At 40.4% G+C, this 144,179-nt stretch overlaps 2 protein-coding genes across 3 annotated transcripts; both read left to right on the top strand.

Annotated features, from left to right (window-relative positions):
• Positions 1 to 9,221: 9,221 nt before the first annotated feature.
• YAF2 (YY1 associated factor 2) lies at positions 9,222 to 40,542 on the top strand. The gene is made up of 4 exons (XM_065692630.1): positions 9,222 to 9,449; positions 9,614 to 9,739; positions 29,306 to 29,458; positions 32,031 to 40,542. The coding sequence occupies exons 1-4, from the start codon at positions 9,424 to 9,426 to the stop codon at positions 32,266 to 32,268; spliced, it is 543 nt and encodes a 180-aa protein (XP_065548702.1). The 5' UTR covers positions 9,222 to 9,423; the 3' UTR covers positions 32,269 to 40,542.
• Positions 40,543 to 48,656: 8,114 nt separating this feature from the next.
• On the top strand, positions 48,657 to 84,981 carry GXYLT1 (glucoside xylosyltransferase 1). 2 transcript variants are annotated; one of them, XM_065692758.1, is made up of 8 exons: positions 48,657 to 48,928; positions 60,162 to 60,254; positions 71,120 to 71,294; positions 72,285 to 72,410; positions 73,206 to 73,457; positions 80,942 to 81,065; positions 81,366 to 81,538; positions 83,067 to 84,981. In XM_065692758.1, exons 1-8 carry the CDS (start codon positions 48,735 to 48,737, stop codon positions 83,226 to 83,228), a joined length of 1,299 nt encoding a protein of 432 aa, XP_065548830.1. In that variant the 5' UTR covers positions 48,657 to 48,734; the 3' UTR covers positions 83,229 to 84,981. The 2 variants fall into 2 exon arrangements, with proteins under 2 accessions (XP_065548830.1, XP_065548910.1); XM_065692838.1 differs by lacking the exon at positions 60,162 to 60,254.
• The last annotated feature ends 59,198 nt before the right edge of the window (positions 84,982 to 144,179 follow it).

The following is a 144,179-nucleotide window of genomic DNA, read 5'->3' on the forward strand; positions in this document are numbered from 1 at the left end:
TTGAGTGTTCTGCTCTGTCAGAATGATATCTTATCTTGGCAAATGTCCAGCTGGTATTTCATTTGAATTTAAACAATAGAAACCATTATGATTTTGAACTCCCTTTACTCAATTTTCATCATACAAAACCATGTTTATATCCCAATGCAAATACACGACCTCTCCGCAACCCTGTTTGAAATTAAGGGATAGTTAGCTTTTGGACATGCCATCAAATTATAAACTGCAATCTATCTCAAAGCTACAACTTGCATAAAGCTCAGCTTGGCAGACCAGTGCGATTATGATTCATACTTTAATTTTATCTGTCAGGTGCTATTGCAGTGCTATTCTGGCTAGTGTCCCGGGCAAACTCCTAAGAAGACAGAACGCAGCCCTTTGAATACGTGCAGGTTTTAGACTTTGAAGCTCCACAACCTCTCTTGTACATGACCTCCTGAGGTTACCAAGGGAACAGAAAGTCAATCAATCATTTCCTGACACTGTCTTATTGAGGTGCTTTTTTCCTACGTCTCCTCTACAGTTTGTGATCTTCTAGTTACACAGGGACAGATTCTTATCTGGAGTTAAGTGTACAGGTCAAAAAGCTGACATAAAGGTATGATGGTTAACCCAAGCAGACTATCTAGCTTGTTTCACTGCACATTAATGAGAGACATGACTAAAGAATTTCTGCTACCTCTCCCTTCTTAACTGTGGAATAGCTTTTTTCCAACAAATAAATCTAATCATAGGATTTCTTTTCTTTTGAAGAATTGAATTACAGGTAGAACTACTGAATTTATTTGAAGTCTTCTTACGTGTGCAGCTAACAAATATTCTCTTGAAGCTATACAAAGCTAGTAACTCACATTATTAATTAGTTTATCTGCTTAAGTACTTCCCCAAGGATAAAGGAAGTGGTAAAGCCTTTACTGTATGTTCCCCTGGTGTCATAAAAAAGACATTTAACACTTCATTCTTAGCAATATGTATCAATGGTTATATGAAAATAGTAGTAATTAAATAGAGCTAGTGAGAACAAATTTGGACATTAAAGCTGTCTCGAATGCTATAGAGTTTGCCATTAATTAAAAACAGAAGCTTCTAGATAGCCTTTTCATAAATCCAGTCTTCAGGAAAATGTAATTCTTCTCCAAACCATCTAATTTAATAGAGTATTATAAAGATTTTACTCTTCTGGTAGAGGTATATTAAGGCATTGCATGCCCTTATGTATTTTGCAAGTTGTAACTAACAACCGAGGCAGAGATCTGTCGGTATGTTTGAAAGCATAAATCAGAAGCTGTCACACAAAGCTGACTTAAAGCTTGCGCTTACACTGCCTTGATCCCAGGGTTTCTTTGAAGATTTCTTTGTAAGGCTGCAAGAGAGCATTCTGGGGGTTAGTCAAATGCACGCAATGGCTACAGATGCTGATAACACCAGTGCAGAATTAAGCAGCAAAATTTGTCATTTCTCAAACTCCCTTTTGTGTAACTGCATTTCCTTTTCCTTTTCAGCAGGCAGAGAGCAGCAGTTTAGCTTGCGAGCAGAGCTTTGGCACCAGTGGTGTGTGTGCCTTTGCAGCATTGGCCGCGCAGCCTCCCCATCATTTGTAGGCGAGACAGCAGCAGTCAGACCATGCAGTGCAGCTGCTTTGTGAAGAAGTGTCTGACCTCAATGTTGAACTTCCAGTGACGGTGATCATCTTGATAATTGCAATACTCTTTTTCACAGCATATTTTAAGGTTTAAATCATCTTAAAAATAGCAGCACTGCAGGAGCAGAGGCTTTTATTTGATCAGTCCTTCTTGAATTCTGAACAATGTGGAGACTCTTCTACTTGAGCAATTACCTAACAGGAGGAATCAACACCGATCCGTGTCGACTGACAGGCTCCTCTGGGAGATTTCTGCTTCTCCCAGCCCCAGACCACCTGTCAGTGCAATGGGCTCACTACAGACAGTGCTCTGAACCTACAGGCAAAGCCTGAGGGTACGGTCTGCGTTAATTAAAAGAACTTTGTTACTATTTCACATCTATATATTTATTTTGAAAAATAAGCTCTCTAAAGGACTTCTACCAAATATTGAGTCTCTACACAGTCCAGTCCTGCACTTGGCAGCAATACAGATCCAACCAAAAAGATGGGGAGAGAGACAAAGGGGTGGTAAGATGCAGTGCATGGTTATTTAGGGATGCTGGCATTGCAATAACCTTAACGCGATGGCAGGGAAATCATCTTCTCCTCAGGGGACAGGCTTCCTTGCCCAGCCTTGATTCTGAGCCCACAGAGTGATGTGTTCTGTTAACTGGATCTGATCCCTGTGCTTTTTTTATTCCTTTTTATTGTTAGATGCTATATTTTATATTAATTTAATTAAAAGGAGGAAAAAAAAAGGAAAAATGGAAGTGTAACACTGGGGCTGGAAACAGAGGATGCTGACACAGATTATGTCATGAAGGATATAATCTTTTGGCAAACTGAGACAAAGCTAGTAATTCCAAGCCAAAAAAGAAAAGTGAGATCTCTTACCAGCACTCCTGATTGCTGCACGTTTACTAAATCCATCATTCTCTTCCGTACCTAGCGTAACATGGAAACTAGGAAAAGGGGACTTGAAAGGTTTTTCACGAAGATCTCTTACATCAGAGTATTTCATAATGAAAACGTAGTGAGCTGGTATGGAATACCTTTTAAGTCAAATTTGCAGCTGTTTTGAATATTTATGTACCTGTGTCTCTGTGTGGGGATGTGTGCATATATAGCTGTGAGCAGTGAAATATGCTTTTTATTACACACAGAGAAGGCATTCTTCTTAAGGACTCGTTACCTTTGTATGCTTTTGTCTGACAGAAGGTTGGTTTATTCATTCGCTACTTCTATTACATCTGAAAAAAGCAGGGCATCTGCAATCTCATTTTTTTTTTCTCCTGATGCCACAGTGCTGCACCTTCACCCTTTCCCCTTCGTTTGTCAGAGATAACGCCTGTAAGTCAAATTCTGATCTCAAAGTAAATCTAGAGGAATTTATGAAAGAGATTTAAAGTGAGAAAAACTGAATGCACTTTTCATCCAAAGGTGGCTTATGGCCCTTGTGAATCCAGCCGCTGCAGTAGGTGTTTGCGTGCTGACTGACACAATGTCGGAGTACTGCACTGAAGCTGGAATTGCTCAGGGGCTTTAGTTCCAGTATTTCATTTTTTTGCTCTGACAGCTTTTTAAAAATGCCGTGTAGGACCAGGCAGCAGTGTGACTTTCAGCCGTATCCCCTAATCAGATTCAGAATGCTTTAAATGGTGCTGTAAAGTGTGAAGTCTCCTCTGGGCTGCTGTTCTTCCTTTGGCACCATTTCCACTGGAAGCCTGCCACCCGCCCAACACGAAAATAGGAAACTCAACCTCTGGCCAGACTTTAATGCTTTAAAACAACTCCTAAAAGAGAGAGCATCAGTGAAGGTGAAAGGCAAGCAAGAGAAGAGTAAGACATGACAGAAAGGGAACTTGGAGGATGCAGTAGGCAGAATTACTAGTACAGAAAAACAGCTAAAAAGATAAATCTCAGATGTAAAGAAAACAGGGAGGAGGTTGAAAGTACACGTAAAGATGAGAATGAAAAAGGGGAAAAAAAGAACCAACCAGGAAAATGACAAGTACCAGAGAGGGAAAGAGGGAGCAAAGTAGGAGGAATAAAGGCAGATGATAAAATCAGGGAGCAGACCTGAACAGACAGCATTGAGAATGGGCTATCTTCTCTCATAGAGCCCTGAGGGAGCTTGGCTTGCCAATCAAGGTATGTATGTGTTCACCCCTGTAACAGACTAGATCTTATGCTGATGTCAGCAAGAACTGGCAGCTGAAGACAGAGATTGTTTCTGTTTAAAGGAGCCTCTGCAATGCATACCCATTCCTCCTCGGGGTGCTCCAGCTTCATCCAAATTAACCCCCCTCAGGAAAGGATGTACTGTATACTACCTCAAGTCACCCCGATGGGAGCAGCCAGGGAAAGATTTAGACCCAAATTTAAATAGGTGATACAGGCAGCTTCACTCCAGTTCCTTTAACCCCCGAGATCCAAATCTACAAAGGCTAGTGAGCCTGCTGCCTTTATAGATGGTTCAAAGCCAGACCCCAGCTTTAGCCCTTTGAACCATTTCCCCTGGAGAAGCCCATCTTTCACCATTTGTTAGGACAGAAACTTCCACCGGCTCCTCAAGTCCAGACACAAGGTGTGTGAACAGCCTTCCGGTGTCTGAAGCCATCTCCTGGCATAGCTTCAATTCAGCATTCACAAGCACCTCTCTGTGGCACAGGTGCCTCTTTTAGCACACCTCTCCTGCGAGAGGTACGGTAGAAGAATTAAGTATCAGTAGTATTTATTAATCATTTCTAGTGACCTATCTGAAATGAATTACCATCTTCAGTCTAAAAGACTGGTATGTGCACGACCATGCCTGGGAATCACAGCAGAAGGACCAGAAATATTTAACGAGTGCTGAGAACGTTCTTTTATTCCTAGCAGTGATCCTTCACACCTCGGATCACCTCTGAGAGAGGCTGAACGGAACAAGTAGGGAAACTTCTAAGACTTTTCTGTAATGAAGGGGAGCGATTATAGAGCCGAACATTCTTCATCTTTGAAATTCACTGAAAAATCTGCAAGGATAAAGGCTGTGCCCAAACCAGGACAGTGAATGTGAAATAGGCAGTAACTGAAAGAATTATTTGATAGTTACTAAGCATCTGAATATTAAGTGGTTTGATAATTTCATTCCAGTCCACAGAGGACAAATATAAAACATTACCACTATGGTCAATTTTTTCTTGATCCTACACACATGAATACTGCTCTCATGCTATAACCCATGAGTGCTCTATGTACAATCCTCTGGTTTATGTGTTTGGGGCCAAATTCACACAAAGAGTCAAATTATGGCCCTAGAAAGACTCCTGGACTTACTCACCACCGTGATACTCCAGGTTCATGAGAGCACATCCCTGCTGATGCCAGGGGTATGCTAACTGTGTGAAACCTGAAGGATATGGTGGTGAACCAAGACTTGTGAATACAATAGTTCCCTAAAAATTATTTGATGTGTTTAGGTCAGGCTTGTACACCCAACAAACTCTTCTAAAACATGTTATAGGCTCTTTCAGGTTACAACATACTGTATATGTGGTCCCACTCAGCCCCAACACTTTCTAAAGCAGAATTTCCCTCTCCTGCCTCCACACATTAGGAGAAGCCTGGACTGCCAGGAGCTACTGATATGCTTGTGATGGCTTGGGCAGACCCCAAGGCTGAGCAAACACATGCTGGATAGGCAGTCCTCACTGTCACCAATCTTACTGTCTTTATTAGAGGGTCTGCAAGTACCTTTTACTTCTCAAAGCTCTGATTTTTTTGTTCGGTTGGTTGGGTTGGGTTTTTCTGCAGTGCAGTAGCATACAGAAGCCCAGACAGGACTTGGGCCTCGGTATACCAAGCACGTTAAAAAACCTCACCAAATTCCCACAAAGAGATTTAATTGTGTTGATTTTATTCTATTAGTACAACCCCAGCAAAACAGACACACTGTGCTGGAATAATGTGCATTTGTTCCAGTGCAATTTTATACTTACCTAGTTTTCTTTTTTATGAACAGGGATTAAAAGATAGTTTATCTACAATACAATGATAATTGTCTTTGTGGACAGTTTTTTAAACTCAAGCAGTGATGAAATGATTACTTAATTGCTCAAGATGCTGGCAATGAAGCAACTGGCACAGGTTTGATGTACACAACAATGGTCCCAGTACTGACTAACTGGCATATCTTCATGCGGATTTACACAGCAACAGCCTACTCTTAAATAACTGTATGTGGACAGTTTTTTTCAGGAACAACTGTAATTTTCTCTGCAGCAAGAATTTTCACACAAAAAGATACTCAGAAATTGCTACCATACCCTTTTACATCCTTTTTAATACGAATAAATTTGAAGTGAGAAGTCATGCATGCAAGAACATTTATACCATAAGATGTTGAAAATATTATTAGATCTTTAACTTCCACAAAGCTATCAGCATATCATCTTCAATATCATAATCATACCATGAGCATTTCCCTAGTACAACACTATAAAAAAGTCAATTTTAAGATAATAAGAGACCGAACACTAGCTAGAGAGTGAGTGCCTGATGTACAAAGATACAGTTATATTGCCTAGCCCTTCTGTGTTAAAGATGCATTTACTTTGGCTCAGCTGAATTAAAATAGGGTTCAAATAACTATTCTGGAACAACTGTACATCTAGATAAAATCAAACATAAACCTAAAGAAATTGAAAATAATGGCTCATTCATTCCCTTTCCCTGAAACATTTCTTTAGACTGTTCACACTGATGCCACCAATTTTGTCATTCAAAGATCAAGGTCATGTGCCATATACATATTTAGCAGTAAAGTATAAGTTTTCTAGGTTCACGCAGGTATCACTTGATGACAAAACATCCGGCTATGGTATTTTCAACTTTTAAGTTTGTAGCAAAGTCCTCCTAAATCTCTTGATTAAGCATCTGGCTATTGCACACACATGTGCTTCCCTGCATTGCTGCTAAAAGATGCATTTTAGCACCACTTGCAGAGATTACATGGGATGGCTTGGTGCTTTCACCGCTGTTCTCTTGTGCTCCTATTTGAAGACAGAACAAGGTGTGAGAAAATAACCTTTCCTTCCTCTTCAGTGTTACTCAAGAATAAAACCCATGAGCACCATAGGCAGCACCATGACCCATCCTTCTGACCTTCTGAATGCACCATCTGAATAACCTGAGCTCACTAAATAAGGATTAGTTGGGAGTCGAGTGGTAAACAGGCCCAATGATGCTGGGAAAACACCAAGATCCTTTTTTGGGTGATGGCCATGCGGCAGAAAGTCTGGAACACAACCACCAGAAAGATTACTCGGCTGTTAGGGATAACATTTGTGGCTGGCAGTTGTGATTCCTCCTGCTGACTGGAAACGGTTCTCTCCAAGAATGGTTCCTGCGGGATTACAGCATATCCCAGCATTTTGTAACCATCAGTGGAAGTTGTTTTGTTTCTTACAATCAGTATGGAGAAAGTAGACTGCGACAGAGGAAAGGTCAAGAGGTTGTTTCAAAATAATTGCTTTCTGAAAGTGGGTAAATAACATGTTTGTTTATACAGTAGAGAGAGTGCACTGCGGAAAAGGGCACAAGGAGACAGGTTTCTCCACTGCTTCCTGTCTAGTGATTTCTACATAGCATGAGCTTCTGCCACAGGTGAGTCACCTCGTTTAATTCTGTAATTTTAAAGGGTAGATGTGCACTTCTGGACTACAGTCAGTGGAGAGAAACGGTCACTGTGAGAAAATCGCATGTCTGTCTTGGCATCAGATCAATCACCTTTGGCAGAGGCCTGTTCCTCCCCGCTGGGGGCTGGGCCTAGGCACTTCCTTCATATAGATGTCTACATACCAACGAACCCAGGCCAGCTGTCTGTGCATGGCGTGGCCCATCCTTGGATGTGCAATCCATCCATTTCATTCATTCTTTACAGAAGGCTCTATGAGAAGCATAAGAGAAGACACTGCAATAGAGGAAGAACGGAAAAGGCAAGGCAAAATGGAAAAAAGTAGGTGATGAAAATTACAATACTGGAAGCAGGATGTGAACGCAGAAGGAAACTAGCGTAAATGGCCAAGCACAAGTAGGACATACTACACTGGCATCCAATTGCTGGTGTGCAGGACGGTTAGAGAAACACAGACTGAGAAACTTGTAAAAGTATTACTATTTTCAAGTAAAGGTGATGTTCCAACTAATGGTCTTTTATAGCTTCCCTAAGAAGACTTCAAGCTCTTTACCCACATTTTCTTTTCCTTCATCACAGCCCTTTATTTCTAGCTGAAACAATTTTTGAGAACTTTGTCTTCAGAAAGTTTCTCCATTGTCCACTTGCTTAATTTCAAAGGCACCTACGTCTTCATATAGGCTTTTTCAGACACTTGGGTAAAGCTCTCCTCAGGCGCATTTTGCTCTCAAGACCCCACTGTTCCTTGCCAAAGACAATGCAGCAAAAATAGCTTTGACCCCTCCGATGCTGACCAGTATCATCCCATTGTCTGCTTGCATTCTCCCATCTACCGCCGCCTTTTGTTGCGCACTTCGGACATGTGCTCTTTGTTCTGTTTGTACAGCATCTTGCAAGATGGCATCCCGGCCTGTGGCTGGGGCTCCTGTGCACTAAGATAACACAGGTAATAAACACCAGTGTTTTGTTTAATGTGGCTACGCTGCAAGTGATCCGTGTTGTACTGGTAAGCTTTAAAGGGCTGAAGCCCCACGCTGCACAGAGGCACTACCACCACTCTCTCCTGTTTTGTATGGGTACCCAGCACGTTCTCCACTCGCCTCAGGCGAACGGGCTGCTTTAGCCCAAGGTTTCTAAGCAGAAACTCCTGGTGAGTTCCCCCCCGCCAGAGTCTTTCTTACTGCAAAGCACGGCCTGAGGCAATTTCTCTGGGAAGGAGACCAAGGCAACCTAGAGGCTACTGCGGCAGTACCGGCTGCTGACAGACACGCAGCTCTCCGCGGAGCCCCACAGGCCAGTTTAAACGGCTCGTACTTGCGGCCAGCTCGTTTTGCCCAGCACCCCCGCACTCCCACCCGCCGGGACAGCCCTGCCGCCGGTTCCCCGGCTCTGCCCTGCCCACCCGGCGCGTCCCTCGGCCCCCTCCGCCCGAGCCGGGCAGCAGCGCCGCCGGCTCCCCGCAGCCTTCCCTCGGCCGCGGCCTCCCAGCTGAGCCCCGGCCGCACCCCCCGCCGGGGCCGGGAGCCGCGGGACAGGACAGGATGGGATGGGACAGGACAGGACAGGACAGCACAGCACAGCACAGCACAGCACAGCACAGCACAGCACACCCCCGCCGGGCCCCGGGCACTGCCGCGGGCCCCCCCCCGGCGCGGCCTGGCCGCACTCCCCGGCGGGACAATGGCCGCGGGCCGCCCTCGCCCCAACCGCCGCCAAGGCCGCCCCTCGGCGCCGGCCCCTTCCCGCCGCCGCGGGCCCGCCCCGCCCCGCCCCGCCCCGCCCCGCCCCGCCCCAGCAGCCCCCGCGGCGCCCCGGCTCCGCCGCCGCCCGGCTCGCAGCGCCCGAGCCGCCGGCGGTCGCGACCCTGCCGCCGTGCGCGGCCCGCCGGGCGCCGCGGCCTGCGGGCGGGCGGGCGCTGGTTGGCGGCGGGGGGACACGTGAGGGGGGAGGGGGCAGCGGCGGCGGCGGCGGCAGGAGTTTCCCCGACAGCTGGAGGTTGCGGCTCCTCCTCCTCCTCCTCCCCGGGTCCCCGTTAGAGCCGAGAGACCCCCGCGCTCCTCCTTATTGACAAACACACAAAGGGCCGCGCCGGGGCCGGGCGGGGGACGCGTCTGGAGCCGGCATGGGAGACAAGAAGAGCCCGACCAGGTAGGGGCAGCGGTGGCGCGTCCTCTCCTCCGCGGGCCCCTTCCGCGGCGGCCGGGTGCGCGGAGCCGCCTGCGATGGCGCCCGGCGGGGCGCCCCCGGGGGGGAGACGGCGGCGTGAGGGCGTCGTGCCCGCTGTTGCCCCTGGCGCGCGTGTGTCTCCGCAGGCCGAAGCGGCAGCCGAAACCCTCCTCGGACGAGGGCTACTGGGACTGCAGCGTCTGCACCTTCCGCAACAGCGCCGAGGCCTTCAAGTGCATGATGTGCGACGTGAGGAAGGGCACCTCCACACGGTGGGTCGCCGGCGGAGGGGGAGCGGGCGGGGAGCCGTGGGCAGCCTCCCGCCGCCCCGGGCTGTGAGGGCGGGCGGCGGTGGAAGAAATCGGGTTACGTTTACCGGGGGGTCCCGGCCCAGGCTAGGGGGTGCCCCGGTAAACGTGAGCCAAGTCGGGGAGCGGCGCCCCGTCGTGTGTGGAAACGGGGATGATAGGCACCCGGAAGGGCAGGATCGCCCGCGCGGCCTGACTCCGCGGGGGCCGTGCCCCTCACACCCCCAGGAACCATCCCTTGCAGCGTGCGCTAAGACACTAGCCCTGCCATGCTTGGGGTTTTTTTTCCCCTTTTAAACTGTTTTTTTCCGTGAGTTTAACTTTGCCTTATAAATACCTCCGTTTTAAAAATTATTACTAATATTATTTTAATTAGGTTTTAATCGTAGCACATCACTGTGCCAGTTTCTGGGGGCTGTAGGGGTGGATAAGACCCTTCGGCTGTTTAGGGAGGGACTGTTGATTGTGCCGTGCAGAAGTGCTGCCCTGCGTATCCCTGACTTCCCAGGAGGACCTGTTCCCTGTGCACTCGTCGGAAAGCTTGCGGCCGATTACCTGGTCCCTGTGTCTGGCGGTGTCTGTCCGTCCGTATTGTGGCCTAAGCGTGTGTGCCTGGGAAACGGAGGGTGTTTAAAATACCAACAGGAGTGCACTTGTAGCCGTTGCGTTCTCACTAAGGAAAATACTGCTACAGGATCCTTTGTTACAGTTATCATACCTAGGGGTTTATCCTGTCAGCAAGACAAGTTTAAGTGGCAATAAAAGTTGCAATCTGATCAAAACCAGCAATTACATTCCAGATACGGGTCAAAGCAGTGCTGAATATGACTTGCAACAAATGCTGTATGTCTGAAATTGTAAGGGCAGGGTTTGGTTCAATTACTTGACAAGAATGATTCATCTTTACTTCTAGACTTGATTTCCTAGACTTCTGAAAACCGGAATGAATGTTGAAAGGACTTGTCATAACTTCAGGTTTTGAATGCTAGTTGATTTTTTTTATCTTGTTACTTATTTTTTGAACTAAGGAACTTGGTGAGATAAATGTGCTGAGAGGAGTTGCATCTGTCATGTATAGTGTGGTTTCCAGTTATAACAATGGCACTGTGTTCATATCACAGATAGATGTGTGCAGTTTGGTAATGCTCAGCAAAATAATGCTGCTGAAATAATGAATGTAAAATTGGTAATGCTCAGCAAAATAATGCTACTGAAATAATGAATGTAAAATCTTTTGAAACAGCACGAGTAAAGCCTCTGTAACCTCCAGTCAGTTCGATAGGTGAAGTCAGTTGAAAATTATGTTTTGCTGCGTTGGAAACTCAGTTGGATAAAAGCAGTGAAACTGAGAAAGACCCAACAACCAAACAAAAAAGAAAAACCAAACAAGCTGGCAAAGAAGTGTGGAAAAAACAAGAGTCCTGGAAAAGCAATGTTATCATTGCCTTCTTTTTTCCCCTCCTGAGTATTTCATAATTTTTTAATACTTTAGCAACAAAATGTCTTTTTGTTTGGTTTTGCTTTTTTTGTTTCCACTTTGTCCCCCACAGCAGTCTGGTAGGCAGACCTTTATCTGATACATTGATTTTTGTTTCTCTACCTGAATTCTGAAACAGTGTGTAACTGAGTAGGTTTATGGGTTTCTTTCTTCCCTTAGGTTTAAATGGGTTGCATTTTCAGATGTTTGTAGAGCCCAGGATGTACACACAGCATGAGATAACTGCAGGTTGAGGTTTTAGGCCCCAGTTTAGGAATCAGATTTGAGCTAGTAAGCAGACCTTTGTGTCTGGAGGGAGTCATCAGGGTGCCAGAGAGACACAAAAGGCCATTTGGGTGCATTGTTGTTTTTTTTTTTCCCCTAAGGAGCTGGAGTCCCAGACACCAAACTGGTGCCTTGTTAAAACATTTGCTGGTACTGCCTGTACAACAACATGTTTTCTATCAGTGTTGGTCAGAATAACAATGCTATGGTGTTTTGATGACATGGTGAATTTATTTTTTTTAAGTCTTCCATTTTGAAGCTTAATGTTAGATTAAGTTGATGCTTCAGCACAGTTCTTAGTGTGCAGTGGTTCTTCAAAATTTCTACTGTGTTTTTTTTACTGAGGGCTTTGTCTCTAAGATACTGTAAAGTACTGGGGCTTTTTTTTTGGTTCAGAGAAGTCTTTAGGGTGGATGGTTTGTGGGCTTCTGCATGTTAAAATACACTGAATGCGACCAGATTTGCAGATGGAAAAACAGGCAATCATAGTCAAGTTTAGTGGTTTTGAAGGCACCGGGAAATTAAGTGCAAAGTTGATTAAAAATGTTGTCTTTTATATATATATATATATATATATATATATATATATGGCTTTCTTACTTACTTTGTAACCTACATTGTTCTATATTGTTGCTTGGGTACTGAGAAATTACTGTGTTCCTCTTGATAGGAGACTGTACTGAATATAGCAATTTTCTACATGTGACCTTTAAAACATTGTCAAATTCTTCTAGATGAAAGATGTTGTATAAATGTAAGGAACCTAGGGTTGTAATAATCATTCCTTACTTGGACAAATCTCCTGCTGAAGTTCATTAGAAGCATGATTAAGGAATGCTGAATAGGACCCTAACATACTGCGTTATAGAGGGAACTGGTAATGAACTCTATATTTAGGTTGTCTAATAGCTTCCATTATAAAGAAATTGTATGATCTCTTTGAGAAGCTCTATTGTTTGCAAAAGCCATCGAAGGTTGGCAAGAGGAAGAGTCCTTAGCTAAATAAGTGGTTTGATTTCCTTGCCCCATGAAATTGTTTAAGTTTTGCTGAGACATAAGCACTTGAAAATTGTGATTCCTCCTCTGTCCTTCGTGTTGTACAGAAAAGTGATTGCTAGAACCCTAGCAAAAAAGGTAAAGTGATTGCTGGAAAAAGTCCACACCAGTGTCACTGTAAAAGCAGTCGTGGAAATTATATTATGCTGAAAACCAGGAAGAGAATTGTTTGGCTCCTGGGAAGGTTATAGTGGGGTTGCTGAATTTGGTCTGATTCTCACAATACTGCTTTGCCAAAAGAAAGTTGTCTCCCTGTGCACGCTACCATTTTTCCTCTTTCTTTCCTTCTGCCCTTCGTGATGTTATCTGAACCAAGAGAACACCAGTACTAGCTGATCTTCAAGAGCTGGGCTGGATCCCTGGACAGACCTTATTGCAGCATTTGCTCCCAGCTTGTCTGTCCTTCAATAGGTGGTTGGGGTTTGGCTTGTTTTGTTTTCTTGCCAACTAATGGGTTAGTCACTGTAATTTAGATGTGTTGTTAAAGATTAGGAGTTCTGCTGCTGCTGGGAAGACCTAGCAAAAGGACTAGCATTCTTTCTAAAGGGATGTTTGTTTGTTGCTCTCTCCTGTCTTTTAGGAGCCTGTGTTAGTGCTCCATCACCTCTTTGCTTCATCTTCCCCTGATCATATTAATGCTGTTGTTATTCAGTTAGTGACAGCATCCAGATTTAAAATTACTTGTTGCTCTGCTTTTCTTGGTATGTTTTTGGTGCATGTGTATTATGGTCTGGTCTCTAGTTGCAGCATGCTATTCTTTTTTCCATGCTCTGCTTTTCCATCGTTCCAGTGTGAAGGAGGAATGTTTAGGGCAGTGTAGTAAGGACCTACAGGAGGAACTGCAAATCAGCTTCCTAAACTTCTAAATGCTTGGCATGATACTCTGCTGTGTAAATAAAGGAAAAAAAGGGCCAGGAATATGTGATCTATTTCCCCTTTTCAGAGTCGATAGCGTTCTGTGACTTTCAAGTTAGGAAAAAGGGCAGAATTCCAAAGGGTATTTTCGCTAATAGGATTCTCTTAGCTAATAATAGGAGAAGGTTTGTTGTACAATGTTGTAACTATTTTATCCTTGTTATGGTTTTACTTAATTTTTAGAACTACTTTTATTGCTTGCTTTGAGTTCAGTAAAAACTTAATCTTAGCTATAGATCTGTGAGACTCGTGCACACTATTCAAGCCCAAAGTATTTTCCTTTTAGCGGGGGCGGAGGGAAGGAGAGTGAGAAGATAAACCAGGTAAAAGTGGTTTCTGTGAAGTATTTTGGGGGTTTAGGGTTTTTTTTGTTTGCTTTAGGCATTCCTTTCTGATACATGTTGGGTGAGCTGCTATCTGTAACATCATTTACATCAAATAGCTCCTGAAATTTGTAGCCAGAATGAGAAAACCATCTCAAGTCGGGATGAATTTCTGTGGATTTGGTATCTACACCTCTTAACATCCTGTAGTGCTGAAGTAGACACATAACCAGCTGAATGGAGGGCTATGGCTTCCGTGTCCTGTGCTCTATTGATTTCCATTACTGAATCATTCCTTTTCTCCCAGCCTAAGGTATGAAAAGCCAAGTTTAAATCATACCAGACATGAAAGTCTGAGGTGTAACGAACTGGGATGCCATCTTTGTACATTTGCTTGATACTTGGTCTGTGCTCCTTGATTGTGCCTGAGAGTGTGGCCATTCAATATGTGCATGTATTTTATAAGTGTGTCTGACAGCCTCCTAAATATATGAGATACAGGTCTCTACTTGAAACTGTCACGAGTTTGTTTTATGCTTTGAGAAGCATAAATAAAATGTTTAATTTTTTAACTTGGATATCAAGGTCATTTTTCTTCAGAAAACATGTGCAATTTGTTTAGTCATGTACCATCTGGATGTTTATAAGCACAAATCAGTTACATTTAACCAAATGTGGTATTTGTATTTCTCTTGAAATGCAGTGCTGCTCGGGACAGGGAGTTAGTGCTTATCTTGTATATCTGGTTTAACATGTCTGTTTTACAACAGCTTGTTAAGGACTCTCTCTTCTGCCTTCCAGTATGCAGCCTGCGTGCACACATGCGCGCTTATGTGTCAGGGGGAAGGTTGTGAAGGAGAGAAAGAGGAAGAACCGCCCGTCATGCTGATTTTACAGATACATGACTGAATCAAGCTTAACAGACTGAGGAGCTGTTCCTTACTTGTGGTAGTTTGGAGAAGGAAATATTTGCAGGAATGAAGTGAGTGGAAAAGTCATATAATACAATCCATATTTTACCAAGCTCTGTATTACAAGTTTTATGTTTTAGCTTAAATATTAAATTATGAATACAATAATGAATAAATAATTCTCTTTTGCTCTGCAGATAGCAGTCAGGAAATCTAGTCATTCTGGACTTCCAGTCTTTTTAAAAGGAGTTTTTAAAAGTATCCACTGGAATTATTTGGGAATTTATTTAGGAATTATTTTCCCTGAAAAATACAGTGAAACTTAGGAAGTTTGCACGCATCAAGTTGAATGAGGTTTTTTTCTATCTAAACAAACATAGTCATTTTTGTTGACTGGGGTGGCTCTCTGATGCTGTTGATAGGTGTAGCTTGTATGGGCAACAGAGAATGCAATGAGCAGCCAATCAAAGGAAAATGAAGCTTATATTTTAGAAGCTGGTCTTGGTTTGGTTTGTGGTGGTTTGTTTAAGTTTAATTCTTTGTTAAATCTATGTAGTTTTGAACCTGACAGATACTTTAATCCATTTTTCTAAACAGCTTATGAAAAAATGTGCTTTTTCGCTTTTTAAGCATGAGCTCGGTATATAATATCTATATTTTGGTTTGAGATTTGTTTGGTTTTTTTCTGTAACTCCCAAATGAACAGTATTTTATTTGATACTGATCTAAGACCCATCAGGGTCTCTGTCTGATCCAGCTCTGATGGTTGATTTAAACCCAATTTAGTTGTTTCTTTTTGCATCATATTGAAAATAGTAGTTGTATCAGCAGTCATCTTTGGCTAGAAATTTAGGTAGCTGTCATTGTTCTATGGGTATATACCTTATATAATTAAAAAAACGCAGAAACCTATTGCTTTCTGTAAACTTTTTCTGTTCCCTTCCTATGATAACTGATGATATCAAAGCTGCTGAACAGGAAGGAAAACTTCTCAGCACTCTGTTTCCAAGATCTTGAATCTGATCATGGGCTTAAAAGATACACTCTCTGGAAGGCCAACTTTGTTAACAGGCACTGCAGGGCCAGAGGTAGGTTCTGCAAGTTAATAATGGCTTGTTCAACTGAATTGTACCAAAGCCAAGCAAAATAGGTGAGTGTTTGTTTTTCATGGTTACTAAAATAGTAACAGCTCTGAATACATCTGAGTTCTTTATAGGGGTGGTTCTGAGAAGGCTAACATGTCTTACTTGGCTTGTCCATGTTGCCCTAGGAACTCATGATGAAAAAGGTCTTCCGGTGAGCTAGACCCCCGATACTGAAAGAGAATCAGTAAACCTGGGCAACTTGCAACATAAGAAGTCTCCAGTGGAGGAGACTGTAACCCCTTTATACAGCTTATTTCTGGTGCTCTTTTTGCCCTTGATGTTTTTCCAGATATCTAACCTTTGTGTTCAGTGAGTTGATTTATATTCTCCCTATCCCAGTGAATTACCCACTATATTTGTAGTTCTTTTGTTGCTGGGTTATGGTTTCCATGTTCACCCATTTTCTCTTTCTTAAGGAAGCAAAATTTCAGCAGCCCTTTCTTATAGGTGTCATTTTTCTTCAGTTTATATCCCAGTTCTTTGTTCTTGACTCTTCAGTTGACACGTTTCTTACAGTAGTGGCCTAGAATGAGGACATACCTACAGCTGAGTCATCGCCAGTGTAAGGTGTAGTGAGACTGTGCCTTTCCAGGATTCTACTAAATGATGTCTGATGTTGGTGCTTCCCTGAATGAGCCTTTTCTTCTTGCGCAGTAGCGTCACAATGTTGGTTTCTTCATGCCTTGAGATCTACTTGATTCAGTACAGTCTGGGGTCATTTTATGTTCCACTGTTACTTAAGTAGGGCTTTTTGTGGGGCCTGTGGTGCTTTGTACTGTTTTCCTTGGATTTCATTGTTTTAATTTTTGAGTCTTGTTAACTCAGGATGATTTTGGCAGGTAGTTCTCAGCACTGTTCAGCTTGGTGCTGCTTGTTTATTCTATTCCTTATTCTTTTGTCCACAACATGATTAAAAATATTTAATAGTATACCTGTAGAACCTCACTATAAATGCTGTCCTACATCTACAGCTGATGGTTGAGAACTATTAAAACTGGGCAAACAAAATCTAATTTTGAACTTCATTCTGCACAACTTTGTCCCCGTCAAAGTCTAGTTTGAGTGGGGGAATATATTTTTGATTTCATTGCAAGTCAAGACTTGGGCCGTGTATTGCTTTTCTCCTAGTTGCTAGGACAATTGGTCCATTCAAGAGAGAAACTAGACTGTGTCAAGCCAATTGTCTTTATTCTTTAATGCTCCCAATTGTTAAATAATGTTATTCTAGTATCTTTCTGAAATCTGAGTTAGGCTGTGACTCATCTACTACTTCCTGAAATTTTATATACCATTTTGGGTTTGCTTTTTTACTTTTTTTCCCTCTTCTGCAGTACTTGATGACATCTTTCTTCTTCCTGTAGTTCTCTAAACAATTTGTTTCTCAGGATGGATTTCTTTAGATGCTGTTGACTGTCAAATATGTAACATTCAGTAGCCTGGTCTGTTTCTTATTCTAATTTGTACTTGCATCCCCTTGTTTAATTTGGTTACACGGTATTAAACTTCTGTGTGAAGACTGAAGCAAAGAAGCCTTTATGCCATCTGGTATTTGCTTTCTCTCCATGTTTGATAATGGCTATACTTCTTTCTTTCTATTTCCATGTTCAAGTACTTTCCTTTGGGCCATAAGTAATGCATGTTTCAATGTGTTTAGCTTTTTTATTTTCTTTCTTTAGTGGAAATGTTATCTTTGTTTTTAGTGCCACCAGTGGTATTCTTGCTCGTTGTGTCTTTTCTAGGGAAAATGATTAGCTGTCCTAGACTAAAAGCTACTGAGATTTGAATAAACACATACAATTAGATTAAGTATGTTAAAAGAGAAGTCTAGCTGATGAGGAAGCTCTTTTATCGCCTGCAGAGTGATGAGAAGTTGCATTTTCTGTCATACAACTTTTTGTAACAATTTTCCCTTTACTGTTGTGACAGCCCACTGTGCCTGTTCCTGTGATAAAGTGTCTGTACGTTTCATCTTGAAAGTCAGGTTAGGATAGTATGCTTTGCAGAAAAGTTTCTCAGGGTATCAAATGATGTCTAGTTAGCTGATTCAGCCAGCTACAAAATATTTTCAAAGTAGGCTAGTGGAACAAAACATTAAGTGATCATTTTTAATGCTTTCATGCAATAGCTTATCCTAGTTTAAGTAGGACAGAGAGATCCCGAGGATTGTCTGTGATGTGCATTCCACTGGTATGTGGTACGTTGATGTAGAGCAGGATTGAACTTGGGAGAGTTCAGCTGCAGAATGTTATTGGTAGGCTTTCAGCTGGCAAACTTTCCCTCAGAAGTCAGATTGAAGACTACAAGATACAACCTTGACGTCCGCTACAAGTCTTTTCTTGTTTTCATAAAGAGTTGGAGGGTGAAGAGGAAATGAACAATAGAAAATTTACCTGTTTTAACTGACTAGAACTTTGGGACTTCAAACTTTTCCATAATCCTTGAATATTCTTTTTCTGAACTGCACAGGTCAAATGACAGTGCTTGGTAGAAAAAAAAAAAATAGGTGAACGAGTGGGGGGTTTAAAATTCACTTGAAAAGTAGAGTTCCTAACTCTAAAAGCTGGAAAAAAATTGCTTTGACAGATTCAGCAAAAGGAAGGTTGTTTCTTACAAATGTCATTGAATTCTGTGATGAGGGTTGTAAGCTTGAATTCTGTAGCTGAATAAGGGAAAAAGAAACGGTCAGGGCTCACAATTGTGGCATCTTTTTCTAATATACATCTTTTCTGGATAGCTTATGGAGACTTAACTTTATAGGCAAAGTGCATAGTGTTTTCCCCTACTTAAGGAGGACGTCTTCACGGGGTTGACTCTGAATGGAAGAAAGTTCTAGAATGCTGTAGCCTCCTGTAAAGATTACACATAAGTGCAGAACAAATAAGATGGGCCAGAAACAAGCTCCTTCCTGCTTGGCTCCAAAACTAGCTGTGTCAAGTGTTCACTCCGTTTTGTGCAACAGTGACTGTGCTGCTGCCTCAGTATGAACCTCATGGTTTTTTGTGTGTGTGTTCTTGCTACGTGCAAGAAGCACCGCCGTTTCTACAGGAACGGGACAGAGGAGCAGCCTGGAGGATCCAGTCAGTCCTTTGTGGGACTGGAGGCTGGGAGAGGTCACTTCCCCATGAATCCCAAGGATCTAGGGGTCAAAACCACTGTAACCACTGCCTTCTCTGCAGACTTCCAAATGCTGCCTCCTCAGGGGATGATGTTAAGGAAATTGAGCTTTCTGACCCCTGCTTATATGTAGCACATTGTTATCTAGGGAATATAAATTGCTTGAAACCCATATGTTTCTCAAACAGGATATTTTTAATATATCTGTGATGCTGAGCATCAGTGAACCACAGTTCATAGAGAAGAATTTCTAACAACAGTGTGCAAGAGGTTGAAGCCTTAAGACTGGTTGTTGGAAATGTAACATTTGATGGCTGCTTTAAAAACTATCTGTGAAGATGAATTTGGGCTTTATAAAGGTTCTGATATGGGTATTTCTTCTAAAGGCAGACTGTTGTGCAGTGTACCAGTTTTCTTCAGGAGACTTGATGCTGGCCTCATCTGTTAAATGTCATCTGGAAAATAGGGCATTCCCTTTAAGGGAATGATTAAATAGGGACACTGCCTCAAGGGGTAGTTTTCTGCACATTTATACAGTGACTGATAAAACCATATGGGTTTTGTAAGTCTGTTCTAATTGAATCAGCTTTTATTGAAAGACAGAATTGCTAGAAATGCACTGAATGGATGAATTCCAAGTAAGTGATTCACGCCGTAAACCAGCTAGGAATATGAAAACACTGGCTGAAAGTTAGAATACAGATATACATAGAAAGTGTAGAAATTGCATTGTTACTCTGCAATATGCATATGGATCTATATTATGTTTTCCCATACAGACCACTAGCTCCACTGTTTGCGCTGTCATAGTTATTCAGTTGTATTATTTGTGGAGGCAGTGTAATGTACTGTTAACATTCTAGGATATGACAGAAGGGATGGTAATGAGGAAAAATAAATTTGGATAAGAACGTAAATTATCAGTGTTGAGGATGCATTTAATCATGAGCTGCTTCAGTGTAGGAATAAAGACTAGTTTCTCACAAGATGGCTTTGTGTGGTGATTAGTGTGAGCATATTCATGTGACACGGCAAGCTAAACATAGTTTAATCTGATAGTTTTTATTCTATGAATAGCTTAATGGAGTACTGATGACTGAGGGAGGGTGAGCTGATCTGTGTCAGAATCCTAAGGCTGCTGCTTCTGCTAGTGATTTAATTTAATTGCTAGCAATCACTGTACTTGCATTACAAGAATGGGTAATAGGAAATATTCTTTGCTTTTCATAATGCGACTTCAACTGCTAAAAATCAGGAGTGGCATCATTACATGACCTGTTAACTTCTGTGTAGACCACAGTTTGCAAGGTCTAATTAGGCACAGTGTTTGCAGTACTACTTTATATACTAAGTATACTTAGTATACTGATAATTTCCCATTTGCTTAAAATGATATTATTGATGTGCTTATGCAGAAATTAACATCTCCCCCTTCCTCTGCCTTTTCTGTCTTCTTTCTTTGGGGTTTGGAGGTTGTGGTCTGGTGGTGCTTGTTTGCAAAAATCAGCAATGCTAATGGAACAAATGTTTGTGCTGTGTTTTTAGTGAAGTTGAAAAGGCAATTTCCTTTGTTCTGTTTGGCAGCACCTAGAAGCTCTTGTTGCACAAGGTGCCATGCAAAGAGTTTGTGGAATAGGCGTGATACTCCATTAAAAGATAAATGTGATTGAAATAGTAAATTTTCCTTATGTATCAAATCTAGGAAAAGAAACAGTTGTTAGCTGAAAAATTGCCTGATGGAAGAAAATAAAGTCTGAAAGCATTGTAGCTACTAATCTGCAAATATGTGTGGGGGTATGTGTGTTTTGTGACAATTCTCTCTAGTTATTTGGGAATGAATGATTTGCATTTCACAAAAATAGTCCTCCACTATTGAAGTCTGAAAAATATTTCACACTTTAAGTGTTTATGGTCAAACTACCACTTGAAAATATCATTGGCTTCTTGAGACGTGAAGGGAGATCAGTAAAAAAGATCCAGAAATGGATAGGGTACAAATAGGGAATTTTTTGTCTTGGTTTCTGTATAGCCAGATTGCATGTATTTGCACCTTAACAATACAGATTCATGCATAAACTGAAATGAATGGCCTGAAATGAACGGCCTAAAATGTAAGACTTGAACTTTTGCCTTCTTCCTTGAAGTTTATTAAGATTCTGCCATTCACTATGTGTCAAATTGACTGTTGGCTGTCTGCATCATTATGTGTGGACAGTACATGTGTCTCTCTTTTATTGATTTCTTTCTATATTGGAAAGAAATTAAGTAACAATTTCTTGACTCTTAGGAAATGCTTCACCTGTGCATTTGTAAGCCATGATAACAAGAGGACCATGCTAAATTAAATTTGGTTCCATTTATTTTATTTAAAGCTGTCAACACCATTGCAATGTCCATATAAATACAGGCCTTGGCCTTTCAACATTTTTCATGGATTCCTAGTCTTTAAAAACACCCAACCAGGCAATCTCTTTGAAGTCACATCCTTTGCAGGCAGAGGACAGCTCAAAACAAGGAAGATTTGGGTAGCTCTGTGTATGTTTAATTTTTCTGTCTGTCAAGGTGACGTTGCTTACATTTGCTATTATTAGAGCCAGTTACAGTGGGAGGGGAAAAAAAAGGGGTATAGATACAAAAATCATCAGTGTCATTGTAACCTGAGTTGCAGAAAGACTTCTGAAAAAGAGAGAAGACATGCCTGAGGAAGAGGGAACTTGATATTTAAGTAACTTGTTAATCTGTATATAAAGGTGGGGGGGAGGGATATAGCTATTAAAAAGAAGTGACTAGTGAATGGGAGGAAAGTTCCTTTACTTAGTAACTTCTACTTCAAGGTATTGTGTTCTTAGAGAAACTGAATTTGAAATATGTGTATGTATGTGTGCCTACATATATATATACTGGAGCTATTTAGACCTTCTGGCGTCTAAATCTGTATCATCAGTCCATCATGGAAAAGTCACATTCCAAAGCTGCTGGTTGTAACCTGTCCTGTGATCTTCAGAATAAAAAGCTGTCTAAGCCGTCTAACAGTTACGGTTAGAACTTTGCATAATTAATGTCTCTTTGAAAACACGCAGGGAGCATATCGCACTAAAATGTTGCTGCAATGTTTAACTATAGCTGTACCCTGTAAAAGTTACTGACATCAATGCTGTAAGAATGGCTCAGAACACTCATACCCAAGTGAAGATATTCTCCTAATAGCGTGTTACAAGAGTAGTCTTTCACGTAGAAAATCTCCTACTTAAAACAACTTTTTCATATCCTTCTTTTTGTCTGTTTAAAAAGCTGTTTATTGTAAGGTCATGCCTCTTTCCAGCTGACTCCCTGTATACATCTGCTTGCTTTGGACAATAGGAATAACTTGTTTTGAAGCTAATAGCTCTAGTTACTGCGTTATGATATATTTGAGAATGTGGACCTTTTCAGTTGGAGAAAGGAGGACATGTGATGAAGGAAATGTGAGCAGGGACTAGCAAGAAAAAATGATGATGAAGTAGAAAGTATGCAAAGATAAGTTTTTCTTGAGATTTCAGTAATGACCATGAGCTAGAAAAATGAAGATTAGAGTATTACTGTGGATATCAGATTTCTATTAGCTTCTTGAGACATTAATACTTAGGATAGATGTGAGTGGAAAATGATCTTCAAATAAATTGTAAGATATTTAAAGCCTGTACATTTGTACTGGGAAATGATCCAGTCTAATAACGAAAGAACAGAGTAGGATTTGAATGATTCAACTTTGTTCTCAACAAGATTTTAATGTGCTTAACTGTATTCTGTTTAGAGTTTTAAAAGACATGTACGTTACACACATCAGCAAAACAAGATTTGTATTAGGGCTTCATTAAAACTTAACCTTATTTCTTCTAAGATAGAAGGAAAAATCAAAGGGGTATTAATCAGACAGACAGTGGATATTGGTAACTCTTGAAACACCCTGGAGAGTGAAATTCGGGGCACTGGTTGACTAGATTACTGGCAGAATGAGTTCTGTCATGCCTTGGTGGTGGAACAGAAGAGATTGCAGAAGTAGGAATGAAGCTGATGTTCAAAAACATGCTGGACTTACTACTTGAGTCTTGTGCAGTGAGGGCCTTAAAGCAACAAGAAACGAAGTAGAAGACTGGGGAACTTCCATTAACTTAGAAGCATTTATTCTGTCCTCTGAATCAACTGAAAGGGAAGAATACTTTGTATTTGAAGAATAATGTGGATTTTCATTTTTGAGGAAAGGATTCTGTGACCAAGGGCAGGACAAAATCAGTGAGGTTTCTGTTCCAGCTATTTCTAACCTCTCTTTTTTGAGGGATAAATCTGCTGTCTTGAACAAAAGGTCAGTATCTCCCTGCAGGGAAGAGGAGTTCAGATAAATGTTACTGCTTATGGATTAGGGTTGCCTTTGAATAAAACCTCTAGGTTTCTGAAACCTGTTTAGGTTTGTTTGGGTCTTCCAGTCTTTTACAATCTGTTGCAGTGGAAGAAAGGACAATTTGTGTGCAAAGTTGTAATTGCAGAATATATGGAATATGCGTAAAGATTCTACATAAAAGCAAGTGAAGAATTTTGAAGAAATACCACAGACCTTGTTTTTCTCAGGAGCTGAGAATGAAAATATGATGGGAGATAAGATATATCAGCCTGAAAGCTCAAACTGTTCTGATGAATAAATGAGTCGTGGTACATAATAGTTACCTGTTCTGTTTAATAGTATGAGCATCTTATCTATTTCATTGAATCCTTCTGTCATTCAAAAGGCAGCTTCTTAGTATCTGGAAGAGAAACCCAAAACAGATCAATACCATATTGGGCAGCTACGACATTACATCCTTCTGTAGGAGTACTGTTTCATAGGCAGTTTCTTCCTGATTTCTAGGATGAGGCAAGATGTGTATAATTTCACAAGTAACCAGGGAGTAAGAGGAATTTGAAAACAGAAATTTATCAACTAAGTTAGGTAAGTAAAACTGGACAAGAATATTGCTCTAGTCATTGGAGGGAGTGTGGCAAGTGATCAGAGCTCAACAGCAGGCTTAAATATCTGACTTAACGTGGTATTGTAAACATTTTTACGTATGTTGCAGGTGGCACTTTCTTTATGAAATAGATGATTTGCACTGCAGACAGGATAAGCCTTCAGCAAGGGCATTTTGTCTGAATTGGAACCAGATGGTGAATGGACCTGAGAAGAAGGAAGGGAGGGATCGCATTAGAATGGAAGCTCTACTTGACAGATACTATTCTGGATCCAGGTTATCTGTTGAATATTTTTCAGCTTGATTGAAAGCTGAGGTGACAGCACTTCCTTAATTTAGACATGTGCTGTTAAGATTGAGAAACCATAATTTTAATACTTCTACAGTAATAATTTGCAAAGCAGAGGAGATGTAGCTTCAATAGTGGGCCTTTGAGTACGTCTTGGTGTCCTCAGAATATCTGGCCTCTGCAAATCATGCGTTATAGATGACAATGCATTTTTCCCACAACAGGTTGAAAAGGTCTTATGTGTTCAGCACTTGGATTTAATTATAGCATGTCTTTCCATGCAGAAAAGCATAGGTTATATTCTGAGGTATGTGGCTGCAGAGAGGATATGGGTACTGGTTCTATGTGGACCAGTCCAAGTCCAGCATGGCTCGCACCGAATCAAAGCTCAGCTGTTGGCTGTGCGATTGGACTGTTGTTGTCTCTGTGCTGTGCTTCTCAGCAGTCTTACTAGCTTGGCTGCACTGTGTGCTGCTTGGCAGTCTTACTTGGTTGGCTCTGTGTCTTCAGGATACGCAGCACCAAACAGATGAATCCTCTCCTGACCTTCCACACAGGGGTGCATCGTGCTAATGCAGGACTAGCTTGAAATGCAGGTAGATTTGGGGTTGGTTCCTGGAAAAGTAACAGTTGCCCACATCATGCTCTTAGTTTCCAGACTGTAGCAGATGGACCCAAGAGCTGGTTTGACAGATAAGTAGCTGAGGTCTGTCAGAATTTGAGCTTATACTCTGAGCAGTGCAGGAGACATGAGACTGCTTCAGGGACTCGTGACCGCTGTAGAAGCAGCACTGTGCAAGTGTAGTTGTGCTCTGAATAATTAAATAAACTCAGACAGACCCCAACATGCGTCGGCATTAAGCCAGTTCAATTGTCTGCATGTTTGCACAATTTGGACAACTGAGAGCTTGCTGTGCTTCTGCTGCATATGTTGATTATTAGTATGGTACATGGATTTCTCTTTTTTCTGCTTTGTGTAATGAGACCAAGTTATTCCATCATATCAAATTGGTCAGAATTCTTTTTACACAGGCTATTGCTAGGTGAGGGAGATTAAGGAATCATGTACTGCTGTGAGATGTCTAGAATGACTTACAAGCAGGAAGATGCTGTGTTGAGCTCTGGGAGAGGGAAGTGACTTGGGACAAAAGTTGCTTTTGGTCTAGTGCACTGCATGTAGTCTTTAATGAGTATTGTTCATCTCTAAGCATGTAAATTGCTATATTTTTATTAAATAATGCCAACAGTGAAAACTAGGCCATCCTTCTCAGTATTAAATATTCGCTCCCTTTGAGAGCATCAGTGTTGAATGAGTTTCTTCACACAAAACCTAAACAGACAAGTCTCTGCAGCTTCTGTAAATATACCCTGTAAAGCAGATCAAATCCTGTAAAATAAAACATAGCCACATCCAGCAACGAAGAATAGAGTTAAAATTATGACATCCTTGTCATTTAGCATTAATGGAAATTGCAGAGAAGACAAAAATGGTATCCTTGAGTGTTTGCATTACTGTCTGTTGGCTTTTTGAAAAAAGCAAAAATGTAAGTTTTCCTTTTTTTCAAAGGAGATTATGAAGTGAGTATTTCTATGCAGGACCTTGAAAGCAGCATTGGAATTAAATAATTGATAAAGTGGAATGGATGAGTTTGGAATAGAAATGTAGGTAGAAGTATGGCTGATGTTGATGTAGAAGAAAAGTAACAGTGGATGTAAAGGAAAACTAAGTGATAGAGAAGGAGAGGCATGATATTTAGTGATCTCTTGGAAGCTCGGGAAATCACTTTGTGGTACAGCTGCAGTGCTTAGGGACTAAACCATAAAGCTCACCTCTGTTGGAAAGAGTTAATAGCTCTTACATCTTTTGTAATAGTGTATAATCTCTTGATGAGTGTTTCACTTCAAATGATTGAAATGAAATTAAGAGATAAAAATGCAAGGTTTTGAGGGGCTAAGCAATATGTATTGGATTTATGAACATTTCTTTCTCTAGTTCTAGCTTCTTCTGTTGTAAAGTCACTCCCAGTGACAGAGGCAAAAATTCTTGTAATCATAATGCAGAAGTTTATAGAGCTTCTTTCTAAAGAAGGAAGTGCTCTTGAGTATGCTCAAAAAGCAGGTTACTGTAAACATTGATAAAGTAAAAGGCAGTGTTAACATTGTCTATATCTACTTAATCTGTAGCAGCCTATTACAAGGAGTCTTTAACTCGTTTTGAAAACCAGTAATTTAAAATGTTGCATGTTGGCAAATCATCAAAATCAATTTCCTGTTACAGGAATAGTTTTTCTTACATTTATCTTGTCTGAGGGAAAGGTTTCTCTCCATGAATTCTTTCATGCTTGAATGACGTGATTCAGCTGGTGCTAAATCATGAACAATTCTATCAGTCTAAAGCTTCACGAGTGGTAAAGTTATCTCCTGAAGCCTGCATGGCTTGCAAAGCCCTAGGTTTCAGTTCAGTAGCCCCTCCTGTGTACCTGGGGCAGGGGATATAAGGAAGGCTTGAAAGACACTGTCAGTGTTCAGAGATGTGAATTTTTTTTTTCCTCTCAAATTTTGAAGATAAAACCATTGAGTGCCTCATTTAAGCAATCTGGAAGTGACAAAGCAGGTAAGAGATTGTAGGACATAGATATAACTGATAGACAGCTCTAGAAATAATTGACAACAAAGATGACTGTTTAATTGCAAGGAATAGAACATTTGAGTGGAATTCTTTGTCACAGCAAAACCACATAGAACCTCTATGTTAATTTTTAGTGCATCCTCTCAAATGTGATTTCTTTGTGGGTTTTCTTCGTCTTAACTAGCTTCTGTGTCTTATGGTAAATAGCGGTTTTGTCGGTCTCATTTGGTTAATGGCAGTAGAAAAAATTGTTCTAAACCTAGAACTTGGTTCTAAGCTTAATTTCCTCACTGTACTCTAATAGAAATCATCTAGTTTGCCCTCAATAATTGAAATTGTTGTAAATTGAGAACCCCTAACATAGTTGGCTAGGAATGTTTTTTCCTGTCTCTAGACCTTTTTAGCAAGTTTCCATGATCATGGTGTAGTCCATAGTCCCAAGCAATAATTAAGTCTATGTTGAGAAGTTCACTGCTGTCTAACTTTGTAAGTAATGTGGCAGATCATTCTCTCAGATCACTTTGTAGTAATGCCAGGATTGTCATTTGACCATCACTAGAAATATTAACTCCTTACATCCCTGTCTCCTGGACCAGTCTTCAAGACAGATTATCAGTTCTGTTTATATACCACAAGTGTTTTCCACCTGAAATTATAATCTTGTGCAGCCATTACACCTTGGTGGTTCTTGCTTTGTTATGACGAAAGATCAAAACAGTTCAGAGACAAGTTTTCCTAACAATGTCCTATGTACTCTGTTAATGTAAATAATTGTAGTCCATTGAGACGTTTCAGTGATTCTTGACTCTCTATACTGTGTGTTTTCCAAGGTCCTGGTTGCAGTGGTCTCATGAAAAGCATGTAGTCATATGTTTGCCAGTTGGTATAAACGGGGTAGTTTTCAGTAAGTGACCTGTTGCTAATCTTTGTCTCTTCATGAGTTAGCATGGGCTTAGTTCATGCTAACTATGAACTGGTAGAGTTGTATATGGTAGTCTAGGTTTTAACCTAAAGTTCTAATGTGTTGACAGTTTCAGTAGTCTTTATTTTTACTTTAATTCATGAAGAACTTGCTATGAAGACTCGTGTAATCTCAGCTGATTTCTATTAGCCACCTTTCCCACACTTTATGGATTCTTGTAACTTGGCTTTCACTGTGTAACATGAACTATTGCTGAAAATGGAACTTGCTGATGGGACTTGCCTTGATTTTTCTGCAGTTCTTATTATTTTACTCTTCACTTCACCTGAGGAAGAAGTGCTGGTAGCGTGATCCTGTGGGTTGGGATAAGCGAATAAGTGTAAGACCTCATAGCTTCTGTTGTTCTAGTAACTGGTTGATACTTTCAGACTACCGCAGTGCATATAATTTGTGCTTTTTCTATTTAAAACCCCAACCACACAACCCAGCTAACAAAACCCAAGAGCCTGGCAGAGTAAGCACTCTTCTGGAGAAGAAATTTGCATCTTCAAAGTCTCAGTAGAACCATGGAATCTTCCTTTGTATATGTCATGACTTGAAATTTCCTAATTCTAAGATCTTAAAATAAATGAATACATTTGCATTGGAAAGAGTAAAATGTTTCATTTCAAATTAGAATGCGTGTATTCCAATACAAAATTAAGCCATTTCAAAATATTTCAGGAAATGTAAAGAGAATAAACTGTAGAAATTCTTTCGCCTGCTGCTCCTCTTCCCACCCTGCTTTTTAGCTTGGATCAAAACTTGGAAATGAAACCTCCACTATGTACAGTGGCAGAATGTGGTTGGAAGTTTCTGTTGCCAGCTTTTAAAGTATGTATGTTCTGATAGCTGCATCTCCCTAATATTAGTGCAGTGCATTTTTTACCAGTGAACAGCATGTTAAAAATGATATGTAGTAGGATTTGCTATTGCTTTCAATGAATTTGTTTGAGCAGAAAACACTGAAGCTTTACTCTATAAGGCCAGCAGGGGCTTTAGCTCTGATACCTGAAAACTCAGCTTTTTCATTTTTGTGGTATGGATTGTATACTTCTGTATTGGAGTACGCTCAAAACAGACCCCATCATCATTTGAGAGGGCTGGGAGTAGATGGCAAAGTATTCTCTCTGGAAGCTTCATCTTTTGAAGTAAAATTTTGTAAGTCTCTGCCTGGCTATGATAACTGTGAAAGGAGGGCACATTGCAAAATCTTGTCTCTAAATCATTAAAAAAAATACATAATTTCATTTGTTGGTTATGCAAGTGAAACAAAAGGCTGTAATGGTTTAAACTGATATGCTATTTAATGAAGTGTTAGCAAGAAGGGTTAGCAGTTTTAGCAGTATTTCTTTTTATAGTGATTGTTAATAACTGAAGTGTAAAGAGTTTGAGACTTGTAAAATCTAAGCATTATGTGTGTCTATATATATGTGCACACAGGAAACCTCGACCTGTCTCTCAGCTGGTTGCACAACAGGTTCCTCAACAGTTCGTGCCCCCTACCCAATCAAAGAAAGAGAAAAAAGACAAAGTAGAAAAGGAAAAAAGTGAAAAGGAAACAACAAGCAAAAAGAACAGTCATAAGAAAACCAGGTAAAAACTTTAGAAACTTTTGCAGTATTAGTATTACACAATTTAGAAAAGAAAATGAGAAAATATTCCATTGTTTTACAGGTTTGTAAGTGCTGTGGCAAACTCTTTCAACAATAAGGTTAAATGTGTGTGAAATTTCATTGGATTAGGATGCCTACTAAATGCAAAGAAAACCTGCAGTTTGTAATTTTGACCAGAAGATGGAGACCAGCTGAATATAAAGACTTGGCTATTTTTATTAATGGTTACGGGTGTATTTCTCACACCATCCAAAACTGTAGATAGTCAAATGGAAAATACTAATCTCTGGAAAAGAGAGGGGACAGGAGTGACTAGTTTTTGTGTAGAATAATAAAGTGAACCAGTGACAGACTGCAGAAGAGTGGCAATGTGGTTATTGCTATCCTTGCAGAACTGGAATAAACTCTGAAGGGCTGAACTAGGGTATAAATCAATGTGACAGGATAAGGCACGTGTATTACCTAGTGATAAAAGTCTGTGTTACATCTGGGATGCTGAAGGAAACCTTGGACTCTTAGAACTGAAAACATGAAATACTACAGTACAGATAAGCTGTTGTAAAAGCCTTATCCTGACCAGGTGGAAGGAGGGTGCAAACTGCAAAACAAAAGCAGCAAGTTTAACCCCTAAATCATTATAGTCTATGCGTAAAACTATTGTGGCAAGAATGCCGTGCCAAAAAAGCTGAGAAATATGAGAGATGTGTAGCCTAATCAAATGTGGGAGGAACTATTGATTTTATTTTCATTTTCTGGAGGCATTCCACAGTAGTCCAACCAAGGAAGATTGTTTGGATTAGTTATACAGAGAAGTAGCAGATGCTTCTCTTGTGCCTGAAATAGGATCATCAGGATAAGAACCTGGAAGAGATTGAGAGTCAAGAAAGAACAGTCATTAAGAAAGTCACGGTTAGGATTAAGGATACTGAGATGTTCCTTCCTTTTTTTTTCTTTAATGCTCAAATTTACTATCTTGCCTCATGTAGCTGAGGTACTCCAGTTATGAAGTATTTGAAGTTAACATAGGATTAACTAAGCTAGTTAAATATTATAAACTGAAGTATTGGTGGTTGAATTGCAATAGTACATTAAAAATGCAGAGGTGAGGTCGGGAAGGAGGGAGAGCGTTTGACAAATAACTAAAATAAAAACCTTGGACTGAAATGCCAGTGTTGAGATTTGCATTAAGAATTGTTATTTGAAATAACTAAGCTACTTTTTTAACTGCTTCAAACAGTTCAATTTTTCACAGAATTGATTCACTAGGTAGGATAGAAAGTTAGCAATGTTTGATTAGTTTAAGCAGATTTCTTCAGTGTCTTCTGGGAAAAGGATATTCTTTTCTCTTTGCCTTTAAACTTGTACATCATTGCTGGAAAGGAGCATAGAAATCTGCATGCACACTCAAGATGATTAATAAGCTCCTGGCATGGCACTTATGCGGGCTGATAATGCTGAGTTTTTCTCTCTGTTCCCATGTTTCAGAGCACCAGATTTTCAGTTTTCTCTTAAATTCTTCAGTCGTGCTACTTCAGCCTCAGGGGAACAAGATGTGAAAGCCTATCTCTATTCTAGTGGAGGAAAGGTGTGAGGTGGTTCAGCTGAAGTGAATGGGAGCCAATTCTACTTCAAACAAATTCAGATGATAGGGTAAAAGTCAGGGCTTTGCTGTTAGCACACCTGCTAACATGTGATGTCATTTATTGCAGCTTGAATCAGGTTAATGCATACAGCTATGCTATTCATAACAGCTTGTATAAATTCAGCTGTCTGGTGACAGTTTTTCATGGTAGTCAAAGGAAAGTAATAAATTGGAAGTACTTTATGCTTGTCACTAGCAAAAATAGGATGGTAGAATATAAGTCAAAGTGTTCTTTGGTGCTTTTCATTGTGAAAATCAAACAATTGAAAGATTAGATGAAGAGACTTAGGCTGTTAACACTGAGTGTAGCAGTCAGCTCTGTGCATAATTTAAACCACATCATATTCCAGGATATACCAGAGTTGTACTGTGAACAGAGTCCAGTTCAAATAATACATGAGCAGTCCTACTGAAGTTTTGAAATGAAGTAATACTTGTTGCAAGTTAACACTGTCTGTGCTGTTGAATTAAAAAATCAGACACCGATGTCTTCATTACTGAACATCATTCTCTATTTAGAATTGTTGCTTAAGGCTGCTGCAGACATGGATGCTTCTTTGGATCAAAATTATAAATTTCTATAGCTATAAGAAAGACAGGCTTAATTTTTAGAAGCCTTTATAAAACTTCACATATGCAGCAAACACGTCCATGTTGCTTCACAGTTACATTATTTATAAGGTCAACTTTATAGTAATTTTAGGAGAAGGAAATGTGTTACGTTCAACTGTTTTAATGGAAAACATACTAGGCAACAGTCTACCATAAATACTTGTGGTATGTTGTTTTCCTGTGTATTACATGTTGCACATAGCAGTCTTATGTACACATACATGTTCTCCAGGACTCCTAATAAGTAAGATAATAAGATGGGGTGTGTGCTTTTAATATGATTATTTGCTTTATTTAGGCCAAGATTGAAAAATGTGGATCGAAGTAGTGCTCAGCATTTGGAAGTTACCGTGGGAGATCTTACAGTCATAATTACAGACTTTAAGGAGAAAACTAAGTCACCACCTGCTTCCAGTGCTGCTTCTGCAGATCAACACAGTCAGAGCGGTTCTAGCTCTGACAACACAGAGAGGGGAATGTCCAGGTCATCCTCACCCAGAGGAGAAGCGTCATCACTGAATGGGGAATCTCATTAAAGTTTATTTCCTCAGTTTCTTTAGTGTCTTCTCTTCAAAACATGCAAATACATAACTTCTGTCACCTGTTACCACATTTTCATGACAGATTGTTCATGCACAATTGGTATGTTGACTGGAACATAATTTATGCAGTTTTAAATAAAGGAAAAAAGTGCAGTGGTAGAAACAATAATTTAAATGCAATCTACAAATGCTTACAAACCATTTTCAGACCAACTTTTTAATCTTCATGTGTAAAGGTGCCATGAAAATGTGGTTTGAATGTTCATTATGCAGTGTTATTGGTAAGTCCATTTTCACTTTTAGTTTAGTGAATTCTAACACAACTCTTGGAGTCTTTACTATTGGCATGTACTGAATTTAAATTTTTATAACATAGTTCAAGCTGCCTAAATATGTATTATTTGAGAATTGTGAAACATAGTTATATGTATGCAAGTCAAAGATCAACTTAATCAACTATTGCTGCAACAGAATTTTCATAATAATTATCTTAAAAACACCTGCTGGTACTTGGTGTGGTTAAATAGGGAAAATGTTATTAAATGAAACATTTGTATGAATTTTTGCCAATGTTTGACACATTTTACTAGATTACTGTTACTGAATTATGTTGATGGGTTTACCAATATTTTTTCACACTTTAAAACACTTATTGTAATGTTTACAAGCAAAATAGAAAACACATTCTAAGCATTGATTTGTTAACCTTACAATTCAGGTAAAGTATGACATTGTCACTGTACACTGTTATTCTATGTTGTGTAACAAATATTGAACCTCAGATGACGAGGAATTTGACAAAACCCAACATTTGGAAATATGAAAGTTTTTGGAAAAGCTTTAAAATAGCAGAAGTGCAGTTCTCATTTCTGCTTAGTGCTGTTTCCTTGGCCCAAATTTACCTAGTGTCACATAGTCACTTCATCACAGGAATATCAGGTGTTGCACAAGAATAAGGAAATAACAATACTATTGATTTTTTGTTCCTAAATCAATTTCTTTAATATTGATTTGGCCTATTAGAATATATTATGTCATAAATCACATTAAAAAACTCAGTACCCTACTTTATGGCATAAACTGCCAACATTTATGCACTTAGCAATATACTGATGCAGAGCAGAACTATTTACAATCCCATCTGGTATTATGTAAAATTACTAATAAAATATTTTTGTGAATAGAGATTTTGCATTTTTGTTTACAACCAATAAGTGTTTTGACACACACATGCAATCCGTGTACAGATTTTAAATTATAGATTCAGGTTCAGTACAGATGTCCATTTAGCTCCTTTTAGTGAGGTAGTCTGCTTATTCCTATGATTCTTTTCTTTTTCATTCGAAGTAAATATATTTTTAAGCCCATGTAAAAGTTGGGTAGACCTTATTGGTAGTGAATCCAGCCCCAGATTATTACCAACATATGATATGTCTCCTAACAGCTAAAGCAATGGATTTTTGTAGCCCCTGACAGTTGTGATGTTTGGTGGTTTCTTGTAGTAATGTATTTTTCTGTTTTTAATGCAGTACTTCTACAGGCACAATGGTACTGTTCTATTTTGTAAGATGCTAGTTGTGAAATACAGTTAGTTGCATAAAATGAAAGTCTGATGTGATATCTGAGAACATACATACCTCATTCCTTGGTGTTGCTGTTTAAACTTTTTAGACATCAAATGTTAATTATAGGCTATTTCAGATGGATAACTACTGACCTGTTTATTATGTATTCTGCTTTATCTTACTAAATAGGATGTCTGTTCATTGCCATAACCTGGCCAAATTGTAGTATCTGTAAAACAATGCATTTTAAGGTTCTTAAATGTTTTGGGGGCTGGGCTGGTATGCAGAATAACATACACTAGTTTTTTGAAAGAAAAAATACATGCTTCTCAACTTTATTATTTTTTTTTATATTTTATTTTTAGGTGGGACTCTTTGCAGAATATACTGATGTAATGGATTACAAGGGAGCTGAAACTGTTTAAAGTAAGCAGTTTAATGATAGCAAATCTCAGTGAAAGATGTTTTATGAAATGTGTTTCTAATTTAAAATGTAATGAACGCTAACACATTTCAGAATTCCTTGCAAACAAATAATAACCTATTACCAGTAGTTCACTAAATGGGAAATGTATTTTCATCTAACTTTATGTGAATAAACCACCCAGCACTGCCAACAAGAGGGCTCTTTGTATCTTCAGAAATAAGTTGCCATTTGGTTTGGACGGAAGGGAGGATGGAGTGGACTTTACTATGATTCAGCTGTCTCCAGAGAATAATCTCAAAAATGTGGTACAAGTATGGTTATAATCAAAAAGAATACAGAAAAGTCTCACTGTTTATGGAATAAGACATAGAAATGCAGTTTCTAATCAGAGATACAGTTGTAAAATCTCTTGATTCTAAATCCTAGTCATCTAGGATCTAAAAACTGAGCTGTGGTGGTTTTAACTGAACTATAACTTTGCCAGCGTTTACATTGCAATGATGCCTGTTTTGGCATTTGTTAAGGTAATGTTTGCCTGTTTGTGAAAAAGGGATGTGACAATACTGACAGCAGAGTAGATGAATTCTAAGTAGAGTATGGCATTTGGCTCTATTCATGTTATAATTTAAATGAACTTCACTTTCATAATTTCTAAATATTTTTGACTTGTAGTAATCCTAAAACCTTTTTCTAACTGTAAATATATTTAAAAGCATCCTTACTCCATTTATAAAAGGTGGAAATTTAATGTTGTAATGTGTTTTGATTAGCTATTTTTCTCTGTGACTGCTCTCTGCATAAGAACTGTTATTTGTTAAATCTGTATATGCACCAGTTTTCAACAGCCATAGATCCTGGGTTGTTCATGAAGTGGTGACCCAACAAAGACAAGTGTGATAGTGTTCCATGTAAATGAGTTCCTTTATGTGCTGATTGATTGTCTGGTTTCAGAAAGGAAAAAGGGGGAGAAATGAAGGAAAATCAAGTATAAATAGTTCATTGATACAGCGTACAATAATACAGTCTCTTATATTCCTGACTTTGCCACTAATTATAGGTGGTGTAAGGAAGAGAACAAATACACAGCTGTAGACTGTGATCTACTTTTTTTTCTGAATTTAAGTTTACATATTGGAGATAAACTTAGTAGCAGGTTAAATTATGCTATAGAAGATCATATATAACAGAAATGGTAGTAAAAAACCCCAACGTTAAAATTCTTGATATTAAAAGTCTTGAGGTTATGACTGAAGTTTTAACCTATTACATGTTTCTCTATTTGTTTTGGGGCATAAATTGCAGAATCTCAAAAATGGCATGATTTTATAATTTGTGCACTTTACTTTTTTTTTTTTAACGTTATGGATAGCACATTTTTAGGTAGCTGTGTGAGAGAGAATTCTTTTTACAGTTTCTTTCCACCAGTTCACTGTAGTGTTCAGGCAGGTCTTCTAAATTTGGCACAAGTGTATGGCTCTGCATCTTAAATTCTTTAATTTTCCTCTTTCCTGTCTCAAAAACCTGACAGCTTCCCGCATTATGCTGATTGATAAAACTTTTGTTATACAGGATGGATTCAGCATGGAACTGTCTTTTGTATACTTTTAATGTACATCCAGGGTTTTTTAACTGTATCTGCTTGGGTTTTTTTCTGTCACATGCCTTTATTTGATGTTGCTCCCTGCTAGGGAGTCCTGGTATACTTCCTTTCAAATATCAGAAAATATATGGAGATAGAAATACTATTTAATTTAATTTCTCCAAAGGCAGCAGCAGGTGATATACTTGTAAGTTTGGCCTGTGCTTACTCAGGAATAAGTTAATGGTGGTTTTGGTTAGTAGACCAGTCAGATATGCTATTTTGAGAATGCCTATTTCTGTGTTAAGAGCTGAGGTGCTGGAAATACACTTTGAGCTTTTGAAGGTTTTCTTAGTTGAAATTATGCCCTGACTTAATGTCAGCCTCTTTGAACAGGTGTAACTTCAGAAACTAGCAATAGTTGTACAGTAAAACCAGGCAAACTGAGGAAGCTGGTTTTCTTTTACACTGTCAAAGTTTTAGTATGAGGAGAGACTGTTTAAAGGGACTTAAAAGAGATTTATCCAAGACAACAAACAAGATATTGCACTTAGTTTGACTAAGAAGGACCCATGTTTTAATAAGAATTAACAGGATTTAACTACTGAATTAAAATTGGAAAAGTACTTCAAGTTAATTACAAATCAATGCTTCACAGATACTATAGTCACTTGTCTACAATGGAGTAAATGGTGCAACAGCAATAGGTAGCTGCACACTTCCTAGAAAATGGTGTTACCCAATGGCAAATGATGTTTAAATGACATTCTTGAGGCATTACACAAGAATATTGTGATATGCTTATGAACAAGGCCTAGGAGTCCAGGTGTTTCCCCCCCCGCCTAAATTATACCATTTAATTCAAACAGTGAAAGAAAATGCAGCAAACAAACAAATTGGTTTCAGATCCTAGCTAGTAGTGCCGGAGCTGTTTACAGCTTGTATTTAATTGTAGCAATGAAAATTAATTAGAATGAGCCGCCACTGTATAGTGCTTAATCCCTCAGGAGACATTTTTGATCTTACCTTGCCCTTTTTGTCGTGAGAAACAGAGAAAAGTAATCTGAAAGACCTTGCTCTGTCCATTGACAAAGGATTTTAAGAGCAGACAGTTTAACGTGCACTGGAAGTTTTAACCGTATTTCTAAGGAGTTAAACATGGAAGATGAAAGGCAAAATCATATTCCATGATTCAAATGAATATTACTAAGAATGATCACAAGAGATTGATGCACCATTTGGCATTTCTAAAACACAAAGTGGTAACATTGTCTAATCAGTCCTTGTCTTAAAAGGACATGTTTAAAGAGAAAATCACCACCAGAAAAAACAACATTCCAGTAGCAATGATTTAAAGAATAGTTCAAATATGTGAATTACTCTGTGGAAAGTATGGCTTATCTTGACAGAGGTAGGAATGTCTGAGCAAGAAGCCCTTCAGGAGCACATTTTCAGGATCTATGCCACCTGGAAAAGTGTAATCTTTAATTGCACTGCTCTCTGTTTATAAATATTGATCTCAGTCAAAGTGGTTGCAAAGTGAAGAAGCTCTGTTAAACTTTTAAGATTTTAATAACTGGCTGTAGACCACTGGTGCTCCAATTTACAGTGGAGTTATTGAGAAGACAGCTGAGGAAAAGAGTTGGTTTTTTTTTTTTATAACCTGCTAACCATGTGCTCATAATTTTCCTGTATGAAGTAAAAGTATGCAGAAGAAGGAACTATTTGTAACCAGAGCTAATGAAATTTGGCTCTTTACCCCCTTTCCAAGCTCACTGGATTCTACAAACTATAAATTCTCTTTGGTTCAAAGGCTGCCGTGAGTACTTTGTCACTAGAAAAGGATGGAGTTCAGTGACTTGGCATCTGTTAGTTAAGACAACTGAGTGGTCAGGGTAATTCTGCTTTCTGAATGCCCACTTGGGAATACCGAGATCTAATTTGCATCTAATATATATCTGCCATCCATGAATAATCTGTTTCAAGCTGATCCTTCTTTGCACAGAGTAAATCAAAATGCTTCAATGCCGAGCCCAGTTCCTGACAGCACAGATCTCGGCAAGAAAATCTGCCATCTGACTGATCATCTCTTACTGTAACAGCCTTCAGCTGAAGCTGAATTAACTCATGTTAATCTAAGTAGGGGAAATCTCTTACAGTTACATGTATTCATTGAGTATCACTACTCCCCCCTGTGAAGGAAACACATTCCGATTCCTTCTTTCTTTTCTCTTTTGTTCTCTTAAAGTAAATCTATAGTTTAAGTGGATGTAGTGAATTGGAAATAGTTTATTATGCCTGCTTTTCTAAGTGGGGAATTTGACTACTATTCCCAGTCCTTCAACTCTGTCTTGGTTTCTGTAACACCAACAATAGTATGTGGAGCTGAAAGGTCATTATCAATTTTGTCAAAGATTTCCCTGCTTCTATAGAATTGTTTTACTGAATGGATTCTTGCAGAGGAAACTTACTTACACTGATCCTGCACCATTCAAGCACTCTAGATGAGGTTGCTGGTATTCTGGGATGCCAATTAGTGGTCTTCCTATCTGCATTGCTGCAAGTGGTCTGATTCTATTGTTGGGAGGCTTCCAAACATGGAAAATGAGCAAAATGCTTTCCAACTGATGGAGGCATAATGTTGCCAAGTAACTTGCAGTACCTGGAGGCTTTTTGAAAGGTGCAAGAAAATGGTCTCGGTGCCAGCTGGAGAAGGATGTCTGAGGAGCAAGCACAGATACCGAGCGTTTTCTCAGCTTTCCCACAGAAATGCCAAGTAGGCAGCTTCTGTTTCTAAAATGTCAAACACCTTCAAAAACCCGCAGTCCAACAAAAAGACAGAGGATAAGGGGGGGGGGGAAAGGAGGGAAGAACAAAGCAAACCTATTTCTTGAGAATAATACCTAGAAAAGCCACTATATAATGGCTTCTTTGTGTGTTTAGTATTCCTTTCTCTGTGTACTGTGTTGGAAGTAGGCAGCATCCCATACTTACAGATGTGTGTTGCTTTAATTCTTGATGCTTGTTGGTTCAGTGACTCTTGGTCTAAAGATAGAGGTAGGGTTTGTGAATTTAATAGTAAATACCATGACCATTACATTCTTGGATATAGGTCATTTATTGAAAGGGTAGAAGTTTTGATTAAAGAGCTAGTCAGGAACAAAATAAATTCCTCTTTTACATTTAGACACTACCCAGTTTTAAGGGGCTTAATTCCTGAATTATTAGAAAAAGGATAGCTTTATGTTGAAAGGGTAATCAAAACCCAGACTGGAATGGATGTGGCTTCTGAAGAGTTTTGTGGCCAGTAGTTCCTATGGCTGTTTTCAGTGATTATTCCACACCTTAGCCCATTAATCTTGAAGCGTTGGTAGGGCATCCTCACAAACAAGTCAAAACTATCAACAGCACTGTCAGATGCTCTTAAAATTTACTAAGTGCCTTATACAGAGCATCAATGAGGCAATGGTTCATTGGAAAGGAAGTTTGATAGAAGATTTGTTCCTCTGAATGGAGTCACAGATGATCAGTTGTAACCAAGGTGATGTTCCTGGTTATAACATGCTAAGAATCTTACATTTTGTTGCTGATACAAGTACCTAATAAGAAACAGTTCAGAAATCTCTGAGGCTTTCAGTTTGTGAAACATGCATTCTTTGGAGGCAGTTTTTTCCTTCTGTTCGGGTGTGATAGCCTACTGGAATAACACAGAAGTCAATGAAACTTCTGAGTATTTCTGGATGCTTTCACACTTCTCAGTTTCTCAGTGAAGGACAGTATTACCTTTCTTGAGAAGGGGTGCATAAGTTGGTTTTATTCATAGGGTTTATGTTTATCCAACAGTACTTTTAAAGGATTTTATTGTCAGAAAAAGGGCTTGTTATTTTGAAAATAAAAATCTTACCTGCCAGGTGTCTTCCCCAAAATGAGTAAGTGCCTTTTCTGTTCTGACTCTTAGAAGTATTTACTTTGTCAGATTGAATCTGAATGTTCTGGATAAACCAACTGTAAAGTACTGAGTGTTACACATGGCTTGAAATCCTTTCACTGAAAGAACGAGAGACAGAATGTAAGCCACTTGAACGATTTTGAGAGCTGATGTTATCAGAAGTTTATAGCTGCTCTGAGTAGTATACTTCTAAGAACAATGTAACTTTTCAGGAACTTGATATTGATAGGAAATAAATATTTATTAAAAGAAGTATATTAAATAAATATTTATTTACCATTTTAAGTAAGAGAAAATGTTACGCCATGGGGGCAATGGTCTTGCTGTTAGCAGTCCTGACTACTTAATGAAGAATAAAACTGAGGCCCTGAACTCTTGACTGTAAAAGAATGTGTGGTATTTGGTGAGAGGCTGGGACTGTGAATCTTAGGTCCACATTCGAATAAAGTAATCCTTCCTACCTAAGTTTCTACTAATTCTCAAGCAGAAAAGAAAGCATGAGCAGATATCAGTAAGAGGCCCTCTGGTTTTATTGGTGCTGCTTCCTATCTCTAGAGGATTTTTTTTGTTTGTTTGTTTAATTTTATTTTTTTTTTTAAACTTTGCTCAGGACTGGTACAGCTGAAAGTATATTTTCCCTTCATTCTTAAGCCTAGACTTTGAATGGAGTTTCTCTGAGACACTTTTGTAGTGAAATCATATTCCCTGCAAACATTGAAGACAAAAATAAACATCTCTGTGAATAAAAGATTGTGTGTGGTTGTAATTTTTTCATGTATACACATTTCTGATAAAAAGGTACATGAAAACATAAGCAGTACGTTGGTTTACACTTAAAAGTCGCTGTGTAGCAGTCAGAAGATACAGTTTGGATCATGAGCTGCTAAAAAATTTCTGTCTGGTGACCTGTGTTCAGTTCTAGTTAAGCATTCCTTTAAATACAGATGACAATACATTGCATTTAGCCAAGTATAGAGTACCCTATTAGGATGCTGCCTTGAACTGACCCCTTCCTGACCTCAATTCAAAGACATTATTAAACAGTTGAAAATTGTGAAAGCTTGGCAGAAAAGCTGAGGAGAAGTGGCTGGGGAGAAGGAAACAGTCGGAATGACAGTGCAAAGATATTTTCTTCCAGAAGAAATGCTACATAATTACTGATAATGGAATTGTTTAAAAATTAACTCTATGGTTATTTCACGTTGTTTGATAGCATACAGTTGGTCTCAGAAGAGCGTAAATAGATGTGTTTGAAACCCAGAATAGTGACACGTATTGCAATGCCTTCCCCAGGAATAAATTGATACTTCTTGCCTGTGAGTAATCTGATAAGAAAGTATTTTTGGTGAAAACTATTGTGGGTGCACTATATTCAATTTTGACTGGCAGTGGTGATGCTTAGGGTGTGTTACGATAAACAAAATGGTGAATAAAGTGATCAAATTATTCAGAACCTTTCTCTGAATGTGTTATTTGTGCTGTCTAGGAAAAAGTGCAAGAAATACAAATGGGCAATTTGGGGATAAACAACAGTCTTGGAAAATTTGATCTCAAAATGCCAAGAGGCGGGTTGTCTCAAGCTACACACAATTTCAGTGCTCAGTACTCTGAATTGTTTCTGTTGCTTTGCAGTGGAAGGCTAAGATCCTATAAGGCATTATTTAAATAAACTGGTTCCCTAGTAAAAGACCATTGGAGTCTGCCATTTGTGTAGCAGGTGACTGAAGTGTTGCCCATGAGTGCATGTACTCATCCTCACCCCAAGGAGGCTGTGTAAGGCCAATACATCCTTTGGTGCAGAATGCTTTTAATGCCACCCTGTAAGTGTTGGGCATAGATTCCAAAGTGCAGGCAGCAAGTGGTAGCAAACTGTTGACCTAACTGCCAGATATGGTTCTAGCAGAAATACTGACATGTAGGAGATACCAAAATGGGGCTATTGTCACTAAGTAAGGGAGTCTGATTTAGTCTACTTACTCATCTATTTTAGAAGAAAAGAAGGAATGCAAAAGAGGAGAGCAAGTTGTAAAGCTGCCTATTACTCTTATATTAATTTCTTTCCTCTGTTGACTATTCACTAAGTCTGCTACACAGCTATGGGCCTGAAGATCAAACCTCTTAAGCTCCACACAAATGTTTTGGCAGCCATGGGAGATCACAGCCTTCTACTACGGGCCTGGTGCCTGGTGATCACTTGGGGCAGCATCCAATTTTATTTCACCCTTTCTCAACCTGAAAAAAAAAAAGAATAAAAAAAGAAATCTTTCTAAAGCTACAGATAAAAGATAAAAGGAAGGCTGAGTAACGTGTAAATGCAATTATGAGTTAGCGGCACTCGAAGTTGCCTTAGATGTTCCAGGCGCAAAGTTTGGTACAACGTGATATCCCTACTCACTGACTGCCGCCACTCATGCAGTGGAATAATTTGAGAACACAATTCTAATGATACTTTAGATAAATCATAGAATGGTTTAGGTTGGAAGGGACCTTAAAGATCATCTAGTTCCAACCCATTATATTCCAATCGGTATAATGTATAACCCAGTATTCCAGTCAGTATAATGTCCGCAGACTCCAAGTGCTCGTACAGGACTGTGCAAGGTAAACTGCCTTCTCACTATGATTACTTCTGTGAACCTCAGACATGACTAAGAGTGTTGACCAAGTACGAGGATACTTGGTACCTGTTATGTACCTTAGGTGTCTTAGATGGCTGTTCAATGTTAAAAGGGGCAGTCAATACAAAAGAAAATATTAATGTCTTATCTCTTCCTCCTGATAATTCAAGCAGTAAGTGCTTTAAACAGCTAGCACATTTGACTGCTCTAATCTGGCTTTTGAATAAGTAATTATGGAAATAAAGCAACCCCTAGAGAAAAGGATGTGGAGAGACAAACATGAGCACTTTGTTTCTTTATCCTTGACATGTCTTTACATGGTTTTACAATGTTAAGCCCTACTTGAAGAGGAACAGGGAGCAAAAGCAGGGTACAGATAAACCAAATAAAAATGTAAACCAGCAAGTGGCTTGCTAGGAATTGACAAAGCAAATCAACTCTTCACGTGGTTTGACTGACCAGGTCTTTCCAAAACCTCTCCTTACTGAATGGTAGTCTCTCATCTTTTCCACTCCAGGCTATGCCCCTCTTTCGAAATAGGGTCAACTGACTACCTAGTTCACTGCCTCCAGTGCATCACCTGGCCTGAGTCGGTGAATGGCTCTCAGTCCCTGACAACTCTCTTAAACCTTTGACACCGTAAATAAATAAAATGTATAAAGCTTTTATGTCAAATACACAAAAAAACCCACACAAAAACCCCCCAAACCAAACAAAAAAACCCAACCTCAAAACCCCCCAGAAAACTGAAAAAAAAAAAAAAAAAAAAGGCAATGTTTTTCAGTCTGTGGTCTAAGGATTTCCTGATCTAATTCATTACTTCTAGGGGTCTTCAAAGAAGTGACTAGGATGAGCACATTTACTACAAGTAGTATTAAATTGACTGTGTAGAGTCTGCACTACTACTATGAAGTGGAAAATATAGAAAATACAGTATTATTTCCAGATTATTTGATGTATTTCATCTAAAAAATAGAACTTTCAACCCATAATGCAAAGTCGTTACTGCATATGACTACTGTTAGTAAATATTTATTCCGTTACAAGAAAAAGATCAATGTTGTAGAAATCTAAAGGCCCTGATCTGGGTGTCCTGGGACTCAAAGCACTTGTTGCTGTAGCAAACAATAGGACAAGATAAGGACATTTAAACTTGAGTATAGTTATATATAAACAAAGAAACAAAAGCCAGGCCTGCTTGCCTTAGTTCTACATTTTTGTACCTGGTACATATTTACATAAGTAGATAAGTTTGCTTTGACTCCTTCCAGGAGTCCTTTAATCACTAATAACCCTGCCAGGTACAGTCCTTGGAGAATTTTAGATGAGACAAAGAAACAAAAGCCCAACACTAAGAATCCCTTTTGGACTGATGTTTTAGAGCTCTGTATTTATAAATCTTTACAGGAAAAATTAAAAAAGAATATGTTTCGACACAAAAATACAGAAAAAGAGAGAAAAAGAAAAGTCTCTTTATGCTCCTGGAAAGCTTTCTGCTTATTTAATTGTAGTGAAGTGCTAAAAATTGTGCAAGTCTCTCTATATAGGTGTATATTTATTTTTTTAGGACACAGAAGTTGAACTATACAAATACTTTTACTCTCAACTGTTTAATGACTTAGAATTGTTCCCAGAGAATCCCTTAAATAAATTTTGAAGTAGACTGTACTCTTCATGAAGAAATAACCGATTCAAATTAGAAGAAAGTAGTCATTCTGCAAAGTATCATACCACTTCCCAAACTGCCCACAGTGCAGTTTGTACTATTGTCCTTAGATGTTTGTGTTCTGATACCACGAGTAATTGCAGATTCCTGCTTATGGTCTAAATAGGTTAAACACACACTACAGTGCAAAACTGTGACAGCTAAAAAGGGAAGGAATGGGGTACGGTTATAATATTTTGGTCATCAATAAAAATTGATTTTGAGAATTTGTGTTAACATTTAATGTTAACTGGGGGAAGATGTAGGGAAATTTGAAGAGTAGATACCATAAGAGTGGGAGGCGGTTGTACCAATCTCTTGTCTTAAAGTCCTTGTCTTAAAAAATAGTAAGAAGGAAAGAAAAATGATGCCTGGCAGCAACAGAGTAGGGACGTTGCACTAAGAAGCCTGATGACACCATATGCTCAACACATGGCAGTCGGACAGTTTCCCCTTGCTTACCCAACCTTGCCATCTATCATAGTTAAATGTTGACACTGCAGGTTGCGCGAAAGGGCATGTGAACATCAAAGGAAGTGTCTTTGCCTTTGAAAAACCCTTAACTGGTCTGCATATGAGGCAGCATTGACACAAATCTGTCAGCACAAAATCTTATTGCTCTGCCAACTTAACTAATGGTTTATGTCCTGAAAGAACAAGACCAGAAGGAATGATAAAAATGCATCTGATTGGGACTGGGGGTTTTAATTAGCAGACAGTTGGAGTGGAAATTGATTTCTCTCTTTGTTCTCCCTGTTGCAGAGAATCCCCTTCCATAACTGTGAATAATTCTCCCTTTTTTTTTAAATTGATCTGATTTACTTCCTCATCTATTGAGTTGTTAGAGTTTCAGATTCATTTTCTGGCACACAGTAACTGCTCTTATGAGCCATGAACACACTTGCAGAGAGAGGCAGAAGGTGCTGATTCCTTTAAAAGCTCAGTTGTCCTAACTACTTACTTAACATCTGTAGTTCACCAAGATTTTCTGGGTCTCAGCTATTTTCTGGATATAGTATATGGAATTGAATCCTAAAGATACAAAAGTTACCATGGCTAAGCTACTGAATTCCAGTCAAGAAAAGGATATCAATATTTAACATTGGTAATAAATGGGGAGAACCTTGCTGATTGTAGCTCTTCATGTGTTAAGTTTATTAAGAACTAGTACACATTATAGCATAAAATGTTATATATTGTTCATTAACTGTTTATGGTGAGTAATAAAGATACATAATTATTTCTATGTGAAGAATTTTAAAAGCTTATTAAGTAAATGAGATACCATCTCATGGTTTTCCTCAGTGATACACCAGCCTAGGTATGACATTTCAGTCACTTTTGCTTATCTATTTTATTCACAAGGCTGAGTTTGCACTGAGAAACATTATCTTTTATCAGACCAACTGACAGATTAAATGGACAGATTCTGCAGTGTGTAAAAAGGCTTGTGTGTGTGTAAGTTTATCTGGTTTTTAATTCCCCAGACCATCAGATACCTTTAAGAAAAGACACTAACTTTCTCTCTGACCTTGCCTCGGTTATATTCTTAGAGCACTGCAGATAGTCACCTATTAATTATTCAGGCGTTATTGGACAGCACTGATAAAGAGAACCCTGAAAATTCCTACTTGAGAAATGGTATGATTGATAATAAAAAAAAAATAAATTCAAATTCTCCCCTATGTCATGTCTCTTTAGGATTCCTTATTTCTTCTTTTTTATCTAAGAATATACTTCCTTCTGAAGCATGAAAGCACTATCGCTGCCTAGCTGCCACATTCATTCTTGGTCCCTCTGTAACACCCTTCAGACCTCATTTTCACTGACTGGAATGCTCTTCAATACAAAAGGCAAGTGTCATACCTCAGTAGGGATTAACTGGTCTTCACTTTTATGCTCATTGTCAGTAAAGACTCCATTGTATCTCTCCACTCTGAGTCTCGTATTACCATATTACTTATTCCCTGTCATATGGATTTGATAATATAGGTAAGGGGCTGTGAAATGGGACAGTGTGTGAATTCACGACAGGCTGGCAGACAGATATTCAGTGAGAGCAATGAGCCAGGTTTTGAGCACAAACACAAATCAGGGAAGCTGCATGGCAATATCATACGTTGTGGCAGAAGGCATGGAGGGACAGAACACAGAGGGGCAGAAAGCCCAGCTAAGAATTTAAGTGGCACTTTTGGAGCTGGTTCTTTCCATGATGCATGCCAACGTGGATCTTGCTAACATAAATTTCCCTTAATTCATTAAACAAATTATTTCTATACAGTCCTTACAAACCCTGCCCCACCTCACCTATGACTTGCATCATTACCTGACATCTTTGGCCCTGAATTGTCATCATTGCTTCTCATCCTTCGTAGTTCCTTACTGCTCTTGAATGCTATGACTTTTCTCAGCCCCAATTTCCCTGCTTGTATCTCTTAGTAATCATCCTGGTATCCGCACCACCAGGAGAGCTGAGTATCCTGGATTTTCTGAGATTTTGTTTTATTCCTCATTTCTACTTCTGTTTTGAGGAAGAGGTGATGAACAATTTTGGCAGGATAGTTTTGGCATTACTTCTCTTCTAGCTACGAGGGTTGCCAGCTGGCATTCTGCTTTCCCCCTTCTTTTAAACACAGCCAAGAGCAGCAGTAAGCTACGGCTCAGGTTTTATGGGCATTCATATATGACATGCAGCCTCAAGAATCTACAACAGAACTATTTTTTTAAGCTTTATAGTAAATCGTTTCGGCATTTTTCTCAAAAGGCAGGATCTTGAATTCATGCGGTTAAGTGGGGATATCACTGCTTATTTTAAAACAGGATGTTCCCAGTTTGCAGAGAGAACGCGAGCCAAACACACTGTAAGGATGAAAAAGAAAGCAAAATAATTTCAATTTTTTCTTTAAAAATCCCCCCAAAACGATGTCAGGAGCTGAGGAAGAAGCACTGACTTTAAAGTACTTACCTTGGCAATAGTGGGTTAGGCTGTTAGGCTTTGCTCAGCAGACTGGGCCAACGAGGGGATAGGATACTGTATTGAACTAAGCTGAAACCCAACCACTTCCCCTGCCCAGCAGACCACACTCATAGAATCATAGAATCATAGAATAGTTAGGGTTGGAAAAGACCTTAAGATCATCTAGTTCCAACCCCCCTGCCATGGCCAGGGACACCTCACACTAAACCATCCCACCCAAGGCTCTGTCCATCCTGCCCTTGAATACTGCCAGGGCTGGAGCACTCACAACCTCCCTGGGCAACCCATTCCAGTGCCTCACCACCCTCACAGGAAAGAATTTCCTCCTTATATCCAATTTAAACTTCCCCTGTTTAAGTTTTAACCCGTTACCCCTTGTCCTGTCACTACAGTCCCTGACGAAGAGTCCCTCCCCAGCATCCCTATAGGCCCCCTTCAGGTACTGGAAGGCTGCTATGAGGTCTCAGCACTCCCATCATTTTTTCTCCTCAGTCCAGTTCCCAGACCTACTTCCTGTTGTCCAGAAGCATGACTTAGTGAGCCGAGGTCACTAATCTTCTCCAGCCTAGCATCCACCCGGCCCAGTGTCCAGCAGCTCCCCTGGCTGGGGTGCTCTGCCTGTGTGCCAAGGGTGGAGGAGGGAAGGGGCTGTAGTCCAGAAAGATGTGCATGCTCGGATTGTGCCTCTGCAAGGAGGATGGACACTTGTGTAACCCCAGCTGCCTAAGGAATGTGAGGGAACGCCCTTGCGAAGAGGCAGTGAAGCTTTTACATGGGAAAGTCAAAGGTATTGCAACAGAAATAGTGAGTGGGGAAAATAAAAGTGTCAGTTTGGGGGTCTGAGCCTCACTTTTGCCCTTAACCAGGACAAGGCAAGCTACCCCATGCACTGAGCCTGTGGGCTTCCAGCTTGTAAACAGTGGTCTCTGCCTCCACTTGGGACAGGTCTCTCAGCGAGCAATAGGACAAGAGGTAACAGCCTCAAACTGTGCCAGGGGAGGTTTGGACTGGATATTAGGAAAAACTTCTCCACTGAGGTGGCGATCAGGGGTCAGAATGGGCTTCCCGGAGAAACGGTGGAATCACTGTTCCTGAAAGTGTTCACAAACGGTGTAGGTGAGGCCCTCAGTGACATGGTTTAGTGGTGGTCTTGCCAGTCCTGGGGTAATGGTTGGACTTGATCTTAAAGGTCTTTTCCAACCTAGCTGATTCTGTGACTCCCAGGAGCACGCTCCCAGACGACCTGAACAGCTGGCGAGACGAGGCTGAACACAGGGGCTTCGGCTGAGGCCCGCAGCTCCCCATGGCCCACCCCGGGGCACCGGGCGCAGCCGGCTCCTCCTGGAGGAAGCAGTGCAGCGGCGTTCCTCTGGGTGCAGGCACCGGTAAAAGGGCACGTTCGGCTTTATCCCCTTTTGGGGCAAGGCAACAGTCACTTGCAGCCGCCACAGCGCCCCGCCGGCCGCACCTGGCTCCCTGCGGGCCCTCGGGCCTCGCTCCGCCCCGGCAGCTCCGCTCCGCCTCGCCCCGCTCATCCCCGCCCCTCGCACACCGGGGCTGGCTCCGCCGCCGCGGCCGTTGGGGCTCTCGCTGCCGGTGGAGCCCCGGCTGCCGCCTGGCGCCGGGGCCGGCGCGGGAGGATGCGGCGGTTCGCGCGGGTGGCGCTGCTCTGCCTGGGCTGCGGCGTCTGCTCGCTGCTGTACGGCTTCAGCCAGCTGGCCCTCTCCCTGGAGCAGGAGCCCGGCGCCGGCCCGGAGCGGCAGGCCCGAGACCCCGCCGCGGACGGCGCTCGGCGGCAGGCAGGCGCCGGCCGAGGCGAGGCGGAGGCCAGCAGGTAATGAGGAGTGGGGGCCGCGCTGCGGCGCGGGCGGGCCGTGGTTGCCCCGCATTCCTGCGGGGAGGGCCGGGGAGACGCGGGAGCGCGCTGGCCTCCTTCCTCCCTCCCTCCCTCCTTCCCCCGGGCGGAGCGGGGCTCGGAGCCCGCCCTCGCCCACCGCGGGCGCCCCCGGCTGCTCGGCGCCGTCCGGCTGCGTCCGGACGCCGGCGAGGGAGGACGCGGCGCGGGGCCGAGGAAGCCCTTTGGGAGGGGGCGAGGGGGTGCCGGTGTGTGCCTCGGGGTGCCGCGGGACTGAGGGCGAAAAAGCCTTCAACCCAAGCAGAGTAAACTTCGAAAGCGGAGTTAGGGGCTAGCCGGTGGGCGCAGGCCGGGGGGGGGGGGGGTTGCGCCGCTGCGGGGACGGCGGCATCGAGAGCGGGGAGAGTGTCCCGCTGCTTGCGGAGGGGCCTGCGGGTCCCGTGCTGAAGTCAGGCTGCTGCCCTGTTGGAACGGGGGGTGGGTTTTCTTCTTCCAGGCCGAGAAACTTTCAGGCTGTTGCTCGGTTCCGGAGCTCGGTGTCTTCATGGTCATCACATACAACTTTAAACAAAAATACTTGCTGTGGGATACTTCAGTCTTCTCACAGGGAGTTGTGAGTTCAGTTCTGCAGTTAAAGTGGTGTAAATGTGAGCAGCTCAGGCTGTGCGTAGCTGCGTGTTTCTGTTTCCTGCTCTTCCTGTCCGCAGAAACTTTCATGTGGTCAAGCAGCAAGTGCGATTATAGAATGGAAAAGTACTCGTTTTCCTTTAGATTTATGTCTTCATGATCCTGTTCACCTGTGGCTACCAGAATGCTAGTGCCGGGAAAGGAGGAGTGACAAGAAATGTGTTGCTAAAGCTAGAGGAGAAATTAGGACCAGGCCTTTCTGGGCCAGCCTACCTCTAGCAATTTAAAGCTGTGTTAGTTTGGTGACTGTCCCTCCTTCCCAATGCTGGACATGCTCTGGCACCCTGCATTCCTTACACAGCCTGTACGCCTTTGGTCACAACAAGTGTTGATCAGCATGCTGACCTGCCTGAAAACTGCCTAGGGTTTGGCCAGCTCAGCACTCTGAACAGGCTCATCATGTAATTATGAAAGTGTTGTTGCTGCTGCAGAGGAGTTATGGAGGATGGCAGGATGACAGAGCCCTGACTTAATCATCATAAAATACCATGAAACAGCATTCTGAGTTGCTAGGGGTGGAGTCGGCTGAAATGTGAAACCCAGCTTTTGACTGGTCTAACTACTTCAGAGAATGCTGGGGGTTTTTCTCTCCATGCTTTTGTTTTAGTTCAGATTATGGCCTGAAAAAATGTGAGGATGCTTGCTTCTCATGTCCAGATTATGATTAAAAACTTACTGTGAGAAGCTGAAATCTGCTAGTCCTAAAAACATGATAACTGGAATTAACTTCAGTTAACTTTAACAGTTTTATGTGAGATTTCATTGGTTTAATAATCATCGAATCATAGAATGGTTTGGGTTGGAAGGGACGTTAAACCTCATCCGGTTCCACCCCCCCCTGCCATGAGCAGGGACAGCTTCCATTACAGCAGGTTGCTCCAATCCCTGTCCAGCCTGGCCTTGTGGAGCGTGGAATCAGACTCTACAGCTCAGAGAGAGTTTTAAAGCAGGTATGTCTATTATGGGCCCGGGTGCAAGGGGGATCATTCCTCCTAACTTGCACACCGAGGGGTTAAGCAAGCAGATATTTATTACACACAAACATGCATATTAATTAGGTTCCTGAGAGAGCGTCGGGGATATTACAGTTTAGTTTAGGTACTCATTATCGTAAATTTGTCCCTTTTGGCGCTTGCGCACTGCCCTCCGATGGTCGTGGGCAGGGGTCTTCAAGATGAAGTAAGTAGTCTTCCTCATGGGGGCATGGGTCTTCAAGATGAAGTAAGCAGTCTTGCTCATGGTGCGCTTTTCACCTTTGGCACAGTTGGATGCCCCAGTAATCACAAAACTAGCAGAAACCAGCCATATCTGTAAGTTTCTGATAGCTGGCAAAGATTTAGAACAGTGTGACCTTCGTACAAAATTTATTGCAAGCAGAACAGGATGGGCAGACAAGGAGTATCCTAAGCTAGCAGATGTTCAGGAATCACTGTCTCCAAACTGATAATTAGAAGGATGGTAAGAAATAATTCACTCATTAGAAGGATGGAAAGAAATAATTAACTCATTAGAAGGATGGTAAGAAAAAATTCACTCATTAGAAGGATGTAAAGAAATAATTCACTCTTGTTAGTAAGACTACTAAATTCTGTTATCACACCACAGACTTACAACACAAACATTGTTCTCTATCTTAGACCTAAGTTAAGTTAAAAGTATCTTAACCCTATGTTTTCCAGGCACTTACTTTCCTTATATCACTTGAATACTGCCAGGGATGGGGCAGCCACAGCTTCTCACCAGTGCCTCACTGCCCTCGTAAATCAGTTTTAAATAAAAATGTTTGGAAAAAATCCTATGTATGATATTTGTTTTTCTAAAGAAAATATGCAATTTATGTGAAAAAACCCACCTTTTGTTGGGTAAAAGACAATCTAAAGAATTTGGTTTTGTAAACATTGAAATTACTTTCAGGTGCATCATGCTCCTGGTTAGCAAAAGAAGAACCAAGCCTATTTTAAAAGCTGTACTATTCTAGTATTCATATGAAGTGTAGTTTGTAAGTCAAAGGAACTGGTAGGCAAGAACCCCATCAAGGTACAAGAAGATTCTCACTTGCTGCAATGAGGTGAGATGAGATATAAATCTGCCCTGTGTTTCAATGTGGAAAAGCTTCACAAACAGAGGAGTTTATTTTCCAAAGGTCCTGAGTGCCACAAATAAATACTGTGCATACATCTTCATGAGAGCCTATCTTCTTGTAAAATCAGTCTGTTGACACCTGTGTGGGAATTCCTTATCTGTAGACTTCTGTCAAACTGGAGGCTCGGGATGAACATCATCCTGTTGTAAATTACTGAAGTTTTATATGCTGTTTATGCAAAATTCGGGTGTGAGTCAGTCCCTTCAAACACTTCCTAAAAATTGTGTTTAGGGAAAAACTCTGTCCTGTGGCGGTTAAGAAATGCCTCACTGAATATTTCTTTAGATCCATACTTCAGTTATTCTCAAGCATGAAATCATGTTACACTCACCTGTGTTATTGATACCCACATCTTTGTGAACGTATTGGGGGTTTTCAGCTTTTATACTTCAGCTGTTTCTTTAGTGGAGTCTGAGCATGATAACCACCTCTGACCATCCTGTGATCGTATAATATCCTAAAGAGTTCATAACCTTTTAGAGTAAATTATGTTTGGGTAACCTTATAATCCTTCTTGAAGTTTAACATTTCATATGTGTTAATGGTAACTCTCAGTAATAGATTACTTCAGGTATTTTCACTGATAGCTTTAAAATACAGTTTAGCAAAGCAGTTGTAACTGCCATCTGAAGGCATTTATGCACTCAGCAGTGATTTTCTTTTCTTTTTAGCCAAGAAGGGTTTTGTTTGCCTGAATGTCGTGGTTTAAACCCAACCACAAACCTCTTTTACTCACTCCCCCCCCTTCTTGCCCTCCCCCTGCTTCTGGAGGGACGGAGAGGAGAATCAAAAAGAATGCAACTCCCACGGGTTGAGATAAGAACAGTTTAGTAACTAAGGTATAACATAGATCACTACTGCTACCACCAATAATAATAATGATAAAAGAAATAACAAGAGGAAAGAATACAATACCTCAACACCAGCCGACCAATAACTCGCCCCACTCCCCCCAGCCGAGCACCGACCGATACCTCCTCCAACCCTGCAGTCCCAACCCTTCCGGGCCATTCCAAGTTACATCCTGGGCATGACGTGCTGTGGTATGGAATACCTCTTTGGCTAGTTTGGGTCAGGTGTCCTGTCTCTCCTTCCTCCTGGCCTCCCCTCCTCCCTGGCAGAGCATGAGGCTCAGAAAGTCCTTGGCCAGACCAAACATTCGAGCAGCAACTGAAAACATCGGCGTTATCACCACTGCTCCAAGGCCAAAAGATCAAAACACAGCACTGTACTAGCTCCTAAGAAGGAGAAAAATGACTGCTGCTGCTCAAAACCAGGACACTGAATAATCTAGTTATATATATGACATAAGGGCAGAATGAGCTCAGTCACAGCCTGGGATAGGAGAGGGGGAAGCTGAGATTTCTGGTAGTTTTCAGAAGCATGCAAACATGAAAACTGCAAGCTTTGAATAAAGCTTCAGAATACCACACCTGGAAGAATTTTGCAATAGTTTGATGTTGCTTCTAAGTAGAGAATCTTTAATTAGAAAGGAAGTACGGTATTGAAACTAGAATTACAAGTTCAGGCAAGGTCCTCCAATAAACAGCATAATTCAGAGGAGCTTGTTGGGTAATCACGTTGGGAGGGAGCTGTTTCAAAGGCTGCTGTAGCCTGTGTTACAGGAGGACAGGAAGCTAAAGGCTTGTGTCTTGAAACTTGATAGAAATAGCTGAAAAACTTTTCAAGAATTTATTAGCTAAATCCTAAGGTTGGATTTCAGCTCTGAAGGAAGATTAGTGTTAATCAGTCCTCCTGATTATTCATTCCAGTTATAAAAATAGTAATGAATAGTCATTACTAATAATAACTGTCATATAATAACTAAATGAACAATAGATCTCAACTTGAAAAAAAGGAACTACTGAAGTGTCTACTTCCAGAAGATACAAAGTCAGTCAAAAGCCAGTATATGTAGTCACACTTTTTTCCTTTGCTGTTGTGATTTATGGGTGAAGAAGGCAGTTGTTAAGAAATGGAAAAAAGAGTGAATAAATGCATATTTGCTACATGTATGTCACATAATAGCGCTATAATCTGCTGTCAGTGGAGTATCCTGTCAAGTCTTTCCCCACATGCTTTCAGATCAGCTAATTAGCAGGTTGTGCTTATGAGAAGTGAATTTTCAGTTGATTTTATCAATTTTACCACTTCATTTAGACAGATAATGTTCATCTTTCTACTCAGGTCCAGGGAAAGTGCTATCCTGATGACAAGTTTGAGAAGTACAGCAGGAATCAGTCTGTCGTCAGTTCCGTGAATTCAGTGAGGTCAATGTATTTGACCCTATTACAATGAAATGTTTTTTCCATTATGCTGTAGTTTAGCATTTTCATGCAGCCAGCCATGCAGTTTTGTTGTGTGTGATACTGATATCTGACTGTATCTCTCTCTTGCTCCCTAACTGTCCTCGCAATGGGAGAGTTAAGTGGATCATAGTGTGTGGAAAAGTGTAGGAAGTATAGCCACAAGCTTAGACAGCAGAGGGGGTTGGTTGTAATAGGTAGTTCATTCTTCCCTTGCACTGTACACAGCTGTTTTCCATCTGTCAGAGCTTAGCCAGCAGTTTCACCAGCAGTTTCTCAGCTACTCTTGTGCCTTAAGAAATTGGTCTAGAAACTGTCTAAGCATTTCAAAATAGGAGTAAAACTTTTAAAAGGATGAAACATTGAACAGTTTGAATCACAGAATCATAGAATAGTTAGGGTTGGAAAGGACTTTAAGATCATCCAGTTCCAACCTCCTGCCATAGGCAGGGACACCTCACACTAAACCATCCCACACAAGGCTCTGTCTAACCTGGCCTTGAGCATTGCCAGGGATGGAGCATTCACAACCTCCCTGGGCAACCCATTCCAGTGCTTCACCACCCTAACAGTAAAGAACTTCTTCCATATAGCCAATCTAAACTTCCCCTGCTTAAGTTTGAACCCGTTACCCCTTGTCCTATCACTACAGTCCCTAATGAAGGGTCCCTCCCCAATGTCCTTGTAAGCCCCCTTCAGGTACTGGAAGGCTGCTATGAGGTCTCCACGCAGCCTTCTCTTCTCCAGGCTGAACAGCCCCAACTTCCTCAGCCTGTCTTCATACGGGAGGTGCTCCAGTCCCCTGATCATCCTCGTGGCCCTCTTCTGGACTTGTTCCAACAGCTCCATGCCCTTCTTATGCTGGGGACACCAGAACTGCACACAGTGCTCCAAGGGGGAGTTGAAAGTTGAAACTTCATTTAAAAAAGTCTGAATTTGTCAAGCAGCGAAGTTGACTAGAAAATGTTATTTATCATAGAAATGTTGTAAATTAATGAAACATTATCAAGATTTTTCCAGTTAAAATGTTGTCCTGTATCAGGCATTTAACATTACATCTGCTGTTTCCTGTCTAATAAAGCCATTGCTTCTCTGACAAAATACATCATGAGAAACTCGTGATACTGCTGCAGGTGTTCAGGAAGAGCTCTTCAGAAATTCTCAGTGCATTTGAGAGTTGAATTGAGCATCAATCTTCCCAAATTTTCGCTTCTGTGATGATGAGCAGGAAGGAACTGAAAAAAATTCATCCTTCCTGTTTTCTGCACGTTGTGCTGTGGCAGAGACACCAGTCTGTCTGTTAGTTGTTTCTTGCTGTTGATTAGACTTTGGTTGTTAATGCAGTGCTGACGGGAAGGCAATAGTCATGACTGCAGCCCTCCCTTTGGACGTAGTGCTAAATTTACTGTGAAGTTACAGCTGGATAAAAGATGCCACACAGACCGGAAAGTATACTTGGAAACTGTGATCTCCATTAGTAGCAAGCCCACCAGTGCAATTAACGAAAGCACTGATATTTGGGGGGTTCCTTATGATTGAAACTTGACTTGCCTGAGCACAGGGCCTCAGTCTTCGTCAGTGTGACTTGTGCATTATTGTGTAATTTGCACACGAAATTGTCCCTTAATTCTGAAAAGTGTTTTTCTTTTCAGGTCACCTTTGCTATGTCTGCAAGACTGAAATTTTTACTGTCCAGTGGTGTTGAAGCTAAATTAGAGAGAAACTTGAACTGGCAAACAGATCTTGGAGAGTGCTTGTCTTACACTAGTGATTCTAAACCCCTTTTATTTATTTATATTTTTGGCAGTCGGTGTTAGGAGTTGTCCAGCCTATTAGTCTGATGAAGGTGAGGTTGCTGCAGCTCCGTGTCCCTGAGTCCAGCCAGTAGCAAAGCTGAGCATTTATTCCCAATGGACACACATGCCCCCAGTGCATACATACATGGCTGGCCACAGAGAAGACAGTGCGCAAACAACAGAAGAATCCTGATTGGGGTGAAAGGCTTTTAAAGAAAAATATATTACTGTATACAGTGTGGTTCCCTCCAGTAACCGGCCTTAGACACTCAGGCTATCCAAGAACAGGATCCTCTGGTCTTTTCTGTTGCTGGCTTGAGCATGCAAACCCATGAGGGCATGCAGCCCAGTTGATTTCTGCTACTCAGACCCTCTTGAATGTGCACAGATGAGTACACTGTGGATCTTTGCAGTTACTGGCATTAACCCTTGTGGCAGTTGGCCAGGGGACTGCCTCAAGCAGGTGGGTCTTTCGGATAGCTGGTCCAGACCTATGGCCTTAGCATTAACTGACCCTCAGCGCCTCTCTAGTGGCTGGCTTAGACCTTCTGATCCCTCCAGTAGCCATCTCTCAGACCTTTGTCTCTTGTGGTTAGGTTGAGAGGCTCATTCAGGTAGCTCAGACCCTCTTGATTGCTGCAGTCTGGTTCAGCCCTATGACCTGTATGATACCTGGCTCCCAAGCCTCTTGCTCGTACTTGCTGGCTAGTCTGGCTTGATTCGTGCTAGTGATGATGTGTACCAACATGCACACCTACACACTGCGTGCACACAGGTCTCTCCGGTTTCTGACACTGCATGTTCATGGGCCCCTGTGATCTGCAACCATCTTTTTGTTCGCTGGCACTTCCACCTCTGTGCATGCACATGTACGTGCACGTGGAATGGAGCCCACCAGCACCCAGGAAAACTGAAATTGAGTTTAATGAGGAGACTGATTATCAGGCATGCAACATGGCCAGTTGTACTCACTGGCCATGGGTTTACATGTGACTGGACCCTCTTCTCTCTGTTTTTGAATTCTCTTTCCTCCCCAGTTCACCTTGGTCCCACAGTGAGCCTCACACCTATGTAGGCATCTGGTAAGCTGGTCTGGAGAGCCTCGCTTGTTTTCTCATCTGGTGGGCCTTCTGCTGGCGCATGGACTAACTGGTCTTCTGCACTGGGGCTGGATCATGGTGCTCTACGTGCCTGCGTTTCCCTCACCTGACATTATTTCCTGCTTTCTGTTGGTGGAGACTGGCCTTTAATCACGTAACCTGTAATAGGTGAGAGCAAAATATCCCTCCCTGATGCTGAAGGTGACTATTCCTGTCTGACTAGTAACCTTGCTAGGTAACTATGACTGTCCCCATTTGATGAACAGATACAGTGCATCTCCCTAGCTTTGCAGAACACTTGTGATACTTATTTGTAGTCTAAGCTTTCCTCAAATTTTATTTCAAATAAAAATAAACCTTCATGAGTGTCATTTTGAATGATTTTATTGTGAACGACAAGAAGAAAATGCTGTCCAATGAATCCTGCCTCTTAATCCTTTGTACATGAAAGCTTTGTGGAATATGGTACCATATGGTCAGCTGAGAGAGACTTCTGTGAAAAAAAGGCAGGAAAAAAGTCTTAGTCTGACATTAGGTAAATTACATATATGTGTCCCAGTAACATTTTTTATTTCAAACACAAAATTTATGAATCATATCCAAGGCTGGCAAGGTTGTTACTGTGGTAAATGGGACATCAGAAAGGCCTAATGTGTCAGAGAAAAGACTTGGGCAGTAATTCAAGCTTGCCTCTTGCCTTGGTAGTCTGGATTGGATAGTAGCTCAAGGCAGCTGGAAAAACACAGCTCTTGACAGTTGGAAGAATCACCTATAATAATAATAATAATAATAATAATAATAATAATAATAATAATAATAATAATAATAATAATAATAGAATCATAGAATAGTTAGGGTTGGAAAGGACCTCAAGATCATCTAGTTCCAACCCCCCTGCCATGGACAGGGACACCTCACACTAAACCATCCCACACAAGGCTTCATCCAACCTGGCCTTGAACACCACCAGGGATGGAGCACTCACAACCTCCCTGGGCAACCGATTCCAGTGTCTCACCACGCTAACAGGAAAGAACTTTCTCCTTATATCCAATCTAAGATTCCCCTATTTAAGTTTGAACCCGTTACCCCTTGTCCTGTCACTACAGTCCCTGAAGAAGAGTCCCTCCCCAGCATCCCTATAGGCCCCCTTCAGATACTAGAAGGCTGCTATGAGGTCCCCACGCAGCCTTCTCTTCTCCAGGCTGAACAGCCCCAACTTCCTCAGCCTGTCTTCATACAGGAGGTGCTCCAGTCCCCTGATCATCCTCGTGGCCCTCCTCTGGACTTGTTCCAGCAGTTCCATGTCCTTTTTATGTTGAGGACACCAGAACTGCACGCAATGCTCCAGGTGAGGTCTCACAAAAGCAGAGTAGAGGGGCAGGATCACCTCCTTCGACCTGCTGGTCACGCTCCTTTTGATGCAGCCCAGGATACGGTTGGCTTTCTGGGCTGCGAGCGCACACTGCAGCCGGCTCATGTTCATTTTCTCATCGACCAGCACCCCCAAGTCCTTCTCTGCAGGGCTGCTCTGAATCTCTTCTTTGCCCACTCTGTAGCTGTGCCTGGGATTGCTCCGACCAATAATAATAATAATAATAATAATAATAATAATAATAATAATAATAATCTTTCAAACCAGAAAACTGTTTCTGAGAGAGAGTCTATTAATTTATCCTAAAAGCAATTGGACTGTTAATTCAAAATGCTTCACACTGGAGATTGTAAAGATGTTTTTTCAGAAAAGCACAAGGTCTTAATGTGCCTTGAAGTTTTTAAGAAACTTCAAAAGCCATGAAGATTAATGTAAGAAAGAATCTGGCTGACAAAACTTGCAGTTTTATACTGTTTGCTTTCCTCAGAGGACTGCAGATATTCCAGTCACAATCTACATTATCCTTTTTTGTACCTGGATATCTATTTGTAGAGACCATTCTTAAGTCATGAGATAGAATGACTTGACTAATTCTTGCAAACACACGCAGGATACCAAAGAACTGGTCCAAAGAACCGTAGCACTTCATGAGCTTTTGTGAAACGCTGTTTACCAGGTCGTTTTTCTCAAGTGTTAAAAAAAGAAATTATACAGCTTGCCATTTTTGATAGTACGTTATTCTAGTAAGTCTGGTATTTGAACACTTTGGCCTTTACAGGTACCAGGTCATCCCACCAAGATGATGCTGATGCATTTCAAATTTGCAAAGCCAACTTCCAGTAGCATTTTGAACTGTAGTCCTTAAATACCTTTTCATCATCAAGCTGTTTGGGGGTTTTCTTCTTGCACATCCCTTTCACTTACAGATACCAAGTTTCAAAGGAGGATAAATATTACTGGCATTTATGTCACCCATGCAGGAAGAGGGAGCAGAGGAGGTCACTTGAGTATACGCCTTGCTTTGCAGTATTGTACTTGCTCATTTGAGATTTTAAATCTTGATGTTGATTTCCTCAGCAGAGCCTCTGAAACACACTTCTGTTGCTCTATTAAAATATTTCCTGTATTACTGTTGCATAAAATGTAGTGGTGAACTATAGTAAAACCTGCTTTTTTAGTGTGGCACAAGTCAATAAATTATTAGTCTTGTCATTAGTATGGAGAAGGAAAATTGCCAGCTGTGGTGATTATTTTGGTATTGCATTAACCTTTTGTTATGAAACAGTGGAATTTGTTGGTGCTACAAAGCCATGTGTTTTGTTAAAAATCAGCTTTGCAGGTTTGCACTGAATAAGGTCATGGATGAATAGGAATTGTGTTTAAATAGACAATGTAACTTTGAAAAAGAAATTATCTGCTTGTTCCTCTGCTTGAAGTAGACAAAGGCATTGCAAAGGTGAAGGAGCTTTTGCCACAGTAAGTGTTGCCGTTCACTGTATTACCTATGGATTTACACTATGACAACAACGTAGAATGACCTTCAGAAATCCCTGCCCCTTTGTTTTTTTCACTCTGGAAATACATGGAGAGGAAAGGCTAAAGGATGGGGACCAGTCTTCCTTAAATGAGTCCTCCTGGTTGGCACCTAGTAGCTTCTCTTTTGTAGTACCCAAGTTTTGTCACATAGCCAGTCTTCTGCCAGGTAATTAACTATTCAAGTTACGTTAGCGCTAGAAAATAATCCTTTTAATTTTGCCATAAAATCAGTAACACTTATATAGGTTATTTTTGTCTTATCCTGTTAGGTGTAAGAATTTGTCTGTATCTTTCTGGAATTCCTATTGGATGCTGCCCTCTGATGTTTGTGGAATGAACTGCTTTTGGGAAGCTGCTTTTAGGTAGGCTCTATTATTCAATAGTACTTCATTATTTGATTGCAGGTAGGTGTAGCTCATGAGCATTTTTGGCTATTTAGCAAGGTAGCAAAGCTAAATACTTTGATTGCTTCACATGCATTTCACGTGTGTATATTATGATTGCCTTTAGCTGGGCTGTTCTATTATATTTGTAGATCTGTAGACTCAAGTGTTGTTACAAAAAGTAGGGGTTTTTTTCCAGTTATGTTGCTTCATTAAATAGAGCCTTGCTAACATTATTAAAAAGTCCATCTGAATATTGTCTGAAAAGTTAGTGATGAATTATTTTTGATATATAAAACTTGCAGTAATACCCATGATATAACTTTCAATAAAATTGGCAGATATGCTTTGTGGTTAAGTTTGAAGTTTCTTTATTCAAGTTACAGGTTTTATAGAATATTGAGGAGGCTAATTCATCGAAAAGCACCAAAACAACCATTTGGAATGTGCATTAAGTTACACTATGTTAAAGCATAGACTGTGTCCTTAAACTTATATCTTTAACAAGAAGTTTATATGTTTTGATGTGGCTGGTCAGATGCTTTAGGCTGTCAGATTATGGAAGCAGCATGAAAAGAAATGGAAGAAACCTTAAGCCACTTGACAGATATGCTTTCTAATCTTCATGGTTCTCTTGAGTATGTAACTAAAGTTGTAAATCAATTTTTCTTATACTCAAAATTTTACTGATCGTCCTTTGGTACGGTTCTCTCTTCTTAGTCTTGAATATTTCTAGGTAAGCAATGCAAATAAAAAGGTTTAGTTTCACAAGACAGTGTATTTTTGAAAACTGTGTTTTTTGGGAAAGACTTCAGGTCTGTTCCCTGTTCCTCTCTGCTTGTGTTCTGTCAGTGCTTTTTAAGGTTATCAGTTGCCAGGAAGTTAAAGAGATGGCTTAGATTGACTTTTAGTCAGTTAAGGAAATGCACCTGTAATTTGGGACTGCCAAGTCTTTCTTGCTGCTCTTGGTAGCCAGTGTGTCAATCCATAGGCATTCACCTGGCTGTCCCTTTGGCAGATTTAGCTGTCTGAAAATATTAACTTTTTTTCTTTTCTTTAAAGGTTAGCTTTTGGGAGTTTAGTTTATGAGGTTTAGCACACAGAGGGGTAAACCAAACTTTAGTGCTGTTGTGTTGGAGGGCATAGTAGCTTAGCCCATACAAAGTGGAGGGACAGGATGTGATAGTAAGCTTCATTTATCCATGGTCATATGAGCCGGTTGTGTAGTGCTGAGGGAGGAGAGGGTCTCACTCTCTTCTGACTGTGGTGATATCTATGAACTCTCCACAATACAGTGTAATGGGCTAAACACGAAACTTCCTTTCTGGATTTTCTGCCAGAATTAAGGCAGGTAGGACTTAGAACCAGGAGAAGCCCCATGCAGTTTCTTTGTACATACCTTAACCTGTAACTTGTCTTCAGAGCCACATAGGGCATTTTTAACAAGATAATACATGTAACTTGTATTATCTTGTTAAAAATGCCCCATGTGGCTCTGAAGACAAGTCTGTTGAAGAAGACATTGATTATATTGTTACTCAATGGGTGTAGTTTCTTTCAGGGTGAAACAGTTGTCATTGTGAACCCTTAATATTTACAAAATTTCATGTTTATACATTTTGTAACTGAAAGGCAAAAAAAGCTGCATAAATGTGTAATGGGGATGTGGCATTCAGATTAATCATTTCAGGTTGGGTTTGATTATCAATATATTACTATTAAATTAATCCACATATATTGTGCTCACTGTGCTTGTTGATTTCATCAGTGAGATGCTCTGACTTCAGAGGGGGGCCCTCCTTGCCTCCTTCAAACTCCATTTTAATTTCTTGCCCTGTTAGTAAGTTCAGTTGGTTTCAGAGAGGTGCAGTGAGTTTGTGTAGAAGAGGTTGGGAAGATGTCAGAAAGGAGGAGAAAGTGCTTCCTCTTTGGATAGCAGCAAGCAGTTACAATTTCTCAGCATCTGAACCTGCTATCTAAGCCTCATTTCCTTGTATGTGCTGGAATAACACAGAAGGTAGTTGCAGTTCGGTTTCAGCTTTGGATATGAGCTATGATTTTGTTTGACTCAAAATATGTGCATGGTACTAGGAGCACTGAGAAGCTGAAGGGTTTTTTAGACCTTTGGTATCATCTTATGCTTTGAATGTGCTACTTGCTCTCAAGTTTGGAGACAGATTTTTTGGTGGAAAAGGAATGAACTTAATTCCCTGCAGGTTTATGAACCACAGGAAATGAAGACTAGCATTCCTGTTTACGGAGATTGTGTGTGTAGGGCCACTTCAAGATTCTTCATAAAGATACGGCCTCTTGAAAGCTTTTTCTGTGAGCAGGCAACATTGTCATTCCAAGTTGGGTATCTTTTGAAATAGAAAGGAGTGAGACTTCTACCATAATGTCTTACTGCAAATAATTTGACCCTGGGTTGGCTAAGCGTTTGTGTTCTTTTTAAGTGCAGTCGTTGTAGTGAGGTGCAGAGTGAAGCTGGAGTCTGAAGAGACTGGGGTAGGGATATGAGAAAAACCTAATTCTGTATCTGGTGGATATCCTAAGATAGCCAACTCCACTGCCTGTAGAGGTGCCAACAAAATAGTGGGAATTCCAATGAGTTTGCTTTTAATAGAAGTGGCAGAGTCAGGTCATTGAACTGCACTAACACTTATTTGAATCTTCTGCTTGGCCCGGTTTACCTCACAAAAAGAGAACACTGTTTATCCGGATCATAAATCAGTTTGTGAATGGAGATTCTGGTGTTCTATTTTTGCTCTTTCAATAAACTAACAAAATTTAGGTTGTTCGGAGAAGCAGCTCATGTAGCCAGAATTTCTTTGCCAATAGCAGATTCATGAAATCTATCTCAGTGTTAGAATGCCTCCTTCCTCTTCACCAGGTAAGTTTTTCAAGCATTGGAAGGTAGTCCTTCAGCTTTTGCATTTTTAGTTCTTCTCTTTGAAAAAACTTGGCTTGTTTTCTCTCTGTTTCTGACTTAAAGGTCCAGTTGGCTTTTTGTTTTTCTCCTGGATATCAGAACCACAGGGATTTGTTCATCCATGAGAGAAAGAACTTGGCATAGACATTTTTGAAATGCAGTTTTCCGTGTCATTTCCTCTGAGTGCCTGTAAGTGTATTAAGTGTGAAGTGACAACTAATCTTCTATGGATATGTAGAACTCAAATGAGTATAATAGAAGTTTTGGACACCTAGTGAGTCATGTATATTTTTTTTAGGAGAGGTGTATATATAGGCTTCAGAATGACTCTTGCTATAGCTAATTCAACACCATTTTAAATTGATGAGCTCTGAACAGCTGCTGATTCTAATAATGGATAATAAGGTTCTTGTCTCTTTAAGTATCAGTGTAAAATCTCTTGTCTGTGCTATACGTAGGAAGGTTTTCAAAGCTATTCTGCCCCCACATTTATCGCCATTCTGATTATCAACATTATTGAGACAGGATGTCTTGTGCTGTGCTCTTGGTACAGAATATTCGTTAGCTTTCGCATTGGTAGAGGAAGCATGAGGTCACTTTCACACGCACGGTATAGATTTTGTCAAGAATTTAAAAACTGCTGATAAAGATAACACGAGGCTCAGGTTTTGCATGATTTAGATGATGCATATCTTTTCTAATACACCTTTCAAGGTGCCGAGTGTCATTTAGCTGGTATGCTTGCTTATTTCCAGCTGAAACTGATTAAGAAGACATTCTTGGGGTCATTACTGTGGCTGTCTGACCTGCCTGATTTCAGTTGTTAGATGTTGCTTCGAAGTGGGTTTTAACTTGCATTACCTATGGGGAAAAAAAGTTCCCCATTTTCTGAGCATACTGAAGTCCAGGTTGTGTTGATATCTTGAGATGAATTTTGACAGTCCTGAGAAGCAGGACTTCTGAACTGGTTAACTCATTGGAAGACAGGGCTTTGGACTTCTGTAGTCAAATTTTAAATGACTAATGTGTTGTAACTTCAAACCTAATATTCTAATTGAGTGTTTAATTGAATAGATGACACTTGAACATCGTGTGCAGTGTATCATTAGCATACTTATACAAACTAAGCTCTGATTATGAACTATTTTTAATTCGGTACAGTAGCAGAAAGCTAAGAAGTTGAGTAAAAACCTGGAATTTTCATCACTTTCAGATCTGGATAATTTCTGTAGTTGCCTTGATCCTCTTTCGAATACATGTGTGGAAATGGTTTAACAGTTGCATTTTAATTTGTGTAGTCTTTGTTGCCTTTTCACTCTGCCTATTTGTTTTGCTGGTAACTAGAGGCTTCTTGGTTAGGCTCCTTAATGATCAATTTGTGTTTGATGAATTGATTTAGATCAGACACAAAACATTAAAAGAAAAAAGGATGCAATAAATAAGCCATTTCTTTTGTATTTACGCAGCTCCCGTTTGTTTTTCTGAGGTAAGGCATGCCGTGTTTGAAATAATGCAGGTTGATTATAGGAAAATATTTTCCTGCATATTCTAATGGATATAATTTGCATCTTCCATGCTAATTGTCAAAAAGCTTGTATGTGTGAAATATGTGCACTGATAATGCGGGTAGCTTTTCATACGGAAGAAGAAAACACATTTGCGGCAGGCTTCTGTTTGTTCTTTTCGGAAGTGTAAACAACTTTAACACAGCCAAGCCTGGCAGCCTAGTCCATTTGGTTATAATATCAAGGAAAATTTAATGATGTTGTGGAAAGACCGAGAGACTTTATTAAGCAACCATGTTTAGGCAGCTGAATATTGCATGCCTCGTAAGTATTACAGACCATATGGAGAAAAGATCAAAGAAAAGCAAGGTTGTTGCTCTGTCAGAACGAGTGTAAGAAAACTTGTTTTGATGTAGAATGATTTTTAAACTGTTTTGTTTTGTAAGCTACAAAATAATCCTTGCATTGCCATTATGTAATATAGAGGTGGCTGTATATAAAAACTAGTGGTGCAGGTTAGGATGCAGCAGTTTTCAAAGAAAAAAGACAAATGTTTTTATACTGTTCAAACCAAATGCAGTTGTACTAAAAATGGTTAATTCCTCTCCTCAATGGGCCAGAGTAAAATTTGAAAGGACAACTGAGGTCAGTTTATTGCTTCAGTTACTCATACCACTCTTGTGCTCTTAGTACCTGGATGCTAATCTTTCCTTCCTTGGCTTCCCCAGCCATGTTAAGGAACTACAGGAGAGGACAGCTTGATTGCCAGGGAAGTTGAGCAGGGAGCTCTCTGTTGATCCCGAGGTGTGTTCTTAGTAGTACATCAACAGATGGGAAAAACGCACAATGTTTTTAACACAGAATTAAGGCTGACTGTGGTTTCTTTGTGGCTTTCCATAGCAACAGTGCCACTGTATTTGAATGTGGCTTAAAAGCAGGGAGAAAAATGGACATACTGACAGCTCTTTGAACCTGGTACCCCGGTCACACTAGATACTGTAACACTGCAGCTGCTCTGGAAGGGTTGGTGCTTGGCTTGTGGCAGTCTGTGCTTCCCGCAGAAGCAGCTGTTGTGCTGTGACTTCAGTATATAGCAGGCTAGGATTGGGACCGGCTTAATGATCACAGATTAGACGGAATTGTGTAAAGGATTCCGTATGTTTGGGTGTTCTTGAGGGTTTGGTACCTCTCACTTGTGCTCTCAATGTGTTGCATAAGAACAGGAGAGCCCTACTTTAAACTTACACAGGAGACCCTCTGCTATGGTGCCTTGTGCCAAGTCTGAAGGACAGAGCTAAGATTTTAATGGAATTGATGAGTATTTTAGCATCAGTACTGTCTGAGTTCTCTCTCTCTCCCCCCTGCCCCCAGAAGTTCAGCTGAGGTGCGGTGAAAGTTCTAGAAGAGAGCAACCTGTCAAAATACACCTCAAGCTTACAACCAAATTATTACTTCATAATTTTAATTGACCTAGAAATGCTAGTTTAATATACAGTATGTCATGGGGTACATAGGGCAGTGTTTTGACAGACAGGTTCTGGAAAGTCTTGTTGTAGCAGCTTCATTGAGTACATCCAGCTGTGTTCCTCTGTCAGAGGTTATTAACCCTACAGCAGAATTAGTCATTGCAGGATGAAGGTCTGTACAAAATACTTAAGGGCAAGGCTTGTACCTGGCCTTCCACTGCTGCTGAGCAGCCTGTTTTAAAGTGTGTGTTTTTGCTCTCACAGTGTCAAAGTGAGTATCTGAAATGTGTTTTCTAAACTCATGGGAGTATGTGTCGTGTGCTCTCTCAAGTGTTTTATTTCATTTATTTCTGCTGGCCCTGCCACTTGTGTAATTAGGATCCTCAGACACATCAAGTTCTCTTATTTGTCACCAAACGCTCAAATCCTGTCATGGGTTCCTGCTCAGTAACTTCTATTGGATTGCAGGTGCATTCTTTGCCATTTTAATTACTGGAATTTGGTGTGGGGTTTTTGTGGTTGGTTGGTTTGTTTTCTGCCTGCAGGAGCAACGAATCCCACTTCATTGGAGATTTATATTTTTTTCTTTAGAAATCAGGGCTGTCGAGTTTTCCTTGTTAGCCTGTTCAAGAGCCTTACTAAAATACAGTTTCTATTTCACTCTGTTGTTGCTTTTCCCAGCTTCTCCACTAAGTACTGCCACACCAAAACATCAGGCTACTAGTATTTAGAAATATGCATGAAGAAATCTTCATTTGTATTTTTGTGTTTCCCGTGCTGCCTCCGAAGATTTTTAGGAAAGTCTCTTAATGCTTTCAGAGCCTTGATTTTGAGGTTCAGTAATGGTATTGCTCTCATACCGGAGCCGTGATACTCGTGACACCAAACTTGCTCAGGGTCAGGTAAGCTACAGTTATGGTAAAATACTTTTAATTTTGCTCCTGGTCAACTCAGCTACTGAACTGCTAAAAAGAAAAGGCAAAGGAAGAAATGTGTTGCTGAAAAATCTTGTGTAAAAAATCTTAGTTATACCAGACCCAGGGCTGTGTAAATGGACAAGGTTTTCCTTTCCTTGTCTTCTGTTGAGACCTCTGTTGAGGTAGTTGCATGACTAACTACAGCAGAGATCAGTGGAGGGAAGATCAGAAAAAGAGAGAGGCTGGAAAATTCAGGAAGGAGAAGGAGAGAAGGATATAGTTAAGAGTGGATAAATCTGAAAGCAATTAGGGGAAGGACCAAAGTCATGTAGGCATAATATGGAGGAAGAGAGTGAGACGAGTGGATGGGGCATGTTTAATATTGAAGGTGAGACTGCAGAGCTCAAGATGATAAACTCTGCTGGACAACTTAAACTTTATGCTGCTTCTAGTAGCAGGCAGAGGAAAAAGTGATGAAAGATGCTGGCAGCAGAGGATTATCATAAGAGGTGAGTAGTTAGTGTCCCTCGATGAAGGTGGGCCAATGATTTCCCTCTGGGAGTGGAGAGAGATGTATACGTAGGGAGAGGAGTAGCTCTGAGACCTGATTATTAAAAAGGCTGAGATTGCCAGTGGTAAGTATGCAGGGAAGTCAAGTGCAGTTTGTAATCACTAAAGGTTGTCTCTTCATGAAGTCTTGAGTAAGAGCTACAATTCATAGAATCATAGAATGGTTTGGGTTGGAAAGGACCTTAAGAACATCTAGTTCCAACCCGCCTGCCATGGGCAGGGACACCACACACTGGACCATGTTGCCCAAGGCTCTGTTCAGCCTGGCCTTGAACACTGCCAAGGATGGAACATTTACCAGTTCTTTGACCAACGCATTCCAGTGCCTCACCACCCTCACAGTACAGAACTTCTTCCTTAGATCTAGCCGAAACTTCCCATTTAAGTTTGAACTGATTCTGGAGCTTCATAACTTCTGCCATAATATGTCTGAGACCTCTCATGCCCTTCTTAAATAATCCCCAGAGGGAATGATAGCCTGTTCTTTCCAATGGCTTCATCTGCATCAGGGATTAAGCTTTGTGTTGTGGACATACGGATTTGGGACCAGCTGTTCCCCCTATTGTGCAAGCTGAAGTTCCATTGTTACTAGCTTTTTGTAAATACTTCTTTTGCCTTTTCGAAACGATATTTTTAAGCACAGATTTAAAAAATTGAAGTAATGAAGTCAGAAACTCATAGAACAGATTGTGTGAACAAAATGACTGTAAAAGCATTATAATATGATCAGTCTGTTTTTTGTTGTGCGGTTTGAAGTGTTCTTTCATTCACAGATGTCACTGTAGAAATAATCAAGTAATAGTCTTTGAATCTCAGTGTGTTGTAGAGCTGCTTTGGCATACTTTTCATCGTACCTTATTCATGGAAAGCCATGCGTTACACGTGGTTCAGGAACTTGGCTTTCAGCTATGCAGTTTGTGTAGGTTGTGTCCTTATTTATCACATGACCTTGCACTATCCCTGTAAGCTCTCGTGACTGCAGGGCTTAGTTATTGTAATTCCTTTTTCAGTGGATTAGTGATGAGGCTAATCTGCTGTTTGCAGCTTGTTCAGACTGCAGCAGTGTACTGCTTACTGGGTTTCAGCTACCCTCATCGCAGTCAGCTTGCTTTGTGTTTTTTACTTTAGCTACTTACTACATGGTGTAATGTTTAAATTAGCGTTATGAATAAAGGTCTGAATGGGCATGCCTAGTTACATTTCAAGATTCTATTTTACTTTCTTGTTTTTTTTTTTTTTTTTGTGTTAACCTGAGCTAATTCTTCCTTTTTTTTTTTTCTTTTTTTTTCCCCCCTGCAAGACTTAGGAAATGTTTCAGTCTGTGGATTAAATTATCCGAATACAGAAGTCTGTGTATAGGTGTCTATGTCAAGTAGGTCTTAAGCATTCATGGAAATTGAAAGAGCATAGAGAATGATGCAGGTGACTAGCCATTAAGTTGCTGAGAAATAAATGGCTGGTGTTAATTGAGAAGCACTTGGCTATCGTACACATCTTCTTGGAACTAGTAGATACATGGTCTTTGAGACACCCAGTCCTTGTGGACTGGCACCCAGAGGTCAGTCAGGTGGGATGTTCTAGAGCTTATTAAATGACGGTATAGAATCAAGCCCTAGGTATTTATTTTTGAAATCAGATTAATTGCTTTTTGTGCTCTGTATCCTGCTGACTAGATCTCCATTGGCTTTATTGAGACTTTGGATGCAATCTTATATGTCAGCGTCTTCATTTAGGTGTCCTGTTTTGGATCTGAAACTTACCTGTGAGGTCTTTCACCCTTGTGATTTTTAATAAAGCCCCAAACCTTGACTTAAGACAGACTGCACATTCTAATTAAAACTTTGTTAATCTTAAATCCGTGGGATGCTGGAGGTTTTTAGTTCCAGGGCATTAAACTCTTCCAGAACTCTATGTTTTTTAAATTCAGCTATTGTTTATGGCATTAAACTTCCACAGTTTTACAGTGATAACTGCTTATATTTTGCCTCATGGAACTCAGTGTGTGTTGCTATTCCATGCCTTAAAGAAAAAAAGGCATATTTGCATAATATCTTTTTATCAACTTAAAGGAAGACTTGTACACATCTAAATGTTTTAGTTACATAAAAATTGGGCGGAGATTACTTGCTAGAGAATCACATCTGTTAATTTCTGTTTGAAGTCTCTCTCTTTTTGGCAAGCTTTAAGAATAGTTGGTATATTTGCCAAGAACTTCTGCACTGTTAGTAGGTTGGGGAAGTATTTTCTAACTTCATTTTAATTTTTCTTTTTTCATCTGAATACCTTGGATTTAAACTTGTAATTTAAACCTTTAGGTACTCTTGAGTTCTCTTAGACCCCCTCCTCCCATAGTCTGTGCAATTAGCTCAAGCACAGGATATTGTTTTGAGGATTGGCTTTGGGCTGACGTATGTTTAAAACCTTTGAATGTTTTTCTGACTAATTAAATATATGAAATCCAGGAGTTCCCGAGTATAGGTTTAGTATGTCCACTGCGTTTGCCACCAGGCTGTTGGTATTTACCCAATCATAATTTTTGCCTGTTGTATTAAAATAATGAAATAACTTTTGAATGTATCCTGTATGCTACGTACCAGGCACTTCTTACTGTAACTGTTGGACAGCAGCTGTCTTCAGGAATAGAGAAGTTCCCGGTCCTCACACCTTGCAGTGGTTTAGCCCCAAGGACACGGGCAATGCGTGTGGTCAGGGTACCTAAGGGACTTTCCGAGAACCAGTGGGAGCACCAGGACATCCCATGAGGCCATTTGAGCTGTTAGTTTCCCATCTTTCTAACCCAAGTTGTACTCCTGCAGGATGGAAGGAGAGGAAAAAGCTTTTTACATTTTGCCAACGCTTAGGAGAAGCGCTGAAACATGGGTTTGACAAAAGGGCAGAAAACAGACAAAGCACCTACATCATTAAAAAATGTTCTTAACAGAGCTCCTTAAAAGTCAGGCTTTTTTTCACTTTTGTTGTTGAGTTTAATTCTGCTATATTTATCGTGTTTGCTTATCTCTGTATTGAGTCCAGGGAAAGAGGAGAAAATGAGCTCATACAATAGATTGAATGTCTTTCACATTTTGATGTAACATCATGTGATCTTTCTTTTAACCGTTTAACTGTTTGGATGGAATTCCTTGCTAGTGTTGGAAGGCAAAATTACTAAGAAAGCAAGTGTTTGTTTAGTTTGTGTACAGCTCTTCCATACCTTGTTTTTCCCTCATAGGCTGACATGGTGGGAGTGAATATGAGAATAGTTCAGGTTAAATGTTAAGCCTATATGTGAGGTGTAATGCTGTGGTTTGTATGTTCTGTTTGAGTTATCCTTTGCTGGTTTAAATATGATAAAGGATATTTTGTAAAATTACATGCTGCAGTAAACGGTAGAGCTTTTCTTTAAGTCTGTGCTAGAAATGATGCCAATGATGCAAATGAAAAAATATCTTTGTATCAGATACGATTATATGAAGACACATCCTTCTGAGAAAATGCATCTGGCAGTGGTTGCCTGTGGTGAAAGGCTGGAAGAGACTGTTACTATGTTGAGATCAGCCATTATTTTCAGCATCAAGCCTCTCCAGTTTCATATTTTTGCTGAGGACCAGTTGCATGAGAGATTCAAAGACATAGTAAGTACCCAAATAATTTATTTAATCAATTTGTAGTACAATTTGAGTAATATATAACGATTTCTCTGCTTCTTGGGCAGTAGTTGTTGGATATAGTGGCAGAAATGCACAGGTCTATAAATAAGGTAATATGCAAGTCTTTTGTAATGTTGGATGGGGATTTTTGAATCTTCATTTCCTGCATAAAACTGCCAGTTGGTGATATCAAAGCTTCTTGCAGAGACAGATCAAAACTTCCTCATTTGTCACCTTGAATCTGTTAAATACCTGAATCCGTTGAATACAAACCCGATGTTCTAAACACAAACCAATTATCTTGTGTGAGCTTATTTGAAGTTGGCTTTACAAGAGAAAATGGAGATCTCTCCCTCTTTTCTGTCCCTGTGCTTACCGTATGAGTCAGCCTTACATTGCCTAAACAAAGTGAAACATCGGTCTTTGAAAATGGTAGATATGGTTGTGTCTAATTTTAGTATATTCCAGTTAATGGGTATAATGTTATGACTGGAGAAGCAGTGTTACAAGCTGTTATAGCTGTGGAGGGGTTTACTATTTTTGTGCTTAAAATGTCATACTGTTACATTAACATATAATACATACTAATATATGCACACTAATGTCATGTGAACAGTAACTGGCAAAAGTTGGGTAAGGTTATTTTAAATTGAGAGACTTCATTGATATTTCTCCTGTAAAAACTAGGTAAGAGGGCAAAAAGCTTTATTTTGATGTATCTACTTTTTGTAAACATTAATTTATTTTACTTGCTCTTACTTCTGTATATGATCTATGTTTTCTTCATAGTGGCCTGCAGGTGCCACTTCCTGTTCAGGTATTTTGAATAGTTGACAGATACTTGTAGTTCAGGAAGCATTTCTGTTATTGAAGAGAGGTCTTGCAGTTGTGTTCAATTATCAGTTTGAATGGGGGATGGATTTCTTTTTTGTAATGTAATTGAACTGAAGTAACTTTTATATTCTTTTCACATAGCTTGATGACTTCCCCTATGAAGGAAAAGTTAATTACACATTATATCCGATAACATTTCCAACTGAGAGTGCAACAGAATGGAAGAAATTATTTAAGCCATGTGCTTCACAGAGGCTATTCTTGCCAGTAAGTTATTTTGTAATAGGACAATACAGAAGTCTCTTTATGAGGCATCGAGCTGTCTTGTTAATCTGGTCTCTGCTTAGTTTTAAATGGAGTACTCCTCCTCCTAAAAGTTACTTCTATGACATCCTGAAAAAACCTTCTGAATTTAACCCTCCTTCCGTGGCAGTAATACCTTCTAGAATGAAAGTCCTTTTCTCATTTACTGCATTATGGCACAGTATCCTCAGTGAGAGGTGCAGGTCATGCCATCCTCTCAGAGGTAAGGATTTATCACACCTAATCACCTGCATGCGTGGGTCTAAGAAGTGTTAGAATGAAATAAGAAATGGGCTATTGTTGACAGTGTTTTTCATGTAGGATACTTCAGAAGCCTAAGGCAGGCTGAACTATAACAATGTCAACTGTCTCCCAAATACTGTGTCATCTGGGTCTCCCTTACACCTCTCCCTTGTTTATTAGGAAGTGGGGGAACAGGAGGAAGGTAGGAGCTCCTGCTATGGTAATTTTTCACCTGGCCTGTCACTTACTTCTGAGGAGCCCCAGGATATAGAATACAGACTGAGTGCTTTTGCATTACTATTCTATATGAAACCTTGGTTTCACTCTACAAAAATATTCCAAAATGAAAAAAGAGGGATGATGACAGACTTAGTAACTGCAAACCGTCAATCTAGAGTGAATTTATTTGCATATGACAAATGTGTCAAGCTTCATTGTGTAATGGCAGCATCTTCTGCTTTAAGAAGATAAACTCAACGAAACTTAAGTTTGGTTTTCAATTTCTTTCCCTCACAGTTAATCCTCAAACATGTGGATTCACTACTGTATGTTGATACTGACATCCTGTTTTTGAGACCTGTTGATGATATTTGGTCTTTTCTGGGAAAGTTCAACTCCACACAAATTGCTGCAATGGCACCTGAACATGAAGAGCCTCGTATCGGGTGGTATAATCGCTTTGCTAGACATCCCTACTATGGAGTAACTGGAATAAATTCTGGAGTCATGTTAATGAATATGACGCGGATCAGAAGGAAGTATTTCAAGGTATGCGTGTTGCCTTTATTGCATTTTCCATGGTTTTACATCTTTTAATTCCAATTCTGTTTCAAATTCATGGGAGACAGCATTTTTCAAACTATTTTTCTTGTAACTGGAATAATGTTTTAAAAACACACTGTGTTTAAACTGGTGTCTGACTTGTGTTTTTTAAATGTCATTCACTGTAAGCCTTGGAATTCCTGTATTTCAAGTGTGTTTGATTATTTTAATTTTTATTAGTTCTGAGAGATCCTGTGGCTTTTAGACAGTCTGCTGTAAATAACATTTGTCAGTAGACACTCTGGTATTTTTCCTTCACTATAGAGATCCCAGAAAACAGTTTAACATATACTGTAGACGACCTTTAAAAAAGAGTGTAAAAGTGTGACCAGGAGGTGGTGCTAGAACATTTAGTAAGCCATTTTAACTGCGGTTTCCAAATTTTCATCTTTTACATTGTAACCTAGGAGATTATCACCTTAAGAATCTTCTGATTTTCTTTGAAGTCATAATTTTTGTAGATAAATAAATTCATCACGAACATACTAAAGCAGTGCATGCAGCAGCAGAAATGGTTATTCTTTCACAGATTGGAAGCTTTTTCTTCAGTACTTGAAACACAAGTAACAAGGCAGTGCTATGTGATTATGCTGGGGAAGGAAGTTTGATTAGGGAAAAGTAATGATGCAGTCTAAAACTTAGGAAGGTACACCCTTGTTGTGGGGCAATAAGAGGGGTAATATAAACTTATATCATAGAATGGTTAGGGTTGGAAAGGACCCTTTAAAATCATACAGTTTCAACCCCCCTGCCACAGGTGAGGACATCTTCTGCTAGACCATGTTGCCCAAGGCCCTGTGCAGCCTGGGCTTGAACACTGCCAGGGTTGATAAACTTGCGGTAGACATTGCTTCTCCCCGATTTCCAGCTTAAGAAACATTTAGCTTTTATCTTAACGTTCTTGCTATGTATTTTTGTTATGGAAATATAGAGAATTTAAGACAAATTGAGAATGGATTATCTCAGTTGTAGTTAAAGTAGGAAGTTCTGGTAGTTACACTATGTAGGTGTAGTTTCCCAAGAAGAAAGTTTCTCTTTGTTTGTCAGTGGAATCTTGTCTACTTTGTTATTTGTTTGTTTTCCTGCTTATAGTATTTGGAGAAATAAAAATATTGAAAAGCATGATGAGAAAAATATGGGACTGAAAACTGTGTGTCTTAACCTCTGACAATGCATTTCTGTGCAATAATTTTTTTAGTGTGGTAAACTGAGATAAGTTAGGTGTTTTATAAAAACTGTGTCAGAATTCTGCTTGGGCTTCTCAGAGTAACTGAAATTATCAACTTATTGGGAACTTTATGCAATTTTACCAAAATTGGAGTTAAAATTTTTGGCAGTATATAGATAATGTAGGAGACTAAAATTGTCTTCCAAATTAACTGCAGTTTTCTAGAGGAAAATATAAAGTCATTTCTCCTTGACACCTGTAACTGATGGTTTCTTAGAATTTAAGTTGATATATATAGATTTAAGTAGGTGAAATAGTTAATGAATATTTAGAAATTCAAAATGGGTTTGTTTTCTTTTTCTTGATAATAGAGGGCTGGAGCATTTTCCTCAACTGTAAGGCAAGGCACAAATCCATATGCTTTTTTCAGGATCCTACTGGCAAACTTCAGCATAAGATAGCATGATGTACAGTTTCTCGCCAAGTGGGCCACTGGACTTCCTGTAGTAATGACTCAGAACAAAAAGAAGTCTTAAATTGTCCTGAAAACATTAATCTTGATGCTGTTTCTCAAATTGTTCAGCATGTAGTGTGCTAAGCAAGTCTGCTTGATGAGTTGCAGGCTTAGCATTCACACAATTAAGGGGAAGGAACTGAGACTGGAGTGAGCAACCCAGTGCTGTGCAAGCAGAAACAGAGTAAAACTTCCCAATAGCAAGGCACATGATTCAAAGTCCTTTCTGATGGCTTTAGTTAACAAAAGATTTTATATATATGTATATATATGGCAATTAAGCCATTCCTGTGCTTCACTTCAGTTGTTTTAAGTGTTAGAAATACACCATTTTCTGCCCTTAATTATTAGTCATCATTCTTTGGAATCCTTCTCAGGGCTTTACTGTCACTTCAAAGCTAAATTTCCCCTTCTGTTCCTGATGCAGGTATACTTCTGGCCTCTGCTTTTGCATATCTTTTGAACTTTATATTTGTCCAGGAATGCTTATACATGCGCTGTTTCTATATCTCAAACGTTTGACACTAGTGGTGCACGTCAAGAAATGTTCTTTCACTCTTCTTTGAGAGTAGTAAAGAGTAAACAGAAAAAATTAGAAGATGGTTTGTTCTGTATACCTGAGTGGTTTTATGCTACATTTTAAATTTTTGATTGTGTACAGCTTTTAACATGGTTGCTAAGAACTTCTTTCTTGCATTAATTTTATCTTCCTCATTCTAATCCTGTACCTTTTTTACCCCTGCTTTCACGATCCTGTACATCTTCTCTGGAGTCTTAGTCTGATTATGTTGAGCAAGAAACACAGATGTAATGTTCAGCTGCATGGTGTTTTGACATAAATGGGTTTTCTGGTTCAGCTGAAGCATTTTGAAATGGATACCCTTCTTGATTTTAAAACCTTACCCCTGTATCTTTCAGGCCCTTGCATACAAATGCTGAGCAGCTCACCAAGCATCCAGGTGTTCTGCCTCTGTTTTGTATGTTTCTGGCAAGTATTATGTTTGTTGTTTGTTCAGGCTCTGAATTTGTGGAGATACTTACTCCAGTGTGACCGGCTTGCTTAGACTCTTGTTAGACCTTATTGACAGTGACCGACATATTTGTCAGTGGACACTTTTTGGTACTGGAAGGCTCAGAATTATTTTATATGGGAGATAACAGCATGAACCCAGTTCATGATGTAGACTTAGTCCTTCCACCTATTGGACACACTGAGGAAGTGTCCTATAATATCAGGCTTGCAGCAGCATGCTTAGCCCAGTCAGAACAGTTTGAGGGTGTCTAATTAGGGAGCTACTAGGTTATGTAAAACTTAGGAATGATAGTACCTGATTTATCGTTCTCTCATCTCTAGATAGTGCAGTCCAGGTAATAACTAAGCAGGAAATTAGTTTCTGTTATACAGCATTGGTTAGTGAGAAGTTGGCTTGGAGAGCACTCAGCAGGGGAACCATTTGATTTTTTGCTCCCCTAGTACCTAGAGTGTGGTCCCACAAGCTTGTGGAGCATCACAAGGCCCTAAGATGCACAAGCTTCCAATGTTGTGTCCCATTAACTGTTCCAGTCAAATACAGTAGAACTAGAAAATGCTTCATTTACTTACAGGAAGGTCAAATTTGTGTATATTCATTCAAGAGACTCAACAAATTCCTCAGAGTATGTAAGTTCTAGGAAATTTTGTATCTTTAAAAAGCTGCCTATAGACCTTTTTGTATGACTGTTAGGTGGCTAGAACACTTGTCTAAATAGTGGAAACTTTGAATTAGGATATTCCTTCAATGTGTTGTATTTAAAACTGTAGGTTCTTTGTCTGTTGTAATTTTGGGCTGAAGAAACAACCGGCTGTAGCTGTTTGGTGCCTTTAAGCATCTTTCATTGTCACACTGATTTGTAAAAGTCAGGAGGAGCCAGAAGATGAACAAATACAAAGAACTGGAGACTTTAACCAGTATTTATAGTGCTCACCTTAGTTGAGAAAACCTGTAGTTCCATGTATTGTTTCAGGATTAAGTCTTCTTTTATCCACTTATTTATTCAAGCCTCAGCCTTCTCAGGACTGTCAGGTCTATTCATTTTAGACGAGCATCTTAGCTGCTTGGCTATCTGTGGTGCCTAATGGAAGTTGTCACTCCTGGTCCTATCTATCTTATTTGTCTTGTGTATTTTGAGACTGTCTGTATATATACATTATGAATATATGCACTTTGTATATAATAAGCACGTGTATACATATATACAGATACATATGCATGCATACACATGTATACATATATACAGATGCGTATGCATGCACACATGTTTTTTAATGTGATGTCACTAAAAGGTGCAAACTGGACGTAAGACTAAAATCAGTAATGAGTTTCTGGTGGTTAGTGCCTGTCATCTTTGCTAAGCAGCAGTTAAAATGGGAATGTAAAGCATGCAGGAGTATTTAGGAGATGGAAAAGGTGATAATGACTTCTAAATTTTTTCTGTACATATAGACTGGAACAGATATAGCAAATACCAGAGATATGGTGTTTTAAGAGAACAATGACTTTGAGCAAATTTATTAAGAAACTTAGTTGTGGTGCCTGAGATGTGAGCAGTCATAGTAAGGAAAGAGCTCTTAGAAAATCAAACAAGCCGCACACAAAATAACTCCAGATAGTGTATGTGAAGGAGAGATTCATGGGTATACTTCAGACAAAAAAAAGCCCAAAACATAAAGTTCAGAGTTTTTGTGACCTAAGCCATTATACACTCTTGTTTGTTTTTAAACCATTCAGTATTGCTTAAGACTATAGATCCAGGAAATACGGTGAGCCTGTGCAAGAGCTAACTCCTAAAAGGAAGGCTCTTATCTCTTACCAGCTGCTTTTTCTGCTTTTCTTACTGACTTTGTCCTAGCCTCTGGTGTTTGTGGTCCCTTCTATGATTCAATTAAATTTGGTAACAGTAGGAAAAAGAAATCTTTCTGCTGGGTTAGTAAAGTAAATTATCTCACAAAAAACATCTAGTAAGTATTAGCACTACACTGTTAATGCAAGAAGAAGATAGTCTTCTTATCCATATAAATCCAATGGGATTGCTCTCATTTGGCATAAAAGAAACCTTAAATTGGTCAACTCTTTGTGGGACACAGCTGCAGTTTTAGATATTGCTGCATGATATGAATATTTTTCCTCCATTTTATATTTTCTTACTAGAATTAAGAGAAAGGTAATACTAGGTTGCTACAAGCTGTGTGTAATAGATCTTTTAAGTCTGACTTCAGATTTGGCCAGGCAGAAGTCTTCTTGGGACAGTCAAAATGGCCAAACTACTCACAGCACAGTATCTAACCCTGCTCAGAAAAACTTACGTAGGAAAATATCTTAATGTCCTTATGTATATTTTGCTGTTACACATTTTCTTCCATTCAAAAAAACAGAGTTTTGAGGGTTCGATAAGAGCCTGTCTGTACCAGCTTACTGGCACCACAGAAATGCCCACTACCACTGTAGGTCTCTTTTTCTTAAACCTCTTTATCCTTCTTTGCAACTTGTTGAATGTTGGAGAGGAGGTTTATATTCTGTAAATCCTTAAGCTGTCATAGAGTTATTTTTCTCGTATTTACTTAAGTAACTTTTGAAAAGCAATTCTGTCATCAATTTTGATTGAACTTGAGTAGTCTGCCTTTCACACTGTTTGACTTTGCTACAAATTGCATTAGAATTTTAAAGAAGGAGGTTGTATAGCTATTGAAACTGTTTCTCTTGCTATGCGATTCTTTCACGGTTTCATTACACATCAGTGTTAATAAATTAATATGTAACTTTTCTGTTTATGCAGACTTTATTGAAATATCACAGTTTCCAATTCTTAAATCTGAGAGCACTATTTATCAAGTAGCATTGCTTCTAGACATCTGGCAGTGCTATAACTGCTTTGCATCTCCTTGGGATATGTATACTCTGGATTTCACTGCTATTAAAACAGTACAAGTTAAACGAAAACTGTACGAAATAATCACTTTAAAAATCTATAGTCATATTTTTGTGTTGCTCTGAAACTTTTATTTACTACTGTATATTCTCCTATGATTATCCTAGTATCAGTGAGCTAATTTAGTTCTATTTTTAATTCTTAGCATTGAATCTAAATTTAAGCCTCGGGCTAAAATTCTATGGATGGCAAGGTTCAGGTGAGAGAGTAATCTTTACCCACTGTGATTCAGTGTGATTGATTTGCTTTTTGGAAGGTTTCAGCTTGGTGTTAAGCTGTGTTTTTCTTTTGTTTAGTCACATTGCACTGAGCCTAATGATAATTCTTGCTAGAGGAGAGTTCTTTTGTGCATTTCTTATGCCTGCTCTCATCTGATACTTGCAAGCAATCACAGTCATAAATTTTTTAGGACAGAAGGGACTGTAATATTGTGTTTAGCTTCTTACATAAAATAAGCTATAGATCGTTTTTGTACTAATTCTTGTCTAAAATCTGATAGCGTTTCCTTTTTTTTTTTTTTGAGTCTTCAATTCCGAAAGCCCTTTATATTTGATAGCTGAAATGATTTGAGGAAAGACTAAAAGCCAAACTGCCAATTTTTTCACTTTCAAGTTAGTCAGTGGAAAGCTCTGGGAATTCTAAAAAACTCTAAAATTCTATAGCTCTAAACTGAGTATTTTGTGCCTGGTAATCTTTCCTGTTTCTTAACATGGTGTTTCTGTGTACAGATCCCAAACCAGACTGGGGTCCTAATTTATATATATATACTTTATTTTTCATATTGAAGCATCAAAGGTACACTCCTGTAACTGTTGAGGAATATTCTGTCTTTGGGACTTCGTGTTAACTCCATCCTCACTCTCCCAACTGATGTAGGAGGTACAGAGTGAGCAGCCTTGTTCCTTTTCTGTTCTAGTTGAGCTTAAATGTGTAAAGATGAAAAATTAGCTTTAGAATGTGTAACCTTGTTACACTGAAGAGGGTAACACCTTTGGTAAGGCAGAGTTCAGTGTAGGCCCACTTATTCCGAGTACCACCTCCTCAGCCGGAACCTCAAAGAACTCTCTCCTTTCCCTTTGAAGTGATTTTACTGAATCAAGAATTTGTGAATTAAGTAACAGTGGTTGATTTAGAGTCATACTGCCTTTCACTAATGAGAAGTTGTGCCTTTGCTATCAAAGTTCAAGGTCAGTAACTAAAAAAATCAGTTCAACGTAATGAAAATTCTTCTGAAAACCTTTGAAGAATTTGTTACTTTTTGCACACCGCTTTGTAGCCAGTGTTTTTCAGCTGTATGTATTTGAAACTTTTGAATAATTAATTTTATATTGATCTGTTCTGATTTTTCGAAGTTAACTTTAAGACCTGTGTATATTAGCACTCTGTGATAAATTGCATGAAATGTGCTCATCTACTTAGATGCATTACTTAAATACAGTTTTTGTGTTAGATCCTGCTGCTGTATAAAAAGCCCTTGCTATTTGTTAGCACTCCTGGTTTAAGATGTTCGAGGGAAATCTTGGATACAAAAAATTAATGTGGCAGTTAAATAAGAAGTAGGAGATGCATATCATTTTCCTTGTAATAATTGAGAGGGAAAGCATATTGGAAATGCCTGTAACTATTTTCCTTAGATGTGCAAATTTGTTTAAAAGGAAGAAATCATCTATGCATTTGAGATTTGTAATTTTGAGAAGCATATTACTGCGGTTCTGTAGGGCATTTCCATCTTAATAGGAGTAATTGTCCTGAATGTGTGTCATTTTGGTTTTTGTTTAATAGAATGATATGACACCAGTCCGATTACAGTGGGGAGAAATTCTTATGCCACTGCTGAAGAAATACAAGTTGAACATAACCTGGGGTGATCAGGACCTATTGAACATTATGTTTTTCCACAATCCAGGTAAATCCACATTGATTCAAAGTCGAACGTTACAAAGTTGATCTTTTCTATGATGTTAAAAAATCATGGAAAGTGCTCTTAGCAGGCTTTTTGTGAAAGTATTAAAGCAACTTGTTGCTGCTTTATGTTTACTTCAAGTGTTTATTTAGCATTGGAGCTTGCTAGAGTGTAATTAACTGTTAGGTTTCAAAATAACTACAGAAATTTATGAAGCAGCTCTAAGGAAAAAAAAGGGGAAGATTAGTGTATTTCCTGAAATTATTCTGATACTTAATCTAGAGTTCTCATTTTTCTGCACAGAAAGTCTGTATGTCTTTCCTTGCCAATGGAATTATCGCCCCGACCACTGCATCTATGGAAGCAATTGTAAGGAAGCCGAAGAAGAGGGTATATTTATTCTTCATGGGAACAGAGGTGTTTACCATGATGAAAAACAGCCAACTTTTAGGGCTGTCTATGAAGCGATAAAAAATGTAAGTGCTTTCAACACTGTACTTCTGAAGTTTCTTTTTTTTGGTCTTTTTTATCTACAGTGCTGCATGTATTTTTGTCGGTTTTGTTGATACCTTGATTGCAACAAGGTTTTTTTTTCTCTTGTAAGTGATGCTAAGTGTTTCACAGGGTTTTCCTTTACTGCTTATGCAGAATTCCAGTGTATTCTTTTTGTGTGGTGATCGTGTTCTGAAGCATAGTGTAGACTCTGTCTAGGTTGGGGTTCTAAAACACTGCCTGTAGCTGTCAATGTCTACTTAAAAGACTTTATTCCCATTCCTTTAATAAATACATCTGGTAAGCTGTTTGTATGAGCGTTTGGAGATTGCTAGAAGCTTCATTCTTCTGGAGACTTTAAAATGCAGGGAAAAAAACCCTGACCTTCTTCCCATAGTTTGTGTGTATTTATGGCAACATTTAAACATTTAATTATAGTTAGATTTGGATTGTAGAAAATAATTTTTTCTTTGTACTGTGTTTTGACCTTTTCTAGAGATTCAGTGTGTTAATATGTTGCTGTTCCTTTAAATATTAAGCGCAGGGACTTCTTTTCATTCTGCAAATAAGGCATCTAATAAACTATTTATCACTGCATCAGTGTACTCACTGAAGAGCTGTAAAATTTAGCACTGATGCACATTTTAATGTAGCAGGCTATTGTGTGTGTATAACCTTCAAAAATCAATAGTATATTTTAATGGTGCTTTATTACATGTTGTCATATGGATATAAAAATGAAGAAAAGTGCTTTTGAGGGTCTGAGAATTCATTGCACAGAAAGTGAATATGTTTCCATGAAAATACGATTTCTTTGTTTCCTTTGAGCATTGTCAAAAACAGAAGAAAAAAATATTTCTTGTTATTTATTATCCCATTTGGTTTATGAATATGGCAGAGAAAATATGTAAAATGCTGCTGATTCAGTGGTAATAAGATGAACAAAATTACGTTACTTTGAAATGCTGGTTTAGCTTATCATTTGTTTATAAAAATTATTGCACTGGTGAATTAATGACTTCTTTATTTCATCCCCATGTTAAACATAGTATGTGTTCGACCATCATTCAGTTTAATGAAACTTCAGTAGTACCATTTTTCATACTGTTATTTCATTGTAATTTGGTAAGAAGTGTATTCCTTAAAAGTTATCTGTTATTCAAGAAACTTACTGTTTAACAAACAAATTACTAGAAATCATGTTTAGATGTGTAGATTTTTAATTTAATGAGATAATTTCAAATTTCCTTCTGTCTGGGGATCTTCATTTGCTGATATTTAAAGATCTCGCTTGTTGAGGTTGTTAAAAGCCTTGGAGAGTATTTCTTGACTTACAGATGTTTTTCAAATATTGCATTCAAGAAGATGAGTTCTTAAATGTACTTGCTTTCTAAAGGTTTATTAACTATAACATTCAGAGGCATTTTTATAAAACTCTTTAAAACCCTCTGAATAATGATACTCTTCTGTGTTCTGTTGACCTTTAATCTTCTTTCCTTAACTTCCTTGCAGTATTCATTTGGAGATGATCTGGTTCATTCCCTGTTGCAGCCCCTAGAACTGGAATTACGGAAAACCACGCATACATACTGTGGAAGAGTATACAAAGTGTTCATAAAGCAGCTGACAAAAAGCGTAAGAGACTTGTATGCCAGAAGATCAAAGGGAAGGTGATTTTACTTCAAGGTGTTAAATCAAGAGACTGAATTAACATACTTCTCAGAAGGTGCAAGAATTCTAATATGGCTTGAATTGGCTCTCACTGTGCCCAGATAAAGGTTTACTAGCATATGTAAAAATGAAGAAAATATTCTTGTCATGAAGAACAGGAACTTTTTTCTGCAAAGCTGACTTTTTGCTCTTTTGAAGTTTAATCACTGCTAATGTTTATCTTTAATACAGTGATTTAGGTGTTACTGGCTTCTACAGTCAGTAGTTTTAGTCTGTATGATTCAGTTATCTAATGATCAAATGAACAAAGAAGAAATGAAGATGGTTCTGTTTGGGAGTGTACCTCATTGCCTAAAAATCTGTTAAACTGTGAATGTAGCAATAACTGAGGCAGCAGCACTAACCTCACTTTAAAGGTGTGAGCCGTTATGTAAACAAAATTGTTTACAAGTGCAGAAAACACTCTTTTCAAAGAAATGTGATATAATAATTGACAATCTGTATGTGCCTTTCTGTGTTCATCTCTTACATGTTGAAGTACTGTTTTGACAATCTTGTTTTGCATATCTTAGATGTAAACTGCACACTATAAATACGATGTTCTGAAAAATTAATACCAATATGGGATACTAGTTTGTCTGTAGGTGCAGGGACTTTTTAAATGTACAGCATTTGTTTCAACATGGTCAGAAGACAGAGCAGAATTGAGGATTGGTGGTTGGTTTTTTTGGTTTTATTTTAGCAAAAAAATTGGGTTGAAGATATTTGTCTTACAATACTTTTAAAAACTTACATGGTTTTGCAGCTTTCTAGGGCATTTTGGAAGTAAGAAAAAACCCACCAGTGAAAAGCTGTTGCTGTTGTATTTCCTTACTAAGAATTATTACCTGATGATTATTATGGAGTATTTAGTACCGAAAAGTGATGAGCTGTAGTAAGAGTTCTGATGCTGCCTCAGACTGTGTATTAGATGCGTTTCTTAGAGGATACATCCTGTTACCATATTTTTTAATAACATGGCTTTAAAATAGTTTTGGGGCAGACCCTCAACTACATGAATGCATTACTGGCAGTAGGTTGATAGTGATTTACAGCAGGCGAGGATTAGGCTTTCTTTAGTTTCTTAAGTTCTTGTAGTGGAAAAAAAATGAAAGTTTTGTTTATGTAGTACAAACTTTTTTTCAGAGGAAAACATGAAGAAAAAGGCTGAGTTCTAGTGTTACAGTAAAATACTATTTAAACTTGCATAGTATGAAATGTATTTGATTTGTAAAGTATATTTGAACTTGGATAACTGGTCTAACTGAGATGAAGTCTTCATAAAGTGAATTTTTTGGATTCCAGAAAAGTTCCTGTGTTCCTGTGAACTTGGAGGATCCACTCACTGACTTGCACCTTCATCCCAATCCCATTTTAGAAGCTGAATTTTTGTGTCTCTTTCCATGTCAAAGGTGGGCTTGCTCTGAGTCCCAGATCCATGTGAGCTGGACGAATGCTTTAGCAGTACAAAACACACTCCATTGTAAGCAGAGTTTATATTCTGCTCCTAATCTCCCTGCTGGCTCAGGGTGTAAATTTCTGGGATGGAACCTAGGAAGCAGTCTGCCTCACATGTAGTTATGGTCTCTTTTCCTTGCTATGTCACCTTTTGAAGTCTGAAAATCTAGAAATCTGTGTGAAGGTGAATACTGTTATTGACTGATTTTACAATATGCAGTGCATTATTTTTTTACATAAATACTGATTTTTATATGAATTTGTCTTCAGCTTTCTTTTTTACTTGTCCTGTGTGTTTTGTATTTAAAAAATGTTTCTTTTGGCCTGTTTCTTTGTTTGTCTTTGCATAAATGTTCCAATTTGATTTTAATTTTAGTATGTTGTATGCATGTGAAGATACTGCTTAAATCCTGCTTAGCCATTTTAGGAAAAATGGAACGTGAACAGCAGCAGTAACCTTTCCACTTAAATTTCAGGTTTTGTGGGGGATTAGACCAAAAAAGGGTTAATGTTGAAGCTTATCATAGGATAAAAATTCTTACTTTGTGCTTATTTCAAGCAGTGTTTATTTAGCACATTACAGGTAGCAGAATATACTGTCTTATGCCATAGTTTTTGTATAATTTTCATTAATAGAAACTTACGCTGCTCACCTCGGCTGTCCATTCCCAAGTAAAACTCATGAACACTTTAGAAAACTTAAAAGATGGCAAGTGCTTAGTAGCTTCTGTTGTGTAACTCTGGAGTATTTGTGTTGAATAAATGTTTAGTCCTGTAGTTCCTATGTCTTAAATTTAGAAAGATGACCTACCTTTAAAAACAACTCTGACTGACAAAGCCTTTAGAGACAGTGAAAGACTGGGAACTGAGCAGTGTGATAGAAACCAGTTATACTCCCAATCATTTTAATACCTGATTTATAAAATTATATGCACACATATGTAGAAACCTAGATACAGACAGGAAATCTATACTGCTGTCTAGTTTTAGAAACTGCTTTTCTTGTAGATATACTAAGTAACCAACAAAATAGGACCTGAAAAACTGTGAAACTTTAGAAATCATATTTTTACCGATTTATTTATTATAAATTTCTTTAATACTAATAAAATTGTAAAGTTTCGTAGAAAAATGTAAACATCAGGAAACGTGCTTTCGGGTTAAATTAAGATAAATGTTTTCATTGTGCTTGATGTCTCTGTAGCGTTATTCTATATCTGTGTAAGAGGGATCAGAGTCTCATGTTAGAGGTCTATTTGAAGATGTCTTATCTTACTTGTTTGAAGTTTTGTCTTTCTTTGTAGATGGTATGGAAGGCCAGCTATCCCTTAATGAGACCGAAGCACCCTTATCTATGGTACTTGCACCTCTGCCTGTTACCAAGCCTTATGAAAATGTCTTTCCAATTATTTGTAGTTTTGTCAAAATTCAGACTGAAGGTCACCTTTTAATGCCAGTTGAGTTTGTTTTGGTAAGATTTTGATTTACATTTAGAAAGGTTAGAAAAGAGGTTTAGAAGAAAAAAAAATATTTTTCCTTATTCTGATTTTAAACAGCTTTTAAAGCAGTTTGGAGTTGCCTTTTGCTGGGTTTGACCGAAATTTGGTCACATTAAAACCTTCTGGCAAAATATTTGGAAAACTGAACTTTTTTTGTTGATTTGTACAATGTTTCTGTCCATACTGGGTATATTCCAACCACACAGGATTTCCATGCTTCTGACTCTGCCCTTTCCGTAATAGGATGACTGGGAATGCAGTCCTCTTTCTTTTCCTCCTCCCAGATTACACTTCCCATCTAGACAGGAGTGAAGAGGAAATAACTGCAGTGTAGTGGTGAGAGGAGGGAATGGTCTGGGTTTGCTTGGAAGGTGCAGAAGTAGAACATGGAAGAGGCCAAGCTAGAAGTGCAATGAACTATATATATGTGCATTATTAGCCTCTCTTTATTTTAAGCAAAAGTAGGAATGAAGCACTATTGCTTATTTGCTCACGTTTATGGATGTGGTAGTATTTGTGGTGGATTAAATGGGGTGAAACTGAGTAGTAAAATCAGTCTTCTACTTTTTAGCTTGGCTGTAGGAAACCACTAGAATTTTGGTTTCTCCTGCCTGCTTTATAAAGGTGTCTCCAAACATATGGTCGTACCTGGAATTTCCATTTCTTAGAAGTCTTAAGTTCTTTGTCTGGTTTTTGTTTCAAATTAAAAGATTTTCAACTGTCAAACAGGTTTAACAAAATATCCATTTACTGACTCCATATTTTCTTTTACCTGATTAAGTGGAATATTGCATAATTTAAATGAATTATATTTAATTCATTTAATTTAAATGTGTAGGCTGTTTGTGTCTCAATTTAAAAAAAATAAGTTGTCTATTATGAATAGTTGTTAAAACATTCTCTCCCATGGTATCTAATATGATTACTATAATTATCATAGCTTCCCTGCCCACTTCACTGCTTTGTGAATGGATAGCATTTGGGATAGCTTCTGTAATCTTGTGTGCTATAATACATTGCAGAGAAATATAAAGTGAAGGTACGGCTTTTTCTTCACGAGCAAGAAGTGGAATCTGCTGTAGCATAAACAGTAGAAGTACGAAGTAATGGGAAGGTGCTTCTCATCACCATGGATCTCGGAACAGATCTTAGATGTATCTGATGTAGCTGTTGCTGTCAGTCTGAGCACTTCTGTGCACAGAAACACTCAGAAGTGATGTTGTAACTTGTATTGTTCAAAAGGAACCTGACGTGTTTTTCTGTCATGTTTCTAATCTCTCTGGATATCTTCTGTTCCATCTCTTCAGTTCTGTTCAGCTGTCATGGTTTAAGCCCAGCCATAAACTCAGAACCATGCAGCCACTTGCTCACTCCCCCCTTTGCTCCCTGTTCTGGGCGGGATGGGGAGGAGAATGGAAAGAACATAAACCCCAAGTGTTGAGATAAGAACAGTCCAATAACTGAAGTATAATATAAAATTAATGCTACTAATAATAATGATAAGGGAAATAGCATGGGGAGAGAATACAATTGCTCACCACCTGCTGACCCATACTCCATCTGACCCAAGCAGTGATCTCAGCCTTCTGGGTGACTCCCCCCAGTTTCCATACTGGGCTAGAAGTGCTGTGGTATGGAATATCTCTGGCTAATTTGGGTCAGGTGTCCTGTTTCTGCTTCCTCCTGGGTTTCCATGCCCCTCATCACTGGCAGACCATGAGACTGTAAAGTCCTTGATAAGGGTAAGCATGACTTAACATGCCAGTGTTTTAGTTGTTGCTGGCAGCATAGTTCTCAGACTAAAGCTGAAACACAGCACTGCATTGGCTACTGGGAAGGAGGAAAATAACTGTTGCAGCTGAACCCGGGACACCAGCTAAATTTATCTCTATATTTGAGAAGAACAACTTAAATTCTTACAAGGTTTTGCACAAATAACAGCCAGGTTACTTGTGCAGGTTGCCAAATCAGGCAAAGCATGAACCCAGCAAGTCAAATCTTAAAAAATTAAACACAAATGCATGCACTTTAGGTTCCCTTGAAAAAAAAGAAGACTGTTGTTTGATTCAAGTGTAGCTCTACAGAGAAACCCTTACAACTTGCTTTCTGTGTTTAACTGCCAACTCTTCAGTAATGCACAGTTGCTTTGTAGTCCTAGAAGACTACTAGAAATTACTGCTCAGCTTTAAAACCAGATGATGTTTGCGGAGGTAATGGTGAATGTTCCACTTCAGGATGTGAGGAGAAAATCTCATTTTAAAGTAGCTCTCAAAATCTCTCTCTTGTAACCACTTAATAGATCTATGTGAGAACAGCTTGTCCTCCAAGGTTGTCATAAAATTTAAGATTTGTGGTTCCCCACTGCATTTTGAAGCCGTTGTTGGGCCTATTAAGATTTTAACTTTCTTAAAGGAATATTAAAGAATCAGAAATTCTTGCCTTGAAGAAATTCAGTTGTGTCTCTTCAGCTTTGCAGTTGCTTTATGCACAGCTGCATTCAATTCTTTGGAGTCCTCATTTAAACTTACGAATGTGCATCTTCCTGTATATTTGCTAGCAAATTTCTACAAGGCTCTTTTCTTCTCCCCTCCCCTTTTTCCCTGTGCTGCTTTTAAACAATAATCCCTAAGCTCTTCTTTCATTTGAATGCTCATAAAAATGATGGGAGATATTGCAGAGCCCTGTAATTAAAGGAGGACCTGTAGTCCTGCTGTGGTTGGAATTCTTTATTTTCGTCAGATTGTTACTCGAGGATGTTTGGGCAGGAGGAATTTTTGAGCATTTAATAAATTCATTATGTGCCACGAGTGATCAGCTGGTAGTTTCCTCCTGGAATCAGTATTGTCCTTGTCCTCTCTTATGATAGATATTTGGCTGCCGTCTGCCTGCTTGGTCTATATGACTGCAGGTTCCTTTAATCAGAGCAGTGACTGTCACTTCTAGACCTGGATTTTAAACACTCATCCCTTACCTGCGTGCCACCTCACTTGAACAAACCTGGGACCTGGTCTGTTTCCACGTTAGATGTCTAGCCTTGATTTCATTTCCCTGTTTTAGTTTCCAGCTGGAGCTGTAAGGGTAAAACAGTGGGATAGGGAATGCAGACATTTTCACAACAGAAACTAGACAATTACCCATTTCTGAAAAATAATTAACAATTTTTAAATACCCTTCTCTCCTTGAGTCTTAATTTCTGATTTGCTAGATGTAAGGGTCAGCATCCTTGGTTCAGTCAAATCATTTGACTTTTCCTGTGTCAACCCTTTATGTGAAGGGACGGGCGGCTATCTCCTAAAAGACTGGGTACTGTGAACTCCAAAGAAAGGAACCATCAGTCATCACTGTAGAGCCTTAGTAGACCCCTACCTGAACTCTTTGAAACCAGCAAAAACTGACCATTTGCTGCTGTTTAGTGACAGTGGTTTTAGTGGTCTTCTAATGCTCATGCTGAAAGGGAGGGAAAAAGACGCAGTTATTCAGATCTCCGTGTTAGTTCCTGAGCTGCCGTCTTTCAAATTCCACATGACACCTAAAAAGAAAACAAGACCAAAAGCCAGATTTCTTCACCTGGGTCAAAGCCAGAGGGGAATAAACTTGATAGCTTCTCGTGACACATTAACACGTTCACTCTCACTCAAAGTCCCTCTGTGCTGCTGTCCACAGCAAAATTCATAGATTTGTTTGCCTTTTCAGAGCAGAGCAAAGCAAAACAGTGGGAGTTTGCTTTAATGAATGGCCCCTTAAATCCAAACAGAGTTTTGCTAGGGAAGGAAAGGGACTGTGAAGCTTGTTTGCTAGTGATTGTTTCTGTACTTCAGACTTCTTTCTGCGAGGTCATGGGGTACAACTGTGGAACGTGTGTGGCTTCCTCCCCACTTAGAGAAGCGCTGCTAGATTGTGCTGCCCTTCATTTCCTCACTTATTTCTAGCAGTGAACACAGACTTCTGAAAATGCTTTTTGTTTATTCCTAAATGGCTTTTCTGTTTTATCTAGTTCATATTAAATTATTAAACCAAATGAGATGAACAATTTATTAGAGTAGCCTAATGCATTTTCCACTACCTTCATATTCTGGGAGGTTGCTTTCTCTCCTGTTCTTCCTCTAGGTCATTTAATATCATATCCTCATTCTCAGAATTATGATCTGGGTACAACAGGTTCACTTTTTCTGCTATGTCTATGTCTTATGAATCTTAATGTTCTGCCAGTCATTTGTGAACACATTTTACTAGAACAAGTCACATTAAACCAGTCTGTAATATTCATATGAATTGCTTTGAAACACACAAGCAGATGTAGAAGTTATCCTAAAGTGCAAATCTTTGTGGTTGAATTAATCAGTATTTAGGGCATGTATTTTTTAGGCTTGTAAGGAAATGGAAGCAATATAATCAGTTTTTAACTCCTGATTTAAGACTAGGAAATTAAATTTAATTAAAGCTAACCTACTCTGTCTCACTGAGCAGCTGGTGCCTAGGAGACATTCTGCTTGCTGTTGGATATTGTGGGACTTCGGAAGTATGATCTCATGCAGTTTCTGATGTGTCACTGGCACTCCTGATTTTTAATCTCGAAATGTTGTGCTATGTTTTATTGTTTGTTTTACGTTTTGATGCTATGGTTAGTGTGCTTCAAGGCGAATCAGGATTGCAGATCTAAACCCAGGAACTAAAAACCTCTTTTGCTACACAGGGTGTGTTATATACTGTATTTGACTTTGATATGATATCTTTCACTAGTGCTGTGGGTAAACTTGATGTATTGGGGGTTACTGCCTGTCACGGGGATCATCTTTCCTGGTTGCCGTTCCTGGCTTGACTCCTTTCTTCACTCTGCTCTCCTTGTTGCCTTTTTTTCTAGGAGTTTGTCACTCCTCATCTGCGCTTTTCATGATTATCCTCCTGGGTCAGGGTGGCTGTTATGCCCATTGGCCAGTATTGCTTCTGCCACCAAGTACATGCTTTCAGAACTGAGCTGTTGGCTGTGGTGAGCTAACTGTACCATCTCCAGCCAAAAGGGTACCCTGGAGCGGGCATGCTGCTTTCTGCACAGTGCTAATGGGTGAGCACACATCTGGGAATGTAAGCGTATTCTTAACCCAGAGTAGTTCCTAAGCAGGGCTGTGTATTTCTTGCCTGTAGCTCAGGGAGCGAACTGAATTTTTCTTTCAGCTTTGTGTAGACTATTACAAAGTTTTAATCTTATTTCTCTGTAGAGATAAAGGCTTTTTACTAGAGGCATGCTTTCACAAAGAAAGCTTGGCTGATGAAGCCACTAAAATTAAACGGTGGTGATCTGAGCCATTCTACTTGCTTGAGGCAGGCAGGCTCAGCAAGGCTTTGGAGAACAATGTGAGCAAATAATACATGCCAGGGCACCTGATGTGCAGTGAAGTGAGGAGCTTGGTCTCTGCCCTGTTCCTATAGGTGCTGGACAGTTGCTGAGGGAAAAGCGATCTTCAGTTAACTCCTCTTTCTGTGCCGTGGACAGAAAATTCAACTTACGACTTCAAAAAGCCCAAACAAAGTTGTAAAGAGATTACAGAATGCAATAAAGAGTGCACAGTAGGTAAAGTTGTTCAGGCTGGAAGAATTGATAGCTGCAAATGGACCATTGAAACATGGTTTTGCAAAGTACCTTCTTCACTGGTCCATAAAAGCAATGAATAAAACTGAGCAAAACCAAGTAATGGTGGGATATTGGTTAAAAACTAGATGGGTATCTTATTTTTGCAGTAATCCTGTTTTCCTAACCTGATCTTTTTTTGTCCAGAAGGGTAGGGAGTAATTAATAAAAATTGATGTAACACGAATAATAAAGCATTAGCAGTGTGCTGTTGTAAGAAGAATGGAGCATCTAGAAAATTTGCTCTGGTTTCGGTGTGTGAGACCTGAAGGAGTCTCAAAATGAATTAGAAGTTGCTTTGTTAATGTACATTTGTCAAATAGTACATGGGGAAGAGCTCTTGTCCAAATGAAGTTTTATCTTTTTATAATTTTTAGAGTCTAAGGTTGAATTAATACCTTTCTGCAAAATACATGTGTTTTAAGGACACCACATCCTACAGTGTAAGGCTATAATAGCTATTAGATACAAAAATCCAATTGCTTAGGAGTGAGAATTGTTGTAGAACTGACACATTATCCTCTTAGAGTGGTGTCTTGTCTCTGAAAATATGTAATCTTTAAGGAAGAGATTATATGGTGTGTTGGGCCTACTGCCACTCTTCATTTTCATCTAAATTACAGCTCTCTGGGCATACATTTTTGTCTTGGTATCAGCAAAGTGAGTGCCCATTACCATAAACAACACTGGAAGGCAGAGCTCTGAGCCAGTTCTGTTGTGATATCTCCTGGCAAGGTTGCAGGTGTCAGAGGAGCAAACATAACTGTGTTTCTTAAACAGAACCATTGAGTAGCGCTGTACCTGACTGAAAACATTAGCTCACTGCTTTGAAACACTAGCTAAGCACAAAGGAAATACAGTAATATAGTCTATAGCAAGAAGGATAAATACAGGCCTTCTGCCCTCCTCTAGAAAACCTCAAAAGTAATTAGTTTTACTACTACAAGCAAAAGTTTCAGAAGCTCCTCAAAGTCCACAAGGGATTTCAGTGTTGCTGTTGATTTGAGAGAGCTCAAATACTATAGCGATGGATGGCAGCATAAAGCACTGATAAATCAATTAATAGAGTTAAGCCTTGGAGTGTGTGATAGTCCATCTAGTCTTATCCATCATATATCATAAGCCATTAAGTATCTCCCTGGTAATCTGTAATGAACCTAGTAATTTGACTAAAGCATAACTAGTCCAGCTAAATCGCTTTTCAGAGAAGTGTCCAGTCCTGGTTTAAAGACATGAAGAGGGGAAATGATTCCCTTTGCCAGTTTGCTGCGATGGTTCATCATTCTCACAGTGATGAGTATGTGCCTTATGTCTCATTTGAATTTTTTTGGTATTAGGTTCCAGCCATTGATTCTTCTAATGCCTCTCCCCTCTCCTTAAAGAGCTCCTTCATATCCTGCAGTTTCTCCTTGTGGAGATGCTTAGATGGCATAATCAAATCACTTCTCAGATTTGGGTAAGCCAGACAAATTCAGTTCATGAACTCTTCACCAAAACATGTGCCATTTAAGTTTTGTGGCTCTTTCTCTACCTTCATCAGTTTTCCAGTCCTGCTTAAAATAAGGGCACCAGGATGGGATACAGGATTTCAGTATAGTTAAGGACTTGGTAATTTTAATACACGGGTAAAATTTTCCTAGTAATTTCTGTATTTATATATAGAATGCTTATGTTAGCTTACTTGCCGTTCCTGGGATAAGATCTACAGTCCTTGATTTAGGGGCATTTGTCTTTGTTAAAATGAGCTCAGCCTAGTGCCATTTCACCACAGTAATGGAGATTCATCTGCAAAACTGATGTTGTTGTTGCTGTTTATCATCTTGCCAGGTACTGTCATATGCGTGACTTTGTATTTGCTTCCAAATTACCGATGAAAGCTCTTAATAACGTTACATCCCTTATAACATCACTGAAAACAGCTCTTTGATAATACTTTTCTATCAGCGCTCGGTTGTCGAGAGTGCCCACTTAATTGTGCAGAACGTTGATGTTTCTGTTTTTTTCTCTGCATTGTGTAATTTGAACTTCATGGAACAGAAGAATATATTCAGGAATAAATATCAGATTGGTTTGCAAAGCTTGCTTTTCCTGGAAAACTTATGGATTACTTCTGATTGTAGTATTTTCTTTTAATTCTTTTCCAGTTAATTGTGTTGCAATGCTTGTAATATTTTATATGTTGGAATAGTCTTGACTGCAAGTACCTTGGTATTTTGAATAATGCTAAAATTATTGAGGTTATCTTCTACGATATCCTGGGAATGCTAAGATTTACTGGGACTATCAACAGCAGCATTCTTCAGGAAATTCTGTAATGATTTCCTACTTTAAATTGTTTAGATTCCACTGATTTGGAAACATTTATTCATGGTCAATGTTTGTTTAACTTTCTTCTGGTTTGCTAATGGACAAGAAAGTATTTCAACATCCTTATGTGACACAAATGTATTTCATTTCTGAATGCAAAAGACTTAATTGAATGCTCCTGCATGATCAACAACTCTGTCATTAGGAGTGAATCTAGTTTTATTTCTTTTGTTCTTAATTTATTCCAGAAATTATGGCATTGTATTCTTAGTCCTTAATTCTGTCAGCTGCAGGGATTTTTTTCTTTTATTCTCCCCATAATACTTTCCAGTTTTGCAATCTGGCCGTTATGGTAATTCCTACATAATTTAGTAATTTTAATTTTTACCTTTTGTTATTTTTATCTTGCTGAAACTTCACTTGGCATCATCTCGTGTCTCTCTGCAAGATGCTTCTGTGCCAGATGGAGTACTAGACAAAGCTGGCTTATCTGCAGTTGCTTTCTGCATCTTTTCACCTCCAGATCTGGTGCAACTTTCCCTGTCTGTTCCAGAAGATAATGCTTTTGCTCCAGTCTTTGACCTTGTGTGTTCACGCACAGGATATGAAGCAGGCTAATCAACTCATTATAGGAGATTTCCCCCAGAAACATGAGCAGATTTCAAGTCTGCTGCAGTCAGTTCTCAGGAGGAAGGGAGATGTGAATGGGGATAGGGGGTTGTTTTTCATGTGTTGCTTTTCAGGTCTGCTCATATCGGTAAACACAACATGCCATAATACCATCTTAGAGTTAATGTCTTGAAGATGCGTTGGAGTCTGACATCTTGTCAAAAAGAGGAGATACCCCAGCCCTTTATTTCCTTTGGGGTCATGCAACAAGTTTCAAAGAGGCTCTGATATGGCATTAAACAAAAGGTGAATGCCCCCTACCCCTGTCATCTTAGTTTTGTGCAAAAAAAGTTGGCTGTGCATGTGTGGGTTGACCAGTACAAAGTCACAAGAAAAAGGAAGAACCCGTCCTCTCTCAGCATCTAATGTTTTAATATCCTGATTGAAGGCATGACAAAGAAGAAGGTAGCTTATGAGACTTGAATGACTGATGTTGGCAAGTGGTGCATCCACTTTTCATGGATGTAAAATACCTGGTACAATGAATAAGAAGCAGTGATCTTAGGGCTTAAGCAGCAGAGACCAAATTCAGGTTAAGAACGAGCAAAATAGCTCCTAGAACTTTAAAAAAAATCACAGAATCACATAAGGATTAAGGTTGGAAGGGAACTGTGGAGGCCATCTGATGTGACCCTCCTGTGGAGGCAGGGCCACTGAGAGCTGGTTGCCCAGGGTTGTGTCCAGACAGCTTTTGAACATCTCGGAGATGGAGACTCCACAACCTCTCTGGGCAACCTGCGCCAGTGCTCAGTCACCCTCACAGTAAAAAAGCATCCTGATGTTTAGAGGGAACCTCCTTTCAGTTTATGCCCATTGCCTCTTGTTAAAGCTGTTGAAAACTCAACCCCCTTCAGAGAAGGAACCTGATGCCCATTCTCTTCAGACTACAACAAGGACAAACGTTGCTGGACAGGCAGTTCCTGCATCAGAGCAGAGTTTGTGTCTTGCAGTTTTATTTTCTCCTTAACAGTTTAATTATGATATCTCAGCAAATTACAGATGATGAACTTTGGAGGAGTGGAAGTGTTCCTTCCATGCAAACATTTCTCCTGCAGTGAAATAAAAAATCCCGATAATGGTGCAGTCAGAGAGTTCTTTACATCAGACTGCTCTAGCTTTTGCCTGTGGTGTCCTTAAACTGGCTTGTAGAAGATTACTTTTGACATGACAATTCTTTAAATTGCAACCTTGTATTGATACAGAAATATGTAATTATTCCTAATGTCTTGCGTATATTATATTGGATAGCCTGTTCTGAGGTAGCCTACGGTTATTTCTGTTCTTTCCATGTAAAATTTAGCTACCACTCAATTCTTTTTTCTCCAGTAATGTTGGCACTCATAACTTTTTAATGGAAGAAATTTTTTTTTTGCTGTTATTTCTACAATATGCCAGGTATTGCTTTACATATACTCTTTGGTGCTACATAATAAAGGAGTATGTGCATAAGGCAATGTTATAGTTCCTTTACTGAAGACCTATACTGCATTCATAGCATCCAGCTTTTCTGAACTAATGATGGTAGACCGCCATTTAAATGAAAGAAAAAGAGGGATTTACAGAATTCTGCAACATGATTCATCTCATTCTAAGGCAGGCATGCAGTGTAAATCAAATAAGTTGTACTCTAAAAGTAGTCTTTTTTTTCCTACTGATAGAACCTGGGAAGTTAGGTCAGAAGCAAGTGTCATAATGTGGACTCCTTTGAGGTGAATCCCAGTCAAAGCTGGATCCATTTAAGGTTTATTCCTTGCTGTTCCAACTACTTGTGAACATGTCCAGGAATGAAAGTTGGTTTTTCTGAAACATATTTCTTTGAAATTATTGCTTGAATAATTTAATCACTATGTGTTGATCCATAGTTAGTCTAAGAGAAATCACTAGGTAGTAAATTATATGTGTTCTCTTTCCTGACTGAGCAGGAAAACATCCTATGATAGGGTTTCTGATGCAAGTATAAATATAGCTATATTTTTTTTCCTAGCTAATATATCTAAAAACCCACTCTGTGTTAGTTACTCTTGTTCGTAACCTTGAAGGTGATCTAACAATGATCACAAAAGTTCAGACTGAGCATTAGGAGAAGTTTCTTCACTTGCAGGGTGGTTGGTCACTGGAACCAGCTCCCCAGGGAAGTGGTCATGGCCCGAAGCCTGTTGGAGTTCAAGGGGCATCTGGACAGCACTCTTAGTCGTATGGTTCAGTTTTAGATAGTCCTGTGAGGAGCAGGGATGTTTTATACCATCAGATCATCGATGGGTAATGACACAATATTCTAAAGACGATTTTCCATATGGGGATAGCCACATCTCAGTTTCTCTGTAAGCTGGTATGTTAAAGTCCTTTTGCCTTGAGGCTTCTCAGGCACTTTCCTGATTCTAGGAAGAGACTATCTGACACAAGCTTCCACTCAGTCTCTCAGCCTGAGGGCGTTACAGAAGGTGAGGAATTAAGCATCCTAAATACCCTGTGTGTCCATGATGTTCCTCTACCTCCTCCTTTTTTCTGTGTAATCATCACAATTTCTGCCTTTTCATCACAATCTCTAATGTCTTGTCTCTGAAACTAAAGCATCTTCATACTGTAGGGGGGTTACAGGATGGTCCAGGTAATTGGAGTGGTTTTGCTCATTTGCAGTGAGAAATATCTGTGTCAGTAGCAAGAGGAACACTGGTGCATGTAGATAAAATGTGATCTAAGTTTTCGGCTTAGTGTCTGGGCAGGGATCTTTTGTCCTCAGGGAAACCTTCACCATGTTGATTTAGGATGTATGTAAAATCTAGAAACGTGGACCTTTTCCAGTGACTTGGTAGAAGTTATTTTGGTGGTCATTTTTGGTTTTGTGCCTGCTTGTGGAAACAGTTTTATTCTCTTCTGTGCTTCTGTAGTATGTTTGCTTAAAGGCTTCTGTTCTTGGGTCTAGAAATCCTGAACCACTGCGAAATCTGAATTCAGGGTCTGAGTGAAAAAGCTTAAAGGGACTCTTGTGCCTAATCTCTTGTATGCTGTGTTTTTCTAGGATAAGGTTTCAGGATACAATCTTATCCGTGGTTGTATGAATACTATTCTTCCTGAAGGATGGTCCTTCCGTGTTTCTTCTCACACCCCAGCAGAGGACATTACATGCATTGAATACTAAAAGTTCCTTGGTTAGGACTTCTTGCTTCTGTAAAATGAGTTGTCATTGCTTCTGCCACAGAAAGGGCTTTGATTTTAGCAGGTTGTCTAAGGCCATCCTCCTGAATCACACATGGCAGTGAATCACACTTGCCGTGACACAGCAAAGGTGGAACCTGCTTGTGTAGTTCATGTTTATAACCTGGCACAGGCTTTGTACGTACAGATTTATAGCAGATTTGTAAAGCTGCTAGACAGAGTGCTGTTTGGGCACAGTCGTTCAGCTGCGATCTTTCAGACAGCAGGTTGGTCCAGTCTTGTTTTCCCCAGTTTTCTGGGCTTCATGAACCTGCTTGTGAATAGTTGATGGAGCATGGGAGGAACGTTTCTTAGAAGTAACCATATAATCTTGAAAGCACTCTTTGCGTAATTACCCTCAGCATCTGCCCGCTCCCCGCTCTGACCTTGCTTTCAGCGTTGGTTGTTTGGGCCAGCGTTGGCAGGTTCTCACCCCAGTTTATGCCACGTGGGGGAGAATTATGCCATGTGCAGGGAGAATGAGATGTTTAAAGGTTTCTGAGTTTAAGCATGACCGTACTCTTGGCACAGTGTGGATGTGAATATGAACAACAAATAGACTGTGAAGAGCATCTGTTTAGGGCCAAACTGTCTTCATTTTCCATCACTTAAAGGACTCTACTGAAAGAGACAGCAATGCTGGTGAGGTTGCTGTATGTGAAGGAAAAGCACTTTTTGATACGAGATTACACTGTACCACAGGCTGCTTTTGTTCTGGTCATTTTTCTTCTTGTCGCACATTCACTTTGCAGCTGAAATCTGGAACTTCTTTCTGACATCAGTATGGGCCTAAAAAAAATAGGAAATCTCAAAAAAGCAAGACTCGTTAAAACTTGTTGTGGTTTAACCCAGGACAAAACTGAACAAGCAGATGCCTTTTGGGTATTGCATGACAAGGTTGTGGTTGCAGGGCAGGGAGCTAGGGGTGGCTTCTGTGAGAAGCTGCTAGAAGCTCCCCTGTATCCAATAGAGCCAATGCAGCTGGCTCCAAGATGGACCTGCTTACAGCAAAAGCCAAGCCCATCGGTGACAGTCACAGCGCCTCTGGGATAATGTACTTCAGAAGGAAAAAAAGATACTGCACAAGAGCAATTGTAGCAGGAGAGAGAAGTGAGCATCTGTGAGAGAACCAGCCCTGCAGACACCCAGGTCAGCGCAGAAGGAGGGCAGGAGGAGCTCCAGGCACCGGAGCACAGATTCCCCTGCAGCCCGTGGTGCAGCCCATGGTGAGGCAGCTCTGCCCCTGCAGCACATGGAGGTCCATGGTGGAGCAGATTCCACCTGCAGCGCATGGAGGACCACACACTGGAGTAAGGGGATGACAGAAGGAGGCTGTGACCCCGTGGGAGATCCATGCTGGAGCAGGCACATGGTAGGACCCATACGAGGAACCCACACTGGAGCAGGGTAAGAGTGTGATGAGTCCTCCCCTGGGGAGGAAGGACCAACTGACCACAGCCCCCATTCCCTGTCCCCCTGCACGGCTGATGGGGAGAAGGATTTAAAATCAGAGGTAAAGTTGAGTCTGGGAAGAAGGAAAGGGTGGGGGAAAGGTGTTTTTTAAATTTGGGTTTATTTCTCCTTACCCTACTCTGATTCAATTGGTAATAAACTAATTTCTCCAAGCAGAGTCTGGTTTTGCCCATGGTGGTCATTGCTAAGTGATCCCTCCCTGTCCTTATCTTAGCCCAACAGCCTTTTATTATATTTTCTCTCCCCTGTCCAGTAGAGGAGGGTAGTGATAGCGCAGCTTTGGTGGGCACCTGGTGCAGGGTCAACCCGCTATGCTGTGTTAAAGGATAGCAAGGTCTAGTTGCGGTAGCCCTCCCTCACTGTTTCCAGTCCTGAGTTTTAGACTGGGATTGTGGATGTAGTTTATTGGCCGATTAAAGGTTGTTTTTCCTTTGGCGCTGTCAGGTGTTTTTTTCTCCCCAGGGCTGACACCAGTGAGTGCAGAGGGTCCCCAGCTTGTAGCGACTTCAGGAGGAGGCAGTGATGCCCACCAGACTGCAGCCCCACGGTCCTATTTATCAGGTCCATCATATGAAGACATCCTTGTGGGATCTCACATCACAAAGCTTTATTCTGAGCTGTTCCCTTTTCATCTGGAGATTACAATAAAACACTCAGTTTTAAGTGTGAGGTTTTTCTTCCTTCTTTTCTCAGGGAGATGTAGCATTTATATTTTGTCACTAACAGTTGCTGGCAATGCCTATTTGGGTCTCTTTCTGTTGTTCTCTTGCGTGCCAAACTGGCTGATTTTGTATTGGTACCTTGCTGCTTGGAATAGCAGGGTTTATTTACTTTGCATTTCTCAATAATGAAGTAGCCAAAAGTCACCTTTAGTACTTTCCTTAGAAGTAACTAATCTTTTGATACCCTAGGGCTTTGGATCAATGCTTTAAAATCAATATTTTCTATATAATGTTATTGTTTATCTTTACCCTGCACTCTGCAGACTGAAAATCAATGGGGTACATTTGTGAATTGTACAGAACATGGGAGAGGCAAAGAATTAGATGTGCTCTTTTGGGAAATGCGTGGAATTAAGGAAATGAAGTGGCATGCCTCTCATAAAGCCCCCGATGACTCCTTCAGTTTTCATGCAGTTTTGTTCTTAAATATCCCTTGGCTCTAGTTGAAAAAGGAACAGAATTTTGGTTTTGGGGAGGTGGTGAAACCTTGAACAGGAATTAAATACGGGCTGTTTGGCAGCCTTTAAACAATGTAAGGGGCTCCGCAGGCAGGAAGAGCCCACAAACTGTTCTGCATTCCTTTCACATTTGGTCTTAATTTTAAGACGCTGTTACTGCTACAGTCACCGAGGAGCCCTAGATTCAGTAAAACCCAAGGGGAAAGGGAATGTAACAGTGCAACTTCAGCAGCATCAGATGTGTGTTTATCTCAGGCTTCTTGTATTTGTTTTATTAAGAGTACTGCCACAAGTTATGTTCTTTGAACTCCTTTTTCATCTGTATTTTTAAGAGAGGTTAGTTGGTCCAAGACTGAGTTTTCTATGGAAGCATGTATTAATTTTACATAATATTAGGTTCTGTTATTTCATGAAATTAACACATTTCTGTGGTCTGGAATAAAACAGAAGGAGCATGAGCCTATTTTTGATGCCCAAAGACTTCATTTTGCTAAAGAAGGTTTTCACAGTGGTTTTTTTTTCTCTCATAAAGCATTCGGTAAAGTGGAGCACAGTTCCAACTGGTCAGTGACTCCAGTGAGGGGATACAAACCAAGAAAAATGCCAACAGTGGCAATTCAGCAGCGATGAGGAATAAGAAGTTTCTAGCCCTCTCTAGCCTCTACAGCTACAGACTGAACCGAATGATAATACTTTGATTTGGTTACCCGAACAAAAGAGAATAAAGTTTTAGTCCAAATGTTTCCATCCCAGACTGGTGTGAACGATCACAATGCTGCATTTCCTGGGGAAGGAGAATGGCTTTTCCTGTATTCCCTCTGGGACTTAACGAGCCCCACGAAGGGACCCTGTGAAGGGGGAGAGACAGAAGGGTGCTGAAATGTTCTCCTTCCTTTACATGTGGGAGTCTCAGTTTTAGGGTGAAATCTGCTGCTTTTGGTGCTTTGCTTTTTTTCTAGTTATCTTTGCTACAGCCACTGACAGCTGAACTGTTAAAGTAAAATCCAGCGGTCGAGTCTTCCCTTGACTGCTTGTCTTAGGCTGCTGCTCCTTTTAATCTCTCTGGATTTAACTACATGTTCCCTTGTCCCCTCTGACCGACTTGAGGTGCTGCTGACTGACCCACTTCCACACTGGGCAGCTCCTTTTGGGACTTTGGGATGTTCCTCCCCTGCCAGCATCCTCTGTACGCTCTGCCTGCCTGACCCCTTCACCTGTGGCTTCCCCAGTGTGGTCTGTGTGTGGCTGCAGCCCCAGCATGACCCCTAGGACTGCTGTCCTGTCCCATGGGCCATCACCTCTGCTCTTCATTTGTTTCAGCCTCTCCCTGTGCATTGCCGTCAACCACGCTTGCCAGCTCTTCATGGCAAAAGACAGCTCTTTTTACTGCTTTATAGTCTCAGAGGCTAGGCTGACTCAATTCTGAGTAAAACCAACCATCATGTAAATAGTATCTTGACACAGCAGCAGCCCACAAAGGAAATGGAAATGGCACAAAAGCTGCTTCATCCAAATTAGGATGGTGATCGCAGCTCCATCATGTGAAGGGTTCCCTCCAGGCTGTGACTACCTTCCCATTCTAGGGTCTTATCAAGATGCTTTTGTAAACTGGACTGAGCTGTGGGTTGTAGATCACTTAGGGCTAATATTAGAGCTGCCTGACTTGCTGATGATTGATATGAACTAAGTTATGTGAGGAACTCTAATTTCGTATTTACAGAGGCCTGTAGAAGGTCTCGGACAGTGACAAAGTACAACTTTTTCCTCTGGGAGTAGGAGTCTGAAATGCCTCATGTTTCTTCTGGCTGGTCAATGCAATAAACTACCCTTGCCCATCAAGGATGTGATTTAGTGCTCAGTGAAAACAATCAAAGCATTTCTACTGCTCTTAAGAGTAGGGAAAGGTTGAATCAGCCTTTCTCGTAAGGTCACTGAAACCACTCTAAGTGAGCTGCAGGGCTGAAGTGACCAGAGCATTGCCTGCCTTTTCCACCAGGTCGCAAAAAGGTGAAAGAAGCAGAACAGTTGCTATGAAACTTGTACATGAGTGTATATTGGCTTCTATATACAAAATATGTATTGTATATTGGCTTCTATATTAAAGCTCCATGGTTCTGAGCAGGTGTGGGCTGAGAATAGGCAGCACATCTGGCTGCCCACTACTGGCGGCTGGGATTCATGTTGCAGGTCTGAGAAGCAGAGGGATGGAAATTCCTCCTGCCACAAAATCAAGTACAAGGCAGGATGTTTGCAATGGATTTCCGCAGCTTTTCACAGGCAATTTAATTTTCTTAATCCTAACAGCAGAATAGTAATAGTTAAGCAAATTGTCTAGTTGTAGGCTGTCCTTTCAGGGAGGTTCTGACTGTGCCCTTAGAGTAACACTTTCTGCTCTGCCAGATGATGAAGTCAGGCAAGTGTGGAGCTGGTTGATGCCAGGCATACTGGACATCAGTCCAGGTGTACTTTACATTGGCTTCTTGGGCAGAGTGGGTCAACAAATGGTGTTCCATGATTGGGTCAGCAGTTCTGGTTCTGGAGCTTTCCTCGCTCAAATTGATGGGTTACTGATTGCTCAGAGCTAATACTCTAGATGCGTGTCTGAGTAGCCTGTGTGTTTATGACTTATCTCTGGATTCACCTGTTAAGAAAGGACCTATGCCTTCTGGTCTCACTGTTTCTTAATCTTTCTCAAACTGTAACACTTTTTGGGCTCACTTTTTGGAGGTGTGCCCTGCCTGGGCCAACCACAACCTCTGAGTACCGCTGCTGTGCTGCTGATCTCCAGCCTGAAGGTCCTGAGCTGCTGCCTAGAAATAAGAGCCATGTGAAGTTCACTGCTAGAGCTAAGAAGTTCCTACCCGTGCATTAATAATGAGTCTTCCCCCTAGTCCAGGAATTAAAACTTAACCTCTGCTGAGTATTTTCATTCTGCTCTCCTGAGACCCCACGTGGAGCACTGTGTGCAGTTCTGGTGTCCTCAACATAAAAAGGACATGGAACTGTTGGAACAAGTCCCGAGGAGGGCCACGAGGATGATCAGGGGACTGGAGCACCTCCCGTGTGAAGACAGGCTGAGGAAGTTGGGGCTGTTCAGCCTGGAGAAGAGAAGGCTGCGTGGGGACCTCATAGCAGCCTTCCAGTACCTGAAGGGGGCCTATAGGGATGCTGGGGAGGGACTCTTCGTCAGGGACTGTAGTGACAGGACATGGGGTAACGAGTTCAAACTTAAACAAGGGAAGTTTAGATTGGCTATAAGGAGGAAATTCTTTCCTGTTAGGGTGGTGAGGCACTGGAATGGGTTGCCCAGGGAAGTTGTGAGTGCTCCATCCCTGGTGGTGCTCAAGTCCAGGTTGGACAGAGCCTTGGGTGCCATGGTTTAGAGTGAGGTGTCCCTGCCCATGTCAGGGGGGTTGGAACTAGGTGATCTTAAGGTCCTTTCCAAATGTAAGTATTCTATGATTCTGTAATTCATAGAACAGAAATCAATCACTTTCCTTCACTCTTGCACTTAACAGTGGCTCATATTGGATGTGTTGGATGGCAGGTTTCCCTCAGGCTTGCTGGGTGTTTCTGGAGTCACTGGCATCTCATCTCTTAACTCTTGCATCTTCTGCAGAGTGTGACAGGCGTGCCCAAACCTGATCTACTTTTTGAGATCCCTGCAAAGAACCTTTCCCAAATAAAAGTCCCCCAAAAGGCTCATCTTCAAATGGCTACCAGCTCCTTATAAATGATGGGACATTGCACAAAGGTGCTGACAGTGGCCCCTGAGCATAACAGTTTTCCTTTTTCCCGAGGTGTAGGCATACTAACACTTCTGGGCATTTTCATGCAATGGTGCTTTAGCCTGAGCTAGCAAGTCTGCCGAACAGAATGTCAGTATAGTAGCATGTATATATAGGCAGTCAAATTCTGTACGTTTAAAAATCACAGCCATGCCTATCTCTATAAGGAACCAACGCTTCTTACTTTGTTTCCTTCCTATAGCTTTTGACGGCTGACTCTGAACCCTAGCTCTTCATGTCTTTCATGTTAGCCTGTGTCCATCTCAAGCTCGTGGTCATGCAATTTTAGGTGACGGTGGCTTTCCCTGTGTCCTGACTATTTGGAAAGCTTGAGGTAGGGTTGGGGTTTTTTGCATTTTTTTGCTCTGAAACGTTTGCAGGGCTGTACAGCAGATGGTGCTCTGCTTCCCTTTCTGCTCACACAGACTACTGTCATTAGCTAAACTCTTCAAAGCAAGACCTGGGATTATTAATAATCCCTTTTGCACCGGCTGAGCAATTGGAGTTACGCTCTTTCAGAGATGGTTTCCTTAGCCATGCACTGGTTTTGTTTTAAGGAACAAGAATGTATAAAATCCATTTGTGCAGACTAATTTATAACACTAATCTATCTTCCCTGTGTAGAGCAGAACACAGTCTTATTAAAGGGGTTCTTTTCATGTGTGCCAAACCAGTATTTGTTTCAAAAGGATAACTCTTTACTAAAGTCAATGAATTGCAAAAGAAATCGCAGGTTGAGTTTAAGCAATGAACTCGGTGAGACCACCAGAACCTCTAAATCAAGAAAGCAGTTTCACAGCTTAACTGACTGAAATGTTTATCCAGCTACCTGAAGTTGGGTGAAATGAAAAAGCATTCTCCCTTTGTACGCTGAATACTTGAATTCCTGCTTTAGCTCACTCAGCAGACTAAACACTGTTTTCTGACACTCGGCACAGTTAGTCCAGGCTTGCAGGGGCTTGTTTCACATGTGATAGTTCTTAGACACCTAGAAGTGGTGTTGAAAATGTCAAGTTCTTTTCAAGGATTTGGGGAGAAACGGTGCTGTAAGCTTTGAAATACTGTGGACTGTAGTAATACCACGGTAATCTTCAACAGTATTAACAGCTTAAAAGGACAAGCCTATATAAACTGGTTTAAAACCAGTCAGGTAAGGGAACTTCACTAATTCAAACTAGTAACTCTGTGGGCTGTATTGTGGATTACACATGTTGCAAATTAGGAAGTAAAAACATGATGCAAAGCTCATGGAAATCAAAGTAAATACTTCCACTGATGTTACTGTGCTTGCATTATCCCCTCACATGGATTTCCATAACACAGATGGCAACGATAGTGAAGCACAGTAGATAACTTACTTATTTTGACAATTTTACTTTATTTGCTGTCATTTATGATACTACCTATTTCAGTCTGTGGTATTGTACTTGATAAAAATATGTTGCTATTTCTGTGATAGTAGATCTAAGAACATCAGCCATTGATCATTGATCAGCCCATGGTAAATGCTGTGCAAACACAAACCAAAAGGACAGTCCCTGACCTTAGTGCTCAGCATTCTGCCGGTGTGAGTTTGTCTTTTGCACAGCCTGTTGACTATGAATTTTTCTCTGACGCTCTGCGAGTCTATGTATAGTATTTCAGATAGGCATGTCCACATTTGTACTTCAAACTGGGAAAAGCCTACTACATCAATTAATTGTTTTCTTCATTCAGAATCATGGTGTCAGTCTACCTATGAAAAGGTAATCTAGAATTCTGTTTCTGTGAGCTGATATCTACTCTTTAGCAGAATTTATATGTATCTTTTAAATAGCTCCAAGATTACTATTTCCCATACTATTTCCAAAAATAAATGAATGCTTTTTGTTCTTTTATGGAGGAGGGAAAGATGTTACAAAAATCATCACCAGGAAGGTGATAAATGGTATGGGGTTTGAAACTGGGACTGAAGGGGCCTGGGGTCTGCCTGCTGCTTCCATGAAACCAGCTGAAACACAGTAAAAGTTACATATTGCATATACCACTGCCCTCAAAGAAAATGCTAAATGGATGGATTGCCTCTGTCATCCAGGAAAGGAATTTTGTGGACACAGAGAAAAGAAATCGGACTCCCTTTGGGGCCCCACTGAATTCAGTGACAATATGTTTTAATGCAGTGCAAAGCACTGATAACTCTATTCCACCTTCAGCTGATATGATGAAAATTAACTTTCAGCATTCACATCTGATCAAATCACAAGCTGGAATTATGTGTAAGCATGAAAATGATGACACCTTATTCTATAAATATACACTTGGTAGTAACTTTCAAATTATGTTAATAGAGTTCACACAGTATTAGTCAAATCCCTGTCATTAAGAAATGGTATTTCATAAGAAAGCTGATAATAGGATACAAAGATCCTAATATGATTAGATGATGACTTGTTAATAGGAATTCTTTTTTTGTCATAACCACTGGGTTTTGGTTTACTCTAACACAGATGATCTCTCTGATGGAAGATGGTAATATAATGGAAATCTGCGAATGGTGTAAAAAATGAAACTGAAGGTTCAACAGTACAATCAGTTATTTTTTAGATCCAGGATGATTAAATTGTAAAGACATTGTTGGAGAAAATAAGGCAATTCTGAAGCAGAGCCAATACTACTGTGCACCACCTATCTGCTAAAGCCCCACTCCTACACTTTGCTCCTGTGGGCATACTATCTCTCAAAGCATGGTTAAAATCAGAACAGGGCTTTATATGGGAGGGTTTCTGCCCCCCCGGCGCAAGAGCTGTGACTGGCAGTCCGACCACACTTCAGGCAATGCTGAAGTTCTCAGAGGCTTAACTGGAGGGAGTTTTACAGTCGATGAGGAAAACATTGAACTCTTAAGACTTTTCTTCTGGGGATTGGAAGACCATTTTTCACCAAGTCCAATCATGCAAGCTGAGCACTCAGCATACCCTTCTCATCAACATCTTCACTTCCAGCTTTTTAAGAATGGCTCAAAATTTCTGGGTCTTTCCAAAATTTGTTTTGGGTGTACTAAATCAAGTGACTATTGAAAGGCCAGGTTTTGTTAGCAATTTTCATGTATATTTGTGCGCAGGTAGCATTACATCATGTTTCTGAGAACAAAGGAAATATATGTTCAGATTGCCATCAGAATGCTTGACAGCCTCTCTTGTGTCCCATTGCAGCATCAACTAGGACTCAAGATATGGCTTAACAACAGACTTTCCTTCACAGACTGCACACAGAGATAATGTTGGTACATCAGTCTTCACCAATGAAAGTTAGCTGCACTAAGGACACTCCTTCCATTATTTGGCTTTAATGTAGGAGAATGAATATCGTATAAATGATTTGGGCTCCTGAGTGAAGACCTGTATGATTTTTAAAACACTGAACGTCAAAGCTGTGATTAAAAAGCAAAAATGCTGACATGGATACTACTGTAATAGGGTATGTCCCAGTGGGAACTCACTGCCACCGTCAGCTTTTTATGGTTTTTGTATTGCTAATATGATACGAAATGCACCACTAGGAATACTGTTGCATATCAGACTCTCTTATTTCATAAATTATTACTATATTACCCTTTAAATGTCCCAGTGAGTATAACAACATCAAAATGCGATGTAAAAACAATGTAAACAACAACTATTGAACTGCTAAATGTGCACAAAGTTTTGTTTTTCCTTTTTCCTTATTTTTATCCTGTATAGTTTGCAACTGATAGGATCATCATTCAACCACCTATGAGATACTGTTCCTTCTGAATTGGAACAGGGTAGCCAATTACTGCTGGGAATGTGGTGCGACAGGCTTTAAGAGTGCCTAAACCAGAGAATGACTTTTGATATTCAAATCTGCTCTCATCTTGTTTTCTTATTCTGCTGCTGGCACTAACAAAAGAAGATGTGAAATGTGTCTCATCACACACTTGAAACGGCTGAGAACTCACACATCTCCTTGCTTCTCAGTGCTCCAGTTGGAGCAAACAGGACTTTGCCCAAGAAAGATGAATACACACATATATATATATATGAAAGGCCACATTCTTTTGTGTTTTCAGGTAATCATGAAGGACAGCACCACAGAGGCCATCATCTCTGCAGGAGGGATAAGGTTCATAACCAGTACTTGTGTCTTTAGCCTGACTGAGCCTGTGACCTCATAAAAACAGCCTATTTTGTTTCATAGGAAATTCTGCAATTTAACACAAATTCCTATTCTGAGCAAGTATTTCCAAAAGTGTTCTCAGATTTCACTAATGTGAAATGAAATTAAAATAAGAATTCTGGATAATATCATAGAATCATAGAATAGTTAGGGTTGGAAAGGACCTCAAGATCATCTAGTTCCAACCCCCCTGCCACGGGTAGGGACACCTCACACTAAACCATCCCATCCAAGGCTTCATCCAACCTGGCCTTGAACACTGCCAGGGATGGAGCACTCACAACCTCCCTGGGCAACCCATTCCAGTGCCTCACCACCCTAACAGGAAAGAATTTCCTCCTTATATCCAATCTAAACTTCTCCTGTTTAAGTTTCAACCCATTACCCCTTGTCCTGTCACTACGAAGAGTCCCTCCCCAGCATCCCTATAGGCCCCAATAATATGTTTTGGAGTTGCTTCTCCCATCATTATCCTTCATGTTGTATTAATAACTCACTTTCTATATCTTGATAGAAGTTCTTTTTAAAAAGAAAAATGAAATAGTCCCCTTGAAAAATATTTCACATGTTCTTTTGTTCCGTATCAGAAAATATTTTCCGAGGGAAATTAGAGTGAGGCATTGTTGAAATAAGCAATTTCAGTACTGGTCAACCAGCATTTTCCAATGGAGAAATACTTTATCATAACATTTATGACTGTATCATTCATTCAGAATAATTTTAATGAACTCAGGAAGATCACGATTTATGTGATTTGTCTGCAGGTGGGAAGTTGTATTTTAAACTGTGTCAGAGTTCATATGGGAGACACTGACTCATCTTCACAGACAGCCCAGAACAGAAATAATATCCTGGCAAACAGTATTTATGTCTTTCACAAAGATACCATTAATGATTGTAGTTTATATGGTTACAACTCCCCCAAAAGGTTCTCACGATGCAATAAACCAAAGAAGTAAGCTCAACTAGTTTACAGCTTCACTAAAACGATGAGCTATAATTGCAACCCTGCATTCAGCAAATGCAAATGCTCTACTTGTAGTAATGCCAGTTTTATTTTACATGCAACTTTCTCTTCAGTGAAGGGGACCTTACCCAGTTTTCTTTTGGATTTCAGTGCACTGAAAGTTTATTCTTTGGAAATACACTGATACTACCAAAGTGCAATTGGGATATTGAAGCATCTGATGCCCTTTTCACACATTTATGATGTGCCTGAAGCAATAGCTCTGGTTGTAAAATACAAAAGGGCTAAAAAGAATGTAGTTGTCATGACAGTATATGTGCCCAGATTGCAAGCCAGAAAACTGTCACTGACGGTTGGGGTATAATTGACCACAATGTATGATAAGCACATTATTGATTGATTAATGTGACCTAGTTGTATTTGAAATGTCAAAGAGGAAAATTGAGTTGTCATTTTATATCACGTTCTTTCTCAAGTAACAGATAAATGTTCTAATTAATGACTTTTCACTAAGGTTATCTAAAAAATTTAGGGAATATTAAACATCACATTATTCACAGTCATCATAGGTGAATATATTATTGATTAATATTGATAAATCTTTGCTTATATGACGCAGGCTCCAAAAGAAGTTCATATATTTAAATAATGCTTTTTAAAAAGATATCTCTTCTGATTATATTTTTTATCATTTAACTTAGCGAATTGATTAAATTAACTAAATTCCTTTTGCAATGTAGTAAGGTTTTATTTGTACTTAGTCCATGGCAAACTGGGATATTGATTTAAAAGGTTTAAGTTTGCTTCTATTGAAGTCAATTGTAAAGCTCCTGTTGACTAGAAAAGGATTGTGAATTGACGCATGCAGTGCCTTGCTGTCATTTTCCACTGTTTACACAAAAGAGCCTTGAATCTTCTCAGGTAGCTGAAAAAATGTACTTTAGCAAATGAATTTCCAAACAATGTTCTAAGCCTTGAAGTAAATCTCAAGGAATCTTTCAAGCTACTATGAGTAAAACAAAGCCAAAAACCATCTGCTGCAAGGTACTGAAATGTCACCATTTGTCTGAAGTATACTTGCGAAGGGAGCTGCCTGTCAGTAGGAGACTTTTCCTCCAGAAGATGCAGCCTTATCTATGTCTCCAAGTGCAAGGTCAGGTTGGACGGGGCTTTGAGCAACCTGGTCTAGTGAAAGTTGTCCCTTCCTGTAGCAGGGGGCTGGAACTGGATGATCTGTAAGGTCCCTTTGGACCCAAACCATTCTGTGATTCTGTGGTTCTATGATTCTCTAGCATTTCATAGGAAAAGGAAAAAAATTCAATAGTAACAGTTTAATGGAATTATTTCAACCTTCATATTTATTTTTGGCAGATTCTGATTTTGTGTCCTGCCTTTCAGATCTGATATTCTTTGGACTTCATAGTAATATAATGAATTAAGGTGATGTTGATACCCTACAGTGTCCTATGAAGTCCCTGAGTGTCCAAAGTTATTTCAGTGTTTTGACTTCTTGATATCAGTTCAGCTGCATACATGCAGGATTCTCATGCTACTTGAAGTCCTCCAGACCTGGACATGGAGCTACAGTTGTAATGCTTGAACCCCAGAAGTATGCACCCTCCAGGATCAACACGCAAAAGCCAGCTGGGATCCCCCTCTCATAGGCTAAGATAGAATGGAAGACAAACCCTGCATGTGACACGCATCAATTTTGCATGGAAAGTGGTTCTAATAACAGAGCAGAATGTTACTGGGACCAAATGTCTCCCAGAAAGCCAAGAAAGCACAGTGCAAATGATGAGTTCAGAAGTTCTCATGGTTCTGCCTTTAATTTAGTGCAGGAAAAATGTTGCCTTTTCTATTAATCACATTTGTGCTGCAGCTAACCAGCTCCCACATTCCTAGCAAAGCAGGCAATAACAAGACCAGCCTTCACCACTGGGGCTCTTCTCCCTTGGCAGCAGCCTTTGGAGTGGGGTGGTTGTCTTCAGAAGGGTGGGTGATTCAGAGGATAAGGCAAACTTACCACAATAAAGTTTAAACTTTTCTAAAGCAAAAAATACCGAACAGAGACTTGCTAACTTGTTCTGTAAAGAAGAAAACCCAAGCAGTCTGCCTTCTCAAATCCTTCCTGAGTTTTCACATGCTCGGTCACACTCAGTCATCAAGTCGAATGTTATACAATTAACATAGTTTTCTCCTGGAAGAAGCTTAATTTTTAACCTGAAAAAATTAGAATCATAGAATAGTTAGGGTTGGGAAGGACCTTAAGATCATCTAGTTCCAACCCCCCTGCCATGGGCAGGGGCACCTCACACTAAAACATGCCCAAGGCTCTGTCCAACCTGGCCTTGAACACTGACAGGGGTGGAGCAGTCACAGCTTCCCTGGGCAACCCATTCCAGTGCCTCACCACCCTCACAGTAAAGAACTTCTTCCTTATATCCAATCTAAACTTCCCCTGTTTAAGTTTGAACCCGTTACCCCTCGTCCTGTCACTACAGTCCCTAATGAATAGTGCGTTCCCAGCATCCCTATAGGCCCCCTTCAGATACTGGAAGGCTGCTATGAGGTCTCCACGCAGCCTTCTCTTCTCCAGGCTGAACAGCCCCAACTTTCTCAGCCTGTCTTCATACGGGAGGTGCTCCAGTCCCCTGATCATCCTCGTGGCCTCCTCTGGACTTGTTCCAACAGTTCCATGTCCTTTTTATGTTGAGGACACCAGAACTGTACACAGTGCTCCCAGTGAGGTCAGGAGGCCATTACAGTCCAGGAGTTCTGTTGTCTGGCAGGATAAGGCAACACACCTTTCCTTAATCAAAGTAATGCCTAAATACAGCCTAACCTATAGGGTATGATGAAGATTGTGAGGATCACAGGTACTACTGCACATGAGTAGCAGTGCTACTGATGGAAAGCAGGGAAAAGCACAAGGGAAACTGGAGACTGTTACTCTTAACCCTGAATAGCATCATCATCACCCTTCAGTCATCTGTGGCCAAGTCAAAGGATGTTCTCCAAAATACCTGACTGCATTTTCACTTCTCTGTTCCTCCTGGTACTGGGATGTCTGCACACAAGCCCACATGTGCAGGTCAGCAAATGGAGCGTAGGACCTCTTGGGTAGGAGAGGGTGTCAGGAGGACACCTTATGCAGCCTCCTCCCAGCTGGGCTGGTAAGATGACTGGTGGGAGCAAACAGATCCTGACCCTGCCTCGGAACTCAGCCATAAAGATTCTTGATCTTCCAAAGAGCTGGAAAACAAAATCACATCTTTCCAAATAAAGGACAACCAGTTGTCTGACACAGTTGTGCACTCTGGCTAATGTTTTGAGCAAATGTTTAATTACAAAAGGATGGTGCCTAAATTGTCATAATTAATCTGAACCTGTGCTAGAGTTCACAGCAGCCAAGACTTTTTACACTGGTGAATCACTCTTATTGAAATACTCTGTGCTTAAATAGCAGGAAAAGCTGCTATTAGAAATCTCTGTAATAGCTTTTATGAAAGCTCTGGCTAATTTAGAGCCCAATTAAACCCAGAAATCCAATTATTTCTGAATAACATAATTGCAAGAAAGTAACTAGCATTGTAAGTATGCAGTAGCTATTATGGAAGATGCTTTAATAAAAGAAAATAAGTTCTGAGCCACTGAAAAGATGTGTTCCTAGTTGTCATAAGGATGGTCTGCAAATTTCAGAATTACTCTATTTTCACTGCTCTGCACCAAAGGGCAAATAAACCTTCTTGGTGCTCTGTAACTGTTATTACGTGCATTTCATGGGTCCAAGTGGAAAGCAGATAAAAGATGCTAGAGCAGAACCATTTATACAGGAGTTTGAATAATATCTGTTGAATGAGACCCCTACCAGTCAGTAAAACCAACTCCCTTCCAATCTCTCTTTCCCTTTCCACCACACAAAAAACCCCCAAACAACCCCAAAGTAAGATTATTGTGATTTTAGCATTATAAAGGATAAACTATGATAGGAAACTGACTTGATAAGTTTGTATGTAAATTAACAATACGGATGATGATGGGAATGTAAAGCCTCAATGTAAATAAGAAGCAGTTTGATAGTACAGGCTTGGGCATACAGAAAAGGGCAACCATATTCAGCTGGTAGCTACAAAGACTGATGTTCAGTAATTGTTAATTAACTGTAGATGTAACTGTGAACTTGGTGACCTACACACCTAAAAGGGCTGGAGAAAATAGGCAGACCAAGCTCCTACCACAAACAATTCTGCTACCATTGGGAAAAGGAATCATTTATAAGCTCCCCATGGCTTTTCAGCTGTCCTGGTGGGCAGCAATGGAAACCCAGCACTGAGCTATGCCCCTGGAGCTCTGTGGCTGCAGCCAGTAAACTCATGGGACTGCTAACCTCGTAACACATTTGTCTGAGCTCTGCAGTGCCCTAGCAAGGACAGCACTGTAATATCCTACTGCTGGAAAGCTGTCCTGAAAAGCTCTGATAGTAAGGCAGAACGGAGAATTTCTGTTCATCTTTCCCAACATTGCATGAGACACTACCCATGGTTTTGTGCATTAGGAACACTGCATGGCTGTAGGTACAGCTGAGTGAGGAGGAATTATGATGGCATTGTAACATACTTCAATAAACACAGGGTCATACCTAGGCTTCAGCATTTCTACAGAATTAAGTAAACTGGGTAGAGACTTCACTTGACCTAGCTATTTGCAGTAACTACATTTTTTTACCCCCAAAGTCACAGTTCAACTTTCAATTCCTATTTAGGAGAAACTTTGGTGTTGAATCAACTGGAGTTTTGCTTGGGTGAAGACCTGCCAAGTTGGACAGGGCCTTGAGTGACCTTGTCTAGTGGGAGGTTGAAGGTCCCTTCCAACCCAAACCGTTCTATGATTGTACGAAAATATAGCTTACTGATTTCATTGCAATCTGTGTCCTGAAGGACAACAGGAATAAAGTGCTGACCCTGAGGGAAGGTGGGAGGGGGAGAACCAATGGTGCACTGGAGGAGCAAGGATATTTATTTGTGATCTAAGTTAACCATCTCATCTGCTCACCTCTTTGCAAACAAAGAAATATGCAATGAAACAGTTGGATTCCATTACACAAATGTTTGCTAAACAAACAAATCCCTCTAAATGGGGAGGGGGCTGGTGCAGCGAGGTTATCAGCTCAACACTTCTCTAATGTATATAAAGCTTTGTACACAGTATCTCCCAATTTGGTGTAGACCAAGGTCATTCAACCTAAAAGACTGTTATTTTAAAGATGTCTGAATTATGAGCTCTTAAAAAACGGTGTAGAGTTGACAGAGGAATTTATTATTTCAATTCTGGAACCATGACAAAGGAAATAAAATAAATTCTAACTCCAAAGTGTATTATTAAGAAAAGAAAGTGCTCATTTTCCAGCAGCATATAAACTCCTGTCTATCTGGCATGTTTAGACACAGTAACTTTGTTTAATATGTGTTGGCAAATAATTGCCCCAAAGGGAATCAGATATATAAAATGTAAAGCGCCAGTTTTACATTTTGATTTTGGAAGACAAGTATACCTTTAGGAGTTACAAAAATAACTTACTATGTATTGCTTCGGAACAGAGCTCATGATCCCAATTCAAGTGTTAGAAAAATCTTGCTTTGTTAATGACGCTTTTAGCATGACGGGATCTTTGAAAAATGCTTCTGCAGGTATCAAAGCTAGAGGATGGATTTTTCCAAGAAAGATCAACTCAAGGATCAGGAAAAGGTTACACACATAGAGTGTGTTAGCATTGTCTCCTCAGGAAAACAAACTAAAGGAATAATCTCGGAGAAATTGAACTATTTTACCCATGCAAAGCGTAATGCTTTGTGTGGCTGGAAGGAAGTCACCCAGGATTCCGGTTTCAGTGAGTTATGGGTCTTTACAACCAAGTATTTTGTTGAATATTTTTTCCTTTAATTTGGTATTGGCATCATGTCAGATTTACATGTTTGAGGTGTAATTAGCCAGTCTGATTACAAAAAAAATTAACTATAATTTAAAAATATAAATTAACATAAAATGACAAGCATTAAAAGTTAATATCAACTCGATGTTCATTCTTTTGCATTCAAATGAGTCTTATTAAGTTATTAAATCCATCGAAATATCGGTGTAATTTTCAGCTAATACACAATGAGTTCCGTAATCTGCCTCTCTCTCTACCCCTCTATTAGCTCTATTGTTTCTCTTCAGTTTGTTTCTCCAATAAACTATTTTAGAATTACATTATTTCGTTTTTCATGTAAAGTGCATAACTTGAGCTTAGAAATACAATTTTGATGCAAGCTAGACCTTTGGTGACCATGTGCTTTGTTGATTCTAAATACACTGTTACAGCCCATGGCCTTTCTTTGAAATGCACAGAAAGAAGCAATATCTGAATTTAAACAAGCAAATCAAGCCAATTGGCTTAGAATTATGATGCTTGGTTTTCTAATGCATATTCAGAGTGGTAGAAAAGAAAGTATGAAATTTAATTGTACCATAAAACTGTCAGGAGAAAATATATACTGAATATCAAGCAGGATTACATTTCTGTGGTGGTGAAAATATGTGGAAAACTTTTTATTTAGAAAACTGAGACATTTCTTAATGCTGTATTTACTAAGAACCACGTCACTGAAAGAAAAGGTGACAAAATCAGATGCATTTTGTTCATCCTGTAGAGTAGGACATGGACTGTTTCTGCACACAGTTTGTGTTACTAACATCTGTTTAGTACAAAAGACAAAATAGTGAAAAGGGTAAAGCAGCTCATGCAGTGTTTTCTGATTTTACAACAGCAGCACAAACCCAGTACCAGCTGATAGCCACAAGGGCCCTTTGGAGAATTTGTATTATTTATGTGCCACAGAGCATAATCATCAAATTTATACTATATCCCATTACATGTGGAAACACACTTTATCATAATTTCTATTACACTGCCAGCAATTCATTTTATGTACACGCATGAACTTAGCCATTGAAACTATTTTTTATCTTCATACCTCTTTAAGAAAGTAAAATTAATGGCTGATGCATGCAAAATATAATTCTTGTATATACGGCCCGGTGTGGCTACACATACATATCAGTCAAGGCATCTCTGAGAAATGACTTTTCATCTTTTAGGAAAATATTTTTACATCTATATATCAGCATGCTGCACGGATCTGACTTTCCTGGAGGCCAAGGAAACAATCCTGAGCCGATGTAGATGGGCTTTAAACCGACTCCTGCCTGTTACTACTGATTTCACCAAGCTGAAGACATAAATGAACCCGTTAGGGAATCAGTAAGTTAAATTTACTGATCATACTTCCATACATCTAAGCGCATAGCTAGTGAACTGTAATCAACTATGATGGCAACTAATGATCCAAAACTATTAAGGAGAAATAATATTAATGATATTGTATCTTGTTTCTGCACCAGCGCTAAGTCTGAAGGAAAGATGATACTGTACTCCTCACTATTCCTCTAGGCATTTTTTTTGCACCAAACTAGAAACTTTATTGTGGAGTCAGTATTTCTAGGTTACTTGCATTTTTTTTAAGAGACAGGTTTCATTCCTGTACCATTTTTGCGCATGGCAGTATTGAGAAGAGGTTCTTCACTACCAGTGCCTTAATCTCAAAAGCATAAGATTCATTTTGAAAATCTGCCCTTATTTATCCCAACTGTCATTATGTGATACATTCCTCTTCTTCCTGATACAGAGAGATGTCAGCGGAGAAGTTGTGTTCGTTATGTTCATATCTGCTTTCAGGGCTGATTGAAAATGGGAGGTGCAGTGGTGCATGAAAGCAGCCTCTGTGCTATGACCACAGGGAAATATACCTGAGTGTAAGTCTTCGGTCCAGGTGGTGCTGACATGGTGCAGTTTTCAAGTGTACCTGAATATGGAGTAAGAGACTTACCAGGATCTGTCTCCAGCTGCCCTCCTCCTTGCTGGAAAGTCTTCCTATCACCTGCCAATGACCTTGTGGATGGCCCATGTGAGCTGTGGGAGATGTAGTGAATACACCTGAAAAAGCAAAACCTACTGACAAAAATAAGAACAATTTAATCAGTGATGATCTGCTGGAACTCTCTGACAGGGATCGGGATCTTTATAATGAGGGACTTGCTAGTTTGCATAGCTTTCTCCTTGTAATGACTTGTATTACTTGAACTTGCTTGCAAACCATGCCTAACCAAGTGTCTTGGGACTTTAGACCCCTGTGGGATGTATTCAAGGGTTAAACTTTTAATGTGGTCTTTTCAGTATGCCAGAACAGAGAGCGGTGTCCCTGTCAAAACAATGAGAAATAATGCCTAATAGTGGGACACACAGGTGCTTCTACCCTCAGGCCAGTGGTTAAAATCCAGCACATTATCCACTCCGATTCCCTCAGAAGGCTGTTACTAAGTGACAGGTGTCTGGTGTCCCAGTTTTAATGAGCAAGTTGTATTGGTCCCTTTCTAGTGGAAAGGTGCTCATGTGGGTGCTAACCGATCCCCTTCTCACAGCAGAAATACAGAGTACCTAAATACCTCTGGAGAGTGAACTGCTGTTTTGACGCCAAAGCAACTCCTTCCATGGCATTTTTTCTTTGAGTCACTTTGAGTGTTTTGTGCAAATCATGGTTATCTCAAGCCTTTTCTGACAGACAACGGGATTCTCAACTGTGCATTTCATGAGAGCACTGAACAGATTTTGAAAGAAGATACTTGCATTTTTCCAAGATATACTAAAGAAATTATCTTACTACCTTTATACAATTTGCCTTTATACAATATTTCTGATAACTTTTTGCTGATTAGCGGTATTAAGGTTTTTGGGAGTACCTATGCTCTTATGTTTGTTCACTAAAGCCGCTTGCTCCTCCAAGGAGACGAGAATATAAGAGAAGTAAAAGGCACCATGAGAGAGGAGCGGTGGGAGCTGGTGCAAGACAACAGGGTGACTTGTGTTTTGATTGTGTTTGTGTTTCCTATTGTGCACCTGAATGTAAGGGCTTTTTCCTAAAACACATGGACCATCAGCAAAGGTGCCCCTCATCTGACAGGTGGAAGCTGAAGCTGGGAAACTGGTGCAATGGGTACACAGATAAAAGGCTGCGATTATGTTGTGTGAACATTCAGAGCATTTGTGTTAATGGGGTGGTTTGAGCACCTGCTTAGTACCTCTCCAAAGAAATCCATTCCTGCACACTATTTCCAGACAATCCTCCACTCCCTATGTCTATGAAAGAGGACACACAAATACTTGGTTTTCTTCCCATAGCTGGAACTGAATGCCCTTTTTTGGAGCTAATCTGCCCCATGAGTTTCAACAGACTCAGTACAATGTGGTACACTACTGAACCAACACATCTGTGACCTGGGAGAAGACTCCCCTTAGCTTCTTTAAGAGCAAACCACAGATCATGCCCAGCACAATAGAGATACAGAAGCTGCCTTATTTATTAAAAGTGTGGTAGCGTTCCTGATTACATTTACATTCATAGTTAATTCCTGGTGCTGCTGAACATATGAAAAGATAATTATGACAATGGTGCCAGTTATTTTTAAATGGCTGTATGAATATACATTTTTTAAATGACAACATTAACTGCGTGTCTTTATCGAATGAAAAATGTATGTCTGCTATTCATTCATTAGCAAAAATTTGCATCCACAGTAAAATACTTGCTCTGATGGAAAGAAGGTTCATTACATCTCTAAAGCGAAGGTGCAGAGTGAAGTGGAAATATCCTCTGAGTTTTTGTTGGCAGTGTGCTAAAACTGTGAATAACGCAGCTAGGAGTGCTGAGCACTCTGAAGGTTCCTGCTGCCTGCAACGCAGATGTTGTTCATGCCTCTGCTATTCCCATTAGCAGAAGGTAAATGTGTTTGTAGAAGGAAAGGGCAAACAGCCCACTCCGTGTGAACTGAATTTTTAAAAATATATCGTTGAAAATGTACACTGAGATCCCTTTCAAAGCATACTAGCGGGGCACCAAAGTTATGTTCTGAGAGTCCCTGGTTAAGCTTCTTACTTCTTAATCCGCTGTCAAAACGATTGCTGACTGTCCTTTTGGTGTAATGCAAGAGTGAGAAGGTTGAGTGATAAGATATATGACCTCTCTGTCACACATGAGGACACTTAGCCAGAGGGAAAAGACCTGCGTGTATATTTAGCTTAGGAAGAGAACTTCACTGTCCAGTAAGAAATAAAGAAATCTGTGTATATACGTTTTGAAAGAGAGCGGTTGAAGTTTTTGTGACTCTCAGGCTGGCAGGGAAATTAGCAACAGAGAAGAGATGCGAGTGTGTAGGCTGGGGGAACATCACACTGGAAGGCATGATGGAAAGGATCTCTAGCAGCATGGCCTCTATTTGCAATGCTGGTTTCCTATTCTGGAGCCTCTGAGCAGCAGTAACTTAAAAACTGTTCTTTAAGTCTCTTTCTTCATGTACACTGAACAGACATGGGGCAGAGAAAGTTATAAACCGGTTACCCTAACACTGACTGCCAGCATGCAATGCACCAGCACCATTGTCTGAGAACACATCCTTCATACCCCCAGTAATTTTTTGTTTTTGAGTGATTTTATGAAAAATTTTAATGCTGTGTTTTTTTTGGCAAATTCCAGTCAAATATTTTCTCTTTGCAGATTTTTCCACAGACAGTCCTGTGTTGTGCTTGGTACAGTCCTGTGGTGTGCTTGGTACACTAACATTGAAAATGTGGGTTCAATTAGTAACGGTGAACTTCCACATGCTGTCACTGAGCTGTCTCCATGGTGTTGTACTGCTGTAGGACCGCTTTTGTCACCAGAAGGATATGTGCAAAGCCCATCGAAGTCAGGGAGTATTAACAGGCACTCCGAAGGCAAAAATGGTGTCACTTAAAATGGGAGCTTCCAAAGCTGTCCTTCTGTGTTTCTCCGAAAGCTGGACCTTCTTCAGACTGTGTGACAGTAGAGAGAGCGCATCTCATTCCTCAGAATTTATTTCTCTGTGGTGTAATAATAACAGCAATAAACTTCCTGTGTATTCTGTCTTACAAGTCACTTGCAGTTTTGCAAGTGGCATTCAGTGTCAATTGGATCAGCCTCACAGTAAAGGAAACCTTTACAATATCATCTAAGGGAAATAAGAGGAATGAACCTGGTCCCTAAAGACTTTAAATCCTCCAAACATTTGCTTTATCCTAGTTCTCTTTTGGGGGTGAGTGGAATTCATGCTTATGACTTGCAGTAGAGCTTGGCTGCCTGAATGATAGCATGAGGGATTCAGAGATCAATCAGGATCCAAACCCAAGCCTCAGCATCTCAGTTCCTCTCTGCAGTAAGTGATTCGTTTTTTATGAAAAGGCAGAAAGCTATAACATTGAAATCAATGACAAAACTCCTGCTGCCTTCAGAGAGGCTGAAAAGAGCTGGTATGTTTAATGCTGCTGAAATGAAGGGTTTCAGTAGGAATCTCCTAGTAAATTCCATTTTGCCTGATCCTGAACAACATCTTGAATAAAAACTAATTTCATGATTCAGATCAGAAAGGAAATGAGATAGGCTTAAAAATTCTGGGAGCTATAAAAGGAAAGAAATACATGCCTTAAAAGCAGTCACCTTCTGGCACTGGAGCTATTCAGACTCACTTGGTTACTTGCTCAAAATACCACTGTCACCCAAGAGCGCTATAAACTTATCCTACAGAAATGAGGAATTAACTTTAGAGCAATGGATGAAAGAACCAAGATTTCTAACTAGTGATAAAACCACAATGGCTGGTAGTCATGGACCTACAGGTAAGTCACTTAACATGTGCTTTCAGTTGTGTTCCTGAGCACAGGAAGGAGAGTAGGAGCATTGCTTCTCTGCGCCCAGTGCTGATGCTTGGCTCTGGCAAGCGGATGGACTATGAGGTAGGATGGTGAGAACCAGGTCCCTCATGAGACAAGCAGGACATGCACATGAGATCCTGAGGGGTGATTAGAAGGAAAGGCAAGGAAAACAGTGAGTAAATATAAGCTAGTGCATATCGATGGTAGCAGGGCAATGACATGCTTGTGAGAGGTTGAAGTCCAAGACCCTGCTCTATTGCAGGAGAACAAATTCATAGTTGCCAAACTCACCAGTTAAATGTCTACATCAGTAAATACAAGGGCTGCTGGGTGAAGAAAGAGGCAGTCTGACTGTTAAAACAAGTACAGGTCTGGGCTGATGACACACGTTCAAACCCACCTGAAACGTGAGAAGTAAGGTTGCTGACACAAGCTGTGCTGCCTCACTCAGCACCCTGCCTGTGCACACACGGGTATGTGTCGTGGTTTGGACCTGGCCAGCAGCGAAGCACCCACACAGTGCTTGCTCACCCACCTCTCCCAGCAGGGCAGGAAAGAGAGGAGGAAGAGCAAAAGCAAGAAAACTCCTAGGTCAAGATGGAGCCAGTTTAATAAGTGGAAAAAAAGAGGCAAAACCAAGTGATACAAAGGCAATCACTCATCGCCTCCCACCAGCATGTTTATACCCAGAGAGCCTTTGAGCAACTTCTGCTTTGGAAACCAAAACCTCTCTGCCTCCTTCTTTCTCTAACCCAGTTTTATTGCTGAGTGTGACATTATATGGCATGGATGATCCCTTTGACCAGTTTGGATCACCTGTCACACTTGTGTGCCTTCCCAACTTCCTGCCTATCCCCAGCCTACTCACTGCAGGGTGACAAGAGCACAAAGTGGGAAACAGAGAAACCTTTGATATTGTGCAAGCACTGCTCAGTAGTACTCAAAACATTGCTGTGTTCTGGACACTTTTTTAGTCACAAATCCAAAACTCAGCATGATACGGGCTGCTATAGAGAAGGTTAACTTCATACGGGGCAGACCTACTACAGTATGACATGATGTTTAACTGTATTATGCTGGGAGTGAGCAAAGCCTTACTGAAGCCCTGTTAATTCAGAATAAATAGCAAAATTGATCTTGCTTTTTTGTGCAATAGAGGAGACAGTATTGTTACACCCCAGAGCCCAATGCTACCTTCAAACCTGGCAGAGACATTGAGCCAGGGGACCTCAGGTGAGGCTGCTCTATGTCTGTGGGATTTTATGGACTAAATCTGAGCATGGCTACTGTGGCACTTCCAGTTCACATCATACTTACTGCTTGTGTATGAGCCACCTGTGTCCCACACATGTTAATCTGGCAGACCTTGGGGCTGCCAGATTTCTAGCTAGTCAGATGGAGTTACTGCGTAGGTGCTCTCATAAGCTGCCACACATCTGGAAGAGCAGCAAATGCAGCAATCTCTTTCCTCTCCCAGATTCTTCGCAGCTAAAATCCCAGAAAATAGCCACCATTTACAGCTGATGTTCTTGTAGGTGACAGTAATCCTTTCAAAAGCATTTTAAGTTATAGTTTACTGTTTTGAGGAAATTGGTGTATGAAAGAAGGGGGGAAAAAACATGTATGCTTTATACATACAAACAGAGGTTGCTCCGGAGTTTTTTAGTTGATGTGTCAAATTTTCTCAACAGAAAATTTTATAGCAGACTTTTGTGAACATGTGTGAGCACAGAATGGAAGCTCGAGAGAACAGTCTAATACAACATAAGAACTGTACTGATCACTCATCGCAAAGATAATACTAAGAAAATGAGACTATTTAGTTGTTGCGTGTTCAAAACCAGAGCAAATGCTCATTATGTTGAGAAAGGCCTTCTAATTTTCTCTTGTGTGCTGTTTTGCAGGTGCTGTATGTTCTATTAGCTTAGGTAACTAGTGAAACCTCCCCTGAGCTCCACTGCCCAGACGCACAAGTGCGCAACAGCTCTGTAGAATATTGACTGAACTTGCTGATCAATTTGAAAGACCTGCTTCATTCAGCTGTAGCATGAAGAAAGGTGAAAGCACACAACTGTGCAATGAATTCGCAACACAAGCACAGGGCAGCCAAGGCATTCGGACTTTCTCCCATGCACTGCTTTTCCTGCCTCAGTTGCCTTGTGCCTGGCTTAAGTAATTTTGGGAAGAGCAGGAAAGTCCTGCCAAGGGCTGTTAGGAAATGCTACGTACTTCCAGCTCTGGTGGGCTGCAGTGGCATCTCAGTGCCAAGGGGAAGTGAGGCACAGAAAGTTTACCAGTGGTAGCAAGGCTGCAGCAGGGATAGGGATGAATGGACCCCACTATACTGAGCATAAGAAATGCCCCTACATATTAAAACCAGACAAGTTAGAGCCAGCTGGTAAAACACTACATGACTCCGGTATAAAATTAACAGTGATATTTAGGAGACATACTGCAGAGTGGAGAGGGAGCTGGAACAGATATTTGATCTTAGATGTATTTGTAGAAACAGGACAATGTTCTTGAGATTTTTCTGCTAAAGAGACTTAGACCAGACAAGTATCTGTTTCTCTCCTTTATTTCTTCTAACAGAAACAACCCACTAAACCCTTGAAAACTGCGTAGCTGCTTAGGGTAACAATGACACAGTCAGAGACAAGGTTTTTTTCCAGAGGACCCTGGGTCCATGCAGTGCAGAGAATAATAGTGAATCAAGGCAAGAAAGAATATACAACTTGCCTAAAAGTGATGGGCTTCATTTCTTAGTCTGGTCACGCTAGACATCCTGTGATGCAGGTATGATCTTTGCCATCAGCTTCAACACCTCATCTGCGCTCGCTGGTTGATTGGTCTGTAAAACCCCTTCCTCTTGGCTGCCAGAAGGTGAAGGGCTTTTGTAAGAAATCAAAGCACCGTCTTGCAATCGAAGCTTGTGTCATGAGGCACAGGCAGGAGGAAGGAGAAACTGAGGTTGCACGGGAGTACTGCAAATATCTTATTTTCTAATTTATTTTTTAGCATTTCTGTGATGTTTAACACCATTAAGGGGCCGCAGAGAAAGGAAGAAACGGTAGGCTGAGAGGATCAAAAAGCTTGGAAAGGCCAGTTAGGAAAACTTTTTTTTCCCAGAGTTTAACATCACTCGGAGCAGGCTGAGGGGCAGCAGGTGAGAGGGTTTTTCCTTGCGGGTGGAAGTCAATAAACACTGCTAATGCAGAAAACTAGTTCTTTACCAGCTGTGCTGTACCTTTGTTTGTTTGCAAGCATTTTTCATACTGCGCATGGAAGTCGCAATTAAAAGCCCTTTCTGAAAGGACTGAAGCTCATGGCCATGGATTACTACTGTTTCACACCCAGAGAGATTATTGATTCAGAAAAATAGGGGGTTTGATTTCACTGAATGCGAATGTGTGTTTATTAATATTTACACACTACTCTGGAGGTGCGTGGTGCTGTGCAGACTGCTGAGATGACAAGGTCCCTGCCCTAGGAGGCTTACAAGACAGAGAACACAATGAATTACATTGGCTAAGAAGGGTCACAGAGGGGGTGGAAGAGGAAAGGAAACAACAGAAAGCAAAAGAAAGAGAATTTATTTCATGAAAGAGCTATTTTTTACAAAGCATGGCCATCAGGTAATTTGATTCCCTTTGGCTTTTATTTTGGATTTGTTTTTCACTTTATTTTATTATGTTTTATAATCAGGCACTGGTGAGATAGTGCATAACACTAGAGCTGAGATTAATGATGAAAGGCAAAGAGAAAGCTGTGGCTCTCGAGGAGGGATTTGAGGAAGAAAAGCATTTGGTTTTTCTCTCATTAGAAGCAGGCAAGCTCAGGCTCAGAAGAGTTTCACAATTGCGTTAAACTTTAAATTAACCACATGTGTAAGTCTTTGTGGGAATAGGGGACTAATTGGGTAGATTAGAATACAATTAACTGTGAAGTCTGGCTAGCACTAACTGACAATGCTTAAAGAGTGGAAAAGCTGATAAAATCCTGCCTAGTTAAAAAAATTGCTATGAAGACATTTGGGGAAGGAACGGAAGGGGCCCTTTGCCATTACAGTTTGAATGCCAGCACCAGAAGTACAGATGAACTTGGTGCTCTGTCCTGTTGCTTATAGCCTTACCCAGCTCCACTGATTTTTCTTCCAAGCTCCACTTCAATTATCTCCTCTCAACTAAGCCCATTGCTGACACCCAAACCCCTTCATCATGCTCAGGCTTCACAAACAAGATGCTGTGCTGCCCCAGCGGTGGCAAGGCAGGGTCAGCGGAAGACCACCTTCTCCAGAATTTTGCACCATCTCATCCCAATGTCTCCTTCAAGGTCCCAAATGCTTTTCACTACTTTGGGGAACGACCACAGTTATCAAAGCGTTAGAGCTCTGTGGATGTATTTCCCAAGCATTCAGCAGCCTAATGAAACATAGCTAAAAAGTTGTGCCAGAGCTTCCTAAGAGATACCAGGTAGTTTATTCTATTCGTACATTAAATGTGGTGATACGTTAGAAAGCAGCCTCTTTCCAAAGTACGTAAACTCCTCCTGTCAAAAACATAAACCCCCCTTTACTTCCTATTTTTGGAATTGTCTCAAATTTTATGAATTCTTAAAGAATGCTTGGTTTTCCTAAGATTATCCATCAGAGAATGCAATTTATAAACAGAGGTTTTATGCCTGATATCTACAGAAACGTGAACTTTGTACTGTTAAATCTTACACTTGCAAAACAGTTACTGGTGAAAAGTGTCTAAACATTTTCATTTTTGGAGGGATAACATGGAAGAGTTAGATCCTGTATTTGAATCTGACCTTCGGTGGTTAACTGCTCTTCAGAGTGCAGTGTGTAAAGCCTTGTGTCTAAGGATCTCTGACTGAAGGGATGTATTGGGTTTGCATGGCAAGGTTTTGGCAGCAGCAGTGAGGCTACAGGGGTGGCTTCTGTGAGAAGCTGCTGGAAGCTTCCCCTGTGTCTGATGGAGCCAATGCAGCCGGCTACAAGACAGACCCACCACTTGTCAAGGTGGGGAGTCCATCAGTGACGGTTGGTAGTGCCTCTGGGATAACATAGTTAAGAAGGGGAAAATGACACCGTGCAGGAGCAAGGAGTGAGAATCTGTGAGAGAAACAGCTCTGCAGCCACCAAGGTCGGCGCAGAAGGAGGGGAGGAAGTGCTCCATGATGCCAGGACAGATCATGGTGTGGCAGCTGTGCCCCTGCAGCACGTGGAGGTCTGCAGTGGAGCAGATCTCCACCTGCAGCACGTGGAGGACCTCACACTGGAGCCTGAAGCATCAGGGGGACGCCTGAAGGATGCCTGTGAGGAAGCAAAGTCTCCATGTACCTTTTTCTTACGTATTATTTGAGTTTTATGAAGATTAAAATTCACTTAAGAAGAGTCACCTCGGACTTTTATGTACAAGATACAAAGAAATCCAGCAGCATGATTATGTTTGTATAACATAATCTCAAAACATTAATGAATGCAATGTCCATAAATGTAAGCTGCTGTTGCAGTAACTGCTGTTGTTTTAGTGTACTAGTGTCGCTGTGTGCATTATGTTCCCTTCCTTCCATTTGTGCTTGCCAGTCACAACCCTCTATATTTTCCAAATTAAAGTAACTTCTCACTTTTGCCAGAATCTCTATTAACTGCATTTCATTAGCATGCTTGGTATTGTGTTGCTTTAAAAACATCTTATGCAAAAGACTAGTCTGGTATGACTTTGAATTACACTAATGGCAATGAAAAGCCTGAATATAGCCAACAGTGTATGCAACAGGATATAAATTCTAATGTGCAGAGCATTTCACCACTGGATTCAGCTATAGCAGGTGAAATCTTGTTATATACAGCCTGTGTGTGTTCCCATTTTAAGCAGGGCATTCCCATTTCTGTCAACAAAGGACAAGACATTTACAGCTAAAGCAGGAGCAAAATTCTCATCCCTTATTTTTTCAGTGATTTAAAGCATACAGAGGTATTTTCTAAAACCATGTCTTTTCACCATAGGCATTAAAGAAACCCTGAACCTGTGACAGTCTTAAATGGGACTCTTTTTTTGCTGATATAAACATCAGGTCTTCAAGTGGATTGGAGCATTTGGCTAATTTAAAATGTATTTTTAAATTGCTGAGAGGTTTATATTTAGAAACAGCTGCTGAGCATGGCACTGTAGCTACCTTTAGCAATGCTTTATTATCTTGACTAAGCTTATAATGGTGATTCTCTGCTCTACCACTGACATCTTAATGGCTGCCTCACCAATACTGATGTTGTAGGAAGTGTATGGGACTGACTTTTACATCTATAATGATATGGTAATGTGAATCATTACAATGTCGGTGGTGGTTTATTGGCATTAGGGTTTAAGATTATGAGGTTATTACAATGCCATTGCAAACAAATACTGCTGTTTTTAAAATAAGCAGATGAAACACAGAAAAGTGCCAAAATACTTGTAATATTAAATTCACAATAGCAAGATAGTGTTTGCTTAAGGCAGAAACTACCCTAAAATCCATCTGTTATCTGCATAATTCAGCAATGCATACTGTGCAGTCATCTGCTGGAGATTCCACAACAGGCAGAAATAACAAATGACCCCGGGTAAATACATTTGCCCATTTTGTGCATTATAGAATTCAGCCTAATTTTAGACCCTATCAGCTGGGAGATCAGAGCCTGCAGTCAGAAACTGATTGATGCCGAGGAGAATATCTCTGAATTTCCGAAGCCAACAGTGTGTAAAACAAAATTATCTCTTTTTCTTCTTTTTTTTCCCCTTCTTTTTTTCTGGAGTTCCAGGTGCAAGAGGAGGATGGTTAGAAGCAGAAATAGGAAACAGCAGAAATCAGGCAATATTGTCTGCTAAGAGCTTTTGTAGATCAAACCAGCAAACCCATGAGCATGAACTTAGGCTAGACTGCAGCCTGACCTGAAATCATGTACGACCTTGAGGTTTCCAGAGGAGAATTTTGAACAGCATTTGAGAAAAGTCTGTTCCCATGGAGTACCTGTTAACATGCTGCATTGGGCTTTCTTATCTGAATTCTTCCCACGAAAGAAAATGAAAAAGAACAATTTTCAGTTGACTTGATAGTAAGTACTTTGCTTGACACTTTGCAGGAAATTCGTAGTAGACATAGTAAAGAACCCCCACCCCCCTCTCCCTCCCCCCCAAAAAAAATCAGTTTTGCGTTAATTTCATGTGTTCTGAAGGACATAGTCATTTTCGTCTCATAAGAATAAAGCAACCTCAACTACATAAGCAAGTGGCACAAAGAAATAGATTTATAAAGCAAATGTGGACCCAGTGTGTCGCTGTGGACCCAGCGACTATTTACAGGTTGGAGCTTTGCTGCAGAGTAGTTTGGATCAGAGTATTTTGGTCTCAAGGACCGATCACTCGTTAGTGGTTGGAGAGCATCACGTGTACTTGTGGAATGTATCCTCTGGTATAGTTTCATATGAAATAAATCCTGTTCATGCTTATGTGTGATAGCACAACGTCAAGCACATTTAAGTACAGGCAATCAGGAGATTCACCTCATAAACATGTTCCTGATCTAAGCTAAACGCTAGTGGAGGTGCACCAAGTGAGTTCCATGCTCCTGATCCAGTCCTACAAATGTTAATTATTTTGTGGCTCTGACTCCTCTCTCTCTCAGTGGCTACATGTCTCTGGTGGAACATAGGTGCTGTGGGAAATCACAGCTGATGAGACTGTCTCAGCCCTGAACGCGAGGACAGGATTAGTTCTGCAGAGTGCTCTGAGTGCCATAGGCCTGAAAGCAGCAGTGTGCACCATGATGTGCAGAATAAGGGACAGAAGATTCAGATGAACATTTGGTGCTGAGGCTGTTATCAATGACCTTACAAAACTCTGAATAATCCTGCTGTAGAACTGATTGTTGCATCTTAAAAATGTCTGAGAACTTTATTATCCCCATTACTTTTATTACACAGAGGTGACACCAGAAATCCAATTCTCTCATAGTCAGAAGCCTTTTAATTTCTGTATGAAGTTTATTTAGGCCAGTATATATCCATTTGTACGTGGGTCAGCCTTCTCTCTGGGGAAATAATCCTTGTTTCTCTCAGAAGGGTTTACAGAGAAGAGTCATGTCACCTCTCAGCATTTCAATAGCAGGCTGCTATGGCTGCGCTTCTTCACAGCCTGTCCGAAGATGGGCTTTCTGTCCTTTGATCAGCTCTGCACTGATGAGTCCACCAAGATGAATTTCCTTTCCTGGAGCTTGACCCTGCTGCAAATACTGATACATCCTGAGATTCCTCTTGCATGTTTTTATCGCCACAGTATACTGGCACTTCACAGTCACCATGTATTTACCTAGTACATCCAGGTCTTTCTCTTTTCTCTTATTTCTGATAGGAGTGGTCCCATCCTTTAAAAGAAACTTTTCCTGTAATAGAATATCTTTACAGGCATGATCTTTCATGTCTAGTGTTAAATTCACTCTATTACTGAAGCCTTCAATGTTACACAGTCTCTGCAGCATGGCACTGTGCTCTAGACCTTTTATGCAAAGGATTCCTTAGTGAATTTTAGCAGTGTGGGGTTTATTTCTGTGCCTTGTTCATGCATAGAATTCCCTCAAGCCCAGGAGTTCATTTTCCATTACAAACAGTATCACCTCGCCTTCACCTAATTAGCTAAGCAATATAGAACTCTCATACTAATGCCCATCTCTTGCTTTTCATAGATAATTTTCCATTTGATATTTTAGCTTAAAATGTTCTGAAAACTATTGATAACTGTATTTAATCTTTCTGAAAATAACATACAACATGCAAGAGTTTAACATGTAAACCAAGAAGCTGAACTGTTTTCAGGCTGGTGAAATGAAGTACCCTACAAAAACATGAGGCCCATGCATGAATCACCAGTTCTAGCCATGTATCTGTTTGGAAAGATAGAGTCTTCCAGTTAATCAAGGCAGCGGTGGGCATTTTACTACAGAAGTGTTTTGGGTATCCAGAAAGTTTGACGAATTGGGAGGCCCCCAAAATCAATAGTACTTTGTCAGTAGCCTGATCTGAGGATAAAGGATGTGATGAAGAAGATTTTCGTGTCATTCGTCTTTCCCGACAGGGTCATCTCAGGTCCTGCTTATCTTTTAAATTAGACATACTTTTTCCATTTTTTTTGGTTTGAATATTGAAGGTGTTTCCAAATGACTTGTTGCAGTGAAAGTAACAACAACAAACCCCAAAGAATATGTAACATTACTTTTATATTAAGCTCATGCTTATGCATATTAAAGGTGTAACAGTTCTTCCAAGGTCCAGAGTAACAGTAGGGCAAATAACTGCAGAATTTGAAGAGTTCCCTTAAGCCTGAAAAACAGAACAGGTCAGCAGCTCTTTGTTGATCGCTGTTACAGCACTCAGCCGTTGACTATTCGCAGGCAATAGCCTTCGCAAATAGTTTGCCACATCAGAAAGGTTTTGCTGGTAACAAAGAAACAGTAATGTTCAGTGCAGGCTTTGCCCAAAGGAGAGTTAACTGTGTGTTCTGACTGAATGATGGTAGGAAAAACCGATCTAGGTAAACTCATGCTTCACCCGAAGCATTAGATCTTTTCTCATTGGCTTGAATCAGGTCTGAGGATGGTGGCTGCAAGATTGCTCTGGAGATTTTCTGCTTTGGGATTTGTTTAAAAAGGAGTTAAATCCTAGCTGGGAGTTTGTGAGGTGGCACCGAGTAGTTAATTTTCATTATTAAATCCTGGATGGGCTAGGATATGATTGGAAATTAATCCTTGACATGGGAGATATTGAAAAGGTCTGTGAGCAGTCATCGCTATTCCTTTGTGTGTAGTGTTTTTCCGCTTGCCTTCTTGCAGTGGTTTTCAGTTCTTTAGGGGTGTAGACTCACAAAAGGCGTGGACTTATGCAGACATTTCACACATACAGCTCCTTCTACAGCATGTAGAAATCAGCTTTTCTTGACTACCTGTTGCAAACTCTTTAGAAGCTCTGCACAAACTATTAGGGGGTCTTCTAATCACTGGCTGTGCTAACTGTGATTAGCACTGTAGGTCATTTAAGTCAAGGGATCCTGCTTTTCTGTGTAGGTGGTCATCTGTTCTATCATTGGCTGAACATTTCTGTAATATAAATAATAATGAGGATTGTGGTACAAAAGGGAGATTGTATTTCCCTGGCGGCAGGAAAAAATTGGACCTGTGAGGCCAGTGGAACTGATACTTGTTTTCTGAGGATAGCAGAAGTGCTGTTACGATCACCATGAATCCAAGGAGCAATAGCAAACTCTGAGAAGTAGTAATTGTAGTTATTGGGAGTAACTAGGCTAAGGGAGCACTGTGGAGAGGAGCAAAAAGAGAATGTGCATCGGTGTTCAGCAATGTGGGAATCCAAGGGTGTTCTTTCCAGTCAAGAGGTGAAAAATATGCAGTGAACAAAATGCCCATTGCCACTTTGTAGTACGAGATTAGCAATTGTAGCATTTCTAACAACACATTTGTAAAAACATTTATGCAGTAAACTGTCAGGAAACATGTATGGAAACGACAGAAGGAAATGCCAGCAAAATCAAAAAAAAGAGGCTCAGAGGCTAGAATAGGAAACCTACTGAGTGGCATAATGTGCCTGGCATGTAGATACATATGCATGGCTCCTCATCATATCTTTCTCTCCTTCCATCTCAGCAAGGGGTAGCTAGTTATCTCACCCACTGACCTGTGTCTGTCAGCAGGCTGCTCAGCACCGGCAGCTGGGAAATGATTCTTCTCTGCAATGGGAGAGGTGGAAGTGCTAGGAGTGACTGCATGACACAATCCAATGGAATGCATGAGCAGGGGTTAAGAGTCTGTCTGCAGTGCCTGGAAAGAGCTTCACCAGTTTCTTCAGTCCTTCTTTCTAGCTGGGAGCAAACAGCCCGAGCTCCGTCAGCTCAGCCGGGGCAGCGATCAACAGAACTTGCCAAACAAAGAGCAAGCGACACGGAGGAGCGTACCAGCAGGCTCTTACATGGCACATGCTTCCGGGGTGCCAGAACCCTGCCATCCTGCTCATTTCTCAGTGAAAAAAGACTTTAAGCTTTGGAGCTTACAAACTCCTTTCAAAGCCCCAAGTTGTCACTGGGATGCAACCATGGTTTTCAAGCATCATCTACATTTGGAGGTGTTGCTAAGCTGCCCTGCAAGCCCATCAACAAGATATTGCAGCTAGATTTTCAAGAAAATGAGATTTCCCTGAAAGAGCCAGCCCGCACGTCTCTTTTTCCAGAGCGAGCTGGAGAAGTTCAGTAATTTCAAACCTCTGCTGTTCTAGCAGGTGTGCTCAGACTGCCAATAGCAAAGCTGCTTCCAGGGCTCCATAAGCCTCACCAACAGGATCCAGCCTGGGAAACCATCAGCTCATTTCACATACCAGCAGGCTGCAGTAAAGCCACTGGACAGTAACAATTTTCAATAACTATCAGATTGGATTAAATTCCAGATAGTGACCTAAAGGTCAAATGCCTTAGCAATCTTCAAAAGGCCCCTGGTTCTTATTACTCTAGTAGCGATTGCATACATAACCATATTCTGACAAGGATAAACATGCACAAATAAATCAAGAACTAAAAGTAAAGGGTCAGCATCCTGCTTAATCCAGGAGAGGAAGCATCTCTCCAGCAGAGAGCCTGCTACCTGGGGCTGCCAGACCCCAACTCAAGCAAAGGAGAGATGCAGACATCAGGCTGTAGTGGTAGGTACTTCACTTGGGCACTGCAGTTACCTCTCTCAATTGATTAAATAGGTAGCCGAGGATTTTCAGTGTGACTTTCAAAGCCTTCCAGAGGGTAGTGTGCCTAACCATATAATTCTGATATGGAGTGACTTTCCAAATCCTTCAAGATTAGCAGTGTTGCTAATCTTCAAAGAACAATCCCTTTATATTTGACTCCTGAAAGCCTTTGAGAGAGTATTTGGAGGTGGAGTTATCATTACATTGAGTATTCAGTAAAAATTATCAGCTTGGTTGCGATAGCCAGCAGTTTGTCTTGCTTACGTTTTGCACACTCATCTACTCGTTGGCTACAGTCTGCTTCATAGAATGATTAGCAGCTTTCATTTGGGACTTTGGATATTTCTTGTATCACTGATCTTCCCCTGTATTTACCGTTGTGCATTCAGACACCTCTGGTCTTTCTGTCTTTAGTTTGATACAGAGTGCTGAGAAACAATTTGTCACTGGTGAGCAGGGCTTTGTGAGAAGTGTTTCAGGAACAGAAGACCTAGAAAGATCCAAGCTTCCTATAGTCCTATACATTTATTTTTTTATGGATTAAACAGTTGTATCATGCTGTCTTTGACTGCTGGGCACTTGATTCAATAATCTGTGATCTCTTGCAGACCTATGCTCCAATACTCCCAGGGATGTGCGATGCTTTTAAACATCTTGACTGAAACAGCAAGCTCTTCCTGTCTCTCTCATTTTAACCCCTTAATTATGAGTTGATCAAATACACCAGTCCCATAAGTCAAATCAGTAAAAATTCAAGTTCCACATTTCAGTAACAATATTAACCATGAAGCTAGTGGTTAGTCTGGATAAAAGCTGGGTAGTGAGAGCATTAACAGGCTGTGGCAAATCTTGTTAGCTCTAAATACCTTGAGAAAAGACACTAGACTGCTGATAATGCCTGATTTGTCAAAAATTATTGATAAAAGGATTTTTAAGGAATAAGAAAATCACTCATGTGAAGGAAGAGTTATTTTTTCCTCTTTAGAGCTTTCAGGATCATTGGAGATGATACTGAAAACTTAGGAAATGAGAAGCTGACACTGACAATCATTCAGTTTTAGGGAAACTGTGTCCGGCAGTTAGTGCTTAATCGGGATGAAAGATAGTCTGTGCTGTGTCAAAAGTCATAGCTACAGGAACCCCATCCTCTCTTCTTTTTTTCCAAGAGAAAAATAAGTACAATGAATTCTTGAAATGAGAAGTTCAAATATTGAATGTGTTGAATTGCTTGAAGGGTTGTGTTTCTCTTTGCTGTGACTACATATATCAAGAAGACATGTTACCAGAGAACATCTATGCTGACACCCAGAGAAGTCTGGTTGCAGATACACAGCAGTGTTTTCTCTCCCCAGCACTCTCAGGAAGAATAATTAACCCAGGAAGGCTCAGAATGTAAAAGCTGTGTCTAGAATGCAGCTGAATAGAGCAGAATAGGCAGCAGACCCAGATCTTTACCTTATAGAAGTTTTCCAATATTTCCTATATATTTTATTCTTCTAGACAACTGAAATCAGGAGCATTTTACACAGAAACAAGGTGCTGTCATGAACAACATCACACTGTGCCCCAGAGCCCAGACAAGTCCTTTATCCTGCACGTTGGAGGTGGTGAGAGCTTTTGAAGAGTTTTTTTGGAGAAGGAAGAGAAGAGCAAAACTCATCTGTTTGAAAGCTGCTTTCAATGGCCCAAGGATTACAGGAGCAGAAGTTATCAGGCTGCCTGAATCCATAGTTAGGATTTGTATTTGGGTGAAGTTATTAAAGATTGTTTAAATCTAGTAATGGCCCTAGAAGTGGAATTTCACAGCTGCCATTTACCACAGCAAGTTCTTACTCTTTGAGAAATGAAGTTTGCATGCCTAAGTTTATTTCTCCTTTGATAAAGCACTCAGTGACTGGGCAGCAGTACCAGTCAGAATGAGTTGCCTCTGTCAAGACATCTGTTCAGGATCTGGCAGCTGTAACAAGCAAGTTCAAGGACTGAACGGGACACGGGAGCTGTGCTAAATGGTTAAATCTCTCTCACGTCTGAGTGACGCTTGGCAAACTCTGCCACATTCTCTTATTGATGTTTGTACTGACTTCCTTGAATGTTATTAGAAAAGATACATGCTCACTGGGGAATGAAAAAAGACATCTCTCATTTAAAGCAGATCCCTCTTTCTTATTGCACATATTCTAACACATTTCTTCTTGCAGCCAAGAGCCACAGGCTTGCCCATGTCTTCTGTACTCATTGACTGTGACTGGGTTTCTCAAGTTACATGTTGCTTAACATTTTCTCTTACTGTTTTTCCTCGCTTTTTCTTTTCCTGCACCATAGAATCACAGAATCACAGAATCACAGAATCCCAAGGGTTGGAAGGGACCTAAAAAGATCATCTAGTCCAACCCCCCTGCAAGAGCAGGGTAACCTACAGTACATCACACAGGAACTTGTCCAGGCGGGCCTTGAATATCTCCAGTGTAGGAGACTCCACAACCCCCCTGGGCAACCTGTTCCAGTGCTCTGTCACTCGTTAAACATTACAGATTTTATTTAAGTAAAATGGCTTCAGTGTTATTTCTTTTCAGGAGAGTGGGTCAGAGGTTTCTGTATAATATTCTCTAGTAATATGTAAAAGCAGGGACTAGCTGGACTGGCTGTGTATCACAGAGGAATTGGAAGGGAAATGGGAAGGCTTTCTTTGCTTTCGAAATGTTTAATTGTAGCCAAGATCTTTTACATTAACTTTTATTTTTTGGCTAGTGGTTTGCCCTACTGAGGCACCTGGCTACTTTATAAAATGACAGCTCATTCATAGGAGACCCATCTGTGCCCACCATCACATATCCCCGTCTCCTCTGTTTGAGGCAGCCTGTGATCTCTCTCCCACTCTCAGACCTGATGAGCCAAATGCCACGTCCATCAGCACCATGATTTGTGGACTATGTTCGATCTGTGAGCACAGTAGGCTCGGGCAAGTTGCAAGATCTGAAATGAGCCTCCTCTCTGGTGGCTATGGTGCCTGTAGTCCTTGGGCTTTCACCCCTCCCATAGCTGGCAGGTAGAGGGAAAGCATCCACATAGCTTCTGCTCCTGTCTTTCATCCGGGCTACCTGGAGTGGCAGGGGTGTGCAAGGACTGACATTTTTTGTTGCCGTTGCCACACAGACCAAGGAGAGAGGTGTGGGGAGGTTACACAAGCTGGTATTATGTTGGGGGTCATGTTTTCTCCCCAGGCAGGGCAGCTCTGGAAACCAAAGCTTGATCCAAGCTTGCAGGTAGTTGTCCGTCCATCCCCAGAGGCTGTGTGCAACACGGAAGAGGCATGTTCCCAACTCCAAGTCTCAGAATGCAAATTTTCAGTCTAGAAATGGGCTCAAATGAGGTTGGTAGAAATAAATAGAATGGGCGCACAGTTGAGTCATGGTGTTAGTCTGTGATTGGGAACCTGTGTTCCTGCAGAGCTAATGCCTTTTTCTAATATTAAGGGTCCCAAATCTTGTCCATATGTTGACTTATTCATTAATAGATTGTGTGTATGAATAATTCACCACATACGTACTATAGTTCTACTTTAAATGCATTACAAAGTGTGTATTAGACAGAGATTGACCTCTACTGTGGTTAACAGCAAGATTTATTGTTGGAGGAAGATCCAGATATATTGGCGTGAATCAAAGCCTGGAGGTTCAATTAAAGCTGATACTGTATTAACAAAAGGCAGCAAAGTCGCATTTCTTCTGTACTCTGCTTTGTGAAGGATGTCAGCTCTCTTTCTTTAATTTTTTTCCCCACTGAGGCTGGAGTGTAACTGTAATCATAAGCCGCTTGCCTAGCGCAGCCTCTCCTTCTTGTTTTATTTAGCTGCCTCTGGGATCCTTGCTAAATCATTATTAATGGGATGCCTCACTCTAGCCTGAAAATAGTTTATGTTTTCATCTACACTAATAAATGTTTTTGTTTCTAAATCTCTTTCTGTGTAGTTGCCACATTCTTTGCCTTTTTTCCTTTAAACCAGGAGCAAGGCTACTTTGAAAACCCCAGAAAATCCTATTCCAGTGTGCTGAAATGGAATGGGATTGCTAACAGTAAGGCAGGGGTAGGAACAAAACACTTAGGATTTGGCTCCTCTTTTGTCCCTCAGGGTCATAAATAAATGAGGAAAGAAGATTTCACAGACAGGCTGGGGGAGTATGACCTCCTCTCTAGCTGCTGCACCTGATAATGTTCCCGTTTCTCTAGTGATTATTAGTGTGACCTCCTGATCCCTTTTCTTTTCCCTTTAAAAATAATACTCTGGTATCTTTGCACCATCACCGTGTGCTGCACATTTCATTGCTAAGCAACAATCAGGGCACCGCATATGAACTTTCACTTTCATCTCCAAAGCAGAGGAACTTTAGCTCCCTGTGGCTGAAGCTGATCCTTGAAGGATGTGTTCCTGAAGTGGGGGGGCACAGGGAGCCAGCACTCAAGACTTGTGCTTGTGTGCACTGCGGCTCCACGCTCATGCTTTCATGAGGGAGCCTTCCTTAATTAGACATGCACACACACACTCCCACCCATGCACTAATGTGGAAGGAATATTGAGGACTAGAATCACATCTAAGAACCAAGATAATCCTGATTTGAGGATGGGAACTGTCACAGAAAGAATAATTATGAAAACCAAGGAAGAGACGAAAGTAAAGGTCATTCAATTTCTTTCAATCCAGAGGCCTCCTTAATACACCAACTTGGAGGCTGCATGAGACCTTCCTGTAGGAAATAAATAGACTGAGCAGGGATGTATTCCCTGGAATGCAGCAGGGAGGTCATTATGAAATCTACAGTTGCTAAGGAAAAGTGATGTTTCTTAATGCAGAAATATAAATCTCATCAGGGAGAATTTAGTCCTAGCCACACAACACACAAAAGCTGGGGCAAGGAAGGAGCGGTATTTTCAAGGCAAACAGATATTCTTGAAGAACCTACTGAAAAAAGTCCCCAAACTACAGGCCTCTCAATGTCTTGAACCTCCCCAGCTTTAGTGCTGATACTGTAGTATTTCCACTGATTTAGATTCTGAATCCTTACATTTATTACGCTACAGATTACAGAGAAGAAAATCAAACTGAGATTGGCACAGCCTCAGACTCTGCTGTCTGATTTGGGTCAAAGGCTCCAACATAAAGGGTGAGCAAGTGCTGCATCAGAGGCAATGTGGGGAGACTAAAGTAAAGCAAACGTGACACAAATACCTCTTTGACCATGCAGATGGCTTCTTACACTGCTATGAATTCAAAGATGTGGTGTTAACAATGCCATCCAGGTAAAAGGGAACCAGAAGTTGATATTCTAGCTAATAGAAATGGGAGAGCTGCTGTGAGCAGTAGTTAGTTATCCCCATGAGGTCACTCACTGTTACACTTAGCTGGAGTGCCTGAACCTATTAATAAATCTTACTCAAAGTTCAGATCCTGGTCTCTCAGCGTATGCTTATGAGTCTCAGTGGGAGCTGGTGTAAGTTCCTTTGTATGGGACTACAGGGAAAAATTCAGCTTCTTGCCCAATATAAAGCAAGGGAGAGAAATTCCAGTACCTGCAGGACAGATTCCTGATAATGAAGGGTGGCTGATATATTGCTTGTTGTAATGGATGGCTCCAAGCAAAGTATACTCAGACTGCTTTTAAGGATCTGGTTTAATTGCTTCATCTTGCACTCAGCTTGTGGTATATGTGGCATTCCCTTGATTGTAAAGAACTAGGAGCAGATAACTGCAAACCACAGGCCATTATCTATAGCTTTTCTTCATGCTGAAACTCTGTTGCGCAGATAGGGACTTTCGAATGAATTCCTTCTTTTCTGGCCATGATGAGTCCTCAGGGTGCATATGCTTGCACTGTCTCAGCTAGGATGTAAGGGTGTGCTATGGTTCTTGCTAACTACACCTAATATCTTCTAAAAACCTGCCCTTCAGAAGACAATGCTCCCTAATACAGATGAAACTGATGCATATTCTTGCTAATTGAAGAGGCTGCACAGTAACTGTCTTGTTCCTGTCTTTCTCTTGAAAAACAGGAATGCTTTAGTGTTTGGCTCATTCTTCAGAATAAGGATTCCCATCATTTAATTGGATGTGCCAGCACTTCAGATCTGATCATAAATATTCCAGAAAACATAGCTTTCGAGAAGGATGATGCTGGACCTACAAGAAAGTGTATCTGGTTTTACCTGCGGCAGTGTACTCCCTTGGCCCCCCAACCTGATCTTTATTTCCTGTAACTCCGCTCAAGTGATAACCATCAGTAGTGATGGTAATGGATGCTCTGGGTTTCAAAGTGGGTTGGGGGAGACAGGTAACAACACAATAGCTAAGGGCAAATCTGAGCGACATGCACCTCCACCTCCAACCATAGAGCTGGTCAAGGTCTGACTCAAGCTAGGTTTGAAAAAACCTAACTTCCATAGTCAGTTTGCAGATGTGACTATAGGTAAATCATCTTACTCCACAGTGAACAGCTCAGGGTTTGTTGAGGAATCCTGCATGGCAGCAGGCTGCATGCCGGCATCTTCCTTTGAGCAGGGATGCCTCTTGAGGTTACACCTCAAGGCTGAGAGATTCTTTGCTGCAATAGAATCTAGGTAAGTGTCTAATGGCATGCCAAACTTCGGAATCCTAGCTAAGTGATACAAAGGGTTGGTTGTGCACTTACAGCCCTTTAGACATAAACTGTTGACCAAGTCTGGAACTAAGTCTGGATCCAGCTGCACCTAGACTCCTTCATACAAGGTGGTCTTTTCTGAACCTTGTAACAGGAGAGTCTCTTTGACAGTTTTGTCTGACCCTGCCATCTATGCAGTAAATACTCAAGTGTACCTTGCCATGGAATCTTGTTAAACCACTGTCACATTTACTATTTTGTTACATCCCTCATTTATGTCAATAAACATACTGCTATGCCTTTCTTACGAGTGAAGTGCATCACTCCATCCGTGACATTACCTCAAAAGAGTCTACTTCTCAAACCACTATTCCATTAGTAGAACAATGGTATTGTTTCTATTCCTAGTAACAATTTGTATTAACATTTTAGGAGAAAGCAGCAAGGCAAAGGATAAAATCCTGATTATTTCCTTCAAATAAGCATGTGTTTCAAAGACATTATTTCAGTTATGTCTGGCTGAAATATGCTGTGAGTGTCTTCTGTGTTCAGCCTTTAGAAGGAAATAAATTACTCTCGCTGAAATCAAGGCACAGCTGCAATCTTGGGTACCTGTTACCTTTACTGCAAGTAGCACACACCAAATATCATTCTCTCATTATGAACAGATAATTGTGCTTTGCTGGTCCCACTGCTAGTAAGCCTTTGGCACAGCACATACTGAAGGTCATCTAACGAGTAACTAACATTGCTCCACACTCCCATGCAGAGCTTCGGTTGGGTTGCTGACCCCAGTGCAGGGATCTGATGTGCTGGCGTGGGCCTGAGGCCATAGTGGCTCATGCAGGGCATGTTGATCTTATTAGGAGCAGCCAAAGACATTAATATTCATTTGCCTGTGTCTGAGTGGGCTTGCCATGGCATTGCACAATCTCAGTTTAAAATGCAGTTGGTAGGGAGGTGGCTTGCTGACCTGCGAAGGCAAAATGAAGTTTGTCTGGCAGGATGTGTCTAGCGGGTGTATTAACCTTTGCCAGTCTCTAAAGAAAGTGTGAGCCATAGCCTCCTGATCTAAATATGCGTGGCTGTGCTTTGTGATTCCTGTGTAAGAGCAGAACCCCAAGGGCAGAGATTGTAATGATGCCTCAACTGTGCATGGGTCAAATCCACAGATGAAAAAACCACGCACAACCTCCAGAACTGCTGGCAAACTAAAAGCTTTAAAAAACAATATTGCAAGGTATTTCAATTTTCCAGCCTCTGGAAAACTTGGGGTTGGAAGATCTCGGAACTAAAATTGTCTGATAGTATTTTTTGTCAGGTTTTTCTCTACACACCTCTTTTGCAATTCTTTACTGAGACTTTTGAAACAAGCAAGATGTTAGAGCCTTAACTGCTTTGTTTATAATGGAAATGCTCACTGACCCTTGACTATAGAGGTGCTCTTGTAGCATTGTGATAAATGCCAGGCACATCTAACATATGTGCAATCCAGGAATGCTCTGGCTCCTTGCCAGCATACTACTCTATGCCTGGTATCTAATCCTGCTGTGGCAATTGGAATTGAGGAATTAGATATATTTTCTTTTTCTTTTTGGGATGTGTGCATCTGAAATGCTACTTGTCTCTACGTTTTAATTGTTCCAAAGGACTGAGAGTAATGTGATTACTTAGCTTTTGTGGTTTGGTTTTTGTTTCTTTTGTTTTTTTTCAATCTGTCTTTCTAAAGCTTTTTATTATTCTTCAGCTTTCCAATAGGAATGAGCAGGAAATCTTGTGCAAGATACAGCAAAGAACATCTGTGAGCTCCTGACTCCAGTGAAGCCAGTGGGAATTTCACCATTGTCTTTCATAGGGCCAGACTTCTCTATGGGACTCCTCTGCCCCATTTGATAAGCTTTTTAAATCATTTCAGCTTAGTACTTCTTTCTAGTTGTGGGAAATGGTACATCACTTAGGGTGAGCCAACCAAATGGCTCTTATCCTTACATCCCCATTTCCTGGTCGCAGGCTGTGCTTTCCCACTGATTCCCAAATAGAGAAGAAAAGAGACAAACTCCCCTGCCCTCCGGGTTTCTGCCAGTTTAGTATGCTGAGGGGGCTTATCGAGGTGTCAAGAAGGGGCAGGACCAGAAAGGCACGAGGTGGAGGGCAAAAGGTGGGGGAACAGGGATGCTCTTTGAGAGGCACCTAGCCTTTACAGCAGCTCTGTTGACACAAGAAACAGCACCTTTGGATACTACCTGCAGGTTAAGGAGTCTTCATCTCCCTTAACTCATTCATTTATGTAGGAGTATTTGGATACCCTAAACTATGTCTCCTTTTTGCACTGGGTGTTTGAGCCCTGAGCTTTGTGCTCAGGGTCCCTGACTCCTCTTAGGTCTCCTCTGATTTTCAGCATCCCATGAAGTGGGCAACCCCCAGGCTGGTGTCAGTGCTGCCCCTCAGCAACGTACTGAGTCCTCATCCTTTCTTTGAGGTTTCTGGCAAAGCTGAGCACTTCTAGAAATGCACAGACTGTAAACTAGATATATAAACTAGAGGCAGGGATGTGGCCTGCACACTCAGTACTGTCAAGATACATCTGGGACTTCAGGAGGAGCTAGACATTGGATCCAGGTGAATTTCATCGCTTTTGCTGCCTATATCCAGCTCACCTTCCTTCCCCTGCCTTGTGTCTGGGCTTAAACTGTCATGCTTTAAGCCCAGCTGGCAACCCAGAACCATGCAGCTGCTCGCTTACTCCCCACCTTCCTCCCCCCGCTCCCGGAGGGATGGGTAGGAGAATAGAAAGAATGTAACTCCCATGGTTTGAGATAAGAACAGTCCAGTAACTAAGGTATAACACAAACCACTGCTGCTGCCACCAATAATAGTAACGATAAGGGAAATAACAAGGGAAGAGAATACAAATGCTCACCACCTGCTGAGCAATACCCAGCCCAATCCGAGCAGGGATCTCGCCCTTCCGGGTAACTGCCCCCAGTTTATACACTGGGCATGACGTGCTGTGGTATGGAATACCCCTCTGGTTAGTTTGGGTCAGGTGTCCTGTCTCTGCTTCCTTCTGCTTCCCCTCCTCCCTGCCAGAGCACGAGACTCAGAAAGTCCTTGGTCAGAGTAAACATTACTGAGCAGCAACTAAAACCATCGGTGTTACCAGTGCTGTTTCCAGTCTGAAAGTCAAAAACACAGCCCTGCACCAGCTACTAAGAAGGAGAAAAATGTCTGCTACCACTGAATGCAGGACATAAGCATACAAGGGTCTGTGGCCCTAAGGAGCAGTCTGGATTGATTCTCAAGGGTTTATTTAATGGAATTTCTGGAACTACCTGCCTCCTTTTGTGAATGTTTTACAAATGCTGAAAAATTGCCCAACCTGGCTGGCTGTTTTCTGATGTGTTGCCATTTGTAGTCTTTTCCACTGAGATGAAGAAGGGTTGGGAATTGTTACCAGCATCTGGAGATCTGTAGTTTCTTTAGCCTATATGTAGCTTTGTTCTGCGACAGTAGAGATGAAATAGTGTTAAATCAACATATATAACTATACCTTCCATGCTAGAATTGGTAACTGTCACAATGACCTCAGCCTTGGGCCTCTCCTAAAGTTTAATGACCAGTTGGGGTTAATGGCCCAAAGTTCCACCTCAGGCTATTAACACTCTCAAGCAGTCATTAATTCTCACAAAATGCTTAAGGTCTTTATTGCTGTCGCTTAAGTGGTGCTCAAATGCCTGTGAATATTCACACCCCTGCTGTGGATGTTAAGAAACCCATGCACAGTATTTCAGATGTCTCACTGTTCAAAAAGGTCTCAGTACCTCGTAGTCATCACTTCCACATCTGTGGTTATTACAGTAACTTCAGCTGGTCATGAACAGTACTAGTCTAAAATTGTGGCTACTTGTATAGATGTGTATTTTGCTTTAAAAATTATGAGTGTCAAGGCAAACTCCCTGCCTTGAGGAGCTTGCACCCTGAAGTCCGTGTAAACATATGCTTAAGTTAATCTTTATTTAGACTAATCACACAGCGTATCAGGCATGTGCTTGCTGTTATACAGACACTTCTAAATGTCAATGTTGCTTACAATTTTTCTTTTCGTCATAACACATTATGTTTAATGCTTTCTGTGAGATGAGACGCAGGGCTGAGCTGCTCAAGCTCCCCGACACACCATGTTCTCTTCCAAAAAGACATCACAGCACTGGTTGACAGGTTACTGAAGCAGTCAGTTTTTGAAGGCACAATGTCATTTAACAACTCACTATTCTGATTCAGGAAGGAACGTAGTTCTGGGACTGACCATTTGGGTCATTGAGTAAAGTTTCTGTTCTCTTGAAC

The sequence above is a fragment of the Lathamus discolor genome, chromosome 1 (assembly GCF_037157495.1).
Source record: "Lathamus discolor isolate bLatDis1 chromosome 1, bLatDis1.hap1, whole genome shotgun sequence".
NCBI lineage: Eukaryota > Metazoa > Chordata > Aves > Psittaciformes > Psittacidae > Lathamus > Lathamus discolor.

Excerpts from the sequence above, each read along its gene's own strand:
- GXYLT1 (XM_065692758.1), top strand. The coding sequence starts at position 48,735 with ATGCGGCGGTTCGCGCGGGTGGCGCTGCTCTGCCTGGGCTGCGGCGTC. Across the intron at positions 60,255-71,119 it reads TTTTGGGAAGCTGCTTTTAG|ATACGATTATATGAAGACAC; the intron begins GTAGGCTCTATT and ends TCTTTGTATCAG. Across the intron at positions 71,295-72,284 it reads ATGAGAGATTCAAAGACATA|CTTGATGACTTCCCCTATGA; the intron begins GTAAGTACCCAA and ends CTTTTCACATAG.
- YAF2 (XM_065692630.1), top strand. The coding sequence starts at position 9,424 with ATGGGAGACAAGAAGAGCCCGACCAG. Across the intron at positions 9,450-9,613 it reads GACAAGAAGAGCCCGACCAG|GCCGAAGCGGCAGCCGAAAC; the intron begins GTAGGGGCAGCG and ends GTGTCTCCGCAG. Across the intron at positions 9,740-29,305 it reads AGGAAGGGCACCTCCACACG|GAAACCTCGACCTGTCTCTC; the intron begins GTGGGTCGCCGG and ends ATGTGCACACAG.